Below are 125,481 nucleotides of genomic sequence, written 5' to 3' on the forward strand. Positions count from 1 at the left end.
CAGTTTATTTGATAGTAAATCAGTTTATTTGATAGGTTCCACACACATGACGAAGGAACATTGTTTCCAAAAGCTAGTGGGATTACTATCAAATTATCTGGTTGGACTTTAATCTGGATTTGTGAGACTTCATATTGCGTTTACCCCAGTCCAACGCCAGAATCTCTACATCAGAACAATGTCAACCAGTTCTCTTTGCAAACTTATTTTTAAAAAGCTTTTGCAAACGTTAACGACTTTCAAATGACGTATTCAAATAGTAATGTAACTGTTCCCTGTCCTGTAAAAAGTTATCCTACACACAAACTCTCTCCACGACAATATTTTTTATGCTAATAAAACCTCCCAAGGGGTTTCGCAGGAGCATTAGTATTGCCTGCAAAATTTTGGAAAGGCTCTGATCATCCCTTCCTTTAAAAAAAACGGTAAACTCTGGAAAGCTGAAATAATATAATTCATCTGAAAAAAACGTGTGAAGCACAAGCCTTCACCTGCCCGTTTCTCCTCGTTAGTGACTACTGCATCATATATCTATATCGTTCTGTTTGCTCCGGGCATGCGTATACCACTCTTTGCCCCGCAAATGTTGCCATTCAGCGCGCCGTAATGATGTCACAATGGTGCGTGCGACCTCTGACCCCGACCGTTCCAACGTCAGAGAAATCTGATTGGCTAAAAGTTCAGAGCGCCCTCCTCTGATTGGTGGATTACGCGCCGGCAGGTTTGAAAGTTGCAGCGGATACAGCGAGAGACTGAATGAATGAATGAATGAATGAGGGTCTGATTGGGGAGGCACTCACCAGCCGCCTGTCCTCCTTGTACAACCACACCGAAAGATACATCTGTAAACTCACACAAGTGTTTGCAGGGAAGGAGGGGACACGTACCCAGTCCCTTATCTGAAAACCGACTCAGGGAAGCGAATCCACTTTAATCGATACATCATCAGAACTGCCCAGGATTCAGAAACGTGAGACTGATTACACCCGCAGTTGAATCGCTATATCTACTAACAGGATTTTTTTTTCAGGACCGATTTCGCATTCAGTGACTTGACCCAAATAAGCAAGTAAATGATGTAAAGGATTCAGTGTAACTTAGGGATTTTGCAGATAATTCTGCGGGAAAACAAGAACGAGGAGTGAAGTCAATTCAGTAACTTTCTGATGGTATGGTAAAATTTGCAATGACGTTGGACTAGTGGTTAGGGTCTGAGAAATGCACTGCCTGATATTTGGTGCCATGATGTGGAGATGCCAGTGGGGTGGGCACTGTAAGAAGCCTCACAGCACCAGTTTAAAATCCAATGGGTTTATTTAGTAGCTCGAGCTTTCAGAGCGTTGCTCCTCCATCGGGACTTTAACCTGGTGTTGTGAGACTTCGTACTGATATTTGGGGAGCTGGGGGTGGTGGGAGCTGCAATTGAAGTATTCAGAAGTATGATCTGGAGGAGGGAACCGAGTGTATGGTGTTGAAATTTGATGATGACACCAAGATTGGTGGAACGGCAAATTGTGCGGAGGGTGTGGAGAGTTTGCAGAAGGATCTAGATAGGCTGGGCGAATTGGCCAGGAACTGGCAAATGGAATTTAATGTTGGCAAGTGCGAGGTGGTCCACTTTGGTAGGAATAATGGTAGGAAGGACTATTACTTACGTGGCGAAAAACTGCAGCAGGCAACGGTGCAGAGGGACCTCGGGGTCCTTGTGCATGAGTCGCAAAAACCCAGCCTGCAGGTGCAGCAGGTGGTCAGGAAGGCGAATGGGATGCTGGCCTTCATAGCAAAGGGAATTGAATATAAAAGTAGGGAGGTCTTGCTGCAGCTGTATAGGGCACTGGTGAGGCTGCAGCTGGAGTACTGTGTGCAGTTTTGGTCGCCGCACTTACGCAAGGATATTTTGGCCTTGGAGGGAGTGCAGAGGAGGTTTACTAGGCTGATACTGGAGTTGAGGGGGTTGAACTATGAGGAGAGGCTGAATAAACTAGGCTTGTACTCGTTAGAGTTTAGAAGAATGAGGGGAGATCTCATTGAGACGTATAAGATGGAGTGGATAGGATAGAGGTGGAGAGGCTCTTCCCGCTCAGAAAGGATAGTAGGACTAGAGGGCACAGCCTCAAGATAAAGGGGGGGCGGTTTAGAACGGAGTTGAGGAGGAACTTCTTCACTCAAAGGGTGGTGAATCTCTGGAATTCTCTGCCCGTTGAAGTGGTGGAGGCTACCTCGCTAAATATTTTTAAGACACGGGTTGATAGGTTTTTGATAGGCAAGGGGATTAAGGGTTATGGGGAGAGGGCGGGAATGTGGAACTGAGCAGCGACAGATCAGCCATGATCTTATTGAATGGCGGGTCAGGCTCGAGGGGCTAGATGGCCTACTCCTGCTCCTATTTCTTATGTTCTTAAGGGAATCAGACTGTTATATCTAGAAAAGAAGAATGCACAAGGCTATAAGGAGTATCAGAGAGCCAATGCCGATACAATGAAATGAATGGAGGCCTTCTATGCTGTAACAACTTTGTGATTCTGTAATTCATTTACTGGTTTCTCCATGGTAATTAAATACAACAGATGTACAGCTTTTTGTTCGCTTACCCCAATCTCTCTTTTTGTACCATCACGCCTTTTGCCATTTAATCACTACTATCTCCCACTTTCTCTCAAGCCTTCCCTGCCTATGTACTTGGTTAAGACCTGTTACATCCCTAAAGTTTGCCATGAAAGATTAATAATCTAAAATCGTGATTCCTCACCTCACAGATGCTGCCTGACTTTTTTTTAATTCTTCGATGGTATGTGGGCATCAGTATTTGTTGTCCATCCTGAATTGACCTTGAACTGAGTGTCTTGCTCAGCCATTTCAAAGGGCAGTTTAGAGTCAAATTGATTGATGTGTAGTTCAGACTAGGTAAGGATGATGACCTTTCTTCATGAACCAGATGGGGGTTTTACGACAATCGACAACAGTTGTTGTGGTCACCATTGATTTCCAGCTTCATTTGCTGAGTTTAAATGCTGCTTTTTGATTAGTTTTCTTATTGTCACATGTATTGGTGTACACCAAGAAGTATTGTTTCTTGCGTGCTATAAAAAGCATACTGTTCACACCGAAGGAAAGAAGAGGGTGCAGAATGCAGTGTTACAGTCAAAGCCAGTGTGTATAGAAAGATCAACTTAATATAAGGTAGGTCCATTGAAAAGTCTGATGGCAGCAGGGAAGAAGCTATTCTTGAATCTGTTGGAATGTGATCTCAGGCACTTGTATCTTTTTCCCAATGAAGAAGGTGGAAGAGTGTACTTCCGGGGTATTTGTGATCTTGATTATGCCAGCTGCTTTTCCAAGGCAGCGGGAAGTGTAGACAGAGTCAATGGATGGGAGGCTGCTTTGCGTGATGACCGTTTACGACTGTTTGTAGTTTCTTGCAGTCTTGGTCAGAGCAACAGCCATACCAAGCATACCAGAGAGGGTGTTTCCTATGGTGCATCTGTAAAAGTTGGTGAGAGTCGTAGTGGACGTGCCAAATTTCCTTAGCCTACTGAGAAAGTTGAGGCATTAGTGAGCTTTCTTAACTATAACATCAGCATGGAGGAATCAGGACAGGTTGTTGGTGATCCAGGCACCTAGAAACTTGAAAATCTCAACCGTTTCCACTCCATGACTGTTGGTGTAGATAGAGACATGTCCTCCACTATGCTTCAGCAGAGTTTCAGCTGTCATAGTAAGATTTGAAGCCATATGCTCAAAGTATTAAAGTGTAGGGTGGCACAGTGGTTAGCACAGTTGCCTCACATCATCAGGGACCTGGGTTCAATTCCAGCCTCGGAAGACTGTCTGTGTGGCATTTGCACATTCTTCCTGTGTCTGCATGGGTTTGCTTTGGGTGCTCTGGTTTCTTCCCACAGTCCAAAGATGTGTGGGTTAGCTGGAGTAGCCATGCTAAATTGACCCTTAGTATCAGGGGGATTGGTAGGGTAAATATGTGGGTTTATGGGGATAGGGCCTGGGTGGGATTGTTGGTGTAGGCTAGATGGGCCGAATGGCCCCGTTCTGCACTGTAGGGATTCTATGACTATTAGTCTGGCCTCATTAATGGTCCAGTGATTTAAGCCACCATCGCCCTGCTGAGTTTTTCCACCATTTTTAGTGCAAATGGTGGCTGCCGGTTACATATGTTATAAGTGACTATACTTCAAAAAGTACTTCATTAAACATAAAGCCCCAGTGGTCATGAAAGGTGCTTTTTAATGCAAGTTTTTCTAAGTCTTCAATATTGGTTTTGGAAACAGTTCAAAAGGAAAGTGAAGTTCTTCACAAAGAACAAAACCAGGGCCTTCCATCTACTTTAATGTTCCAATAAATCAGCATCTGTGCCAATATCCAGTGGATTAGAAATAGCTGCAAGAATTTTCCCTAATTGGTGTAACTTGCTATTTTCTCCATTACATGAAACGTGATTAGAAATACTTAACCTGCCAACACCCGACACAATAGTACGTATCTTGCCTAGTTTTACTTGACATTTCTACAACAACACTTGTTTTCACTTGCAGGAGTAGAATGTTATCTGCCTCTTCAGGCACTGAGGTCCAAAGTAGTGTTACAATTGAATACCTCAACCCAGCCGGCCAGGCGACCAAACGCAAAAATATTCGCAATGCCATCATCACCCTTGGGCGCAATGAATTCCGCGATATTATTCTCCAAGTGCATGATGGCAAACTGTCCCAAAACTTTGTCCTACGTGAAATCCAACTTTTCACGCAGTTTATTAGGGATGGAAAGAGTTCCATCAAACTGATTCCTGATAACATTCAGATCCTAGTTTCGAACTGTCCGCCAGATAAGCTAAAAGTACTCTTCAAGACGCTCGCCATCAAATACGCTGCAGATAAGAAGATCAACAAACCAGTCAGTGACCGAACGCGGCTGCTCTCCACTCTCCCAAGGACGTTTGATACTATCAGTCCCGTGCAGGCACAGGATGTGAAACGAGCTAACCAGCTTCAGCCGCAGGGCACTGTGCAATCCCCAATTTCTACCAAAGGGTTGAACAATCGAGGAGGCATTGTGGGACCAAACAGACAGATTAAACGCTCAAGGACCATCTCATCAGAAAACAGCCTGGTATGTAATCTTTTCCCAAGCTGTTTTATTTAGTGCTGGTTCCAATGCTATGTGGTATAGCTGTGGGTGGCACGGTGGCACAGTGGTTAGCACTGCTGCCTCACAGTTCCAGGGATCTGGGTTCGATTCCTGGCTTGGGGCACTGTCTGTGTGGAGTTTGCACATTCTCACTGTGTCTGTGTGGGTTTTCTTCGGGTGCAAGGGTTTCCTCTCACAGTCCAAAGATGTGTGGGTTAGGTGGATTGGCCATGCTATATTGCCCCTTAGTGTCCCAGGATGCCTAGGTTGGATGGATTAGTGGGGTAAATATGTGGGATCACGGAGATAGAGCCTAGGTGGGATTATTGTCAGTGCTGACTCAATGGACTGAATGGCCTCCTTCTGCACTGTAAGGATTCTATGATTCTAGAATGCCAATAGGAAAACAGAAGGATGGCATGAAGGGTTTTTGTCATTTAATCAGGTCTGCACGGTGGCACAGTGGTTAGTACTGTCACCTCACACATGTTCAATTCCTGAGTTGGGTGGCTGTGTGGAGTTTGCATGTTCTCCCTGTCTTTGAGTGGGTTTCCTCTGGGTTCTCTGGTTTCCTCCTGTAGTCCAAAGATTCGCAGATTAGGTGGATTGGCCATGCTAAGTTGCCTCTTAGTATTGCAAAGATGTGTAGGTTAGTGAGAGAAATACATGGAGTCACTGGAAATTGCCTGGATAGGATCCTCTGTCAGATTGTGGTGCAGACTTGATGGGCCGAATGTGATTCTGTGTAGATATTGCTGGCTGGACCTGTATTCATTGCCCTTGAACTGCTAGGCCATTTCAGAGGGCATTTAGGAGTCAATCACAATGCTGAGGGTCTGGAGTCACATGTAGGGAAGACCAGGTAAGGGATGCGGATTTATTTTCCTAAAGGATATTAAATGGATTATTACAACAATCAGCAATTGTTCCATGGTCATAATTTCAATACTAGCATGCCAACACCACCCTGTGAGGTGGTAGAAAGCTTTGGGGTACTGTGTTATGGACTTCTTGTGCCCATATTTTCTCCATGCTTGGTGGCACCAAGCAGGAAAGAAATGCTTCTTTCAGCTCCCCTTCCTGCCGTGTATTTCTGGGGATTATGAATAGGCCAACTTAGAAAAAGATCTACAAGCAATCTGTCTCCCTTAATTCGCAGCTAAGGGGCCGCAGGGAGATAGGGCAAAAGCTTTATAAAATTTTAATGTGATATTTATTATTATAATCATGTCAAATTGGGAAGAAGCCAAAATAAAAATGAACAAGAAAATCCATACTTGAGACTACAAACCCTCTTTCCATCCCATTCATCAACCTTTGGCTCCTGGGTTTGACTTCAGAATAGGGTGCTAGCCTCTTTATTAGCTGTGGGAGTGAAATGAGTTTAAACAGGTCCCAGTTTCTACTGCATGTGAGTTCTCCATTATTTATAAGAACATAAGAAATAGGAGCAGGAGTTGGCCAACTAGCCCTTCAAGCCTGCCCCGCCATTCAATAAGATCATGGCTGATCTGTCGTGGCTCAGTTCCACATTCCCGCCCTCTCCCCATAACCCTTAATCCCCTCTCTTATCAAAAACCCATCAACCCACGTCTTAAAAATATTTAGCGAGGTAGCCTCCACCACTTCAATGGGCAGAGAATTCCAGAGATTCACCACCCTTTGAGTGAAGAAGTTCCTCCTCAACTCTGTTCTAAACCGCCCCCCCTTTATCTTGAGGCTATGCCCCCTAGTCCTGCTATCCTTTCTGAGCGGAGAGTCTCTCCACCTCTATCCTATCCATCCCATTCATCATCTTATACGTCTCAATGAGATCTCCCCTCATTCTTCTAAACTCTAACGAGTTCAAGCCTAATTTATTCAGCCTCTCCTCATAGCTCAACCCCCTCAACTCCGGCATCAGCCTAGTAAACCTCCTCTGCACTCCCTCCAAGGCCAAAATATCCTTGCGTAAGTACGGCGCCCAAAACTGCACACAGTACTCCAGCTGCGGCCTCACCAATGCCCTATACAGCCGCAGCAAGACCTCCCTACTTTTATATTCAATCCCCCTCACGATGAAGGCCAGCATCCCATTCGCCTTCCTGACCACCTGCTGCACCTGCAAGCTGGGTTTTTGCGACTCATGCACAAGGACCCCGAGGTCCCTCTGCACCGTCGCCTGCTGCAGTTTTTCGCCACGTAAGTAATAATCCTTCCTACCATTATTCCTACCAAGGTGGACCACCTCGCACTTACCAACATTAAATTCCATTTGCCATTTCCTGGCCCATTCACCCAGCCTATCTAGATCCTTCTGTAGACTCTCCCCACCCTCCGCACAATTTGCCTTTCCACCAATTTTGGTGTCATCAGCAAATTTCGACACCCTACACTCGGTTCCCTCCTCCAGATCATCTATATAAATGGTAAATAGCTGAGGCCCCAGCACCGACCCCTGGGGCACTCCACTAGTCACCATCCGCCAATCTGAATAGCGCCCATTGACCCCCACTCTCTGCCTCCTATTTGACAACCAGTCCTCTATCCACGCTAACACCCTACCCCCAACTCCATGCCCCCTGACCTTCTGCAATAACCTCTTGTGAGGTACCTTGTCAAACGCCTTCTGAAAATCAAGAAAGACCACATCCACCGGCTCTCCTCTATCCACCGCCCTAGACACATCCTCATAGAACTCCAGTATTAATTCCATATATATATCACACTTACTGTAGTATTACAGGTTGAAATCCTTTGCTCTTTTGTCACCTTGTTACACTCACTTCCTCTTGGGGAAAGCTGGCTGACCATGCCTGAAATTGAATAGCTGAACCAGGGGGAGATTACGATATCTCAAATGCCAGTGGGGTCAGTTGGTCACCACTTTCTCATCTCTGTTAAAGTGAGAGGTGGGTTTGGATTGGGATTCTAACTTCTTTTGTTAAGGCTTTTACCTGCCACCTAACCCAGGCTCCCTGTTTCATCAATTAAAATATCCTCCAGGGTCTTTGCAGTAAAGTGGGGGGGGACGTTTGGATGATTTAGAAGCTCAGTGTATGGGGGAATTGGATTGTGACTGGTTTTGCCCTATAGAGAGCTGGCATGAACCCAATGAGCCAAGTGACCTCCTTCTGTGCCGTAATGACTGTCTCAGACTGCATAAAAGATAATTTCTTGATTTTGTATGTTGCCCTGATGCAGGTTACAGAGATGAAACCTGCCAAAAAACCCACCTTGACAATGCCGGTGGTAAGGAAGCTCACAAAGGAACAAGCGCACATTCTCAGCATGATTCTGAAAGGAAAGAATGTCTTCTTCACTGGAAGTGCTGGTAATTCAGTAGCTACAATGAGGCTGATTAAAGAATTAGATTGTGCAGACATTTCTCGTAGAAAAATGAGGTGGCATGGTGGCACAGTGGTTAGTACTGCTGCCCCGCAGCACCAGGAACCTGATATCTGGCCTTGGGTGAATGTCTATGTGGAGGTTGCACATTCTCCTTGCGTCTGCATGGATTTCCTCCTGGTACACTGGTTTCCTCCCACAGTGCAAAGATAAGGAGATTTGGATGGACTGGCCTCGCTAAATTGTCCCTTGATGTCAGGGGCTTAGCAGGGTAAATACATGGGATTATGGGGACAGGACTTGGATGGGATTGTTCTCAGTGCAGGCCCGATGGGCCAAACCTTCTTCAGTGTGGTGATTCTATGATTCTAATGGTCCCTGGTTCAAATTATAAATTATTTAGTATAGGGTGGTTCAGAGTATTATCCAACTGCAAAGCAGAATCTTTGCTTGGATCTATGGTACAAGTAAAGATCACACAAAAGCTTATTTCTTTATAAAGCAGAGCAGATTATCCTGTAAATGACAGAAATCCAGCACAGCCAAGCCCTGTTGTCTTGGGTCAATTTGGCTAGTGTTAATGATTCCTGAGGAAATTTGGGATCCTTCTGTTCTCTCCTCTTGCCACTTACTCCTGCATTTTATACCAGGCCAGAGTAGTTTTATTCTTTGTTCATTTTGCTGAATGTATGGAATGGGATGCTTGGCGGGTTAGGAAAAGAGAAAACGCTAGAAAATCTCAGCAGGTCTGGCAGCATCTGAGAGGAGAGATTTGCCAGCATTTTCTCTTTTGATTTTAGATTCCAGCATCAGCAGTAATTTGCTTTTATGCTTGGTGGGTTAGCATGTTGTTATTCCACCTCTGCCATCAGGAATCCAGGCCAAACCTTTCTGCTGATGGGAAGCCATCCAGACTGTAAATGTTGGCTCTATTCTCTCTCCACCAACGCCGTTGGACCTGCTGAGATTTTTCAGCATTTTGGCCCAGGTGGGATTGTTGTCTGTGAAGGGCCAAATGGCCTCCTTCTGCAATGTAGGGATTCTGTGATTCTACGATTCTGTTTTCATATTCAAGCATCCACAGTAATTTGCTTTTACCATACTTGTTCTTGCCTGGTTAGTTCTTGAAGAATGGAAGGAAAGTTAGCTGTAGGTAAATCAGCATTTTGTGATTTAAATGTTCACAAGGCAGTGCTTATCATGGGTAAGCATTGACTGGAGGTTTGCTCAGAGAAGGTCGAGGCTAGCATGAGGAACAGAACTATTGTGTGGAGGGTGTGGAGAGTCTGCAGAAGGATCTAGATAGGCTGGGCAAATGGGCCAGGAAATGGCAAATGGAATTTAATGTTGGCAAGTGTGAGGTGGTCCACTTTGGTAGGAAGAATGGTAGGAAGGACTATTACTTACGGGGCGAAAAACTGCAGCAGGCGACGGTGCAGAGGGACCTCGGGGTCCTTGTGCATGAGTCGCAAAAACCCAGCTTGCAGGTGCAGCAGGTGGTCAGGAGGGCGAATGGGATGCTGGCCTTCATGGCAAGGGGGATTGAATATAAAAGTAGGGAGGCCTTGCTGCAGCTGTATAGGGCATTGGTGAGGCCGCAGCTGGAGTACTGTGTGCAGTTTTGGGCGCCGCACCTGCGCAAAGATATTTTGGCCTTGGAGGGAGTGCAGAGGAGGTTTACTAGGCTGATACTGGAGTTGAGGGGGTTGAACTATGAGGAGAGGCTGAATAAACTAGGCTTGTACTCGTTAGAGTTTAGAAGAATGAGGGGAGATCTCATTGAGACGTATAAGATGATGAATGGGATGGATAGGATAGAGGTGGAGAGACTCTTCCCGCTCAAAAAAGACAGTAGGACTAGGGGGCACAGCCTCAAGATAAAAGGGGGGTGGTTTAGAACGGAGTTGAGGAGGAACTTCTTCACTCAAAGGGTGGTGAATCTCTGGAATTCTCTGCCCGTTGAAGTGGTGGAGGCTGCCTTGCTAAATATTTTTAAGACGCGGGTTGATGGGTTTTTGATAAGAGGGGATTAAGGGTTATGGGGAGAGGGCGGGAAAGTGGAACTGAGCAGCGACAGATCAGCCATGATCTTATTGAATGGCGGGGCAGGCTCGAAGGGCTAGATGGCCTACTCCTGCTCCTATTTCTTATGTTCTTATGTTTCTTATGTTTCTATTATGCAGGGTAACTTTCTGAGGTTTGATTAAATGCACGCTCTTAAGACAGAGTTGACAGATCTGTAACTATGTCAAAGCTATGATGTGGTAAAGTGCCACATTAAGCTGATTCTTCACACAATATGTACCAATTTGTACTTTCCTAACCACTCACTTTCTTTTTAATTTTAATTCAAGGAACAGGAAAATCTTTCTTGCTGAGGAGGATTGTGGGAGCATTGCCTCCAAAAGATACCTACGCCACAGCGAGTACCGGGGTGGCTGCCTGTCACATTGGAGGAACAACTCTGCATGCATTTGCAGGTCTGGTATGCCCCACAGCACAATCCTCGGTGTTAACCGCGGAAAACTAGGGATTTGAGAAAGGTCATTAAGTTATATTTTTGCTACAGGATTGTCAAAGGGATCCAAGTCAATTTGCACTGCACATGGTGGAGTTAGAAACTTAACCATTCCTCTCATCAAACTAAAGTTCATTGATACCACGCACCTGATGATCCACTTGTTTTGGACTCAAACATTTAGTTTTGTATTTTCAAGTGAACAGTGACTATATAAACAGTTCTCTCAAACTGTGGAGGTTCAAAACATGACTATTCATCCTATCAAGTTTATGCTGGCCAATGCTTGAATATATACTGCTCTCTTCCCATTGCCATCTATTTTTGATTCTTATCCACATTTTGAATGCTGCAAATAATTAAAATGTTGCCATGAATGAATGTACAAGTTCAGACTTGGAGATTTGAGGTAGTGAGAGCAACAGAGTGGATACGCCCGTCTCTAAAATTTTATTTATTTTGTTGTTGTTAGGAATCGGTTCAGGGAAAGCTCCCTTGCAACAGTGCATAGAGCTGGCTCAGAGACCTGGGATTCTCAGACAGTGGCAGAGCTGCAGACACCTTATCATAGATGAAATCTCTATGATAGAAGGAGAATTCTTTGACAAACTTGAAGCAGTGGCCAGGTATGTCACAGTAGCTGCAAAACCATTAGTACAGTTAGTTATTTTTCCATCTCCTCAAGCATCCCTGGCTTTTTAGTAGGAACACGTATTGTAATGTTATCACTGCTACGCCCTGTCAGTGGCTAAGCAGAGATGCTGTTCAAGGTTGACCATTAAAAGGTGTGTGACCACCATCCTTACGAGAAAGCATCTGACTTGTTCAGATTGTTTTCATACAATAGAGATATGTTTTGTAAGCTGATTGTACCTAGGTCACTAATATTCCAGTTTTTGCTGTTTTGCTGCTACTCATCCCCCCATGGAGCTTATCAAATGTGCAATTTGCATCTGAGTGCAGTTCCCTAAATGATGTTCTTTCTGATAACCCTATATTCTTAAAAACTTGTTATGACTGCATGGTTTCTGAAAGCATAACACTGCTGACAAGCTGAAAGTGATTTCCCAGTTTGCTTTCTATTTAAGTATCATGATGCTGATGATATTTCTCTGACCAAGCTTCATAACATGGTCTAATTTGGTGCCATCGTTCAAAGGCACGGCATTAGCTTTCACTTGTACGCTAAACAATACCCAACTCTACCCCACTGGCACCAGTCAATGTCTTCACTGTCTCTGTATTGTCAGACTGCTTATCTTAGCCGGGTCTCAATTAGGAACAGTGAAACCATCATGTTTTGTCCCTACTACAGTATCTGTACCACTGTCACTGATTCAGCCTTGACCATCTCAGATTGCTTGTAATCTCGGTGTTCTGTTCAACCTTGATTTGATTCTGTATACCTTGCATCACAAATGCTGCTTATTTCCACCCGTATTATCAGGCCACCAGTTGTTGAAATTCCCAATTGATGCCCTTTGTCACCTCCAGTCTTGTCTCTACAATTGCCCTTCTAATTGGTTTTCCTATCCTGTATACTCTGTAAACTTCAATTCCAACTGCTGCCTACATCCTGCTCTGTACCAAGCTCAAGCCCACCTCATCCTCACTCTTGCCCCTAGGTAACATACATGAGCTCTCAGTCATTCAGCATTCAATGTAAAATTTTCATTCATTCAAGGCCTTTTCTTCTCCCTGAACTTTTGACTGTAGTCTCTTCCTCCCTGGCATTGAGAAAAAGGATCAGCAATGATCTTACTGAATGGCAGGGCAGGCTCGAAGCACTGAATGGCCATTTCCTCCTCCTGGTTTCGGCATCTGACTCCGCCATTGGTGGCTACGCCATCAGACACTCCCAGATTCACGTCACAAAATTCCCTCCTGCTTTCCCACATTCCTATTTTCCTTCAATACCGTCTGTAAAAGCTATCTTCACCACCAAGCCCTTTATAACCTGTCGTAATATTTCTTTCTTTGGCTTACCGTTAATTACTTTCTGTGATGCATAATGAAACATTTTTCTATATTAAAGGTGCTGTATAAATGCAATTTGTTAACACAGTAAATGGAAATCGCTGTGATTACCAAGGGTTTTCTAGTATAGTGACTCTGAGGTTTTCAGATGGTAGTTGTTACTGTAAATCTCACTATTAGCTTGTGTTTTAATCTCTCTCGTAGAGTCATAAAATCCTACCGCGCAGAAGGAAGCCATTCAGCCCATCGAGTCTGCACTGATGCAATCCCACCCTGGCCCTATCCCCATAACCCCATGCGTTTTCCCTAGCTAGTTCCCCTAATATTAAGGGGCAATTTAGCATGGCCAATCCAGGTAACTTGCATATCTTTGAACTGTGGGAGGAAACTGAAGCACCCGGAGGAAACCCACGCAGACCCGGGGAAAATGGGCAAGCTCCATACAGACAATGACCCAAGACAGGAATTGAACCCGCGTCCCTTTCGCTGTGAGGCAGCAGTGCTAACCACTGTGCCACCATGCCGTATCTCAGATGAAACTTGATAGAGGCTGCACTTTATTTGTGGACAACACCAGTGCAGAACATGGCCTACATATCATGATCTTTGACGCAAAAAACACTGGCAACAATTTTTATGGATCTTAATTACAACATGATTGAATAAAGCTCTGAAAATCCCAAGTATTAGAACAGATGAAATGTCCTTAAATTGATGTAAAAAGATGAAGAGCCTTTTCTTGCGTATAGATGAGTGCCCCATTCCTTTATAGTCACTGGTTACTGAGTGTCTTGAGTTGGTTCAGTGTTCCGTTTATTGCAGGATCGTTCGGCAATGCAATGAGCCATTTGGTGGAATCCAGCTGATAGTTTGCGGAGATTTTCTACAGCTTCCCCCTGTATCCCAAAAGAAGGAGAAATACAAGTTTTGCTTCCAGGTAATGCAATAACTAATCCCAACACTATTTTTTTAATCAAAGGGGTTTCCATGTTTTGCAAAATAAATAGAATTCCACCACCTTTGTTTCCAAAGCGAAGCTCAGTACGATGAAACCTGTTTGGGTTTCGGGCGTTGTTCAGAGTGCCTGCTGCTGACATACAATGAATGAAACTGTGGTTTGGGTTTCCTTGCACATCTTGTGCCCAATAAACAACGACATACTGGTTAGGTGGATTGGCCAGGATAAATTGCCCTTAATGACAAAGGGGATTAACAGGGTAATTACATAGGGTTGAGGGGATAGGGCCTGGATGGGATTGTTGTCGGTGCAGGCTTGATGAGCTGAATAGCCTTCTGCACTGTATGGTTTCTATGATTACAAGTCAACATGTAATCTGTTACGTACATTATTGAGAATTGCTGGCATTACTGTTTTGGAATATATTAACATGTTAAAATGTCCAATGATTCAGCATCAACTCTTGATATGGCATCACCTACTCCTTTTAAGTACAGGTGATGTTTTGCGTATTTTTGTTGCAACTTTATTGTGTTTTGTGTTCAAATGCTTTGGTAGCCACACACAGGTTCTTGGGTAGGAGAAGTGAAATGGTCAGCTTGGTTGTAGAATGTAGGAGGGTGTCACCAATTTGTCTAGATTTGGGAATCTTTATTCATATTAAGGTCTTGTCTAATAGAATTATGAATGATTTCAGCACAGAATAAGAATATTCAGCTCATTGTATCCATGCTAGATCTATTCTAGGGCAGCACTACTGCCTCACAGTGCCAGGCACACGGGTTCAATCCTGACCTGGGTGACTGTCTGCAGTCTGCACATTCTCCCTGTGTCTGCTTGGATTTCCTCCGGGTGAACCGTTATCCTTCCACAGTCCAGAGATGTGCAGGTTAGATGCATTGACCATGCTAAGTGTCCCAAGATGTGTTGGTTAGGAGAATTAGTGGGATAAACATGTGAGGTCACAGGGATAGGGCCTGGGTAAGATGCTCTGTTGGAGAATTGGGGTAGACTTAATGGGCTGAACAGCCTCCTCCTACACTATATTTTGCAATATAGGCGGCACGGTAGCACAGTGGTTAGCACTGCTGCTTCACAGCTCCAGGACCCTGGGTTCGATTCCCGGCTCAGGTCACTGCCTGTGTGGAGTTTGCACATTCTCCTCGTGTCTGCGTGGGTGTCCTCTGGGTACACTGGTTTCCTCCCACAGTCCAAAGATGTGTGGGTTATGTTGCTTGGCCATGCTAAGAAATTGCCCCTTATTGTCTAGGGATGCATAGGTTAGAGGGATTAGTGGGTATAATATGTAGGGATATGGGGGTAGGGCCTGGGTGGGATTGTGTTCGGTACAGACTCGATGGGCCGAAGGGCCTCTTTCTGCGCTGTAGGGTCCTATGATTCTATATGGATTCTATGATAAAAGGAATTTACTTATTCCCAGTCCCTGTAACCGTGCAAGTTTTATTGCTTCAGGTGTGTGTCCAGTTCTGTTTTGAAAGCCAAGATCTGCCTCTCCCACATGTAGAGACAGTGCATTTCACATCCTAACCATCCACTCAGTAAACAAAGGTTTTTCCTCATTTTGCATGTGGTTCTTCTACCAATCACTTTAAATTAGTGTTTTCTGGTTCTCAATCCTTCTGACAATGAGAACAGTTTCTATCTATCTGTCATCTTGTGATTAAATTGGATCAGATTGTAACGCCAGTTGTAAACATGGTAATGAGCTGCAGTTTGCAAACAATTTAATTGTCCTCCATTAGCTTAGGAGGACAGTGGAAAATAGTGGAGGGAATTGATGAACTGTGGAGACTACCTGTGCCACTGCGAGGACGGCACAGTGGTTAGCACAGCGCCAAGGACTTGGGTTCAATTCTAACCTTGGGTCACTGTCTGTGTGAAATTTGCATGTTCTCCTTGTGTCTGCGTGGGTTTCCTCTGGGCGTTCCGGTTTCCACCCACAGTCCAAAGATGTGCAGGTTAGGTTGATTGGCCATGCTAAATTGACCCTACTTTTAGGAGGATTAGCAGGGTAAATATATGGGGTTACAGAGATAGGGCCTAGGTGAGATTGTGGCCGGTGCAGATTTGATGGGCTGAATGGCCTCTTTCTGCACTGTAGGGATTCTATGATACTTACACCATGAGGGATAGGAGAAGAAGTGTAACAAGGAAGGAAAACAAAAGCCAAGAATATATAATTGTGTTCATTGCTGTGTTTTATTTATTTTGTACGTGGGGAAAATAATTCTCCAGTCTCTTGGATTTTAGGACCCTCTGTTTAATTGCTTAGTAAAGTGAATGTACTTTATACTTTATTTAAGGCTAAGAGTTGGCAGAAGTGTATCCACGTGAATATGGAGCTAACAGATGTGCGAAGACAAACTGATAAGAAATTCATTGCAATGTTGCAGGCCATTCGGCTTGGGAGGCAAGTATTCCATTACATGGCAGAGTATCTTGCAAAATAAATCTTGTAACCTTGATTTTCAGTGATATGTTTAGCGATATGCGTGGGATCAACCAGACATTCCATCAAGGTAGATGGGGCTTGCTATATTTGACAAAAAGAAAATCTCTCCAAAGCATATCAGATATAGCCGCTTGTGTAGACCATATTAACAAATTTAAGATGCAGTTCACTGTGTTACTGGAGAGAAGGGAGGGCTGAGGGATATTATGAGTATGATTGATTCTTCCAAAATTGAGGCTAAGGACTTCTCCCATTTCTAAAAGCTTACTTTATGTTCTTACATAAAGTTTTCTAAGTGCCCAATAAATGTTTTGTAGTGATTTAAATACGTTCAATTTTGTCAGTGATTGCTTTCCTGACTTTGGCCAAGAAAATCTATCTCCATCTCCCACCGTATCTGTTGAAAACAGTAGGAGGTTATTTTCATCTGGGGAGCATTGTAATGGTAGAAATTATATGAGCCAGTTTTTATCCCTCTAATGAGGAGTAATTATGCCAGCCCTGGCTCTGGGACTGGCAGTCTCTCCTCAGAGCCAGTTAGTTGTGGGTTCATGTTGTGGGCATGGTGGCATAGTGGTTAGCATTGCTGCCTCACGGGCTAGGGACCCAGGTTCGATTCCAGCCTCGGGTTGCTGTCTGTGTGGAGTTTGCATGTTCTCCCTTTGTGTCTGTGTGGGTTTCCTCTGGATGCTCCTGTTTCCTCCTACCATCCAAAGATGTGTGGGTTAGGTGGATTGGCCATGCTAAATTGACACAGGGGGATTAGAAGGGGAAATACGTGACGATGCGGAGATAGGGTCCCGGCGGGATTGTTGTCAGTGCAGGCTCGATGGGCTAAATGTCTTTCTTCTGCACTGGGGGTTCTATGAAATGCCTGAAAATCTACCCCGATATTCCTGTGCAATATTGCATAGAAAAGGTGCGATTTTGAGCTAAGACATAAAACCAAGGCCTAACTACCCTTTCAGGTGGCGGTAAAGGATCCCAAGAAGCGCTGCAGAGTCCTTCTTGGCGTCCTGGGCGCCATGTAACCCTGACTAAACAATCACCAAATTATCATTACCATTATTGTCATTATCTCACTCTGTAGTTTATTGAAATTGATATTAAATATGAGGAAATGAATCTGCGTCAAAAGTTTGATGTGGATCTGATGAGCAAAATACCCAGTATCTGACCTGCAGAAATCTGATTCGGCGATTAGCTAAGCAATGTCTAGTTGCTTCATGGGACCCAGACAATCTATACTAGTTCCTTTGTCATTTTGTGCCCTGGATTTTTTTCTTTGGCGCACATGGGCAATTTATTTAAGTGCCATTTCTTTGCCCAAGTCTCTAACAGATCTATATCCTGCTACATCCTCTGATGGTCCTCACTGCTATCTGCAAATCCATCAACCTTTGTGTCGTCCTCAAACTTACTAATCAATCCAGTTACACTTTCCTCCAAATCAATTATGTATATTACCAACTGCAAAGGTCCCAGCACTGATCCCCGAGGAGTGCCCTTTGTCACAGCCCTCCACTCAGAAACACACCGTTCTGCTGCTACCCTCTGTCTTCTTTGACCGAGCCAGTTTTGTATCCACCTTGCCAGGTCACCTCTGACCTCATGCAATTTCACCTTCTGCACCATTCTGCCATGAGGGACCTTGTCAAGGGCCTTACTGAAGTCCATGTAGACAACATCCACTGCCCTACCCTCAATCACCTTTGTCACTTCCTTGAAGAACTCAATCAAGCTCATGAGACACGACCTCCCCTTCACAAAACCATGTTGCCTCTCACTAATACGTCCACTTATTTCCAAGGTGGGAATAAATCCTGTCTTGAAGAATCCTCTCCAATAATTTCATTACCACTGATATATGTGAGAAACGCAGCTCACAGTCAAACAATTTAGTCAAGTCAAGTTCTGAAGGAGCAAGATATTTTATTTAGTGTTGTACCTGTTGCTCACATATAAGGCTCACCGGCCTGTAATTACCTGGATTATTTTTGCTACCCTTCTTAAACAAAGGAACAACATTGGCTATTCTCAATTCCTCTGGGACCTTCCCTATAGCCAGTGAGGATATGAAGATTTCTCTCAAGGCCCCAGCAATTTCCTCCCTTGCCTCTCTCAGTATTCTGAAGTATATCCCATCAGGCCCTGGGATTTGTCTACCTTAATGTTTCTCAAGAACCCCAATACCACCTCCTTTTTGATCTCAACAAGACTCAAACTATCCAACATCCTTTCCCAGACTCATCATCCACCAAGTCCTTCTCTTTGGTGAATACTGATGCAAAGTATTCATTTAATACCTCACCCATTTCCTTTGCCTCCACACATAGGTTCCCTCCCTTGTCCTTGAGTGGGCCAACCCTCTCCCTGGCTACCCTCTTGCTCTTAAACCCTCGGGATTTTCCTTAATCCTGCTGGCCAATGCTTTTCCGTGACCCCTTTTAGCCCTTCTTACTCCTTGCTTAAGTTTCCTTCTACTTGCCTTGTACTCCACACTTGCTTCGTGTATTCCCAGCCTCCTACTTTGACAAATGCTTCCCTTTTCTCTTTGACTAGGCTCACAATATCTCTTGCTGTCCGAGGTTCCCAAAACTTCCCAAAACCTTTTAGAATTGAGTTGAGGAGAAATTTCTTCACCCAGGGAGTGGTGAATGTGAGGAATTCACTTTCATAGGAAGTATTTGAGGCCAAACTGTCCAATTTCAAGAAGAAATTAGATATAGCTCTTGAGACTAAAGAAATCAAGGGATATGAGGGGAAAGGGTGGATTAGTATTGAATTTGATGATCATAATGAATGGCGGAGCAGGCTCGAAGGGCGAAATGGTCTACTCCTTTTTCTAGTTTCTGTTATTCTGCTGGCTGCTCTGGAAGCAGCCAGTTGGGGAAGTGGAGGGGTCTGATGTATATTGGAAATTACTTAAGGCGGTCCTGAAAAACAAAATCTGTCCTGAAATCAGATGTCCAGAAGAAGTTGCGGTCCAGTTGATGAACACAGCCAACCAGAAGATAGATCGAGACGGCATCTTAGCAACACGGCTCTGCACGCACAAAGATGATGTGGAATTGACCAACGAGCAGAAGCTCCAGCGGTTACCAGGTAACGGGAGTAGATCCTGTTTAGAGATCTGAAACTGATCCAGCCAAGGCCTATTCTGTGCTGCTGACAAATTTACTTAGCTTTGGCTTTCTTGCAAACTCCTCCTGGGCCTATTTCCATCCAGATCACCTGATCCATTATGCTTTTAATCCCCATTCAGCATTATTTGTAACTCAACAGCAGCTGCTTAGTAAACAAAGGGTAAACTTTGGGGACTAATTGAATAATAGCGCTGCAGTAGAATTGAAATCCAAACAGTTGGTGGAAATACTCAGGTTATGGCAGCATCTGTGGCAAGAAAGTGAGTTAACATTTTAGGCCCATGAGATTTCATCAGAAGCGGGAAACGTTAGAAATAATACACCATGGGGATCTTGGCGCATATACTCATCATACAATAATCGATCATCCAGTTTGTGTTTATTGAGTCATGTTGAATTATTCAGACAGTTTCTGTTATGGGTCCCAATATGTTTCCTCTTTACAATTGGGTCTGTATTTCTTCTTAATTGAATAGTTTTATATTTGTGTTCAGAGTACTGCATATCGTGAAGATAAGAGAAATATTTGAATGTTCTGATGATGTAGCTGCTTGTTGCTCTGTGGGGGAACAGTTGTCATGGTCGGGCAGAGACTGAAGTGTTCAATACGATGACTGATTGTTAGTAGGTTTTAGCTTTTTTTTTATTGTCATAAGTAGGCTTGCATTAACACTGCAATTAAGTTACTGTGAAAATCCCCTAGTCGCCACACACTGTTTGGATAACTGAGGGAGAATTTGGCATGGCCAATGCGCCTAACCAACACGTCCTTTGGATCGTGGGAGGAAACTGGAGCACTTGGAGGAAACCCATGCAGACATGGGGAGAATGTGCGGTCTCTCCACAGACAATGACATAGCCAGGAATTGAACCTGGGTCCCTGGCGCTGTGAGGCAGCAGTGCTAACCACTGTGCCACCATGCCACAGATTGCAAAGTTTGTTTGTGCGTATGGTCAGATTAAATTAGTTGCAGTCAACTAATACTTGTTTTCTGATTTCAAAATCTTATTTTCGGAGTGATGGAGATTCGTGGTGAATCTTAGCTACTCTCAGTGTGCAGTTTTCCCACTTACTTTTCTTCACCCCAGTGAGAAATCCCAATGGTAGGGAGTAGAACGCTTTCATTATCGAGACCTGGTGTGACACAAGTTATGTTCAAAGTAAAGCTTGTTTCATCTGTCTTTGACCACCACCTCGAGCACCCACTTTAATGCAACCTCTTTCGAAGGAGATTGCAAATTTAGTGCAGAATGATGGGGAGTTTTCTGCTGTTGACCCATTTGCTGTAGGAATGATACTGAGACCATCTTGAATGTATTTCACTTGGTTACTTCACCTTATTGGTCTGGATAATTCCCAGTGGTGAAAGGAAATTGCGTAAATCAACTGCACCAAGTGGGCCAAGTTTACTGTAACGATTAGAAGTAAATATACAGGTAAATTGGTTCAATGTATCTTTGCAGCTGTAATATTAGCAGAATGTACATTGAATCATAGAATCCCTACAGCGCAGAACAGGCCATTCAGCCCCTCGTGTCTACACTGACTCTCTGACAGAGGAACTTAGCCAGGCCCGCTTCCCTGCCCTAACCCTATAATCCCACACATTTACCATGGCTAATCCATTTTACTACACATCTTGAGGCATTAAGGAGAAATTTAACATGGCCAGCACATCTTTGGAGTATGCAATGAAATCTGGAGGAAACCCATGCCGACATGGGGAGAACGTGCAAACTCCATATGACAGTCACCCGAGGCCTGAGTCCCTGGAGCTTTGAGACAGCTATGTTAACCATCGTGCCTTCCACAGAAAGAGATGCGAGAACTTTGATCAAATCCTTGCTATTATAATGCATCGGAGAAAATCTAATTAATATATTTATTATGGAGGTCAATGCTATTAGAACTTTGCATCAGATGTTTTGAGAAGATTTTTTAAAAGGATTATCACTGTGGTAACGTTAATTGGGGAGTGGCGGAACAGAAGAAATGTTTTGCATAGATTTTCGTGTCTTGAGTGAAGCCCTTTGCAGCCATTTGTTTGCTCTTCATACTCTTTATTTTTGTTCCTGTCTTCTCTCTACACACATTATTCCATCCTGCAGCTACAAAGATGGTCCTTTTGAGGTATGACCAAATGTTACAATTTGGTGACCATTTGGACATGAGTTAAGGTAGCCTGTGTGGGCATTCGTTTTAATTTTAAAATTAAAAATATTGAGAATATTTGTTAAAGGAGCTAGGCAGATCGTGTAGGGAACAAAGGCAAAGAGTAAGGTGGGGGGGGGAGCGATGAGTTAAATGAAGTAATTTTCAGGCATGTTAATACAGTGGAAGCAACATACTTATAGGCAGAGCTGAGCAGTCGCAAGAATATTAGTCTCGAGAGGATCGCTATCATGTTTTGTTTGTTAAAGACTAATAGCTTGGTGGACAAGATGAATTGGAGTGTCTTAAAATAAGACAGATCTGTTTTTTAAAATTTATTCTTTCATGGGATGTGATATTCACTGGCAAGGCCAGCATTTGTTGCTGAAACTGAATGGCTCGCTTGACCATTTCGGAGGTAGTTAAGAGTCAGCAACATGGCTGAGGGTCTGGAGTCACATGTCGACCAGATCGGCCCACATGTGACTCCACATTAACTTCACTGCAGTGTTAGTGTGAGCCTACTTGTGACACTAACAAATAAATTTAGACAAAAGTCTGAGGAAATGTGCCAACCGACTCAGAACCGCTTCTTCCCTGCTGCCATCAGACCTTTGAATGGATCTGCCTTATACTAAGTTGATCTTTCGCTGCACGCTAGCTATGACTGTAGCACTACCTTCTGCACCCTCTCCTTTCCTTCTCCCTTATGTACTTCGTGAATGGTATGTTAACATTTCATTGCAATTAGGAAAAGTTAGAGATGTAATAGGCAGCAGGTTTCTCTCCCTAAAGGAGATTCGTGAACCAGATGGGTTTTTTTATGACAATCTACATGGTTTTATGGTCACTGTTACTAAAACTAGCTTTAGATCCCAGATCTATGAATCAAATTTAAATTCCACCAGCTGTCACTGTGGGATTTGAATCCACGTCCCCAGAGCTCTAGCCTTGGAGTATTAGCCCCTGGATTGCTAGTCATTGCCACTATACCATCAGGCGGAGAGATAGCTCATAGATCATAGAATCATAGAACCCTACAGTGCAGAAAGAGGCCCTTTGGCCCATTGTGTCTGCACCAAACAGAATCCCACCCAGGCCCTACCCCCATATCCCTACATATTATACCCACTAATCCCCTCTAACCTACGCATCCCTGGACACTAAGGGGCAATTTCTTAGCATGACCAATCAACCTAACACGCGCATCTTTGGACTGTGGGAGGAAACCGGAGTACCCGGAGGAAACCCACGCAGACACGAGGAGAATGTTCAAACTCCACACAGACAGTGACCCGAGCCGGGAATCGAACCCAGGCACCTGGAGCTGTGAAGCAGCAGCGCTAACCACTGTGCTACCGTGCTGATAGAAATATTTGGAGAGGGAATTCCACAGCTTAGGACCCTGAAAGCTGAAGGCATGATGCTATTAAAATGAAGACTATGCTAAAATTGTTGGATGCAGAGATTTCAGATGGCTGCAGGCTGGAGGAGCTCACGAGCGTGAGGGCAGGGTGGGATTTTGAAATGAGGTTGGGAATATTAACTGGAGCATCGCTGGAATGGAAAGCAATGGAGAACATCAGTGCTGAGCAGCCAGTGATTGTGTTAAACACATCAAAAGAATGAAACTTGTATCCAAAATAAAAACACAGAATGCTGGAAACGTTCAGCAGGTCAGGCAACATCTGTGGAGAGCGTTAACGTTTCAGGTTGTTGGCCTTTTGTTTCAATTAGGAAAAGTTAGAGATGTAATAGGTTTTGAGCAAGGGATGAGTGGGACAAGGACGAAAGGAATACTCAGGGTGTGTGGAGAATTAAATTGATAGGCCACATTGAGGTTTTGGTTTGAGTTATTATTGTCACGTACTGTTTTTTGTGTGCTATACAGACAAAACATACCATTCATGAAGTACATAGGGGAGAAGGAAACAGAGTGCAGAATGTAGTGTTACAGTCATAGTTAGGGTATCGAGAAAGACTTAATGTAAAGTAAATCCATTCAAAAGCCTGATGGCAGCCAGGAAGAAACTGTTTTTGAGTCGGTTTGTACATGATCTCAGACTTTTGTTTAAAGTTTATTTGTTAGTGTCACAAGTAGGCTTATATTAACACTGCAGTGAAGTTACTGTGAAACTCCTCTAGTTGTCACACTCTGGTACCTGCTTGGATGCACTGAGGGAGGATTTAGCATGGCCAATTCACCTAACCAGCACATCTTTCAGACTGTATCTTTTTTCCCGGTGGAAGCAGCTGGAAGACAGTATGTCCAGGGTGCATGGGGTCCTTGATTATGCTGGCTGCATTTCCGAGGCAGCAGGAAGTGTAGACCAAGTTATTGGATTGGAGACGCGTTTGTCATAGAATCCCTACAGTGCAGAAGGAGACCATTTGGCCCATTGAGTCTGCACTGACTCAATCCCACCCAGGCTCTATTCCCGTGACCCCACATATTTACCCTCCCAATCCCCTATTTTATGTGGTGGACGGGGTTATTTTTACAACCTTTTGTAGTTTCTTGCAGTCTTGATCAGAGTAGGAGCCATACCAAGCTATGATATATCCAGATATGATATTTTCTATGGTGCATCTGTAAAAGTTGGAGAGTCATAGTGGACATTTCCTTGGCCTCCTGAGAAAGTAGAGATGTTGTGGTAACCACATTGTGAGCAGTGATGCCAGATACTAAATTGAAAGAAGTATACATAAATTGCTGCTTCACCTGGAAGCAACATTTAACTTTTTGGACAGCGAGGAGAGAGGAGGTAAGTGGGCAGCTGTAACACCCCTGCATTTCCATGGATGCTCTCACTTTGTAATAAGAAGTCATGATGAGCCACACTTTCACTGCGATAAATGCAGTCAACTTAGTGTAACCCTTGTATTGCAGGGCAGGAGCTAGAGAGCTGAGTTAACTTTAATCCCTGTGCAGTGCTCACCTGTTCTTTATGACTTGTGTGTTTTCAGGAGAGTTGCAAACGTTTGAAGCAGTTGACAGTGATCCCATGTTCGTACAGACATTAAATGCACAATGCCCGGCAGCACAGACACTGCAACTGAAGAAAGGGGCACAGGTAAGTGTTTAATATCAAAGACTACTGTTCCTGTACTAGCCCTAGTCCACTCAGATACTCCTATTATCCTTGTATTTTGAGATCTCCATTAGACCTTGTGATTTGTATTTCCACTGGTTTGGTGGCCAGTCATGTAAACAATGCTAGGCTATGTGGCTTATTGGTAACAAGAGGAAAACACTGGATGCCAGCGTCAACAGGGAGCCTCTGCATGCTAAGGTAGTAACTGAGGGATATTTTGTATACCTCTGATCACGACGGTTTCCATCCTGAACTAGCTTTCTTTGTTCCACAGGTGATGCTGACTAAAAACTTGGACATAGAGCGGGGAATGGTAAATGGGGCTCGAGGAGTTATCATTGATTTTGAACCGGGAAACAAATGTAGGTGCTTATCTACCGCCATCAAAGCTGGGTTATGAGGTGGAACGAATGTGGGTAATTATTTCAGAAGTTGGAGGTCTAGGAAAATGTTTTTTTTATTCTGATAGACTTCCATCAAACAAAACAATAAGTTCTTGTGGTGGCAAGAGATACAATGCTAATTGTAACCCCATCAAAGAATGATGGGTGGGATGAGAAGATAACATATTCATGGCCCTAACCTGCTTCGAATCTGCCCACTGGTTTGAACAGAGACCGGATGGGGAGTAAGTGATCGATCTGCTCTCAGTGATGGGTCACGTGATGAGGGTTGTTAAGGATATTGCACGCCTCCAGCTTTTTACAGGGTTTTCGTCTTTAACACATTTCAGTTCTTGGTGCTCTGCAGAAAACCCAGCAGCTTATTGAATCCATGAAGACCAGACCCACGAGGTAAACATATTTTCAGCACTGCTTGTGGGCCAGGAGGAGCAGGAATACTTTTCCTGTATCCTCTCCCAGCCGAATAATCTCGCCTGCCTCCAGCTCCATGATTGAAGACCCTCGCTCTTTCTAGTCTCTGCTCCCAGCTGTGGTCTGGTCCTGCAGGCTTTTCCTTTTCCACTCTAGTCCATTCTCAGACTGGCTCTAGGGTGGGTAACCTACAGAAAATATTTAAAACTTTCATACGCGCACATTATCTGGTAAATCAATACTTTTGAATTTTCTGGTCCAAGATTCCCATCCATCCATGTCATCTCCATAAATATAGGGGTGTAAGTGTGATTGCGTATAGCTTTGTGTGACTGTGTTGGGCTTTGTATTTATCATGAGGTGTCCATAGTGATTACATGTTACACACATCTTTCTCAGTAATTGAAACAAAAGAGCTATTGAAGATTTCTTTTATTCCTGTAGCGCTGCCCCGAGTGCGGTTCTTATGTGGTGTAACAGAGACGATAAAGCCAGAACGTTGGACGGTTAAAGCTTTAGGTGGGACCCACCTGACAAGACACCAGCTACCTCTGAAGTTGGCCTGGGCCATCTCCATTCACAAGAGTCAGGTATTGTTTTGAACAAATCAAATTGCCCAAATGACACTAGTGAAAGAGAACTGCTGGACAAAGTTTCACTTCTTGAAACTTTTTACTGTGGCAATCAAACTAAAATCAACACAATTTATGGTTAATCTAACAGACAAATGATATTCTATGGAATTCACAAAATTACACTTTAGACAATACCACAAAGACAGATCGCTCCGATTTCTTCAGCAGTCCTATTCATGGAATCATAGAATCCTTACAATGTAGAAGAGGTCATTCAGCCCATCGAGTCTGCGTTGACTCTAATTGAGCATCTTACACAGGCCCTCTTCCCTGCCCTATCCCTGTAAATGCACACATTTCTCTTGGCTAATCCGCCTAACCAGTACATCTTTGGACACGTGAGGGGCAATTTAGCATGGCCAATCCACCTAACTGCATATTTTTGAAGCGTGGGACAAAACTGGAGCATCTGGAGGAAACCCACGCAGACAATGGGAGAATGCCCAAACTCCACACAGACAGTGACCCAAGGTTGGAATTGAACGTTGATCTCTGGAGCTATTGGGCAGCTGTTCTAAGCACTGTGCCACCATGCTGCCCTTATGTGCTGTATATGGCAGAATTCACAACTGCAAAGTCCACCTACCCTCCCCCTGCACTCCTACCCCCAACTACCCACCATCACCACCACAGATGGCTACCCACACAGATTTACATCATGCTGCCTGCATCATGAGCTGCTACCCATTGCTGGATTAATATTAGTACCAGTAGGTGATGCTGTTAAGTGGGCCTGGCAATTGCCCTCTTGCGGGCCTCAGCAGGTGGGAAGACCGTACACAGACCTTCCTGCCATGGATTAAATCAAACTGGAAGCTGGAACTCCCAAGGGGAAAGGGACAAGATTCCGCCCTATACCTCGGCCGATTGACCTGTCTAGTTGTCTGTCGAATGCCCTTGAAGTGGAATTCCAAAACATCTTTTCATTCAAAGAATTTCCTCAGTAATTTTTTAAAAAACGGATGATTATTAAACATAAAACATTGAACTTACACACTGTGGTGAGATCTGAGATTTCACGATTCCTTCCCCATTCAGCACCTTAAACCAGGTGGTGCTAGTGCATCCTGTTCATAGTCATTTTAACTGGGGTGACACAATGAGGGCTGATCTGGTGTTGACTGACCCGGAGGCACGATACATAACACCAGTCACAACCCTGTCCTTCAAATCTCTGTTTACCTTTACTTTGTTGCTGAATTCTCTGTTGGTTCTCCAGTGGTTAATGTACCATTTCTCTCTCTTCACACACACACAAACATCTCACCTCCACACTGAATGCACAAATTATGAAACAAAGCATTTCACAGGTAGGCTGCAGCTGATATTTTTAGTCCACAGCTTCAAACCTCCTGGGCGCGGATACAAATCCTTGTGGATGAGATCTTGCCAGTGAAGCTGATCCAAAGCTTAATTAAGCGATGACGTGGGGCTCTGTGATCCTTTGTTGGACGGGCAAGTCAGTTACTGGAAAAGATTCCGTTTGATGGACATTATAAGATACCGCAGTTCCCTTGTCACCTTTCCACTAACTGAGAGGAACTGTCCATGCCAAGAATCAGGGAAATAACAATTACACCGGTCTCCCTTTTGTCAGTTTCCTAGAAACAAGTGTAGACAAACTGTTGTAGTTCATTGTACAGATTTAAAATAAAAGCTAACTTGGAAATCAGATAGTGATTTCTGATAGTGAAGTAGCTGGAATTTTCAGGCCATTTGCCTCCCACCGTTGCTGCAAGCTAGGAGGGAGAATTTGGCACTCAGGCAAATTCCTGTTTTAGCGGGACCAGAAAATCTGGTGGCGTGAATGACTAAAATTCCGTCTCTTGGCTTTGTACTTTAGTATAAAAGAGGTGATGGGAATTTGTAGGAGGGAATGAACGAACTGAATCTTCCGAGACCATGTAAGACTTCAACAAAAGTGGCTTTATTCAACATGCATGAGAGACAGCAGGACTCGTGGCTGTGACTCTGCTGAGCATTGGCTTTTACAGTTTCTTATATCCCTTTCTTCACATTACAAAGCATTACATTTACATCAGGTAAATTGTTACTTTGAATCGGTTACAGTTCTGTTTTTGATTACATTGTATGGCTCTATTGTCTTGTATGCTTTAGTTTTAATAATTTTCTGAATATGTCCTGTCTACGTGTTTACAATATCAAAGCATTGTGTTTGTCAAACTGATTTTGATGGGATGTTAATTGTCCCATCTGCTGGATATTTGATTAAGTTTTCAGAGGCACAATGGTTCCTCTGGACCTTTTGGAGCTTTGATAAGTGGTATCAATTCTCATATGGTTGTAGTAACCTTGGAGCGATACCACCTGGGGTGTGACTGTTTTAGTACTGTCTGAGATATAGCTATTTGTATTTTGTCCTGGAGGTGGATGCTACAGTGCTATGTGTTTAACCCTTTCCATACATTCTTCTCCTGCTGCAGCCCACACTCCCTGGCTTTGCCCTACTACAGAATTCAACAGCCCATTCTGCTCCACCGCTGACTTTAATTCTTTTTCCATTTGTGAGAATTTTATCTTGGTTATAATAATTCTGATTTTATATTTTGTTTCATTCATTCCGTTGTTTTCCTCCTCCCTCTGTCCCAGGGTATGTCGTTAGACTGTGTGGAGCTCTCACTGTCACGGGTATTTGAAAGCGGCCAGGCGTACGTAGCGCTGTCTCGTGCTCGAAGCCTGGAAGGTCTTCGAGTGATGGACTTTGACAGCCGAGTGGTCCATGCGAATGCTGACGTCCTACGTTTTTACAGCAGATTAAAGAAGGAACGGATCCTGATGCAGGTGAGTGGGATGGCAGAGATGATGCCAGGTCTGGATTTTAGTCCTGCGAATCTGCTGTTTTGTAGAAACCTGGAGCATTTTGTTCAGAGAAAGGGGTCAGCCTCAGTATTTGTCAAGTCCGTTTTTTAGATTTGTTTTACTTTTCAATATAAAATCTGTTTTACCATTGTCTCTGTGGAAAGCCTGTTTCTTTTATTTAAATACTCCAAACTAATCATTTTATGTATGCTAAAACCAAAAGGGGAGATTTTAACTTGCAATAGAAAGCTGACACGGGAGGATGACAATAAGTCAAAGGACTGGCAAAGTTTTAATTTTGCAGCCTAACGTTTATAAAAATTGTTTCATGAGTTGTGGATGTTGCTGTTTAGGCCCATCCCTAGTTGCCCACTCCTGTTGTTAATGTGGTGTAGATACATCCACAGTGCTGCTATGGAGGGAGTTCCAGGGTTTTGACCCAGACATAGTGAAGGAACAATATATTGCCAAGTCAGGATGGTGAGCGACTTCAAGGAGAACTCACGAGTTGTGGTGTCCCCCATGCATCTGCTGCCCTTGTCCTTCTTTGAATGTCACTGGCCTTGGCTGTTTCTGGCAATGTGAGGAAGGATAATGATCGGGTCGCCTGTGTTAGTCCAGTGAGTGCAGCAAGTGGAGTGACTCTATTTTAACTGCTGCCCACTCTTTTCCCCTGCATGAGATTAAAAATTCCCCTGCATGTGCCATTTCCTGACCTTCTACTAGCTTTGTTTGTTAACTTTCCAAATAGATGCATCATGTGATGGGTCAGATGTATAGTTGTAGGTGCAAAATGTGTCTGATTTCTCGGGATTGTACTGCATTTTTTTGTATTACTTGTCCACTTCTTTACACACTGCAAAAAGCAATTTTGGGGATTGGTTGGTGTAGTTGACGGGTGCACTATTTTTTCACTACTGGGACTTTGGTTTGAATCTATGCTAAAACAATGGGATAAAAAAAGTTTCTTAGCTATTCTAACCATTTGGAGGATTACTATGTGAAAAATGCTGCAGTAGTCTTTGCACGGGCTCTAGAGAGATCCAGTTTACAGGGGAGAAAGCTGCCTATTACTGAACATAAATTTGATGTTCTACTCTTGCCATAAAACTGGTTTTCATAGGGAATGAAAAGGCTTCCCTTTTGCACTGCGGTGAATTTGTTCAGCTTTGGACATTAAGGTAGAGGTCACATAGAAAAGTAAAATTTAAAGTTGCCTTGAGAAGGCTGGTAAATAATGACTTACTCCAAAGGAACCCTGGTACAATACATGATTACCTATCCAAAGGAGAACATTATAGAAATTATTTTATTAATAGTATATGGCGAAAAGCCTTAGGGAATCAAGAAATGCAGTAAGGTATTGAATTGCCAAGGCATTATGCTTGTGGCCAGGTGGCAGGGGGGGAAGATATTTGATGATCTTGCAGACTCTCCCTCATAATGGACTCAAGCTGTCAAGTTCGCAAACCTCTATCATCTCTCTATACTCTGTACCTGAATCACAATACGGCTGATCTGACAGCTTCTAATGCTGGGTGGAGAAAGGTCCCTAACCCCAGCATTGAGGTTCATCTTTTACATTCTATGTCTGCCAGTTATTCCAGAAGATCCAAGATTCTATTCTGCTTGTGTTTGATTGGCAGTTATTCTAATACAAATGTCTCGACAAATTAGTGTAATTTATTTTGAGTCCTGATGTTTTTGAGTGAGTGATTGCGTGTTTGTGATAGAGAATACTTGCAGATAATGGCAATTTATCTTGCACTAAGATCCATGATGCCAAGAGCTCTCCAAGGACCTCTATCTATCTCGTTGTGGACTGTGTAAATGAGAAATCTCATCAGCATTGTATGTATAAAACAATCTGCAGGAAAGGGTTGTGACTAACGGGATTTAGAAGGATGATTTGACAGACATTTTCACATTAAAGTGAACAGAAATGGAGGATAGGAAATACTTCTGCTGGCTGAGAAGCCAAGGACTAAGGGTGTTGGGGGTGGGGAGGGGAGTGTGCAGGGCATGGTCTTTTAAAAAAAATACAACCAGACTTTCCAAGAACAAAATTAAGAAACACTCCTAATACAAAGGGTGGCAATTGATGCTACTTTAATCATTAAATGTAAAGCTTAAGATTTACTGATGTTGGTTAAAAGGAATATAGGGCAAAGGTAGCTTAGGAGTTGGTCACAGGTCAGCTATGATCCCATTGATTGATGGGATAAGTTCAAAGGGCTAAGTGACCCACCCCTGTTCCGATGTTCATTTTGACCCGATCATAATAGCTGCTGTTTGTGGAATGTTGCTTTTTGCAAGTGACTATTGTAATTGCTGCGTGACTGTAACTCGCTGCTAAAGTGTGCATTGAATGAAAGGCATGTAAGACACTTAGATAATAGGGCACAAACACCTTCCTTCTTTGCCCCTTTCATATAACCAATTTGAATGTGACTTTTTTCATTTGAGTCGTAAGCTCAAAAATGACTCAATTTAAGACGGTGATCTTAGTGATTCATGAACGCAGCATTTTAATAAATAAAAATGTAATGGACAGAACATAAAAATTCTATCGCTGCAGTCTGAATTGTAAAAGGTTCGATGATGAGATTCTGTTCTAAATATTAAATGTGGAGCTAGTAACTTAAAGCATATAAGAGGCTAGAAATTTTAAGCTGTGGAAAGTGACAGGTTCTGCCTTCAGCTGAGTGTTGGGGTTTATCTGGATCTAAAGTAACAGGAATGTAACCGGTTTTACCAGAGCACACCAGGCTGTTCGTGCCGCTCACTCACTTGGTTGTTTCAATGCCTCTCGAGTTATTTTCTCTTTTAATTTTTCGTGCTAATGGCTTGCTGATGAGCTTGTTTATCCCTATCTCCCTTTATCTTAGTCCACCATGGATGATCACATTGAAATGGAAGATCAGGAAAACCGGATTCCTGGAAGATTGTAGAGTGTCCATTGATGAAGATCCTCCTCTTCCACGCCATCCTCTGGAAACCTTCATTTTGATCATCCTCTTTGTAACTTACACTGTTTTTAAATGCATATTTCAAATACGGGTCCTGCTTTCTATTTTAAACTAGCAATAAGACTAGTTGGTATTTTTTGGCATTGGAAAAGAAACTGATAATACGGAAATAAAAATGTCAGCATCAATTTTCTAATCACCAACAGTGACATTTTTTCATCTCCATCACAAATGAACCTCCAATTAATAAAATTAAATGAGTAAAATCATCTTGTCTCATCATTGGAAATGTTTCGCCCTACCCTTACATGATGGAATTAATACCACAGTCCTAATTAATGCCCTCCCCTGCCTCCTCCCTGGGTAAAAAATACATTCCTTTTCACTCCTGATGTTGACTTTTTGCTGGATTATTGTGCTGCAGAATCCCCTTTGGTACCTCACTCAAGTTGATACCAAAGGGCAGGTGTGTATATTGAAACAACCCTTTGTGCGTGGTTATCATGCCATAACCTCGGGGAAGTGTTGTTTAATTCAGGCTGCTGATGTGCGTGGACTCATATCCAGTTTTGTGTAGCATTTAGGCCACACATTACGGCACTTAGATTTTTCAATGTGTTTATTTCAATGATTGCAATAACAGTTGTGCCATTGGAGGTATGTAAAACCAATTGTTTTTGCTTCCTTGTGGCTGCCTTTGATGAGTCTGAACAGGCTATGTATTGAATTTGGAATCAGCCTGCTCTGTGTACCTCAGTTAATTGCTGCCTGCTGCAGCAAAGCCAATATGGTAACTAAATAAATCTGGGCCAACATTTTACAAACTCTCATCAGTGGATTTGCAGTTGCGGTCCATTAAAATTCTGCTACTGTCCATTTAAGGCTACTTCCTACCCAGCCCACAACTGTTTGCCCAGCGGCAGGTAGTCAGGGACTGAGGTGTGGGGAAGCCCAGCAGGTTGGTCTGCTCGGGCCTTGGTGGATGGTCCAATCATGGGTCCCTTCCCCAGTGTCCCACTGTGTGTCCATACTCTCTCTGGCCTGTGCAACCTGGACCCTTATCTCCCACCTCGGGACCTTCTGTCCTGGTCCTGCTGAGAGCTTAACTTGCATTGTGATCTTCTGGCACTTTGCTCGGTGATGTTGCCATTGCCAGGTCTAGGAAGCCACCAGTTAGATGCCTCAAAACTGATTTTGCACCCTATTAATGCTTGACGAAGCATGTGGGGTGCATTCCCCACTGACATTCTGTGGTGGGGTAGAGAATCTTGCCATTTGAAAACTTCTTCCCCCTAAATAGTTTGCTTTAGTGCAGAAAAGCTGAAAAGGAAGAGAGAAGGAAGGGCTTTAAATTCCTGAAGTGACCTCCACAATAAAGAACCGCAACTCTGCCAATAGTGACAAAACCTCCACCTTCTTCTTCCCTGCTTATCCCACAGTGGTCCAGTTGAAGTTAGGTATTGATGGGCCAGGTATCCACAAATGTTGGTGGGACCAAGTAGGTAGTCAATCAACTTACTGCCTCTGTCTAATTAAGGATGGTGAATGGTCTCCCATGTCACTGGGGTCAATAAAAGGTTTTCCTGCGGCCATTGCCCCACTGCCTGGGGTGGGAGGTGCTGAAGTAGCGCAAGGCACTATCATTCCTGGTTGCTAACCACAGTATGGGTAATAGAGGGCCAAAACACTTATGGTGATAAAGTTACGTTGCAGGGTAAATATTGAAAATATATTCTGGTGGAAAGCAGCAACAGTTGAGTCTTCAGACTAGGAAAATTGTGAACTATTCAGTCTTTGTCTTCTGACCTCTTAAAAGTTGTTTTGCACAGAGACACCTGAGGACTCCAACGCTTCTCACTGACAGTGAAGACCTATGTTGTTCAGTCATTCAGGAGTCATTTGCTCTTTCTACCCTGAGATTACTGATAAAACAAAATCCAGTCAGACTCCTTGTATGAAATAATTATATTGAATAATATCATGCACCCAGGCAGGTGAAAGTCTTCTAATCCTTCAACAGAATGTAAAAGATTTTCTGTAGTTTATCTAGATTCAAGTATTGAATATTTCCCAACAATATGAATTTACTCTCAGTGTTAATATGGCGCAATGTTCAGATCATGTTATGGAGGGCTGAGGCAGTCATCTACACGCTGTTATAAATGACCTTTGGGATATTTTCCTACCAAGTTAACAATAAAATAAAATTTGTACTCGCTGTTTGAATAGTTACGGTAGGGTTACTTATTGGGTGCACACAAACTAACACTGCATTATCACAGAATCAATGCAGAAGATGCCTTGAATGTTATCCAAATGCTCATCCAGGTACTTTTTAAAGGATCTGAGGCAACCTACCCCCACCACCCTCCCAGGCAGTGCATTCCAGCCTGTCACCATCCTCCGGGTAAAAACATTTTTCCTCACATCCTCCCCTAAACCCTCTGACTCTCACCTTGAACCTATGTCCCCTCTTGACTGACCCTTCAACTAAGGGGAACAGCTACTCCCTACCCATCCAGTCTATGCCCCTCCTATTCTTCTATTCCTTGATAAGGTCGCCCTTCAGCCTTCTCTGCTCCAGCGAATAACTCAAGCCTCTCCAACTTCTTTTCATAACTTGAATGTTCCATCCCAGGCAACATTCTGGTGAATCTCCTCTGCACCCCCTCCAATGACATCACATCTGATAATGTGAGGACCAGAACTGCACACACTGCTCTAGCTGTGGCTTCACCAAAGTTCTACACAATATGACCTCCCTGCTTTTGTAATCCACGCCTCGATTGATAAAGGCAAGTATCCCGTTTACCTTTAGCATCACTGTACTAAAATGCCCTTCTGTCTTCAGAGATCTATGGACAAACACACCAAGGTTCCTTTGTTCCTCTGAACTTCCTAGTGTCATGCTATTCCTTGGATATTTCTTTGTCAAATTACTCCTTCGAAAGTGTATCACCTCACACATTTAAAGGTTAAGTTCCATCTGCCACATATCTGCCTGTTTGACCATTCCATCTATATCTTCTTGCAGCCCAAGACACTCAGCCTTACTGTTAACCACCTGGCCAATCTTTATGTCATCTGCAAATTTACTAATCCTACTCCCACATAGTCATCTATGTCATTTATATAAATGATGAATAAGCGGGGACCCAGCACAGATCCCTGTGGTACGCCACTGGACACTGGCTTCCAGTCAATAATGCAGCCTTCTGCCATTTACCTCTATCTCCTACAACTAAGCCAATTTTGAATTCACCTTATCAAATTTCCCTCTATCCCACGTGCATTTGCCTTCTTTATAAGTCTACCATTTGGGATCTGGTCAAAGGCTTTGTTGAAATCCAAATAGACCATACAGACAATGGTATCGACTATATCAATGGTACTCTTAGTATTTACCCATTAACTCATTTGGACAGCATGGTTGATGCAGGCTTGGAGGGCCAAAGGGCCTATTCCAGTGCTGTAATTTTCTTTGATCTTTGACACATGCTGTCAAAGCATGTGTCAAAGAACAAACATGATTTTGGACGATATTCAAATCCAGATTCCAACAATGGGTGCTATCATTTTACTAGTATGTTTTTATGATTGGTGAATTGCTTCACTGGGGCGATGTTGTCATAGTGTCACTATCACTGGACTAGTACTCCAGAGACCCAGTGTACTGCTCTGGGAACCTGGATTCAACTCCCACACGGTAGACGGGAAATTTGAATTCAATTTAAAAAAATCTGGAATTAAAATCTACTGATGAGTGTGAAACCATTGTCAATTGTCATTAAACCCCATTTGGTTCAATAATGTCCTTCAGGGAAGGAAATCTGTCGTCTTTACCTGTTCTGGCCTACACGTGACTCCAGAGACACAGCAATGTGGTTGACTCTTAAATGCGGTTGGTGACTAGTGGAGTGCCCCAGGGGTCGGTGCTGGGGCCTCAGCTATTTACCATTTATATAGATGATCTGGAGGAGGGAACCGAGTGTATGGTGTCAAAATTTGCTGATGACACCAAGATTGGTGGAACGGCAAATTGCGCGGAGGGTGTGGAGAGTCTGCAGAAGGATCTAGATAGGCTGGGCGAATGGGCCAGGAACTGGCAAATGGAATTTAATGTTGGCAAGTGTGAGGTGGTCCACTTTGGTAGGAATAATGGTAGGAAGGATTATTACTTACATGGAGAAAAACTGCAGCAGGCGACGGTGCAGAGGGACCTTGAGGTCCTTGTGCATGAGTCGCAAAAACCCAGCTTGCAGGTGCAGCAGGTGGTCAGGAAGGCGAATGGGATGCTGGCCTTCATACCGAGGGGGATTGAATATAAAAGTAGGGAGGTCTTGCTGCGGCTACATAGGGCATTGGTGAGGCCGCAGCTGGAGTACTGTGTGCAGTTTTGGGCGCCGTACTTACGCAAGGATATTTTGGCCTTGGAGGGAGTGCAGAGGAGGTTTACTAGGCTGATGCCAGAGTAGAGGGGGTTGAGCTATGAGGAGAGGCTGAATAAACTAGGCTTGTACTCATTAGAGTTTAGAAGAATGAGGGGAGATCTCATTGAGACGTATAAGATGATGAATGGGATGGATAGGATAGAGGTGGAGAGACTTTTCCTGCTCAGAAAGGACAGTAGGACTAGGGGGCACAGCCTCAAGATAAAGGGGGGGGCGGTTTAGAACGGAGTTGAGGAAGAATTTCTTCACTCAAAGGGTGGTGAATCTCTGGAATTCTCTGCCCGTTGAAGTGGTGGAGGCTACCTCGTTAAATATTTTTAAGACACGGGTTGATGGGTTTTTGATAAGAGAGGGGATTAAGGGTTATGGGGAGAGGGTGGGAATGTGGAACTGAGCCACGGCAGATCAGCCATGATCTTATTGAATGGCGGGGCAGGCTCGAAGGGCCAGATGGCCTACTCCTGCTCCTATTTCTTATGTTCTTATACCCTCAGCAATGGGCAATAAATGCTGGCCCAGCTAGTGATATCCCATGAATGAATAGAAAAAATCTTGAAAGGGGGAAACTAATAGGGTTAAGTTTGGAGGTGTGGGGGACAAGGGACCAGAAAGAGAAGCAACAGGGCCCACACTTTCTCTTCCTGACCCTGCTTAAGATGTTAATTTATTTGTCCCATCTGAACCAGTTTATGAATCTTGAGATACTTTATAGCTCTTGTACTCCATCTGCTGGTGAAAAAAAAACTGTAAAAAGTCTGACAACACCAGGTTTTAGTCCAACCGATTTATTTGATAGTAAACTCACAAGCTTTCGAGGGGACTCCCTCTTCGTCAGGTGAATGGAGAGTTCTGGCCTCGGACAGAGCATATAAAGCACAGACAGTTTCGAGATTACTGATTAGAATGCGAATCTTTACACCTAACCTGCTGTTCAAGTCCTAAAGTGGCTGACAATGTACTGTCAGCCGCTTTAGGACTTGAACAGCAGGTTAGGTGTAAAGATTTGCATTCTAATCAGTAATCTCTAAACTATCTGTGCTTTATATGTTCTGTCCGAGGCCAGAACTCTCCATTCACCTGACGAAGAGGGAGTCCCCTCAAAAGCTTGTGAATTTACGATCAAATAAATCGGTTGGACTAAAACCTGGTATTGTCAGACTTTTTACTGTGTTTACCCCAGTCCAACGCCGGCACATCCACGTCATGAAAGAGAAACTGTCAAGGTACAAGATACAGGAGAGAACTTAGAAGCTGAAACCCACAGCCTAGCATTGAGTGCCAGAATTGAGGGGTCGCCCAATTTAAAGAGAAGTGGCATATGTTACATGATCATTTGAGGAGACTGACATGTTGGCTAGGCTGCTAATTATGGCTCTGGGAATTGTCATGATGTGAAGATGCCGGCATTGGACTGGAGTAAACACAGTAAGAAGTCTCACAACACCAGATTAAAGTCCAACAGGTTTATTTGGTAGCAAATGCCACTAGCTTTCAGGGCTCTGCCCCTTTGTCAGGTGAGTAGGGAGGTCTGATCACAAACAGGACATATAAAGGCACACACTCAGCTTACAGAATACTGATTAGAATGTGAGTCTTTATAGCTAATCAAGTTTTAAAGGTGCAGACAATGTGAGTGGAGATAGCATTAGGCATAGATTAAAGAGATGCGTATTGTCTCCAGACAGGACAATAAGAATCAATACGTGCTCATGCCTGGAAGATATATTATAGACAGGACGGTTTTCAGTATAAAAATGGAGTGTGAGCATGGCAATGGAGCAGTTGGGCCAAAGGTTTGCAACAGTGCTGTAAAAATTCACTTCCCTTTTAGTAGACATCTAACATCAGCTATTGAAACCATTACAAATTTAAAATATCCACCTACATCTCTGGATTACTAGCCAGTGACTTTACCTCAATGCCAATGTCTCTGCATGACATATACATTAGTCTTTAATATTACAGGGCAAGCTGTTAAAATCCCAGCTACACCAACTACAGATACTGTGGCTTTTGGACCAGGTCAGAACCTGGTTATCTGCAGCGGGTAACTCACCTCTACACTCCCGAAACTCCGTCCACCGTCTGTAAGGCACAAGACAGGAGTGTGTTGCGATACTCTACACTTGCCTGGATGAGTGCAGCACTAAGAGCACTCGAAAGACTCAACATCAACTTGAACAAAATTTGACTGATACCACATCCACCATCATTTCCTCCACTAACTACATACCATTGCAGCAGTATATTCCAATATCAGATGCACTGTAGCAACTTACTAAAGCTTCTTCAACAGAACCTTACTACCTAGAAGCAAAAGAGCAATAGCTAAAAGGTAGCAAGGCCTGTAGGTTCCCCTCCAGTCACATACCATTTAGACTTGGAAATAAATATATCACTGTTTCTTCATTGGCACTGGGCTTAAATTTTAGAACTCTCTCCTTAGCCAACTCTACACCAAATGGAATGCAATGGTTCAATATGGCCTCATTCTTAAGGGTATTTAGGGATGGTTAAATTTTGTGAGGTTCCAACCTTGCCACCGAGAGGGGTAGAATTTATAAGGACATTAGAATTACTAGATGATAAAACAGCCAAGGTCTATCGATTCACCTTCTATGGCCTTGGGAATTGTAAGGTGTAATAACATTAAAACACCATCTTCTTATAATTAGCCTCAGTGTCATTGATTCCTGGCTAGTTTTACATCATTCTTCCCTTACCTGGAACTTTGTTTAATAATACAGTATGTTTTATAAATGTATATCATCTTGGGCAAAATGCTCAGGAAACAAATGCACAGGTTAATCAACAAACCTGTATCCCTCATTACTGTGGTAATTAGGGGGATCTGGTAACCTAGTAATAATGTCACTGGATTAGTAATCCAGAGGTTTAGCCTAATGTTCTGAGGTCACGCGTCAAGTCCCATCATGGCAACTAGTGGAACTTAAACTCAATTAATAAAATTGGCTTTTTAAAAACACTCATCTAACAATAAAACTATTGTAAAACACGTCTGATTTTCAGTCCCATCCCATCCTAACTGAACCGACTGTACAAGAAGGCAAGTCACCTCAAAAAGTGGGGGGTGACTTGCCTTCTTGTACACTCTGTGCAATTAGGAAGGGAATTCCAGGACTTTGGCCAAGTGACAGTGAAGATCCTTATGGACATATGATGACAATATCTAGTTCTACTTCTCAGTGGGAGCACTGAGAGATGAAGGAGGCAAGCTGGTGTTGGACAATGCTAGGTTAGCAGCGCTTTGAGGATGCTTTTTATCTTTTACTGAGCAGTTAGTGGGCGGTGACTGGATAAAGTGCAGTCTCTCTCTCTCTCTCGCTCTTTGAGCCTCAGCAGCATCCGTAATAGGTACTGCGCAGCCGCATCACCATCTTGGCGGCAGATTTGATCCGTAAGAGAAATAGAGAGAAGAGAGAACCCGAAATAAATATATAAACAGAGAGAGAAATACCGCGGGTATCTGCCGGCTAACGGGGGGGAGGCGGTGGAGGGATTGGGGGTGGAGACATTGGGCGATCTCGGCAGCATTTGAATTAAAGAGAGAGGGAACTGGGGCCAGGAGAGAGAGGGAGGGCCGAAGGGACTGAGATAGCCACTGGCACAGAGAGAGATAGAGACTGTGTCGAGAGAGTGAGATAGGGACTGCCACAGGCAGACTGAGATAGGTGCTGGCAGAGAGAGTGAGATAGGGGCTGGCAGAGAGAGTGAGATAGGGACTGCCATAGGCAGACTGAGATAGGGGCTGGCAGAGAGAGTGAGATAGGGGCTGGCAGAGAGAGTGAGATAGGGGCTGGCAGAGAGAGTGAGATAGGTGCTGGCAGAGAGAGTGAGATAGGGGCTGGCAGAGAGAGTGAGATAGGGGCTGGCAGAGAGAGTGAGATAGGGACTGCCATAGGCAGACTGAGATAGGGGCTGGCAGAGAGAGTGAGATAGGGGCTGGCAGAGAGAGTGAGATAGGGGCTGGCAGAGAGAGTGAGATAGGGGCTGGCAGAGAGAGTGAGATAGGGGCTGGCAGAGAGAGTGAGATAGGGGCTGGCGCAGAGAGTGAGATAGGGGCTGGCGCACAGAGAGTGAGATAGGGGCTGGCGCACAGAGAGTGAGATAGGGGCTGGCAGAGAGAGTGAGATAGGGGCTGGCACAGAGAGTGAGATAGGGGCTGGCACAGAGAGTGAGATAGGGGCTGGCACAGAGAGTGAGATAGGGGCTGGCACAGAGAGTGAGATAGAGACTGGCACGGGGTCTAAGCTTTCACATGTGGATTTTCACATGGAGATAACTACAATCTAAGGAATATAACAGAGACAAATCTATGAAAGAGGGGTGCAAATTACAGTTCAAATACTAGGACAGAGATATGCTTTCTGAACAGTTTTGTGTTTGCCAGACCGTGAATATAATGCTGCTGTGTTTGACTTAAATATGTTTGAAAATGAGGCAAGTCAAGAATTGCAGAGACTGGATTAACTACTAAATTGTGAACTAATCATGTTTACGTTTGTTAACAGATGTATTCAGATTGTGATTAACAGTATTTATTGAAAAATAAAGGGTAATTTATATAAATGAGCAGAAATTGAGATTGTGAAAGGGAATGACACTCTTCAGATGATTTTATAAATGGAGAAAAATGAGCAAAGAATAATGTGAGGCGGGGAAAAAAAATCCAGTTCAGCATCAAGTTGAAAGGGGTTTTAAGAGCACAGGAATTGTTTAGCACTGAAGTGTAAAGTACCCAAATTTATCAGAAAAGTTTAAGTTTTAAAAATGACTTCGGCCTAAAGGGAGAAACTATATTCATGGAAACTGGAAAAGAATTGCTAAATGAAGTTAAGATTTGATCGTTGGATTCGCTAAAGCATTGAATCAACTGCCCAGCAATGGAATAGAGAATGGAAGCCCCACTGTTCAGTGATTATGGACTAGAAGTTGGATGAGACAAAGACGTTCAGTTCTTCAAGTAAATTTCATCATGGAATTTTGATTCAGCTTTAAAACTGATTGAATAAATAGATATTTCAGAAAATGGTAAGTAAAGTAAGGGGCTAACTGAGTTGGCAGAGCATTTGGGACCTCTCTTTCAACCGTCCTGTATTTCATTGGGTTATTCCAATCATCTGCTGTGAAAAACATCAGCAGCACTTTCATTTGGTACTGCATTCATTCCTGAGTCAGAGGCTTGTGACAGTACAAAACCGCAGCACATAACGTAGGCTGAGCCTGCAGTGATGTGCTAAAGATTTGGTGCATTGTCACAGACTGTGCTGCACCATTTGAGGAAGAACAGGCTGTTTTTCCAATGTCACGGTCAACATTATTTTTTTAACCGAGCTGATAAAAAATAGAATTCCAGTTGGTGAAACCTTGCTGTGTGTAGTTAGCTGTTTCATCTACATAATAGTCACAGAAATTCAATGCACAGTAACTTCATTGTAATGTAAGCCTACTTGTGACCAATAAATAAACATTGGAACATTCTTGATGAATATGAGAAGGCAAATCTTTAAACAAGATTTCCAAACTAACAGAATCAACTGCAGATGATGCAAAGTCTTTACTTAATTGAGAATCTGTTGATAGTTAAAATCTACTCATTGCACTCTCCTTCAATGCTTTCTATTTATATAAATAAACTTTAAAAACTTTAGCCCCAAGAGCTTTTTTTTTTGAAATCACACAACATTTTGGTCTCAACTGCTTTCTGTGATAGTGAATTCTGCAGATTCACCACTCTCCGGGTGAAGAAATTTCTCCTCGCCTCAGGTTTACTCCTTATCCTCAAACCCTAGTTCTGCACTTCCCCACCATCGGGAACATTCTTTCTGAATCGACCCTGTCTAACCCTGTTAGAGTTTTGTAAGTTACTGTGAGGTTCCTCTCGTGTGGATTTCCTCCGGTGCTCCAGTTTCCTCCCACAGTCTGAAAGACATGCAGGTTAGGTGCAGTGGCCATGCTAAATTCTCCCTCATTTGTACAGGCGTGGAGTGTGGCGACTACGAGATTTTCATAGTAACCATTGCACTGTTAATGTAAGCCTACTTGTGACACTAATAAATAACCTTTAGCTCCAATAATATAATCCTAACTGACTTAGTCTCGCCTTGTATGACAGATCTGCCATTCCAGGAGTCAGCATGGTAAACCTTTGCTGTACCCCCTCTATAGCAAGGACATCCTTTCTCAGATAAGGACACCAGAACTGCACACAATACTCCAGGTGTGGCATCGTCAACACTTTACACAATTGCAGCAAAACATCTGTATTCCTATACTCAAATCCTGTTGCTATAAAGGCCAATACTATTTGCCTTCTCTACTGCCTGCTGTACCTGTGTGCTTATTTTCAGCGACTGATGCACAAGGATTCCAAAGGCTTGCTGAGCATCCATCTCTCTCAATTTACACCAATTCAAATAATTACCTGCCTTACTATTATTGTATCTATTGAAGTACCTCTTTTGTTTTGCGCTATGGAATGTCCTGAAGTTATCAAAAGTGCTGTAAAAATGCAAGTCTATCTTGCTAAACTTTTGTAAATGTGTTACTTTCCTTCCATAGAGAAGAAGTCAAGCCCCAAGTCAGCTTGCCAAGCGAAAGCCAGGACACGTGTCTGATGCTGAGGATGTGGTAGAGTAATCTAATACAAATTGGAAATTAAAGAATGATGAATGTCTTTTATTTAAGTGTTTCTGTGTGTTATTTTCCTAGTGATTGCTACTGTACCTGATGTGAATAATATTGTGAAAAAAAAGTGATTGTATCTTTTGTGTGTTCATAAAGAATGAATGTGATGTCTTCGCAAATGAAATTGCAGTTCTTCAGATGAAGCCTGTTAAAATGCATTGAAAATAAAATTAAATCAAAGAAAACATGTTCCATACTTTATTATATGAAAAACACTGACCTGCCTGGATCACTTTGCAATTGATCATATTTGAATTGCAATATAATGGACTTTCCTTTTTATCTCATTTGAGCTAATGGGATAGGTTTCAGTAGGCCAATAGGGGTTTTCCTTAGTCTTGACTTTTCTTAGGAAAGATACAGTCAAAACTTTCAAAAAGATAACGTTGGAATTTCTTCCTGAAACAATGAAAATAATTGCTTAAAATACAATATGTAGTGGTGTGAAATCAAATGAGGCAGAACAGGTGGAGTGAAGATTAGCTAAAATTTAAGCTTTTGATTTTACTGATTTAACTTTCAATCGAGTAGATCGAATCTTGTCTCATTTGAGATGTGGGACTCACTGGGCTAAAGTCCACATAGAATTATTTCTGTTGATGGAACTTTCAATGTATAGCATCTTTGAAATCCCCGATGATTTGGTAATGGGAATGGATGGGTGATTGATGAGACAAGCAAACTTATGAAATGTAGATGGCTTTTGTATAATTCCCTTTGAAATGGGTCTCTCTTGCCTACAGGGGGTCATAAGCGTCTCTTTAGAGATTGAGGTGTTGATTTCTGCGAAATATGGTTTGCACAAAACCAAAAAGTACAACATTTTAAAATCTGAATTTTTATTTACAGAATCCAAAAAGACGAAAGGTACGATCTGAGCATGACAGTGGTGGAAGTTTTATGTCACCATTTCGGAAACCACTAGCACAGCTGACCAATCGACCTGTGTGCCTTGACAGCAGCCAGCATGTGAGTGACCAATACCACAAGTTGTTGCTCATGGGGAAGGAGCTTATGAGTGGGTGGGTCCTGCAGATGTACCATTGGGATATAGCTGAAGGTATTGAATTCTGTTGATTAATGTTGTCAAGTTTGTTACAAATGTAGTGGAATCTAAATTAGAGCTGATTTTGTCTGAGAACTCTCCCATGGTTGGTAGTGATGTTGCTGTGGAGAGTACAGCAGAGAATTGTTAACTGCCAATTAAAGCTTAAACTTTAACTGCCAATTTTGATGAGCACAAGACAAAAACCTTTGGTAGCATGTTTCTTTTTGTCAGAAATAAATCTCCAACAGAATTTCTTACAACATTTATGAATATCAATAGAAATATGCAAAAATGTAAACAACCTTGCAGTCTATCTAGTCCATCTCAATAATAGCATAACATTTTTAAATTGATTTATCATCAATGTTTTAGTAAGTTTGATTGATGTACATGTTGACATCTCTTTCTGTTCCTCCACAGGAGGCTTTTATTCGGAGCATCTTAGCCAAACCTTTCCGAGTGCCTATTCCAAACTACACAGGTATAAGCAGCAGCCGATGTAGAAAAGTCTGCTCTTTGTCTGAAATATTATCAATAGCATCTGGTGGAATACGTTAGTGTGACTAGATGTAACATCTAGACTTTATGTTGTAGAGCTTTAATGTACTAGCTGCCTCAAAAGTAGGAACTGTTAGTTAATCTTAAGATAAAATGGATTCATTAAAGTGAGTTCCAAGGCTCATCTTATCAATAGACTGTGATGGTTTATCAATGTTACGTGGAACTATTAGACAGCTTTTGAGAATGATTGACTAGATTGATACCAGAGATGAGGGGTTTGTCATATGAAGAGAAATTGAACAGTTTAGGCCTATACTGTTTGGAATTTAGAAGAATGAGGGGTGATCAAATTGAGATATACACAATGATAAAAGGTATGGATAAAGTAGACGTGGAGCGGATGCTTCCATTGGTCAGACGAGAGGTCAGAGTCCTAGGATAAGAGGTAGCAAATTAAAACAGAGTAGAGGAGAAACTACTTCTCCCAAAGGGTTGTGATTCTGTGGAATTCACTACCCTAAAGTGTGATGGATGCTGTGACAGTAAGTAAATTTAAGGAGGAGTTAGACAGATTTTTAACTGGTAATGGGTTGAAGGGTTATGGAGAGAAGGCAGGAAAATGGAGATGAGGAGCTTATCAGCCATGATCGAATGGCCTAATTCTGCTCCTATATCTTATGAATTTATGATTACACTAATCCAACCAAGGAGATCATAAAATATAAAGGTGGAAATAAACAATTCACAAAACTGTGATTCAACTTATAACCTTGAAGTAATTACCTGACGCCCAATTTAAACTTAGCCAAAACCCAGGCATTTATACAGAATTGAAACTGGGCCCTGATGTCCAATATTATTTACAATATTAAGCACTTAGGGCATTTCTCATGAAAAGAAATTCAATAATATTAAAAACTATCTGTTAACCTGATTGTGGTTCATTTCAATTTATTTTAAAATTATCTTCCTGCTGTTCCAATACTTAGTTTGTAATCCTCAGTTTACATCTGTATAATTATCTTTCTGTCATAAGTCCTTCTATTGTTTTAAAATATTTACATGTGCACATTTTTATTGACCTTTTTCTCTTTAGCAGTTAAACATATGTTTATCGAGGTGCACATTCCTTAACTGTGTAAACTGTGATTAAATTAGAGATCTTTATAGAATCAGAAAAGGCTGTAAGTGCTCAGCAGGTCAGGTAGCATCTGTGGAGAGAGAGATACTATTAATGACCTTTCATTAGTATGTCACATATTAATGAAAGGTCATATTAACTGAGCTTAATATGTGACATCTTGACATGATGTGAATAATACAAATACTGTTTCATTTTTTCATTAACAAAAAGTCACTCTTAGTATTTTTCTGGTAATCACTGACACTTCTGTAGGCTGAATCCACTATGGACACCAATTGTTGTTGTTATTATAGGGGTTAAAGAGCAAAATTCCGATGGTCTACTTTATAGTGATTATAACTAATTCTTACATGCATTGTCATATTTAAGGTTCCCTTGGATTGAAGGCACTTGGGATTAAGCGTGCAGGAGCCAGACGATCTCTCCATGATCCGTATGAAGAAGGTGCCCTGGTACTCTATGAACCTCCACCTCTGAGTGCACATGACCAATTAAAGGCTGACAAGTGGGTAAAATCTATTCTTGGTCAAAAGATTTATGGAATATAACCATATCCCAGTAATATCATTACATTACCTTACCTTATACTTAAAAGCTTGCACCAAGTATTCATGACCAACTACAGTGTGCAAAATTCATAATAGCTCAATCTCTTTTTTGCCTCTTGACATAGACAGACCTGTAAAGTAGTATCTATTTGATCAAAATATCTGATCTGTACTATGGAGATTTCATTCTTCAGCTTGGCAGTGGCAGCATAAGATTGGTAGACTCTCTTTCCCCAATAAGCATGTCATACTCTGCATGTTATTCTCCAATGCTGTTGAATAAATACTACAAAAGCAGGTCAGAGGCCGTGAATTCTGCAGAGAGTATCTCACCTCCTAACAACCTGTCCACCATTTGCAAGGCACAAGTCAGGAGTGTGATGGAATACTCTACGCTTGCCTGGACGGATGCAGCTCCAACAACGTTCAAAAACCTTGACACCATTCAGGACGAAGCAGCCTGTATGATTGACACCCATCCACCACCTTCAACATTCATTCCCTCTACCACTAGCACACAGTGGCACCAGGGTATACCATCTACAAGGTACACTGCAGCAGGTCACCCAGGCTTCTCTGACTGCACCTTCCAAATGAATGACTTCTACCGCATAGAGGGACATGGGCAGCAAATGCATGGGCCAGTGACTTTCGAAGAAGGACAAGGGCAGCAGATATAAAGGAAACCATCACCTGCAAGTCCTCCTCCACATCACACACCATCCTGACTTGGAAATGTATAGTTGCTGCACTGTTGTTGAATCAAAATCCTGGAACTCCTCTTAAGAGCATTGTGGGTGTATCTGGACAATTCTGAAAATGGTTGGTATAATTAAAATATTTGAGATATTGGGATAGTAAAAGGATTAAAATTGCTCTGCAACACCTTTGTTGTTAGTTTTAAACATTTAGAAAATCATCAGGAGAAGTATAAAAATATTCCCAAAAAATATGTGATGGACAGTCTGCTGAATCAAGTGGTAAAATCAGGCATTGATTAGCCTATTAAATGTCAAGATCAAGCAACATAAATTCTCTAATTCTCTGTGAATTTTCCCCTTCTGTCAGAGAGAAGCTTCCAGTACATGTGGTGGTCGATCCTATCTTATCCTCTGTCTTAAGACCACATCAGAGAGAGGTGAGGAATGTTTTTGGTGCATAGCTGTTAATGTCTTTTATGGATGAGAAAATAATTCTTTTTTGACTTACTGTGCATGTTAACATAATTATTTCCACTATATAAAGAAATGGGTAAAACCTCAAGTCTATGGTGCCAATATCATTGGACTAGTAATCTAGAGACCCAGAGTAATGCTCAGGTGACCTGGGTTTGAATCCCACTATAGCAAATGAAATTTGAATTCAATTTAAAAATCTGGAATTGTAAGTGTAATCTGAAACCGTTAATGATTGTTGAAAAAGAAATCTGTCATTTGCCATCCTAAAAACCCTACCATTTGTCACCCTTACCTGGTCTGGCCTACAAGTGATTTCAGACCCACAGCATTGTGGTTGACTCTTAATTGCTCTTGTTCAGAGGAGATTTCAGGATGGACAATAAATGCAGGTCTAGCCAGTGATGTTCACATCCCATGAACATTTTTTTTTAAATGAGACTACCATTTGCAGGAGCATAAAGACTCGGGTTTGAAGTAGACTATGTGATCCTGGAGTAAAGGAGCAGGAGTGGACCCTGACTAAACAGTGAGAATAGTGTTAAGCAGTGAGAGCAGGAAATTGAGGCACAGCGATTGGAGTGGGAACTGGGATGAAGTAGTGAGAGTGGGAACTGGGATAGAACAGAAACTAGCACAGAGCAGAAACTTGGATGCCCGCTGGTATGCATTTAAGTGCCTGTCAGGCACTTGATTCCTTCAGGCTTCCCCCACGTAACTGATCGGAGTTCTCCGACTGGTGGTCTCACAAAATTCAGCCCTCAGTGTCCCTTAGTGTAGGAGAGAGAAGTTAAAAGCTTCAATGTCACTGAGCTTTGGGAATGTATTGCACTGCAGTTAATCTGACCTTATGGCTGTGACTTCTCCAAACTGACAGTTGTTGATGTTGGCTGTATTACAATAGAGAGTCCTGAGTAATAGTTCTTGCTCCTCTGCAGGGAAAAGGTAAATTAAAGGACCTAGTCCAAGTGGATCTTGGGGATATCCTAGCATCTATCAGCTGGTGGTCTGAGAGAATGTGTCCCATCCATCTTCTCAGCTACAGAGGTTTGGTGGCACAGACAGATGATGGATAGGGAGTAGGGGATGAGGGGATGGGTGGTTGACAGGAAAGTTACAATCATCGGCTATGAGGCACAAAGAGATTGACCAGAAACTGGATAGATCGTTCTTTTTCTTTCTTCTTATCAGTCAACATTAGCTTGTAGCATCTTTATTTCTGCGTCAGAAGGTAATGGTGACTAGACTTGGTGGGTAAGGGAAGAGGAAAGAAAACATCTTAGAAACAACCAAACCCAACTTAAATCTGAATATGCAACCGCTGTTAAATCTGTATCAGAAATGCTCATTAGGTAACTTGCTCCTAAATCTGCTGATGCAATTCATGGCCTGACTACTGCTGAGGTTACTGCATAGAATGGGATTGGCAGTTTATACTTTTTCTCCCAGGACAAAGTCCTGGCTTCCACTTAGTGCCTTCCATCAAGCATCTTGACTGAGATTAGGGTCTGATTAAGATTACTTGTGCTTTCATTTTGAAACCTGCCTAGTTTAAATGACTAGGTAAATGATGTGTCTGTCTTCCAGGGAGTGAAGTTCATGTGGGACTGTGTGACAGGCCGGCGTATTATGGATGGCTTTGGCTGTATTATGGCAGATGAGATGGGATTGGGGAAAACATTGCAGTGCATTTCCCTAATGTGGACCCTCTTACGACAAAGCCCAGATGCCAAGCCAGAGATTGAGAAAGTCATTGTTGTGACTCCATCCAGTTTGGTGAAAAACTGGTACAATGAGGTGGAGAAGTGGCTGACAGGAAAGCTGCAATCATTGGCTATTGATGGAGGAACAAAGACAGAAATTGACCAGAAACTGGGTAAGTATTTTTTTGTCTCTTTTTTAATCAAGTCAGTGTGATTTGGCATGGCTAGTAGAATCTTTGTTTATGAGTCAAAAGTTATAGTCTCAAAGCTCAGGATTTGAACACTTCATTAGCTGGCATTCAGAGTCCCGTACTGAGGGTTTGCTGTCAAAGAACAAAGAAAATTACAGCACAGGAACAGGCCCTTTGGCCCTCCAAGCCTGCACCAACTATGCTGCCCAACTGAATTAAAACCCCCTACCCTTCCGGGGATCATATCCCTCTATTCCAATCCTATTCCATGTATTTGTCAAGATGCCCTTTAAAAGTCACTATCGTATCTGCTTCCACTACTACTGCCAGCAGCGAGTTCCAGGCACCCTCACCGTCTGTGTGAAAAAAAAAGTGCCTTGTACATCTTGACTCTTCCACCCTGGGAAAAAGCTTCTGACTATTCACTCTGTTCATGCCTCTCATAATCTTGTAGACTTCTATCAGGTCGTCCCTCAATCGCCGTCGATCCAATGAGAACAAACCAGGTTTCTCCAATCTCTCCTCATAGCTGATGCCCTCCATACCAGGCAACATCCTGATAAATCTTTTCTGTACCCTCTCTAAAGCCTCCACATCCTTCTAGTAGTGTGGTGACCAGAATTGAACACTATATTCCAAGTGCGGCCTAACTAAGATTCTATAAAGCTGCAACGTGACTTCCCAATTTTTAAACTCAATGCCCTGGCCAATGAAGGCAAGCATATCCTTTAAGTGATGTGTTAAATCAAGGTTCTGATTATTGTCAAGGTAATCAGACAATTCATTTTGAAAGTCACAGTGATAGGGAGCTGCACTGGAAGATGAGATCAAATAGGCTGAAGAATTAAATTTTTTAAAGTTTATTTACTGCTGTTTCATGTAGACTTATGTTAACGTTACAATGAAGTTACTATGAAAATCCCCTAGTCGTCACACTCTGGTGCCTGTTCGGGTACGCTGAGGGAGAATTTAGCATGGCCAGTGCACTTATCCAGCACATCATTCAGACTGTGGGTGGAAACCGGAGCATCCTGAGGAAACCCACGCAGACATGGGGAGAACGCGCAGACTCCACACAGTGACCCAAGCCAGGAAACGAACCTGGGTCCCTGGCATTGTGAGGCAGCAGCGCTAATTGCTGTGTCACCCTGCCGTCCCAGATGTAAACAGTGACTTCACTTGGCAAAAATTTGACTGGAAGCCACGGTTTGTTAGATGGAATGAACTTGTGCTTGGTAACAACTGACTATACCACACACTTGACAGGAAGAATTCTTGGCAATATTGCAGGAAAATGTGCAATTGTAATTTTTTAAAAAATTAATCAAATTGCACAATTTCAGGAGTGAGTGTTGCATTCTCCTATTAATTCACTTCTTATTCTGTCAGTGAGTTCAGTCTGTTTAGAGACTGATCTTGGGCAAATTTCTACCTCTTTTCAAGTTGTCTGCTGTGGCTGAGTGGTAGCGCTATCAACCTGTGTCCAAAGTTTTGGGGTTCGAATTCCACTAAAGGAACTTGACTGAAACCTAAGCTGACATTTCAGTGCAGGGAATGTTTCATTCTTGGAACTACCATCTTTCAAATGAGATGTGAACTGAACCCCTTTCAGAAACAATTGATGGAATGATCCCAAGGCAGCACAAATTTCTCCCTGGTGGTCTAGCAAATATTTCTTGCTTTGTTAAGGGGAATATTTGGTGGGGGGACGGAGTGGGCGGGGGGGGTGGGGAGGGAGGAAGGAGTTTTCTAGTGTAGAGAAGCTTATAGAGATAGCGAGGAGTAAGGCCATGCAGTACTTTGAACATTGGAATGAGAATATTAAATTTGAAATGCCAGTAAACTGGGGGGCTGATGTAGGTCAGCAAGATTGATGAGTGAGTTTTGGATAGGCTAAAGTGTACAATGACAGCAAATGTAAGATGTTGACAGTGTCAAACTGCAGGAAGTTATTGATTAACCTCATATTTTGAGAATTCTCAAACAGATTTCCATTGTAACTTACTGGTTTAGGTAGAAATTTATAACTGATCGATTCCTTTCATGTCATCCTTTTCCTCTTGACACAGCTACCTTCATGAGCCAGCATGGGTTACGGATTCCAACTCCAATCCTCATAATTTCTTATGAGACATTCCGGCTACATGCTGACGTCCTTTGCAAGGGTGCTGTTGGCTTGGTCATATGTGATGAGGTAGGATCCTAAGTAACGTAGCTTAACCTCTCTGTTATTCTGTAATGTAACTATATTGCTGGTCTGTGTGAAATTGGATGTGTTTGGTGCTTGACCAACTACACTTGCTTCATGTTTAGCCTGTAGTAACTGTGTCTCAGCATATATATGTGACGGCAGATATCAATTCACAAGGTCACAAAACAATCTCAGATAGGACACAGCTTTTTGACACATGTTAATTCATCCATCAGTGACGTTTGATCCCTGATTAATTATCCCCTCATTATTACATTCAATTTAAGTGATTTCAGGGTTCTTTCTTCCATTCTGTATCTGAAGTTAACTCCAGACTCTGAATGAATGTGCAATTCCTGATCTTGGTTCTGAAGTTACTGACAAAGGGTCATCTAGTCTCAACGCTGGCTGTGTTCTCTGTCCACAGATGGGTTTTCCGGTTTTGGGGTGAGCACAGCCAGAAAATCCTACCCATAGTCCCTAATTCTACTCGTATAGATTAACCTAAAATAAGCCTTTTTGTGTCCGCGACAATCCTATATTTCTCTATAACTTTACTTTGAGGCATTCTTTCTAGGTTGATTGTAAGAAACTTTAAAAAAATCTATGAAGGAGGCCATTCAACACACAGGGGGTGATTTTACCACTTTGCTCCTGCCTATTTCCGGGAGAAGCTGAATATATTATTTAAATATATTTATATCTTCATTTGACTAGAATTAATGAGCCTTGGATGCAATGAGTACTGGCTCACTTGCCTTTGTGACCACGCCAGGAGAGGTTCTCTCTGGTGAGGATCACGCATGGTTCCCACTAACAAGGACCTATCATGATGGCCTCGCCGGTAGAACCAAAGGCATTGAGGACCCCTGGGAGGTTGAGGGCAAGAGAGTTCTGTCCCTTGGGCAGTGCCAGCCTAAATAGGGTGTGGTCAGCCCAGGGGCAGGACCTGAAGAGATGGGCAGAGGCAGGGCATGAAGGGGGTGAGCCCATTGGGTAGGAAGGAGCCCTGCTGCTACCCTGTATGGGCAATTGGTGGGCGGAGTGGGACCCGGCTCCACTCTGTATCGTGATTGTTGGGGGAGGGGGATGGAGGGTGGCGATCGGTCTGGGCGGCGTGGGTGAGATTTCTGAGGCCAGCTGCAGTAACAGAGGCCTGACAGGTCTCTTTCTTAGACTGTCAGCTCTCTGCTGGTTGCCATTGCGCAGGTGCAGCCACAGGTCTGCACATGCACAATGGGTCCCTCTGCTGCTGCAGCAGCCTTCCTGGTGAGTTAAGTCCTGCCCCTCCCTCAGATGGCTAGAAATGGCCTAGTCCATTTTTTTCCTTCTAAGTGCGTAAGAAATGCAATTTGGACTCACTCAAGCGGATTTGAACCTCTCCCATTTTCAGACTAGCTCAGCACTTAGAAATTTTCTCATAAGATCTTCCCCATTGTGTCTGTACAAAGCAGAAAAATAAGCTGTGCAGCCTAATCCCAATTTCCAGCTCTTGGTCAGTAACCCTGGAGGTTATTTTTACTGCATATTCAAGTATTATTTTTAAATGCATGAATACTTCTGCAAACATCACTCCTTCAGGCTGTTTCTTTCAGCCCCCACTCTCTGGTGAAAAAAAATCTTCTCAACTCCCCTCGAATCCATCTGCTAGTTACTTTAAAGTATTCTGTTTTCTATGAAAACTATTGAGTTTTCTGTTAAGGCAAACAGCTACTTCCTTTCCACTCTTTCTAGGCCTCTAATAACTTGATGCAAGGCAATTAAACCTCTCCTGTGTTTAAATAGTGCTTATTCACAATTTGCTTAAGTTCTCTTTCTTGCCTACAGATTCAGAGTACACTGTGTACAAATTGATTAATCACTCATAACATATGCCTCAGTATTGGTTCTTGAATAGTGTGCAGCAAACCCTAATGTTTCATTTAGGTCTGGCGTGCTCTGGGTTGTGTGAGTTATGTGTACGATTACACATGTAATGCTTCAGATTTCATAACCTGTGTACTCACCATAGCAGACGAGCAGATATTTGAGAAGAGCAGACAAGATGATGTTAAGGACCTCCAAGGGATATGGTACCTCTTAATATTCTGCTTTATATGTAAGATTCAAAGGAGCACTGATCGTTGTGGTGGCAGGGAAATTAAGAGAGTTTGTTGTGGATTCTTGTAATTTTGCATGTAGCAAGGACTCACTTGCCTGGTTTGCAGCTGCAAAGATTCACAGCTGAGACAGTAAGTGGAGTTGATGGGACAGAGTAGAGGAACAAACCTGCTGTACAGTCCTGTGTGAAATACATTTTGTACCTGTTTGGGTGCCATGTGTACCGTATACTTCATGTTCTTAAACTAAACTTTTCACTTTCACCATGTTAAATATTTATTCAAATTTAAAAATACTTGCAATTTTTTAAGAAGTAAAAATATGTGTGTGTATAAAACCCGAAGAGAATTATATAAGTGAAAGTTTTTTATTCCATTCACACCACAGGGCCACAGGTTGAAGAATTCAGACAACCAGACATACCAAGCTCTGAACAATTTAAAGGCTAAGCGCCGTGTGCTGATCTCAGGAACTCCAATCCAGAATGACCTACTCGAGTACTTCAGCCTTGTACATTTTGTCAATGCAGGAATACTCGGTGAGTATTTGTTTCCACTCTATGGTTGACACAGACTTGTTTTGGTTAAAAATGGACCTTTGCAAGCATCTCAATTAGCTGCAGGTTTTGTTTTCCAGAATTAGTTGCTGATTGCATTCCTTAGATGAAATTATCAGTTTCTGTACTTTCTGCGTACTGCAAAAATAACCTGAAGGTCCACCTCGTGTGGTTGTTGAGAGTCAGTTCTAAAGCAGATTAACAATTGTTCAAACCTTTCTTTAAGGGACTGCACAGGAATTTAAGAAGCGATTTGAATTGCCCATTTTGAAGGGCCGTGATGCAGATGCAAGTGAGAGTGAAAGACAGCATGGTGAGGAGAAACTTAAAGAGTTAATCAGCATTGTGAACAGGTAAGGGAACAAAATAAATAGTTAAGAGTTTAATGTTTATTGATTGGTGTCACAAGTAGGCTTACATTAACACTGCAATGAAGTTACTGGGTAAATCCCCTAGTCGCCACATTCCAACACCTGTTTGGGTACAGTGAGGGAGAATTTAGCATGGCCAACGCACCTAATCAGCACGTCTTTCGGACTGTGGGAGGAAACTGGAGCACCCAGAGGGAACCCACGCAGACATGGGGAGAACATGCAGCCTCTGCCTAGACAATGACCCAAGCCGGGAATCGAACCCAGATCCCTGGCACTGAGAGGCAACACTGCTAACCACTGCGCTGCCCAGAATTACTCGTATTATGCTGGAGTAACTCCCTGAATTTTGTTCTTGGGATGTGGGTGACACTGGCAAAATAGTTATTGTTCATCCTTAAGGAACAGAGGGTGGGGAAGTTGCAGTTCTTTTGGTCAAAGGTCTTCCAGAATGGTGTTAGGAAGTTCCCTCATTGGCACTGCATCACAATGAGGAATGGCAACAACTCTCCAAATATGACTATTGTGTGTCTTAAAAGGGAATTTGGAGTTGGTGGTGTTTTTGTGACATTGCTGCTTTTGTTTTATCAATGTTAGAGACCGTTGGAAGATGTACATGTTTAGGATGTAAAATCTGTCCAGTTGTGTCTTATATGCTTTACCTTACAATATTCTTTTTGGTGGTTAAAAATTTCTTCCTTGCTTATGTATGAATGATCTCAAATGGTAGATTTGTTCTTAGTTAACAAACAGTGCCTTCACCTGCGCAAGATTTGTTTTATCTGACATATTGCCCAAATCCTCACATCAGGTGTTTGATCCGAAGAACATCAGATATCCTCTCCAAATACTTGCCAGTGAAGATTGAGCAAATCGTCTGCTGCAGGTAATATCACGTTTAGTGTGTATAGTTATAATATGCCTGATTCAGATCTTTTAATGTAAAATCAGTTGATCTACTTGTATCAGTCCAAGTCCTTCACATTGATTTAGCACGTCTGAAGCAGGACACAGGATGATAGACTCCTTATTTTCTATTGACATGCAAGTAAACCGTATAGTGAGAAAAGGGTTAATGTGTTTTTTATTCTGTTGTGATACACAGAGGTTGCGGATTCCTGCATTCTGTCTTGGTCGCTGAATCAAGAAAGTTGTACAGCACCAGGATGATCACATGTTTTACAGGGTTAAATGATGAAAATAAGTTGCCTAAACTTGTCTTGTAATACTTTGGGCTGAAGAGGTGGAGGGTGGTCTAATCAAACGGTTTAAATGATTCTGGGATTTGATTGAGTAGATATAAATAAGTTATTTCCCTATTGGAGGAACCCAGAACAAGAGGAGCTAGGAGCTATAGAAGAGAGAAATCAGGAGACACTTCACCAAAATCTGAAACATTTATCCCTAAAATTGGTAGATGCTGAGACAATTGAAGTGTTTTAACATTGATAAATTTTTGTTTGTTGAGGATATGAAACAAAAGCAGGTAAATGGAGCTGAGATACAGATCGCCATGAACTAACTGAATGGCAAAATAATTTAGAAGGGCTGAATGGCCTGCTTCATTTCCTCACATTTGACCTGACTGCATATTGCAACCTTTATTCTTTACCGGTAAACGGGAACAGTCTTATGGTGAGTGTTGATGTTTGGAAATAATATTCTAAAAGGCACAGCTGCTCCTGTGCAAATTTTCTCTGAAATCTGTCCAACACCTTCTATTCTCTGATTATAAAGGAAATACCTCTGTTGAACGGGTGGACAAAATCAAACTGAGGAAACTCAACGCTGCAAATACAATTATTGTGATAATCAAAAAGGTTTTTGTTGTCATTTAACGATCACATTCATCACTATTGCAATCGTATTGGTTTTGCTCTGCATGATATTTTTAAAATCAAATAATATGTAACTACTACGACCTGGGCAACTATAACTAAATTACACTTGTCCAATTAACTATATTTATGTCCACCAAAAGCCAATAGACGCTTCAGTCACTGGAGTCTTTTTTTTTGGTACACCCTTGCCTCCTGCAGGGAATAGTTAGAAAATGAAGTGAATTTGTCCTACCCCATCCTTCTATAATTTCAGTTAAACTTCCGCCTCTTTTCTTCAGACTCACACCTCTACAGTCAGAGTTGTACCAGCTTTTCTTAAAACAAGCCAAACCAGCAATAGAAATGGAGCAAGCTAACAGTGGGAAGATGAGCGTCTCTTCTTTATCTTCAATTACTTCACTGAAAAAACTTTGTAACCGTGAGTAGTAAAATTATTGGATTTGGATTCGTTGTTTTTCTGTTTGAATATCTGAAAAGCCAGATTTCAGAAATGGAAATGTCATACCTCAGTTCATTGGTACCGTACTAATATATTTTTTAAAAATCAGTTTTTTCTTTTTAAAGAAACCAAGGTGGCACAGTGGTTAGCACTGCTGCCTCTCAGCTCCAGAAGGGTTCAGATTCCCAGCTTGGGTCATTGTCTGTGTGGAGTTTGCACATTCTCCCCATGTCTGCGTGGGTTTCCTCCGGGCACTCCAGTTTCCTCCCACAGTCCAAAGATGTGCGGGTTAGGACGATTGGCCATGCTAAATTGCCCTTTAGTGTCCCGGGATGCATAGGTTAGAACGATTAGCGGGATATATATATGGGGTTATATATAGGGCCAGCGTGGGATTGGTGTCAGTGCAGACTCAATTGGCTGAATGGCCTCTTCTGCACTATAGGGCTTCTATGATTTTTATGGACATCACTGGGGCAACCCCAACTGCGCAAACACAGGGGTGACCCTGTCAGTGACTCCACCTCCATAAAGGCACCAACCTCTGTCCAAGTAAGAGGGAGACTTTAAATACTAGATTTCAGGCTCTGGAGGCTCAGATGCAGATCAATGTCTGCAAGGGTACTAACATCTCCCAAGAACGAGAAGGAAAAGATTAAATATCAGATCTCAGGCTCTGGACGTAGGTGTAGACCACTTTTTCTGAGCACTTTCGGGGTGTAATAGCAAACTATCAGTCATTCTGCTCATTAGTGGACATACAAATCCAGATTCCTAATATAATTTGAGAAGTCTGAAATTTGTAACAAAGGCCAAATTAAGGGAACAACAAAATAATTTAAGTTTTGAAGTCCTAGGAAAAAATGAATTACAGTAGAGAACTATGCAAAGAATATTGATTCCGACAATGAGTTGTAGGAAAATCAGGCAGGAAGGCTTAGCAGGAATGAGAGTTCAAAGGAGCACTGATTGTTGTGGTGGCAGGGAAGTTAAGAGAGTTGTGGATTTTTCTCATTTTGCATGTAGCAAGGTCCCACTTGCCTGGTTTGCAGGTGCAAAGATTCACAGCTGAAACAGTAAGTGGGGTTTATGGGACAGAGTAGAGGGAGCAAACCTGCTGTATATCCTCTGGCAATCAGTGGTAACACAAAGGCCTGGGAATAGTTTGTCTCAGAGGTTGCTGGAATCCAAGGAATGGGCAAAAAGTCAAACTATACAGAAATTGGGGTACGGTTTTATGATGCTGTGAAGAAAGTAGAGCAAAAATGAATGATTCCTTTTTCTGTGGGGAAAGTTGCCACTTCTGTTTTTCCTAATGCTCTGTATCTCCTTTTCTGTCCAGACCCAACGCTAATCTATGACAAGTGTGTGGAAGGTGAAGAAGGATTTCAGGGAGCACTTGATCTCTTTCCACCAGGGTACAGCACAAAATCCGTGGAACCGCAGTTGTCTGGTAATGCTTTAAGTCAATATCTGTAAAATTTCCTTTCTTAACACAGAAACTGGAAGAAAAGACACATAACTTTAGCAGTGTCTATCAAATTAAAATATGTTTGCAGATTTGGACTTGTATGTGAAGAATCACCAGTCCAATTCATTGTCCCTGCTGTAAAGTCTGCATGTAAGGGTGTGAGGTGAGGATGTTAATTGGGCTTGACTGTCAAGTCCCACAATCGAATGGATTGTTAGCAATTACTGTCTAAAAGAAAGGTTGCTTGGGGCCAGGTATCTGTAGGTGCCTGGAATTTCTCAAGACAATCTAAATATCTTGTGAATTCCTTCCATTAGCTGACAGCAATAAAGCAACAGCTACCCTCCCTGGCATGGCTGATATTGGTAATCAACAGCTTTGTGAAAGAAGAGTTTGGAAGCAAAGTAATAAGACAGCAGCAGTCTCCTGAGTGACTCACTGATACAAGTCTGGCATAATCTATTTTTCTACATTATGGAAAAATGTTTGCTCATGAATTTTTATTTTGGGTGCTTCAATGCAATGCCGCATCCCAATGCACTGCAGATTAGTGATATAATCATTATCTTGAAAATAAACTCCCGTACTTACTCCTGTAAAACCCGAATTTCTAACACTAAATATTTAACTAATAAGGACCTGTGCATACTGAAAGTACTGGGTCCCAGGACCCCGGGATGAGGGGTTTATCCTATGGGGAAAGGTGGAGCCGGAAACCATTTGCATTTAGAAGAATAAGAAATGATCTATTGAAGCATACGAGATCCTGAAGGGACTTGACAGGATGGATGCTGAAAGGATGCGGAAGTGACCAGAACTAGGGGACAGAGCTTAAGAATAAGGGTCTCCCATTTAATATTGTGGAGATACCAGTGTTGGACTGGGGAAACACAGTAAGATGTCTCACACACCAGGTTAAAGCCCAACAGGGTTATTCGGTAGCAAAAGCCACTAGCTTTCGGAGCGCTTTAACCTGGTGTTGTGAGTCTTCTTACTGTGTTCTCTCATTTAAGTCAGAGATGAGGACATTTTATTTTTCAGAGGCTCCTGAGCCTGTGGAACTCTCTTTCCCAGAGAGCACTGGAAGCAGCATCATTGAATAGTTTTCAGGTGGAGTTAGATAGTTTGTTGGTTGACGAGGGAGTGAAAGGGAATAAGGGAGTAGACAGGCAAGTAGAGTTGAGGCCATAATCAGATTGGCCATGATATTATTGAATGGCAGAGCAGGCTTGAGTGCCTGAATCACTTACTGTTCCTAATTCACATATGTGTATGGGTGTACATAGGTAATAGTTTCAAGAGATTGGAATCTATCCTCTCCCATTGTCTTGCTATTGCACAGTTGCCAGTTTGGAGATTGTTCCCAACAGCCCTGGTCCCAAAAGGGGCGCTATTTATAATATTGTCATTATTGAATTTGTATTTAGAAATTAATAATCTCAGTGGAGACTGACATTAATTTGTGTAAACCAAATTCATTAAAAATAAAAGCCATATATATAAATGTGTACAATATCATTCAGTTCTTTTTTGCAGTACAGAAACTTAGCAGCAGCATGCACTGAATGTGTATTAGAATCCACAAAAATCATTCCCCTCCTCACCTTCATTATCAAATAATGTGCTCTAAACTACTTCTTGAATGGTATCATCATGTAGATCATCAGTATCATCTTCATCAGCAATCTTGTCATTATTGGCCATATCTTTTCATAAATAATCCTTGTCTGGATTACATGCATTGGATAACTCACGTTTTTTGAATTATTTGACAACAATCTCTGTTCTGATTTAATCCCTGGCCTCTGCAGCCCATTCACACAGGATTGCTAGCATGGAGCTTCTAAGCTGCCTTCCTTGGTAAATGTCTCTTTTCCTCCAATCATCCAGTCATTCTACCTTTCCTCATGCTGTCCTTGAATGGCTTGTTTGGAGAGACATCCAGTGGTTGAACAAAGCAGGGTCGACCACTAGGAATTGCTGCAATATCACCATTTTGCGATCTACCTTCAGCAAGAACATCATCGCCAAAATGTGATCTGAACATGTCCCAAATGGGGAAAAAATTTCTTTATGTAATCTTCTTGGTTGGAAACTACAGGCTTTCCTCAGCCACATTACCAAGCCACCTTCATCCATCTGTTCTTTATCATGAACCTGGACCGTGACCCCTTTGGGAATTGTTATTTTGGGAAGGTCCATCTTTTGATTATCACCATTGGCATATTTGTCCCATGAAACATACACAAGAGCACAATAGTGAATCTACTATTTTCATGGCCAGTTGTCTTCACTAATGCTGTTTTCTCTTCAACTTTGCTCACCGTTCAAAAGGCTGAGATGTCAAAATACATGCGAGTCCTAACCATGTTTCCAATACAGGCCAATCTGTATCCATTTTTTTGGTTGCAGTTTGTTTGATTATAAACTGCTGAAATGCAATAAGCCTGTCGTTGTGTTCTGTTGGAAGACACTGTGAACTTCTGTTCCTCTTCATAAACCTGGATACAGCAATCAGGGTTGGATTTGAAATCCACAATGCCTAATTTTCTTGTTTCAGGATGAAGATTCAGATAGATCCAACAACCTGTTCTAGTGACTTTCGTTGACTTGTTTAGCAACTTTGGTTTCATTGCGGTACATTCAGAGTGGGGGATGCCTGAAGCAGTGGGAATTCTGGTGGAGTTTTTTTAATGATGTCCAGCTTCTAAGGCAGACGAGATCTCTGCCTGCCCTTGTTCCCAGAGAAAATTTCCATGTCACCACCTTCAAAGACCTGCCTTAACCAGGTTTAAGCCCATTTCCAATCTGCATGCAATTATTCCGGGTTACTCCCTGAGTATAACTTTGACCTCAAGAAAATTCAGTTTTACAACCAAGCATTTTCTTAGAACAGCATGTGGAATATGTCTTATTTCAGAATTAAATCATAGGTTGGAAAATATGCTTTTAGTACAATTTTAATCATTCCACATTTTACTCTTTCTTCAGGCAAGATGCTTACCCTTGATTATATCTTGGCCATGACTCGAAGTACGAGTTCTGATAAGGTGGTACTCGTATCAAACTACACACAGACCCTTGATTTGTTTGAGAAGCTCTGCAGAGACAGGAGGTGAGTTGTGTGACATTGTGAGTAATTATGTGATGCATTGGAACATGTTGGACATCCTCCATAATGTGGATAAGAGAGAAAGAAGCTTTAAACATCGGATTATGTGAATAAATACTACAAGATATTAGCCCAGGTATTCTGGAGACAGAAACAACTGCAGACGTTGGTTATTTGATTTGGCTGAAAACGATAGCAGTAATAATTCTTGGCTTCTGATTCAGACATGAAAGGGTTATCAATTTTCTCAGTTTTGCTTCAAAATCACTCGACAAAATCATATCAAAAATTCACTTGTGTTTTGTGATGTCAAGCTTTCGACTTCTGAGGGCTGATCCAAAACTTGGCTGCCTGAATATTAACTCAGTTAACCCAGTGTGCTCCCAAAGCCACATTAGTTCCCAGTAGAGCAACATTTTGATTCTAATTCTTTGCTTCAAATCCCTACTTGGCCTCGCTCCTCCCTTTCTACCTTTTCCAGTCCTATATTTTTATTAGCTGTGTTTTTGCTGCCTAGCCCTCAAATTCTGGAATTTCTTTTCTTCCTCATGACCTCTCTCTCCTGTTTTAAGATGCTCCTTAAAACCTACTTCTTCAACCAAGCTTTTAGTTAACTGTGTATATTTTTGGAGCTCGTTGTCAAACAACCAGAGGCCTTTTTTTAATGTGGTTAGAATCTCCAAAATTCATTCTCAATCTGAGCAATACAAAAGTAAAAAGAACAGCATTTAACCGTTGTCTTGCTTCCTGAGTTGGTTCAAGTCCCACACCAGAGACTTGGGCACATAACCTAGGCTGATACTTCAGTACAGTACTGAAGGACTACTGCACTGATGGAAAGACTACTGTCTGTCAGATGAGATGTTGAACCAGGCACCCAATTCCCCCCTCAGGTGAATGCAAAAGTTCTAGAGATATAATTTTTAAAAATCAGGCAAGTTATCCTTGGTGGCCTGGCAATACTTACACCTTGTTCAATATGGCAGCACGGTGGTTAGTACTGCTGCCTCAAAGTGCCAGGGAACCCAGGTTTAATTCTGGCTTCAGGTCACTGTCTGTGTGGAGTTTGCACATTCTCCCCATGTCTGCATGGGTTTCATCCAGTTTCCCCCCCACAGTCCAAGGTTGTGCAGGTTAGATTGATTAGCCATGCTAAATTATCTCTTAGTGTCAGGAAGATTAGCAGGATAAATACATGGGGTTACAGGGATAAGGCCTGGGTAGGATTGTTGACAGTGCAGAGTCAATGGACCAAATCGTCTCCTTTTTGCACTGTTGGGATTCTGTGATTCTAATATTATTAAATTAGATTATCTAGTCATTACTTTCTTGTTGCTTGTATGACCTTGCTGTATGCAGATTAGCTGCAGGTTCCAATAATACCACAATGATTATATCTCAGAAGTGTTTCTCAGGCAATGGGATGCCCTGAACTTGTACAAAACATTAAAAATGCAAGTCATTCATTGTTTATAGAAATATTAGAATTTGGATTTATTATTTTAAAATAAAGTCTAATCAAAATAGAGTAGTGAATGAGAATAGAGGTAGCAAACAAGAGTTTAATAAACTGAAGAAAATACTCTTTGTTATAGCTTTTACCATGATGAAACTACTACTTCTATCCAAGTAGTTTTATTACATTGCCAGGAGGGCTTGTTTCAACATTGTAGTATTTGAGCTGGAACCTAATGGGAGATTCTGAAGTTGCCAACAATCTGAGAATTATATTTAAATAATTTATTTTGAGTGTTGCAGTAGACATGATGAAATAAAGGCGATGAAGATGACAGAATCTAAAGTTGTGTGGATAACGAGATACATTTTTACTTCTAGATTACAGCTTTGGTTACAGGGACATTTATATAATACATGTGTATTATAAGACACTGTGAGCATCCTTTGGTTGTTTGAGGCCATAGTTTTACAGTTCATGTTGCAGAACAGTAGTTTTGCAGTTCAAGGGGGCACAGTGGTTAGCTCTGCTGCCTCACAGCTCCAGGGACTTAGGTTTGATTCCTGGCTTGGGTCACTGTCTGTGTGGAGTTTGCATGTTCTCCCCATGTCTGTGTAGGTTTCCTCCAGGTGCTCCAGTTTCTTCCCACAGTCCAAAGATGTGCGGGTTGGGTGAATTGGCCATGCTAAATTGACCCTTAGTGTCTGGGGATGTAGAGGGATTAGCAAGGTAAATATGTGGGGTTTCTGGGATAGCGTCTGCTGGGTTTGTTGTCAGTGTAGACTCAATGCGCCGAATGGCCTCCTTCTGCATTGTAGGGATTCTATGACTATGTGGATACTGTAGCTGAAATGAGAGGCTGAATGTTTGGTTCTTGTTGTTCATCATTAAATATTGTTTATTTCTTCTTGAAGGAAGAATAACCTAGTATGTTTTCCTTTTATCAGATACCTGTACGTTAGATTGGATGGTACCATGACAGTAAAAAAGAGGGCCAAAATTGTGGAACGTTTCAATAATCCCTCAGTAAGTAATAAGTTATGTCTTTGTACAGCCTCTTATTGCCATGAAGTAATTTTGTGATGCCCCTGCACAGAGATAATGTATCACATGACTTGAACTGTGAAGCAAGTGCTGAAATGTAAACTTGCCCCTCCAACATGGTAATAAATGGAATTAGTCAACCTAGATACACATCTTTCATGTTTATGGTGGAATATCTATCCATTGTCACTTGGTAAGCCCCAGTAACCTTATTTGACGCTAATTTATTGAAGTTACATCCAGTTTCGGACTGGCTTCACGTTAGTGATCCAGTATTTTATCACACTAAGGTGTCCATGTTAGTAAAATTAAGGGGCGGCATGGTGGCACAGTGGTTAGCTGTGCTGCCTCACAGTGGTTAGCCGTGCTGCCTCATAGCGCCAGGGACCAGGGTTTAATTCCAGCCTTGGGTCACTGTATGGAGTCTGCACTTCCTCTCTGTGCCTGTGTGGGTTTCCTCTGAGTGCTCCGGTTTCCTCCCACAGCCCAAAGATGCACGAATTGGGTTGATTGATTTTGCTAAATTGACCTTAGTGTCAAGGGGATTAGCAGGATAAATATGTGGGATTACGGGAATAGGGCCTGGTTGCAATTGTGGTCAGTGCAGATTCGATGGGCCGCCTTCTGCACTGTAGGGATTCTATGATTCTAAGATGCAGAGAGAAAATACTGCTATTCCTAAAATGAATTCATGATGCGCTATTTCCTGTAGCATTCTTAACGCACAGACATATTGAGATGGCGTGTACTAGCTCAAAATTCCTACAGCATAGAGGCAGGCCATTTGGCCTATCAAATCTGCACTAACTCTTTGATGGAGCATCCCACCTAGACCCTATCCTTATAACTCCACATATTTATCCCACTAATCTCCTCAACCAACACATCCCGGGACACTAAGAGGCAACTTAGCATGGCCAATTCACTTAATGTGCACAGTTTTGGACAGTGGGAGACAGTAAATCCACGTTGACGCAGAGATAACGTGCAAATTCCATGCACACAGTGACCCCCGTCTGGAATTGAACCCAGGTCCCTAGCACTGTGAGGCAGCACTTGCCACTGTGCCACCCTCTTGTTTTATTTGCAACTGAATTGGTGTTTTTTCTCTTTAATACAAAAATTAAATAGTGTAACCTTTGCAGATTCAAAAAAGCAGAATGCTATTTTAGATCCTTTTTAGTAAGGATAGTCATTGTTTTTTTCATTGTGGCTGGTGTGTGTGTGATGCGTTACATAATTCATTTCTTAAATAATTTATCGCAGAATTCTCAAACGTGTGCTGAAAGGTTTGGAAGATCTGAATCGATGCCCTTATTTGGAATGGTCCTATTACTGCTGCAGTATTTAGTCTTTCTCATTTTCTGGACTGACCTATTATATCTGTTCCAATTGCCTGCACTTGCTCCAAAAAGGGGAATGAACAAATGTATAAAGCACTTTTCACATCCTGAGGACGTATCAAAGTGCTTCCCATCCATTAATTGCTTTTGAAGTGCAGTCACTTTTTTATAGACAAATATAGCAGGCAATTTGCAAACTGCAACATTCCTCAAACAGCAAAAATGAGATAAATTACCAAAGAGTGCGATGAATGCTCTGATGGACTTGAGACATTAATTCTGTTTCTCTTTCCACCGATGCTGCCAGTCCTGCTGAGTTTTTCAGGCATTTTTCTGTTTCAGACTTCCAGCATCCACAGTATTTCACTTTTATTATGTAAGATAAATAACCGGTCAATTTGTTTGGTTGAGGGCAACTATTGGCCAGAAGGCAGGAAAATTGCCCTGTTATTTTGATCATGCCACCATTAGATTGTTTACATCCACCAGAACTGGTTTAACGGGGGCAGCATGGTGGCACAGTGGTTAACACTGCTGCCTCACAGCGCCAGGGACCTAGATTTGATTCCCTGCTTGAGTCACTGTCTATGTGGAGTTTGCATGTTCTCCCCGTGTCTGTGTGGGGTTCCTCCGAGTGCTCTGGTTTCCTACCACAGTCCAAAGATGTGCGGGTAAGGTGGATTGGCCATGCTAAAATTGCCCCTTAGTGTCAGGGTGACTAGCTCGGGTAAATGCATGGGTTTATGGAGATAGGGCCTGGGTGGGATTGTGGTCGGTGCAGTCTCAATGGGCTGAATGGCCTCCTTCTGCACTGTAGGATTCTACCTATTCTATAACATCTTATTTAAAAGAATGCACCTCAGACAATATTGGTACTTAGAATATGCAGCACGAAAAAGGACTACTTGTCTCATCCATGCAGGTGCTTATACTTCACTTGAGCCTCTTCCAGTTTTTGTCATTTAACTTTAGCAATATAATCCTCTATTCACTTCTCCCTCCTATGCTTATCTAGCTATCCCTTAAATGCATCTTCAGCATTTGTCTCTATCACTTGCTGTGCTCCCAGCTTTCATATTCTCACCATTCCCTGGGTAAAGAGCTTTCTCCTGAATTCCCCCTTGGATTTCTTGGTGATTATCCTATGTTGAAGGTCTCTAACATTGTACTGCTCATAAATGGAAGCACTGTTTGTATCTTCTTTATCAAAACCCTTCTTAATTATAAAAACCTCTATTAGATTAGCTCTCTGATTTCTTGTTTTCAACCTTTCCTGATAGGTAAAATCTTTCATTTCTGGCTGTACTGTTATAATTTCTTTTTGCATTGTCCCACTGCCTCGTAAATCCTTTTTATAATTTGGTATAGCACTGCACTGAAATGTTATCCTGGTTTATGTGCTCAATTCTTGGCCTTGAATCCATGGCATATTGAATCGGAGAGACAAATGTTCTACCATTGACACCAGAGACATTAAAGTAGGGAGGAAAAAGTGGATGGAGGGAGAGGAAAGCAGAGAAAGAGCAGCAAGCACAAAGAAATGGAGCAGATTTTTTTTTTTTCTGAACTCTGCCAGCATTCTCAGTGAGTGGGATAGAAGACACTGAATATTTCAGTGGGAGCTAGGCTGATCAACCTCTACAACTACCTTGCCATTACATTTTCTAATTAAACTTCATGTAGGTGGGGGGGGAAGAAAATGGCAAGTAACTGACTCCTGGAAATCTTGATTTCCTGTGGTCTTTTTCCATTTCTTATTACATGGCAGGATGTATGAAAATTAGAAAGCTCAGTAGAAGAAAAATTATCAGAACTAAATAAGGTCAGCCAGTGTTAATTACTGGTGATACCTGCTGACATATTTAGAACATGCTCTTGTCTTAATTCCCTCTCACAACAATGATGCTGTTCCTCCCTTGTTATGATTTTTGATTATAAAGCCAACCAGAAGCACATGAACTACAATCAAACCTCTTGTAATTAAACAGTGGGTGTATACAAGATTTGCTCATAATTGATTCTGTTGGGTGGCACAGTGGTTAGCACTTCTGCCTCACAGTGCTGAGGACCTGGGTTTGATTCCCGGCTGGGGTCACTGTCTGTGCGGAGTCTGCACATTGTCCTTATGTCTATATGAGTTTCCTCTGGCTGCTCTGGTTTCCTCCCACAGTCCGAATGATGTGCTGGAGGTTAGGTGCATTGGCCATGTTAAATACTCCCTCAATGTACCCAAACAGGCACCAGAGTGTGGTGACTTGTGAATTTTCACAGTAACTTCATTGCAATGTTAATGTAAGCCTACTTGTGACTAATAAATACACTTTAAAATTTTTGAAAATTCCCTCCACGTGAAATGTGCATAAATTCCAGCTCTATACAATCATTTTGTAATTCTTTTATAGAATCCAGAATTTATCTTCATGCTGAGTAGCAAAGCTGGCGGATGTGGCTTGAATCTAATTGGTGCAAATCGATTAGTCATGTTTGATCCAGACTGGAATCCGGCTAATGATGAACAAGCAATGGCTCGTATATGGCGAGATGGACAGAAGAAAATTTGTTACATCTACAGGCTTTTGTCGGTAAGAATTTGGTTTGTTACAGATACTGTTCGCAGAATCACGTTCTCAAAAATCAATTTTAAAATGTGGCATTTTTATGATAAAGATCTGGAAGAAAATTGAAGGCATTATTCCAGTCAAGTAATTTGTATTCTGGGGTGAGTGTGAAGCAGGTTGGGATTACTGAGGCAGACTGGGAGCACTAAGTGAGATTGGAAAAACAAAACAGGAAGGCCAAATGTCGATTGGCTGGCGAGAATTGTAACTTTGTTGTCCTTTCTCCAAAGTTAGTCCAGGGAGCTGGGAAATTGAAAATTTCACATTTATTTTGATAAGGATTAAGCATTTCAAGTAACCTCCATGTATTCAAATGACAAGAGAAAAAGTGAGTAGCTGGTGAGCATTTATTTTAAGTAGTAAGTTTTATAATCTAATAGATTGAGGAATGGCAAGACAGATACAATCCCTGGAGTGCACATCCTCTTCCTGTGGGAAATCCAGATTTCCTGTGTCCTGGATAACCATATCTGCAGGAAATGTCAATAGATATAGCAGCTCAAGGTCCAGGTTTCAGAGCTTGAACAGATCTGGTGTCACTGTGTCACATCCGCATGCTAAGAGCTTTGTGGATAGCATTTGTATAGATGTGATCTCCTCACAGAGTGAGAATGTGCGAGAAAAGAGGGAATGGGTGACCGCCAGGTCGGTAGTGCAGGAGACCCTGGCTACATCTCACTCTCCCAGTATTCAGTTCTGAATACTAATGAAAGTGATCATACATCTGGAAGTGCAGTCAGAGCCAAGTCCACAGCACCACAGCTGGAAATGGCAAATTTTTGCTGTTGGACTTTGATGTGGCTCTAGAAGATCTCACTTCAGTATCTGAAAGTAGTAAAGCATCCTGTTAGATCTGTTTATTTGTGTGATGCTTGAATTTGAAAATAAATAATCTGCTATAATGGGGTAGCACTGTGGCACAGTGGTTAGCACTGCTGTCTCATAGCGCCAGGGACCCAGGTTCAATTCTGCACATTTTCCCCATGTCTGTCATGGGTTTTTTCCAGGCGCTCTGGTTTCCTCCCTCGCTCCAAAGATGTGCAGGTTAGGTCGATTGCCCACATTAAATTGACCCTTTGTGTTGGGGATTAGCAGGGTAAATACATGGGGTTACGGGGATTGGGCTGAGTGGGACTGTTGTTGGTGCAGGCCGAATAGCCGCCTTCTGCACTGCAGAGATTCTATGATTCTAATAGATATGTATTCCAATAATTCTATTTAACTTCCTATAGAGACAAAATAATGAGTAAATCAGTACTGACTTATTAAACAAGTAATATTTAAACACATAGTCTTTTTCTTGCAACCTTTTCTGACTCAGGGTGTTAGTTAATCTACCTCAAATGTTTTCCATTGAGATTTGTAATTGGGTCAACTACCTTTGGGGAACTTAGCTTTATGAATTGATCTAGTCACTTAGTTGGCATAGCTAATTTGAATTTTTCAAAACAAACAATATAATTTACTGTCATGTACTTAAGCAAATAAGTAATGCTAAGCTGTATTTTTTTCAGTTAGCCCGGTTTTGATCTTTCTTTAAAGTGTCAGGCTGGCTCAATTACTCACGCATTCATGAGTTGGAAGGTTATGTGTTCAAGCCCCACTCCAGGACTGAAGTACATAATCTAACACTTCAACACTACTGAGTGATATATTGTGAATTGATGTTCTTGAAGTGAACTCGGGTTATTGCAATTGCTGTTTGTGGGACTTCACTGTGTACAATTGGCTGTCATATTTGCCCACATAACAAGTAATTGCATTTCAGAAGTGATCCATTGTTACCAAAGCACTTCACACCACTCTGAGGATGTGACGAGGTGCCATCTAATTCCATTTCTTTTCTTTAGAACATTTTGTAGGCCATGCCAATAGCAAGTATGTTTTAGTACTACCTCCTGGATTCCCCTCCTTTTTTTGTAAGGCAGTGTTTTTATACTATATAGAGGTGACCCCCCTGCACCCGCCACCGCTGCCCCGAGTAAGCTTTGAACTTTCCTGAGTAGTTTTGATAGCAAACATTTTATAGCACAAATTCTAGCAGAGAAAATTATTTGAGCTGAATTTTATTTACTTGTTTATCTTGAAGAGGTCGTTTTTGATTAAATGGACTGTCCTTTCGGATGTTGGGGTTTAGTTCCAAATGATGAAATATGATGGCTTGAGTCGACTCAGTACTCGAGTAAATAATTAATTGTACAAGAGTTTTGAGAGATCATGATGCACTATGTAAATGAAAATAATGTATTAACTGGAGCCAAAGATGATTTATCACAGCAGTATCCTATCACGTTTCAGACAGGGACAATCGAGGAGAAGATTTTCCAGCGTCAGACACACAAAAAAGCCTTGAGTAGCTGTGTCGTGGATGAGGAACAAGATGTTGAACGACACTTCTCCCTCGGAGAACTTAAGGAGCTTTTTACTCTAAATGAGAGCACAGCCAGTGACACGCACGATCGGTAACTATTCTCAATTTTACAGCTAACCTAGGGAGCAGTTATTTTCAAATGTATCGTTTCAAGAAAGCGTGGCAATATGAAAGGCTGATGTGAGGTAGTGTCTTGATTGATGTTGAACCTATTCCTTTAATGTTGGTTAAGTTCATGAGGCATATGAAGAATAAATGCAAGTGACACAAAGCTTCCCACAGGGAAAGGGGGAAAGAAAGATTTGACTTATTCAAAAAGGCATTTGAGAATATGAATAAGTGCACATGAGACAAGGGCAGAAAGATGAGCTAATGGAGGAGAAAGTGTAAAGCACAGATGGGGGTTTCAATGTAGTTCTTATTTTTCTTTCCTTAATATCCTTATACCACATGTTGTTCTGTCAAGAATTCCACCTCCCATAGAGATATATTAGCAATCCAGAGTGATTTTGTTGTTTCCCTTTCCCTGACTATGGGGAAATGACACAACAACCATTCTTGAAATCCTGTGTTGTGTTTATCAGCAGATCTTCAAATCATAGTTGTATCTTTAGCATTCAAGTCAAAACACTGCAGAACTGAGGACAGCTGACCAGTTAAGGTCTAAACTGTGCTCTTTGGTCTAATTCAGAATAATGTCACAAACTGTAATTATTTGTAAATGTTTGCACATTTATTAGTGGTCTGTATCTTAATCTCACCTTTAACGTGACCGACCATCTGCTTTCTTTCTGCAGGTTGAAGTGTCGCCGATGTGTCAATGGACGTCAGGTGCGCTGCCCTCCTGAGGGCTCAGACTGCACATCTGATCTCTCCCAGTGGAATCACTGTGCAGATAAACGCGGACTACATGATATGGTCCTTCAGTCTGCCTGGGATTCTGCTGTCTCCTTTGTGTTTCATCACCACTCCCATGAGCAACAGCGTGGAGTTATCTGAGATGGCCGGCAGTTGATGCAAAATTGTGGGGAAGAAAGACTTGTACTTTATCGACAGCGTGTGAAATGGATTTCATGTGTGCAATCTAATTGTAATAGAGACTTGACAGCTGTATGCTTTCAGTGGAATCCCTCAACTTCATTGTGGAAGATCAATGAGCATCAACAGGCTCCTCAGTCCACCTTGGCCTCAGCCAATATGTGGTTAAAGTATTTATCACTGTTAGTGAAGTGCTCTTGGATATTGTATATTTTCATACAAAATACTCCTGCGACTTCTCCGTTGAACGTGGAATGAGAAGGACTGAATAGCATATAATGCAGGGAAGATTTATGATCTATTCCATGAATGAGTGTTTTTGTATATATTGTACAAGACATTCTAATATGCAAGGGGAAATCAGTGGTACTAAAGTGTAAGTACAATATTTCTAGTTTCCCTTTGCGAAATATCTGGCTTGAAAATTCGGACAATTTTAAGATTAATATCGTCTTTCCTGTCTGTTGTCACCTGTGATACCCTCAAAAAGCTGGTTTAAATTAATTCGAAGAGCTTTCATCTTTTAGCCACTTACTTTCTGTACAATTATGGTCAATTCATGTGTGTTATTGAAAGACAATGGTCCTCTACAAAATGTATATTTTCTTTAATGTTAAATGATTTCCTCAGTTTTTTATGGAGATGCAGTTTTCATTTCTTTTGTTTCTGACTTAAAACACTGGGTTGAATTCTCCCAGTTCTTTGGAAATGGGTTAGCAGGTAGGAGGGCAGCCAGTATAACTGGATAAAGTGTTGGGATGGAAGCCCAATGTCTTTACACCATCCAGGCATGTTGCCAGTAGCAGGTAGCTCAGCAGCGTGTAGGTGGCCAATTGAGCCATTTAAGCATCCTATTAAAGACTACTTCCTGCATCTGCCAGCATTTTCCCCATTTTGGGAGGAATTCTCTCCCACAGAAAGCTGTGGAGCCCAAGTCTCTGAATATATTTAAGAAGGAAATAGACATTTCTAGACTCTAAAGGTGTCAAGGGGTATGGGGAGAGAGTGGAAGTATAGCATAGAGGATCAGCCAAGATCATATTCAATGGCAGAGCACGCTCAAAGAGCTGAATTACCTACTTTTCCATTGTTCCATGTTTCTATTAGCTTGGGCTTCTAGATTACTAGTCCAGGGGCATTACCACTGCAGTACTATCTTCCTAAAATTGAACACCAGCCCCAGGAGTGGCCTATTAATTGGCTATGACCAGAAAAATGTGCTCTAGAGGTCATGCCACCCCCTGCAATATAATTAGCTGCATGACTTAAGGCCCTCAGTGGAAAGTTTTTGCCACGTTCGTTTGTCATCTGATAGTTTCTGTCAAATTCATTTACAGGGTGTGGGCATCACTGGCTAGGTGAGCATTTATTTGCCACCCCTAAATTCCCTTGAAGATGATGGTGAGCTGCTTTGTTGAAGCGTTGCAATCCACAGTGGGTAGGAGTTCCAGGATTTTGACCATGCAACAGTGAAGGAACGGGATATATTTACAAGTCAGGATGGTGAATGACTTGGAAGGGAACATCCAGGTGGCAGTGTTCCCATGTGGCTGCTGTCCTTGTCATTCCAGAAGGTAGTGATCAAAGATTTGGAAGGTGCTGCCCTAAGAGCCTTGATGAGTTCCTGCAGTGCATTTATAGATAGTTCACATTACTGCCACTATTCATCAGTAGTGGAGGGAGTGCCAATTAAGTGGGCTGCTTTGTCCTGAATGGAGTTGTTGTACTGCATTCATCCAGGCAAGGGGAGAGCCTTGTATCTTATAGATGATGGACAGGCTGTGTGGAGTCAGGAGGCGAGTTACTCACCACAGGATTTCTCGCCTATGATCTGCCCTTCTACAATGTTTATATGGTTAGTCCAGTTTCCGGCCAGTGGTATCCCTGAGGATGTTGATAGTGGGGGATTTGGCGATGGTAGTGCCATTGAATGTCAAGAGGCGATGGTTAGATTTTCTCTTATTGGAGATGGTACATGTCACTACAATTACTTGCAGTACATGTCAGTACAATTAAAACAAAGATTTAAAAATGACTTTTCCCCAATTCAAAAGTAATTGCTTTTATGCAGTTATTTGCTAGATTTAGAAAATGCAAAAACTGGCATTTCACATATCTGGTGGTGTGAGACTAAATTGCCCCAATTTTAAATCCTGTACAAGCACAATACATACTGGGCAAAAGCAAACCTTTCACTTGGGTCAAATCTTTATTTCTGCATCAGGTTTTTCTTCTTGATTCAACAATGTATCGTTACTATGTAATCAACAATGTATCGTTCATGTAAAACTAGGAAGGCCACAGCATGACCACTGTTCCATTAGTGATACAATTACATTACTCTGTTCAGTCAATCAATTTATAAACTATTACTGTAAAGTAATCAGATGTTTTGAGACATCATACTAACAGTAAAAAAAAAAATCAGCAAAGGTAATGCCATTGAATGTCAAAGGATGATGGATTCTCTCGTTAGAGATGGCCATTGCCTGGCACTTGCGTAGCTCAAATGTTACTTGTCAGTCTGAGCTGGCTATTGCCCAGGTCTCGTTGCATTTGGATTTGGACTTCTTCAGTGAATGGTGCTGAACATTGTGCAATTGTCAGTGAACATGCCCATTCTGACCTGATAACCTCATCAGGGAAGGAATTCATTGATGAAGCAGCTGAAATTGGTTGGGCCTAGGACACTATCCTGAAAAACTTCTACACTGATGACCTGGAACTGAGATGATTACTTCAACCATCTTCCTTTGTGCCAGGTATTACTCTATTGACTCCAGTTCTGACAAGGCACAAGTCAAGAGTGTGATGGAATACTCCCCACTTGCATTGATGGGTACAGCTGAAACACTCAAGAAGCTTGACACCACATCTACAGACATTCAATCTCTCCACCACCGATGCTCAGTAGCAGCATTGTATACTATCTATAAGATGCACTGCAGCAATTCACCAAAGACTCGTAGGCAGCACCTTCCAAACCCACGACCACTTCTATCCAAAAGGGCAAGGGCAGCAGATACGTGGGAACACCACCACCTGCAAGTTCCCCTCCAAGCCACTCACTGTCCTAACTTGGAAGTGTATCACCGTTTCTTTGAAGTTGCTGGGTCAAAATCCTGGAATTTCCTCCCTTACGGCATTATGGGTCAACACACAGCACATAGATTGTGGCATTTCAAGAAGACAGCTGACTATCACCTTCTCGAGAGAACTAAAAATGGGCAATAAATGCTGGCCTGCAGCCACACCCATGTCCCACGAATGAATTAAAAAAAACTTCAGTTTGTGATCTGTAACCTTGTAGGTTACAGGGCTTCAAGTGCGCATCTAAGGATTTTCTTAAAACATGTACCACCCTCTCAGACACTGACTGCCAGATCATCATCAGCTCGGGTGAAAATATTTTCCCTTGAATCCCCTCTAAATCTATGACCTCTTACCATATATCTACGCCCCCATGTTACAGATTGTGAAACAAGGCCAAGATCTCTCTTCCTTATAACTTTATGTACTTCAATTAGGTCTCCCTTCAGCCTCCTCTGTTCCAAAGGGAAAAATATGCAAGCCTACTCAAACTTTCCTCAGTCCAGGCAACAATCTCAAACCTCATCTCATTCTCTCCATCAGTTAGCCCTTCAAATCTGTTCCACCATTCAATCCCTAATGCCATATACCTGCCAAAATCTTAAATACTTTGGTTAACAAAAGTCTATGAAACTCCAGTTTAAAATTAATGGTCGGTTTATCAATTGCCATTTGCTGAAGAGAGTTCCAAACTTCTCCCATCCCTTGTATGAAATGTTTTATAATTACACTGCTGAAAGCTATGGGTCCAATTTTTATACTACGCCTTCGCATCCTAGACTTCCCAACCCAGTGGAAATGGTTTCTCTCTCTCATGTCTATTTCCTTAACAATTTGAAAACTTTAATCAGATAACCAACTTCTGAAGCCCAGGGAATACAGTTTGAGTAATCTCCCCACCTAATTTAATCCACTGAGTCCAGGTTTCACTGGCAATTCTATACTGACTTTCCTCCAAGACTCATACATTCCAAAATGTGGTGCTCAGAACTACCCACAGTACTCCAGACAACTGTACCAGGGCTTTGGATAGGTGTACATGACTTATATCCCTTTATATTTTAGACCTCTAGACATTAAGACCTAGAACTCTTCCAATTATTTTTTATACCCGTTCATGACTACTTAATGCTCACTTAGATGACCTGTCCCCCTGCTTGAATTTCCACCTCCCTCTCACCAGTGTCTCTAGCTTTTCACCATTTAACATGTAATCTTTGTTCTATCCGCTTTAGATGTAAAGTTACCTTACATTTACCTATACCGAAATCAAAGTTTGCCCATTCATTTAATAGATTAATTTCTTTCTTATATTATGCTTTCATCTACAGTGCTTACTAAGCCACTGGGTTCAATTCCGGCCTTGGGGTGATTGTGCAAACTTCACACGTTCTCCTCGTGTCTATGCGGATTTCCTCCAGGGGCTCTGGTTTTCTCCCGTAGTCCAAAGACGTGCAGATTACGTTGACTGCCCATGTTAAAATGCTCCTTTAGTGTCAGAGCTGAGCAGGGTAAATGCGTTGGGTTCTGAGGATTAGGATTGTTGACAGTGGAAGTGCGATAGGCTGAATAGCATCTTTCTGCGCTGTAGGGATTCTAGTCTATGATTCTATGTAATTATTCAACTTGTCTACTATTTGCTTATTTTCAGATATCATTGAGCAGTTTGAGGGGCCCATATTGTTACTGACCACCCTATTTTCTCCTAACGGTGAAATATTGTGTTGATCTGATACCCTTCGTAACTTTTTGTCACCCTCTAGTATTCTTTGTATCTCTCTCATTCACTAGGATGTGTTTTTCCTGCATTTTTCTTTCACTTATACAATGGTTCCCCTTTATTTGTCCCTGGAAACCCAGGAGGTTGTGCCCAATTCACTACCTGGAAGGTCTTTGCATATATAGCCCATCATCTATTTAAGGTACGTTGCTGAGACAATTTCTTAGAGTGCTCCAAACCAAAAAAGATTATCTCAAATCACTTGTGTGAAAGAAAAATAAACCACTTTGCTAAGCCAAGAACTTTACGAAAATGGCAAGCCTTCACAATAATCACAATACTAAAAAAATTAGAAACAAATATTAGGAGAGCATAAAAAAATCATATTTATTAACAGTGCAGCCCAACATGCTGTGAAGGGACTGTGGATCCATCCTCAAAAGAATGTCTCCCCTAGTTTTTTAAAAAATAGAAAATGGAAAACAAACTACTAAGCATAAAGTGCTACACTCTATGAATTCTAACTAAAATTGAGAACCAGAATCCAAAAACACGATCTTATTGAATGGCGGGGCAGGCTCGAAGGGCTGAATGGCCTACTCCTGCTCCTATTTCTTATGTTCTTAACATGGCTTATTTTGTAGTCCATCCATGAGTAATTGCTTTAGATCAGCTTGGATCCTAAGCCAACCAAGCAAGAAGGAATGATAGTTTTCAAAGGACATAATTGGTGAAATATTTTCTTGGAGCTGCATTCACTTTTCTAAATTAACAGACACTACAGTTACAATAATCAACAGTCCTGGTTATAAATAAAAGAACCAAGAAATTTGAACGTGGTAATTTATAATGGTTAACAAAGAGGCTTCTGGATGTGCATCATATTGGAATGTCTACATTACACTGATGTGGTCGGCAAATGCTTGTAATGGCTCAGTAAGTGACTGTATTGTGATTACATGACATTTGTTTCTGAAAAGTTCAAGTGCCTCCTGAGTAAGTGCAGGATCTCTGAAGAACAGGTTCTCGCTTATGTTTAGTTCCTTTAGCTTCAGCCCACCAGATAGTTTGGATTCAGAAGTCATAAGGAGCTTTGCAAACTTGAGTAATCCATCTCCTCGAATACAATTTGCGCTTTAAAATAAATCACAGAGTGACTTAACTCAGCTAAAAATGCACAATTAATTTTGTTAGATGTATTAAATAATAAATGCCATTATAGAATCACAGAATTGTTAGAGGGTAGGAAGCCATTCACCTTTGTCTGCACTGGCTCTCCAAATGAGTAATTCACCTACTGCCATTTCCCAGTTTCTTGCCATAACCCTGCACATTCTTCCCTTTCAGATAACAGTCCAATCCCCTGTTTTTTGCTTTTTTTGCCAATTATTTAAAAAATCTGTTAGGCTAGAAAAGATTACACCACAAGAGATGGTTTTGCCTATAACCATAATATGGTATTTCAAGATAGCTAAATCCAAATAGAATGGTGGGGTGCCAACAGAGTTTTGCATAACAGTACATTCACAATTGTCATTCTCCACAACCAGGAATACTAGTCTCACCAAACTGGGAGACAGTCACTTCTCTGTTTGTGGATGCCAATCACGAAAACAGTTAACCTGAGCTGTCCTCTACCTCTCAAAGCAATCAATTGGATGTTGATGTTGGAAAGAGGGAATTATAGGAAACTTCAGACATGTGTGTGTGCGCGTGTGTGTTGAAGAAAAGGATTAAAAAAAACATTGGTTACCTTACGTTCAGGCTAGAGATGCATGATAAAGAATCCTCAGTAAACAGTTTTGCCAATGAGAGCAGCCCTTCGTTGCCTAGGTAAGGATAAGAACAGCATGGGATATCAAGCTATTAATTAAGAATGGCCACAACTCCAGATGTTTTGAATTTTTTTTCTACAATATAATTTGGAAACACAAATCTGCATATTGAATTTCAAAAGAATGTATATTCACAGGCTTGGAGACTGCATGGACTACATAAATTCCTGTGTTAAGTACAATAAACACAGCTGGGAAATGATGGTTGAGAGACACTGAATACCATTTTATACAGGGACAATAATACATTTTGTTTCAGGTTGATGACAATAGAGCAACACAACCAACTAAATGTGGAGTGAGAATAAAATGAGGCGTACGAACCTAATCGATTTGCTGGTAAAGATAGGAATTTCAGAGACTGATTTTGCTTCAGAGCAGTGACAATTTTAGATACAGTTTCTGCTGCTTGTCTTTCAAACAACCGACAATTATTCAATGTTAAACCTGTGAACGTAAAGTGGAAAAAGATGTTTCTTAGTCATTGCAACAAGAGCCTTTGCTATGGAGTCAAACTGCAGATTCATTTTTACAATTTATCAAAGTCAGTACATAAATGGAACGATTTGCATTAACATAGTGCCATTCACAACCTCAAGAAGTCCCAAATGTTTTATGGTCAATGGAGTAGTTTGAAGTTAGTAAATACTGTAATGAAATATAGCAGCTAATTTACACACAGTAAGGTGCCACTAGCAGCAATGGGATAATGACTTGATGATCTATTTAGCCATTTAGATCAATGGTTCATTGAAAAATCATCATAGCAACAGGTGCTGCATTTTGATGATACAAATAAAACAAGTCATCATAATTCATGACAGACAATTCAAATTTTAAGAAGTATAATGTGGTCAAAAGATTCTGCAGCTATGAACATTTTGATATATAAATAATTACAATACTTTGCATAGTGCAGGTTTCCTTAATTTACAGAATAAAACTGAAAGGTCCACTCCATCATTAAGGTCTATACATTACATGTTGTCAGGTTGAGTTCCTCAAATTCTCAATTATTTGCATACTATTTATGAGTTTTATCTGGTAGGGGATTGGGCTCGAGTATTATATTTGTTCTATTTCTTATGGTGTCTTTTCTCCTCAATTCCATTGTACATTTACTTTTGCATGGTTGTGGCAAGAGACTGTGATAACGGGAGGTGGGATTCAAGATTTTCGAACAAAGTTCATACATAGAACATAGAACACTACAGCACAAACAGGACCTTCAGCCCACAAGTTGTGCTCATCATATCCCTACCTACCAGGCCTATCTATAACCCTCAATCCCATTAAATCCCATGTACTCATCCAGAAGTCTCTTAAAAGACCCCAACGAGTTCGCCTCCACCACCACCGACGGCAGCTGATTCCACTCACCCACCACCCTCTGAGTGAAAAACTTACCCTTGGCATCTCCTCTGTACCTACTCCCCAGCACCTTAAACCTGTGTCCTCTTGTAGCAACCATTTCAGCCTTGGGAAATAGCCTCTGAGAATCCACCTGATCTATACCTCTCAACATCTTATAAACCTCTATCAGGTCACCTCTCATCCTTCGTCTCTCCAGGGAGAAAAGACCGAGCTCCCTCAACCTCTCTTCATAAGGCATGCCACCCAATCCAGGCAACATCCTTGTAAATCTCCTCTGCACCTGTTCAATAGCTTCCACATCCTTCTTGTAATGAGGTGACCAGATTTGCGCACAGTACTCCAAGTGGGGTCTGACAAGGGTCTTATAAAGCTAATCAGACAAAGCTTTTTGCACCTTTCAGCAAGGGAACACATTCAGTTTTTTGCTTGTGTTAGAATAGCTTGGGTACCTAGAATCAGTTTCAATACTTGTTTCAGAACACTTTTGTTTGTTTACATGCTCTTTGCTAAGTCTAGCATTCCAAACCTGTGACACATATTCAAAGATGGGTCTTAAGTAATTATTAAACACAATAAGTTAGAGTTAGGTTGTAACGCTTAAGTAGATATAGCTTGTGAGATCATCCATTTTCTCTCTGTAAACACTTCACCTCCTTTTGAGAACACTTTTGAATGTAGGTTCCTAACAGCTTAATGCACAAGTGTAGCACAATCTCAGCATTGTCTTAAGTTGGTGATAAGGGAATCAACGGTTGCACATGAAACAATTCCACTGTGTTGCATTTTTGGTGGTGGTGGGGGGTGGGGAGGGGAAGGGGTGTCACACTCATGTGATTTGCTGTTATCCATTGTAACAAGTGCTGGCCACCTTGAGGACGCATCAATTATTACTGAAAAATATGTAACCTTCAAACGGACTCTCAAATGGATCAGCAAAATCTACATGTAATTGTTGCCATGGCATTTTAGGCCATTCCCAAAGATATAAAGGAGGCAACGGTAGATTCAAACTAACAGCAACAGATTTATTCTAAGTCTCGCCTATAGAGTACAAATTGAAAATAAAACAGCAATCTCTGCAAACACCCTAATGACATCACCGTCAAATCATGTGATCAGCTCTTAATGCAACCTGCAACCCTTTTAAATATATAGCACCCATTTGCTCAATGAAGTGACTGCCCCTTGCATGTGAGATGTGTCACCTTGATTACGGTCCACCAGAAGGGCAAGATACTCCACCCATTTATGGCAACGTATAAGCAGGGTGATATCGATACAGCCAATGTTCATGATGGCTAAAAATATAACAGGACTTAATTTGGTTCCTTGTGGGATTTCAACATACAACGTTAACTAAATGGAAGTACGCGATCATTGATTTAATGATGTTGGCTGAGACACTAGCTATGATATAGGAAGAAAGCCTTTGCTTTTCTTAAAATAATGCTATGGATTTTTTTTTACATACGCCTGAAAAGTCAGGCAGGGACTTGATTAAAAAACAGGGACGCAGAGAACCTAATTTCTACATTCCAGTCCTACACTTCAATTGAAGGTATGAGAAAAGATGACTAACTGACTTCTGATGTGCATCTTGCAGCAAAACCTGCAACTTCAAATGATAATGTCAACTTATTATTTTATGCCAATGCAGTCTTCTAAAATATCAGGACCAAGGTCATGCTGGATTTTGGGTCTGGCAATTCGAGCCATGGGCTGTTTGGGCAAAGCTGGGTTGAATGGGGTCAAGGGTTGCTCGGAAATAGACTGGCATGGAAGTGGCAAAGCAGATAACTAGGCTGGTGCCACACTGTGCAATCTAGAGAATTCTCCAGGTAAGGTTTTTTTTTTAATTGATGCATGGCACATTCTAATAATGTCCAGTTTTCAGACGCCTCTGATTTAAGGAAAACCGGATTTGAGACACTTGAGTTGCATTTATTATTGATAGTTCAAACAACAATTAAAACTCAATATAATCTATTGCTACACTATTTGCTCTTTCTCACCTTTAAAAGGAGCACTACGCAAAAGATCTAGAACTTCCTTAAAGCAAACAGCAAGATTCACATCCTGTATGGTAACCCGATCTAAGGCAGAGAGAAAGTCTAGGAGGCAAAATGATTTGTTACATCATTAGATATGCAGCTTTGCAAATATAGATAACATTTTAATATGGGATTTAATGTTGTCAGACTAATAAAGGTTTCTCTATTTGGACTCTTCCCCTACTGCACTGGAAAATATCAGAAACACCAGAAAAATCATTGTGATCTCCAAACAATGGGTCATCCAGTCAGGGAGAAAAATTAATTAACTCAGTCAATACAGAATTATTGGGAAACATTAGACACAGTGGTTAGCATTGCTGCCTCACCGTGCCAGGGACTCAAGTTTGATTCCAACCTTGGGTGACTATCTGTGTGGGGTTTGCACGTTTTCTCCATGTCTGAATGGGTTTCCTCCAGTTCTCTGGTTTTCTCCCACTGCCCAAAGATGTGCGGGTTCGATGGACTGGCCATGCTAAATTGCCACTTAGTGCCCAAAGACATGCAGGTTAAGTGGATTGGCTGTGCTAAGTTACCCCTTTGTGTCCAAAGACGTGTAGGTTAGAGAGATTAGCTATGGTAAATGCAAGGGGTTATCGGGATGGGGTGGAGGTTGGGCCAGATGCTCTTTTGGACAATTGTGCAGATTCGATGGGTCAAATGGCCACCTTCTGCACCGTAGTGATTCTAAGAATCAACAATTCTACACGCATCCACAGGGTTCCTCTGGAGCCAGTATGCATTTGCTGTAATTAAAACTGCAGGTTATTTAAGGCAAGGGAATCATGCAAAATCTTATTAAAATTAAAAAATACATTTGACAGGCTTATCCCTTCAGTGTACATTATCACCCACATGTAGTCGTATACAGCAGTTTGCCAAGTTCCTCTGGAGCTTCAAATGATGCCCTGTGCAGACACAGGCATCTGAGGAATTTCAATCGTTTTAAAACAGGCATCAGCAAGTCAACTTGTAGGGGTTTGTCTGTGCAACTCAGACTCAAATCCTCCAAACAGCTATCTGAGAAAACACAGCAGCAAACAATGAGAAAATTCCAAAGTGAACATCCAAATATTAATAGAATTATCAACCAATTTTAATTAAATGTTAAAGCATAGGTGTGTGATTGCTGGGATGACCATTATCGGGGGGGGGGGGGGGGGGGGCGGTGTGGTTAACTGAAGTTCCATCATCAATCATCTACTAATTTTTGTTTTTAAATTTCAACCTGGATTGCATTCTTGCTACTCCACTAGCTTTCCTGCCAATCTTCTGGAGCTTGACCAGAATACCACAGAAAGCATGTGGGACAGGCACGATCGTCAATCTCTCCTGCCCAATCAAAGATGAACAAAATCAAGAGCTTTCAGAGCATGTTTCACTTGGAATAAGGGTGATTCATTTGATGTATTTCTTTAAAAAAAACAATAAAAATGCATTTCTGACCTGTTACCTCTGCAGCAGTCATCAACAACTCGTTTTCCAGGGACTCATTTTGTATTTCCAGCAGGAAACCCAAATGGAATGTGTGCAGGCGGGGGAAGTTGCTGAGCAGGAATTTAATCAGCTTGATCATGGGAAGGTGCAGGATATCATCTTTTAATACAAGACTGGAAAGACTATTGTCATGGCATCGAGACAGGACATAGAGTTCCTTGAGAATTGGAAAGATGGTGGGTCCCAGGCCTTAAAGCAGAAGCAACAAGAGAGTATAACCAGTGCTGCCCATGTAAAGCAGTAAGCACAACCATAATTTCTCAGGTGGCAAATTTAAACTTTTGCAAAGTTCTGCAGCCAAGCCAACCTTAATTGACTTGCTAGTTAGGAGAATGTTGAGAGTTACTATCAGATGACTTGCTTATCCTATCTAGACTGGGAAATGGTGTAGATAGAAATTAATTTAAATAACAAAAATGTTGCAAGAGCCATTCATTAAATCATTCACCGCATTATTAAAACACCAACAAGACTTGTCAACATGGATCAAAATCTCTAGCCCCAGACATAAAATGAAAGGAGGTGAATTACAAAGAACATTAACCTGATATAATTTCTGACAAGTGGGCAGTTTTATAATACTTTCAAGATAATTGCAAATGGTAAATGATGTTTTATAAAAAAAAGTCAAAGGCAAAACCTCCAGTGAAGTACTCAAAACTTAAGTGTCTAATTTTTGATTTTCTGCTCATTATTTAATGTTACACAAATAAGGATTAGGTGAACCCTTCATTTTATGAGCTGAACATAATGCAGTTAAATAAAGTCACCTACTCATGCTGAAGGTTGTTGTATTGCAAGCTGTTGCTTTTGGAGTAACTATAAAATCAAATTGTGCAATACTTTATCATCTCCACAAACCTTACCAACTAACCATTATATTCCAAAACTAGTTTCTGGAGGGACACCCATGAACGGAGCAACTTGCAGAGCATCCTGGAAGACTTGAATGACAATGAGACTGATGTAATTTCCAGCACCGACACACTCCTCAGATAGAACTCAGACGAGCAAGAAAGAGGTATGTTGTCCACTTGCTCTTGGCCAAAGAAATCAGAGTTACTCAAACCCTCCAGTAGGATGTTTTCATCAGTTTCTGAGGTGCCTTGCTCACTGTCTGATTTATTTCCCCCTATCATGAAAATATAATCATAGATATCCTCTGGCTTCTCAATTGCTTCAGGTGAACCAGAAATCTTTGGTTTTTCAGCTGACTGGACATTAAACATGTCAATGAGACTTCGCTTCTTACATGTTCTTTGGTTTGTAGAACACGACACCAGACCTTCTGAGGTCCAAATGCTTGAATTGAGAAGATATGATTCTTCCAACTTTCTATTTTGTACATTTGTTGATTCAAGTTCTCCAGAAATCATTCCAGGAGATCCACGACCTTCTGAAAAACTCCCAATTGCTTTTGTGTATGTTCCTTCCTCTGCAATTGCAGCACTTGTCTTTTCAGCACCATTAGTAAACTCACAATGAGACACTAGCTGTTCTGAAGTTCCAGTGATTACACTGGATGATGATGGTTTGGTAAATGTTCTGCCATCGGTTTCATGGGAATAACTTGATTTTTCTTCAGAACCATCATGATATAGATTAGGACATCTAGGCTCTTTCGCAACCCTGCTGCATGCATAAGGATACAAATCCTCCTTTAGACCATTACAACAATTGCTTGATTCACAAGTCTTGCCAGTGGGCCTCTGTTCTAACTGACTGCTAGATGCACAAGAATTTTGTTGTACGAAAGCCATATTGTGTATTCCAGAAAAGGGCTGAACTTCTGAAACAGTGTGTACATCAAGACTGCTCTGTCTTCCACACATTGTGCCATCGGATTTGCGCTTCTTGGGGTAAATCCTGTGTGTTTCACAACAACTAGATCCATTCATCAAATAAAGTTCCTCGCATGCTGTACCTTCAGAATTTACAGAACATGCGATTGGAGATATCAGGTTAGCAGAAGGCACGTTAACACGTGAAGACACGAGTTTCTTATCACCATTGTTTTCAGTAGTAGTAAACATCCAATCAGGTAAAGTACAGTCCGTAGCCCTTTCAGGTTGTTGGCGGCGGTAATCTAATATATCACTCTGAGCCGTTGGCTTCATTGATTTAGCACTCATTATTAATTTGCCCTCATCACAACAATAAGTATTCTCATCTTCCCTCTTCCCTTCATGCCAAAGTCCTGCACATGTCCTTAGTATGTGAGACAATAATTCAGGATGGGGTTCATTCCAATGTGACAATGCCACCTCCTTCACAACGCCATGGTGAACAAGCCTATGAAGCAGCTTTAACAGTGAGTGCTCTAACAGTGGATCCACGGAACGCAGATGTTGAAACACCAGCTTATGCACTGTGGAAGTCAAACGGGCACAAATGCTTGGATTTTCAGCAAGTTCTTTCACTCCTTGGAGCTTGTTGCGTATGACCAGTTTGCTTACATGTCGTGATCCTAGTACCAAGGCAGAAGAGCGAGAATTCTTTAAACGCCTGTCATTCAAGATATCCAGTGTTCCCCATAAGACACCATGAAAGAAGGTTTGCAGGAATTTTTGTCTCCAGTTAAAAGGTTCCTGTGGTATTAATGAAAACACAGATCAGTACACAAAAGCAACTACATCCCGTGATGACAGCTCTTAAAGTTAACTTAAGAATTCCTAAGCAGAATCTTGAATTCTGTTTTCTCTACGCTCTGGAATACTTTCCCAAGCAACTTGAGCCCTTGCTTATGCGAATACTACAAGGGAATGCACAAGTGAATGTCCTTTCTTTCTAATATGGAGGGGAAATCATCTTAGCACCCAACCGTTGGATTTGACAGGTACAGTATTTATATTGCAAGCAAGCAAATCCTGTCAGTTAATGTTGAGCAGCATTACTGTAGAGAATTAGCACAGGATGTGTCATAAGTAAACCATAAAGCTGTTGCAAAATATTAACTTTTTTTTAAGCAGAACTTCTATTAATGTCAAATGAACAGGATGTCCACCACAACATCTTCACCTTTGTTAGGACTACAGACTAAAACATTAACCCGCTAATCGCTGAGCAATAAAATAATTTTACTTTATCGGTTTTAAATTTCTTTAGATATGGCAGGATGTACTGCAAAACTAAAAGCAAAGGCTAGTGCTAACCAGCAACAGAACAGCAGTTTATAGCAGCTTTTGTTGCAGTCTATGTTTTCACAAAATTTGCCCGACATCACAATGCTGTCTTGAATTCTCTACTTCTAGATATATTAATCGTCACATAAAAAACGGACAGCATAAAAATATACTTACCGTTCTTACTTTCGGGTTGGTTCCAATCAAATCCTGCCAAAGCTGCAGCCAAAGCACCTGAGTTGAAATGCCTATAAAACATATTAAGACACAAAATAAAAGCATTTCAAAGAGATTGGAAAACTGTTATAATTGATACCACAAGCTGGGTTAAACAGCCACACAAGAGGGCTAGTCTGCATCAAAAAATCAGGCAGGTTGAGAGAGGAAAGAGAAGAAAGTAAAAAGGAATCAAGGTTCACAAGTCAATACTGCATAGACTTTATTATCCGATCCTTTGATTTATGTGTGCACCCACTGCAGCAAGGATTATCATGTGAGAATTGGACACTTCAGCTATGGTAAAGTAATTAAACTATTCGAGATCTTACCTTATTGTTTTTTAAGATTAATGACTGCCATTAAAATATGTATTCTATGAGGTAAGGAGTAAATATGCTCCAAATGCATTAATGTTTACAGGTAGAAATAAATGTGGCATTTTAGCAAATGTACTTCCACTTACAGATTGAAACATCCCAAAGTTTAGCAATGTGCCTTGACTTGAGAGTCATTGTGTTAGAAACATCCCAACTACAAATATCTTAAACAAGAGCAAATAATTGTTTATTTTCTTTAAAGCAATATTATGAAAAAGTACTGGCCAGAACAGTGGCTAGTTCTCCTGCTCCCCTTCAAACCGTGCTATGAGTTCACCAATTTCTATCTGACTCAGCAGAAGAGGCAGTTGGTACATTAGTTTAACAACTAGCTTAAAATTAAAATGAGAAATTACTAAATGAAAAGTTTCTTAACATGAATATACAAGTAAAGGAGTACCAGTATTATCACATGAGCCTGAATATTATTTAGTATAACATCATATGCCACTCAACCTTCTTATATTTAGCTTTCAAGCTATTAATCTGATGTTGTGTTGCAGCAGATAATTGTGAATGGATTCTGATTCAAGTAATTATTTTTAATAATTGCTTAGTGGTGCAGACCTTGAGTACTGCTGAAGAAAAGACACAGTTGATGCTTTTTGTCTTGGACTCATGACAGATGCAAGAATCTCAAAAAAAGCAACAACATATATTGCATAAGAAAAAGGTGGTGATTGGTTGGTAAGTCAGATGTCATTAGAACATAGAACACAGAACATTACAGCACAGAACAGGCCCTTCGGCCCACGATGTTGCGCCGACCAATTAAAAAAGCAATGACCCTCTAACCTAAACCAATCCCTTTCCATCCATAAACCTATCCACGGATCTCTTAAACGTCCCCAAACTAGGCGCATCCACAACTGCAGCAGGCAGGGCATTCCAATCCCTCACCACCCTCTGGGTAAAGAACCTACCTCTGACATCTGTCCTATAACTACCACCCCTTAATTTAAAGCTATGCCCCCTCGTGCTAGCATTCTCCATTATCCATGGTGATATCTTGACCAATGCACCAGGGAAGTAATTGTCCCCCACACTATGTTTCTATGATTGGACAGTGTATGCTGAACAATCCCAAGCGTGCTAAGAATTACACTAATTTAAGACTATTGGTCAGGCCCACAATGTAGCTCACTTACACTTGTTAGAAGCTACATAGATTCACACACAGGAACAGATTCACGCGCAGGAACCTGTACTGTAGGCAAAAAGAGCATATGCAGGCATTGTTCTTTTTTTGAATAAAGTGTGGGGGACAATAGTTGCCTGGTGCATTCTCCATGGAAACATCTCAACCAAAACATAACTGACTTGTCAATAAATCAATATCTGTTACTCTAGCAGTATAAACTTTTGCCCTCTTTGAAATTTGGCACTCCTGATGAATGCAAGATGAAAAGCTCTGGTAGCACGTCTCTTTTTTTCCAGCAATTATTTTTTAAAGCTACTTTGCTAATCATGGCATTATCCAACACAGACAGAAGAATGCAAAAATAGGAAAATTTAAACGCTTAAACATCAGATAAGGTACCATAATCCCTTCATTTGTTACAATGGTAAACAAGGCGCACATTATCCGATCAGTTGTCTGGTTTTATGATTCTGATTAAAGGTGCTCGTAACGAGTTACCTTATATGTCAATTCAGAAGAAATTCCTTCACAACATTTCCTTTGATGAAATCATGGCATTAACAATTAAAAATACACAGAAGAGAAAAGCACAATGTTAAAATTAATAACAATTATAACTTTTAATTTGAAGATTTCAGTGATTTGAATTAAGGTTTAAATGATCCAAGCGAATGCCCAAACAGATGGTTTCAACTGGTGCGGAGAGGGGAGGGTCAGGATGGCGAACTCCTCGTGAACCTGCTCCTGGGCCTGGCGAAACACGCCATTTACAGGTCCAGACAGCGGGCAATCGAGGGGGCCGTCCATCCTGACTGTCTGCCCCTCTACTGCAGCTACGTTCACAGCCAGGTGTCCCTGGAGAGGGAGCATGCGGTGTCCATGGCTGCAGCTGACACCTTCTGTGCCCATTGGCTCCACAGGGACTGGGTGCATTATTGGCCCTAATAATCACATTTTAATTTGATGTTTTCAAGTTTCCTTGTACTTTGATTTTGTTCGGGCTGTTTCCCTTCCTTTTGGGGAGCTGCCCCTTTTACTTTGTCCTGATTTAACTTGGGCTTTTTTTATTTGGTTTGACCTTAAAAGAGGCCAAACAGATGGTTTACAGGAGTTTGAATTTAGAGGGTGAAATTCCTGAAGTAATTTTACCTTTCTTTACGGCGACCTCTTCCATTCTCTCCAGGTCATAAATGTTAAGGAACTTCAGCAGCTCTTGGAGAATTGCAGTTGGCAAATCTGCGTATGGAGCACAACACAGGATGGGGACTTAGAAGAGCCTGTTACAAGGAAGTGCAAACTTTCAGCCAAATAACAGTCCTTGGAGAAATAGGCTGCATTAAGTGCAGACTTCTGTGACTAGTGGACACCACGCAGAGCAAACACACAGATTATGATCCAGTGTGACTACATCAGTTAATTTTTTTAAAATCCATTTGATTTGTTGAAAGTAGGTTTTATGCTTAAATTGCCTTATTAATTTTTAATTTGATTATTATCACATGCATTGGCACACAGTGAAAAGTATTGTTCTTTGCACACTATACAGACAGAGCATACCGTTCATACAGTACATAGGGAGAAGCAAAGGTGAGGGTGCAGAATGTATTGTTACAGTCATAGCTAAAGTGTAGAGAAAGATCATCTTGATAGGAGATGGGAATAAAACAGTGTGAGAGTTTAAGAGACTAAGAGGTTAAGTTTTTAAAGCATAGGAGAGTAAAAGATAGAATTAGAGGGTATGCAGGGGACGGCTCACAATAAGTCGCCACACTCCAGCATATGTTTTGTATAAAGGGTAATTAGGGATGGGCAATCATTTGTGGGATATGGGTGCTGCTGGTTGGTCAGCATTTATTGCCCATCCCTAGTTGCCCAAGGGCAGTTGAGAAACAACAGCATTCGTGTGATTCTGGAGTCACACGTAAGAACTGCTGAATTCTTTCCCTAAAGGACATTAATGAACCAGATGTTTTTTTCTCTGACAATCGACAATGGTCTCATGATCATCAGTGGATTCTTAATTCCATATTCTTTTTATTGAATTCAAATTCCACCATCTACCATGGCAGGATTCGAATCCTGGTCCCCAGAAAATTAGCTGAATTTCCGGATTAATCGTCTAGCGATGACACCACTAGGCTGTCACTTAATAACCTAATAAAGGATAGACAACATGTGCAGATTTGTTGCTGACATTTTTCCTCACGAATCTACGAAAGGACTTTGACATCCTGACAGATCTTGAGCTGCGACTTGCCCTTATCTCTGAGTGAGCCTGACAGACAGGTGCCTGGGCCTCAGTCACCCAGAGACACAATGGAGCCTCAGCTTCGAGTCTTACCGCAGACTCCCTGCTCCAGCCGAACCATGTTCTCGCTGACATTCTTGGCACAAATGGTGAATAGGGTGGGCACATGGTGACAGAGGCTGTCCTCCTTCCCGGGGCTGCCCGGCTCCATCCCCTCCCACCCCCTGCTCTGGGCTCTCACACCGTTGCTACGCCGCCATCTTGAGAAGGTCGCCGTTGCCGCTCTGAACGTCCACCATCCGAATGAGGTCCGTCAACTCGACCACATTGACACTTTGACTTTTTATCAGCACATTGCATCATGGCAGCTCAGTCCAGCGTCACTTTTCATTCGCAGCTAAATGTGAAGCCTGTTCTTCATATCATTCAATGAAACTAAGGACGCATTGATTTTTGAAGCTGTGCGGTTGGAAGTTTTGGAGGGGGAACCTTTATCGCGGGGCGCAGTTCCAGCCCGAGCCCTGTGATGTGCACGGGGGAGCGAGCAAGATGGCGGCGGTGAGGGAGCTTTGGTCTTTTTCTAATCGGACCCTGGCTGTTAGGAACCGCAGCCTCCTCCCCCTCGGGCTCGGCGTGGTGTCCGACCAGCTCCGCACTTTCTCCCTATCCGGCATTTTAAATCAAGCCGAGGATGAGCAGGAGCTGCAGAAAAATCCTTTCTACAGCAAATACCAGACTAAGATCCAGCAGCTCAGGAGGTGAGGGAGAGGCTGTTCTCATCTGCTGGTTTATATACTGCATCTTCAACTGAGCAGGGCGGCGTGGTGGCATAGTGATTAGCACTGCTGTCTCACAATTCCAGGGACCTGGATTTGATTCCCGGCTTGGGTCTGTGTGGAGTTTGCACATTCTTCCCGAGTCTGCGTGGGTTTCCTCCAGGTGCTCAAGTTTCATCCCACAGTACAAAAGACGTGCTAAGTAGGTGCATTGGCCATGCCTAAGTGTACCTGAACAGGTGTGGATTTTCACAGCAACTTCATTGCAATGTTAATGTAAGCCTACTTGTGACACTAATAAGTAACCTTTAAGAACTGCCAAGTGGATGATCCCTCTCAGTCTTCTGAGGCCACCATTATTAGAGACACTAGTGTTCTCGTCAAAGCCTGTCCACAGTTTTCAAAGCACAAGTTATGAGTGTGATGGAAGACTGTCCCCTTGCCTGGATGACTGCAGCCTCAACAAAACTCAAGAAGCTGGATACTGTCCAGGACAAAGCAGCCTGTTTGGTATCCCTTCCACAGACAGTCACTCCCTCCACCATTGACACACAACAGCAATGTGCGCTATGTTTAAGATGTGTAGTTGGAACTCACAAATGCTCCTTCCGTATCCATAACCACTACCATCTAGAAGGATAAGGGCAGCAGATACCTAGAGGTTCTCCTCCAAGCCACTCACCAACCTGGCTTGGAAATATATTGCCCTGCCTTCAGTGTTGCTGGGTGAAAGTCTTGAAACTCCTTCCCTAACAGCAGTTCAAGCAGGCAACTCACCACCACTTTTTCAACAGCAACTAGTGATGAGCAATGAATGCTCGCCTAGTTAATGAAGCCCATATCCCTTGACTGAATAAATTTTAAAAAAACCTCCACGTAATATCAAGAAATGACTGAAGGCACTGAATGCTGCAATGACTATGGGTCCTGACAACATCCTGGCAATAGTACTGAAAATTTGTGCTTTAGAATGAGCCATAGCCCTAGCCAAGTTGTTCTATCACAGCTACAACACTACATCCTACCCAATCTATGAAAAATTGTCCATATGTCTTGTCCACAAAAAAAGGACATATCTAATCCAGCCAATTACTGCCCTATCGGTCTACTTTCAATCATCAACAAAGTGATGAAAGTTGTTGTCAACAGTGCTATCAAGCGACACTTGCACAGCAAGAAACTTGCTCATCAAAGCTCAGTTTGGATTCCACTAGGCCCGCTCAATACCTGATCTCATTCCACCTTACCTAAACTTGGTTGAGGTGAGAGTAACTGCCCCAAGACAACATTTCACTGATCATGGCATCAAGGAGCCCTGGCCAAACTGGAGTCAATGGGAATTAGGGGAGTCATACCTGGTGCAAAGGAAGATGATTGTGGTTGGATGTCAAACATCTCAGTCCCAGGACATCACTGCAGGAGTTCCTCAAGATACTGCCCTAGGTCCAACCATCTTTAGCTGCATCATCAATGACCTTTCATCCATCATAAGGTCAGAAAGGGGGATGTTCACTGATGACAGCATTTGTGACTCCTCACAGACTGAAGCAGTGACTATTGCCAATGCGTGAGAGAATCCAGCAATTCCTACTTGGCATTCAGTGCCAGTGTAATTGCTGAATTCCCCCAATATCAACATCAGCAAAATCATCATTAACCAGAAACTGAACTTCCCAATGCTTGTCCACCATCTACAAAGCACATATCAGAAAGTGTGTTGGAATACTGTCCACTCACTGAGCTTGATGCAATCCAGGACAAAGCAGCCTGCTTGATTGATACTTCATCCTCCAGCTTGAGCCTTCACTCCTTCCACTACACACACAGTGTGGCCCATTGACAAGATGCACTGCAGTACCTCACTGAGGCACCCTCAGCAGCACCTTCTAAACTTGTGACCTCTATTAGCTAGAATGACAAGGGCAGCAAATGCATGGGAATACCACCTTCTCTGAATTGCTCCAAGTCCTGACCTGGGGCAATATCGCTGTCCGCTCACTGTTGCTGAACCAAATCCTGGAACCCCTTCCTGAACAATACTTGGTGCTCATACAGTATGTGGCCTGCAGCAGTTCAAGAAAATGGCTCACCTACTTGAGGATGTTTAGGGGGCAATACATTTTGGCATTACCAGCAATGCTCACACTTCATGAATGAATTTTAAAATGTTTGCATTAAACCTCTCCTTAAATGCACATATTTTTGGATTCTAGGACAAAACCAGATGAATATGAAGCTCGTATGGCAAAGAAAGAAGATGTTAAGAGGCACCCGTTAGGACATTCAAAACAGGGCGAGTTTATCAGACTCATGGAGGAGAAGGCAAGAATCTGTACAATTTTCTTTATTAAAATATTTTGTACCTGAATGCGATTAAAAAGAAACTGTCCTTATGAACACCTCTGTTATACCATTAATTACAATGTTTCCTCAAATCCCTTTTTGTTATTGAGAGTTCTCTGGATTCATTTTCTTTTGAGTATAATAAAATGGTCGCTATTTAGGAACTGCCTACGTGGGATAGGGTAGGGGAACTCTGTAGCTGTACATGACTCTGATGATAAACAACAAGTGTCTTATTAGCCATTACACTTGCCAAGTCTCTCTCTTTATGGACCTGATGCAACTGGACATAGTGGTGGAGTGGGTAGTGGTGCAAAATGTTGTAGCTTTTCTTAGGGCTTTATCCCATTTCAGTGCTGCAACTTCAGCAGAAACATACTTGGAACTACAACAGTAGAACAGAAACATCTTTGTGGAAGTTTACAGTTTTTATATTCTAAGATGTTTCAAATATTACAATGTTTGTGACTGCAGTGAAAAATTTTTAATGACTTTTTTTGTATATTGCTTTGCAGCTGTTGTACATGATTTACATCTAATTTACACTCACTGCTTTAGACATTACATGTCTGTTGTTGGCTTATTACAGATATCAGTCCATGGAAGAATGAAAATCGCTCTATGCTATGTCTGGGAACTGCCAGAATTGAGTCAGGAATGCTTGTAATTACACACATGTTATCAGTTGGAAACATGTGTTGCACTTTCTTTCACATGATCCTGATTTTATGGTCAGCAGCGAAAGTACAGGGCTCATTGACAGTTGTCTAGAGTTGTTGTACACATCTCAGTGGAAACATGTCATTGGATGTCTAATCTAGCATGTCATCCTCTATAGGAGATCTGAAACATATTTCACCAACTCAAGGAATAGCATCATTCTTCAGTCATCAGATTGAAGAATTTTCAGACCTGCATGTCAAGAGGAAAGGATAGATGAGATTAAGAATGAGATAAAAGAAGTTTTCTTTTTCAAATTTCCAACTTTAGTTTAATTCTGAGGGGAGGGAATGAAATTCCACGCAATGCCACAGAGGTTGTTGATGAAAATTTCATCCCTCAGTGGGTTGTTAGTCATTGGAATTCTCTTCCACTGCGCAGTGGCAGCCATGTCATTGGATATACTCAAGCCTACTTTCGGCAGATTTTCGACCTACAAAGTTATGGGGCAGGCAGGAAAGTAGATGCAACCTTGCATCACTTTTGATATGTCTCCCTTTTTCCTCAATCATGGATTCCCTCCCACTGTTTTTGACAAGACCCTCAACCATGTCCAACCCATTTCCTGCATCTCTTCCTTGCATCCCTTTCCCTTCCACCGAGATAGGATTCTGCTTGATTCTCCTTCCACCCTACCAACCTCCATATTCCATTAAAGGATCATCTTCCACCATCTCCATAATCCCACCACTGAAAACATCTTCCCTTACCCTGTCATCATTCTAAAAAGAACTCTGTGATAACCTTGGCTACTCCTCAGTCACCTCCCACACCACTTCTCTTTCCCATGCAATCACAAGAGGTGTAACAACTGCCCCTTAATTCCTGTCTCCCAACCAGCCAAGGTTCCAAACACTCTTGGGTGTTTAGATTTAGTGGACTACTCAATGCTTACAACGTCGTCTCTTCTACATTGGGGAAACCAAAAGCAGGTTGGGTGACTGCTTTGCAGGAACACTTCTGCTCAGTCTGCAAGCATAACCTGAGCTTACTATTTCTTGCCATTTTAATTCATCACCTTGCTGTCATGCTCATATTCCTGTCCTCGGACTCTACATGTGTTCCAGTGAAATTCACACAGCTCTTCTATTTTCCGATTAGCACAGTAGTCTAATGCTGGCATCTCCACGTTATATCTTACGATTAGGCACTTTCTGGACTGAACATTTCAGTTCACCAATTTCAAATCACAAACTCTGTCCCCCATTTTAATTTTTTTGCCAAGTGTCACTTTTGATTTTATGGATTGAGATTGAATATGGATTATTCTGCAATTCACACATACTTTGGACAAATGCTTTCTTTCTTTACTGCAAACATTGTAACACTCTCTTTGCCTTTTGTCCAATTACATCTTTGTCATTTGAATTTTCCTGTCCTTGTAGACCTTCTTCCACCCCCATCCCTAACTTAAAACCCATCATATTTCTATTTTCCTTCAGTTCTGAAGAAAAGTCATAATTGAAATGTTTCCTCTTCCCAGATGCTGCCAAAACTGCTGAGTGTTAGGAGGTCTGTTGTTATTTCGGATTTTTGCAGCATTTCCCTTTTATTGGAATAATTTGTGTTTGACTTTGTGAACATTTTATGTTCAAATTATTTTGTAATGCTTTTGTGTTGTGATCACTGAGTGTAAATTTATTTTTTAATGGAATCTGCCAGTAATTAGTGTGAAATTGAATCAGTCATCTGTCTCACGAATAATTTGCAAGTTCCTTTAATTGAACAACTAGGTGGCTAGATTTGAGAAGTAGACTACAATTGGGTTTTTTTTTTAAGGACTCGGGGTTAGATGATGCTAGGTCCTGGGATGGCCAGAACTTGATTGCGTTTCAGTTTTTTAAAAAATATGTTTTCTTTTAGTCAAAAAAACTCGGCGAAAGAACAACTGGAAAGCCAATTGGCCTCAAGGATAAGGTAAGAGGTGTGTGTTCCCCTGAAATTCTGCACTTAGAGAAATTCACTCATTACTACTGTCGTGCTTGATAAATTTACTTAAATCACCCATTTAATTGCTGTCTTTCTATTTTTTTTGATAGTTTCCTTTAAATTGAGCCAAAAAACTATGACAGCTAAGATAAGCAGTGCGCAAAACCTGAAGCTGTTTTGATCTCATGCATGCAGAATAGTGCAGGGGCATCTTGCCTGATTGAGATTATTTTGCAGTTGTAAACCTGAATTGGATTACAGTTGAATCAATATCAATGCTCTGAGTGTTTACCTGAGTCAGAGTGTTGAGCATCTGCTGTGTATGTTAGCAATATGTAGCTTGGAATTTTCCTCACTCCAACCATAATCCCTACAAGGGGGTTATTCGGCCCATCAAGTCTGTACCAACCACAATCCCACCAGGCCCTGTTTCCATAATCCCATACATTTACTCTACTAATCCCCCTGACATTGGGGTCAATTTAGCATGGCCAATCAACCTAACCCACACATCTTTGGAGTGTGGGAGGAAACCGGACCATCCGAAGGAAACCCACAAAGGCTGAAAACTTCTCAGCTCCAGCATCTGTTTATAGTTCAGCAGTTGTTTTCACATGGGTCGTCTTGTGAACTTTGGTATGGTGTACAGTTCAGAGAGGAAAGTTAAAGAAGATGTGAAAGAGAAACAAAAAAAAAGCTTTCACTACTTTTAGTCTGAAGTAATTGCTCCTGATTACTTTGACTAAATATAAATCAACATTTTTCAACTTCAGCTGTCTTCATTATTTTCTTTGTTCAGCTGATTTGCCTGATGTATGTTGAGTCTTTTGGATTATTCTTGTTTTAGACGCTTCATTCCATTCTCAATGTGGATATGGTGAAAGAAAAAACTCCAGATGAAATAGCACAGGTAATTACTTAAGATGTCAAATTTTAAAAAGAAAGCACCAGTCACTTTATCAAAGCATCTGATTTGATTTGCCATTAATTAAGAATTTTCATGCTTTGTATTTTGATATGAACACATGAATTACGAGTAGGCCACTCTGCCCCTCAAGCCAGCTGCACCATTCAATAAGATCGTGATTGATCGAATTTTAACCTCAACTTCTCACTCTTGTCTAACCCGATAATTTTTCATCTCCTTGCTTCTCAACAATCGATTTATTTCTGTCTTCAAAATATTGAAAAACTCTGCCTGAACCACCTATTGAGGAAGCAAATTCTAAGCCTTTTAACCCTCAAAGAATTTTTTTTCCCCCCTCACCTCTGCCTTAAATGGTGACTTTTTTTTAAAACAGTGGCCTCTAGTTATAGATTCTCCACTTGTCTATGAAATGTGGACAGATCAGTTTATATATCTCAAAGACTTTACCCAGGTGCCTTTATTTACGAGATGAATGAAAGGACCAGACTTAGTTCGCTATTCAACTCAATTACAGTAAGAAGTCTCACGACACCAGGTTAAAGTCCAACAGGTTTTTATGGTAGCATAAGCTTTCAGAGCGCTGCTCCTTCATCAGATGAATGAAGATTTGGATTCGCAAACAGGGAGTATATAAGCACGGACTTAATTTACAAGATAATGGTTGGAATGCAAGTCTTAACAGATAATCAGGTCTTTACAAGTACAGATAATGGCGAGTGGAGAGAGAGTTAAGTACAGGCTAAAGCGATGTAAATTGTCTCAAGCCAGGACAGTTAGTGAGATTTTACAAGCCCAAACATGTCATGGGGGTTACAGATAGTGTGACATGAGTCCAAGATCCTGGTTGAGGCCGTTCTGATGTGTGCGGAACTTGGCTATCGGTTTCTGCTCGGTGATTCTGCGTTATCGTGTGTTGTGAAGGCCGCCTTGGAGAATGCTTACCTGAAGATCAGAGGCTGAATGCCCTTGACTGCTAAAGTGTCCCCCCAAGAGGAAGGGAACACTCCTGCCTGGTGATTGTCAAGCGGTGTCTATTCATCCATTGTCTTAGCATCTGCATGGTCTCGCCAATGTACCATGCCTTGGGACATCCTTTCCTGCAACATATCAGATAGACAACATTGGCCGAGTCGCAAGAGTATGAAACATATACCTGGTGGATGGTGTTCTCACGTGAAGTGATGGCATCCGTGTCAATGATCCGGCATGTCTTGCAGAGATTGCTGTGGCAGGGTTGTGTGGTATCAAGGTCACTATTCTCCTGAAGGCTGGATAATTTGCTGCAGACAATGGTCTGTTTGAGGTTGTGTCGTTGTTTGAAGGCAAGTAGTGGCGGATCTGGGCACGGCCTTGGCGAAAAATTTGTCTTCACCAATGACATGAAGGCTCCGGAGGCTTCTCTGCTCCAGGGAAGTACTGGACGATGAAGGGTTGTCTGTCCGCCATGTCCTCTGTTTGTCTTCTGAGGAGGTTGGTGCAGGGTTTTGCTGTAGCGTGTTGGAACTGTCAATCGATGATTTGAGGGTTATATCCTGTTCTTATGAGGGTGTCTTTCTGTAGGTGTCTGTTGCGATCCTCCTCATCTGAGCAGACCTTGTGTATTTGGAGGGTTTGTCTGTAGGGGATGGCATTTTTAACATGTTTTGGGTGGAAGCTGGAGAAGTGGAGCATCGTAAGGTTATCCATGGGCTTGCGGTACAGTGAAGTGCTGAGGTGACCATCCTTGATGGAGATGTGTGTGTCCAAGAATGTAACCGATTCCGCAGAGTAGTCCATGGTGAGTCTGGTGGTGGGATTATATTAATAAGTATATAGATACTGTTACTCTTCTCAAGTTATCGTAGTACTGTTTACCTAAGTTTCTAATAAAACTTTTTCCAATGAACTTGAGCAAGCCATGGGGTCCAATTTTCTGAGCCTCTGCCATCTCAGGGCCCTCATCCTCAAAGGTGATTCTTGTATGCCCTCTTCTATTGTCTCTGTGTTACCACTGAGTCTTACCTGTAGTTGTCTTCGCTGTGGGTCGTACTGTAGCTCACTCCTAGTGACCTCATCTCTCTCTCTCTGCATCCTTCTGGAAGCTTCCCTGGCTTCCAGCCAGTGGGGTTACTGGGTGGAGGTCACAGTTTCCATAACTACCTCTCCACTTTTTCAAACTTCCTGTCCTTTCTAATGATCACATATCCTTCAATATTTAGATTCTAATCTATGCAATCCTGCAGCTATATCTCAGTAATGGCCATTAGGTTGTACTTTATTAATTCCTATTTGCACTGTAATTTCTAGATTTCCACCTTTTATGCATGTGTTCTGAAATTCTGTAAACTTAACCTTTAACCTCGTGTTGTGAGACTTCTCACTCTAAGTTTCACAATTGTAATGCCGACTGTTCTGCCAACTTAAAATGACAAAATCTGGACCTGAGCCTTTATTTGGGGAAACATGTATACCCTGTATACATCCTACTCAGATGGGGAAAAATACCTCTTGCAAATTTAAATATCCGATTGTCTTACCTTTTTAGGCTATTTCATTGATTCACGTTGTGAGGGGATTTTCTCGGGGTGTCCCTCTGGGGGGGGCGGTGTCTTATATTCACCTGATCTCAGCTAATACAAAGATTTGCGAGAGACAGTATACAGTTAAAGATATTCTTTATTTGATCAACACGTATTGGGAGAGAGATAGTCAGAGGATTCCAGCTTCCCTCTGATGTTACATTATATAAGACAACAGATATACATTTCGGAAGATACGATCCTCCCGCCCAACCTGTCATCCAAGCTGGATGGTCCAATTAAAATACAATTTATTTACTTTGCCAACAGCATTCTTCCTTCCAGCAAAATTAGGAATTCATTGGTCAACCAAACCTAGAGGTTGTCCCTGCCCTGCCCTGCCCCTTCCTAGAAAACTTATCTACGTAAATTTGGTAGGTTCAAGGGCGCTCCTAACACGTGCAGTCCTGGGAACAAGAAGGGAGTCATCTTTCTTGTCTATTTTCTGTCCCCTTTTCAAGGAGGCTGAGTACATCTATACTTGCAGTTAGAAGCTGAATCCTTCTACTCACTTTCAAAATCCTAACTTTCAAAGTTACCAGGGCCTGGCCTGTCCCTGATAACATGGTAAATGCTCTATGCCTCGTTGTTCCAAAAGAATGTGGTTTGTCTAATTAAGCTTATTTCCCATTATGCTGGAGGGGTAAATTGCTTATTGGCCAAAGCTCACAAGAAAATATAAAAGTATAATTTAAATCTATAATAATTGTTCAAAAGTGATTATGTATGTGCTTGTACAGACAATACCTTTGTATAATATGTAAGTGAGGCACATTGTGATATCATATGTGGTCCTTATTTTAAATTAATCTATTTTGTTTTAATAGTCTTCAAAAAGCAGAGGTTTTTGTATCCCCTGCTACATGTGTGGATAAATCATTGGGCCAGTTTCTTATATTGGAGGTGTCAGATAGCCTCAATGTTAATTCTGCTTCTGTCCCCACAGATGCTGCCAAATCTGCTATTTCTAGCATTTTTCTGTTTTTATTTCTGATTTCTGATTATGCTTTTATTCTTGTATTTGGTATATATTTTATTGGGGAAAAAAGTTACAAGTTTAAGGGTTTGACCATTGAAAACAAACATTTGCTTGTTTCAAAAGCTGTTGAAATCTTGGAGATATTCTTGATGTGTTCCATTCATGTTTGTGTATTTTTCAGATTTGGAATCAGTATTTTGCTCAGAAGGATACTATCTCTGCAGTAATTCCTGTGAGTATCGCTTTGATTTGAATAGGATATGAGAAAATTGTTTGTCCTTACTTTTAAATTGCATGTTTTGTAATAGTTTTTGTTTTCTTTGAAAGGGTGCAACATTTGATCTGATGCACAGCAGGTCACAGAAGTGCCCCACTGTGAGTAAATAGTACTGCTCATTGTCAACATATTGGGATGTCTCTTTTTAAAATGATATGTGACTGTGAGTGGTTGCATTCTGGAAAAAAATAATGCGCATTCTGCTTGCTGCTTTAGTGAAAGTTTTTTGTTTGTGCTTCATATATTTATGAGCTGCAAGCATGCAATTTCTCAAATTCTTGCAAAAAATGAAGAAACCCATACCAAACATGGAAGGCACATCAAGTATACTAAAAGTCTTGCAGTTTTTGTTTCTTTCATTATGTTTCTGACACACATTTGCTAATATGCTATTTCTGTCACACATGTCTGTGCTTTTTTATTACAATTAAGCTTAGCCGCTACCTCCTTCAAAATAAGTGACGCTTTTGTCCCTGAAAATCCTTAGGTTTTTGTGTTGCTGTTGCTTCGTAATAATAATTTGGCTTTTGGCCTGATGCTGCCAGCCTCGCTGGACTGTCAGCCCCTGCCCTTTGATCGTGGGGAGATGAAGCGGGTTAACTGGTTTTGCTTGCATGGGATTTAAGTGATAGTGAGGATTTCTCAAAAAGGGTTTGTCCGAATGTGATCATACAAATGCATTATTTTAAGATTGTTTTTTAAATGTTGATGTGGAGTTTACAAGACCGAGATAGAGGATTTTTGTTAGGTTAAGAATATCAAGGGCCCTTTGAGGTGCAGGTCAGCCTTGATCTATTGAATGGTGGAGCTGACATGAGGGGCACAATGGCCACTTCCTGTTCCAAATCGTACAAGTTCCTGGGGAAATACTTTTCTACACTCAGGATAAAATAAATTAATTGTAGAAGGGAGGAGGGATAAGCTGAAGGAGATAAAGAATTTTAAAACTTTGAGATTGTTGGAATGGAGACTATCCAGGTGATGCATAGGGGGAAGTTGGATAAAGGACAGTGCATAATCCAGCTAAGCAGGAACATGGTGGATTTTTTTAAAAAAACAAACCATATTAGTATTGCTAATGGCTGGTTTAATATAATTGCAATTGGCTGGAGTTGAGAAGTTGGAAAATAGAAGGAATGATTGGAATCATCTGTCAGGCCAGAAACTTTTATATCTTGTGTGGAATAGTTTGGAAGACCCTCACCAATCGTGGGAACAGTATTTTAAGCCGAAGAATTACTTGGTACTGTAAAAGGAAATGGTGCTTTTTGATATACAGCAATGGAGCCAATAGTGAGATTAAGATATTGTGTAGCAGTAATCCAGCAATCTGGGTGCACTTCCCTTTTGTATTTTTTCTCTTGCATTTCTTCGCTATGTTGTGGCCCAGGTTCAAAGCCTTGCTGTGGCTGGGTTCAGAGGTATGATATTTTACTGAATCTCCTTGGCATTTCAGAGAATGATTTGACAAAAATAATTCTCCAGTCTGGGTGACTAAATTCTAGAAGGGATTCTGGTGACAGACTTCCCCACCCTGAACTGTGTGCCTTGTCATTTACTCAGAACCTCATGATTTATAGCTGTACGTTACAACTTTTTCCAGACCCAAAAAGCCTCATGTAATTCCTTAAGCTCATGTGTTGATGATTGTCCTGTTCCTTTCCAGTTCTTGTATGCTTTACCAAGACAAGCTGGTTATGAGTTCTTTGTGGGTCAGTGGTCTGCGACTGAGCTTCACTTTTCTTCTTTAATAAATCTTCAGGTACGTGACTGACTGGAAGAGGACCTGCAGAATTTTAAAAACTGATGTTGGAACAAACACTTCTTTAGCAGCTCATTGATGTGTTAACAGTTACTCTTGGTAATTGTACCTGCTTCCTTCAAATTTCCTATCACAGTTGCTCAAAGGGGGAGGCGATGGTTAGTGGTATTATCGCTAGACTATTAATCCTATTAAACTCTGCTAATGTACTGTGGAACTGGGTTCGAATTCCTGGTGATGGAATTTGAATTCAATTAAAAATATCTTGAATTAAGAATCTACTGATGTTGATTGTTGGAAAAACCCATGTGGCTCACTAATGTCAGGAAGGAAATCTGCTGTCCTTACCTAGGGCCGCAAGTGCACAATGTAAAATGACTTCTGCTCTTACCTGGTCCAGCCTATATGTGACTCCAGACCCACAGCAATGTGGTTGACTCTCAACTGCCTTTCAAGGGCAATTAGGAATGGGCAATAAATGCTGGCCAGCTAGCGACACCTATGTCCCACAAATTAACAAAAAAAAGAGGGATACCATATAGAATTTTAACACTGGCTCCCAAAGAGAAGTCATTTTACATTGTGCATTTGCATCCCCTAGTGCCCTGTATACATCACAGAACAAGTATAGTGATTGGTTGTAATTTTATGAAGCTTTGTGCTGGAAGTAAAAACTGGTAAAATTACCCCAACAAGATTCTTGAGTAAATTCAATGATTTGTGCAATTTTTAGACAATAAAAACTACATGACAAAGTGCTTCAAAGTGTGCAAATCTGAAGTTGAGTCTCACTTTTGTCTATGAATCTCTGCTGTAGTTACTTTATAAATTTATTTTTTATTCACTCGTGGGCATTGCTGGGTAGACCGACATTTATTGCCCATCCCGAATTGCCCTTGAAGAGGCAGTTAAAAAGTCAACCACATTGCTGTGGCTCTGGAGTCACATGTAGGCCAGACCAGGTAAGGATGGCAGATTTCCTTCCCCAAAGGACATTAGTGAACCAAATGGATTTTTACAACAATTGACAAAGATTTCATGGTCCTCAGTAAATTTCTAAATCCACAATTCTTTTATTGAATTAAAATCCCGTCATGTGCCCTGGTGGGATTCAAACCCAAGACCCCAGAGCATTACCCTGGGTCTCTAGATTAGTAGTCCAGTGACAATATCACTACGCCACGGCTTTCCTAATGATATAGTGTCTGCCTACTATTTATGCATTATGTAGCATAAGTAATCATACACCTGCAGACTGGGCATTAATGCTGTTCTGAAAATAACTGACAACAGTAAAATCAGTATACTTTAGTGAATTTGTTCATAATTAGGTCTCCTGTGATGTTGCCTTACAACTTTTCTCTTGTCTAGACCAAAATTGTGATAAGTAACTACTAACTTTTACTGTGCCTTTAAGGCCAGTATGATTGGCTACGTTTAAAGGACTCTCCAGTGGCATTGCTAATATATTCTAGGGTTTCTTTTTCCAAAATCCAACAGATTAGTAAAAGTAAATGTTTCCCCATAGTTAGCTAAAAATTGATGTAATTATTGTATTTCATATTGATGTTTGGTCAGCATTAGTCAAATGTCAGTCTCTCTAATTCATGAACTTTCAGTCCTTTTCATGCCATGTCCCGCCTAAAGAAATTTACAACTTCCCATATCGTACTTGCCACATATCTCTGTTAACAATGAGAAAAACACTGTAAAATATGCAGTCATGCTCCTACTCTGTAGTCCCTGCCTGCAGCTGCACCAAGTATCTGAGGCATGCGGCGGGGGCAATCATTGTATAAAAAGAAACATTATGGCTGCACTAAACTACTATGGTTTTTAATCCTTAATTTGTTATACCACTTGTCTGTAGGCCAACCGTCCCACTGTTGAATCACTGGGGTGATGTATGTCTTAAGCTTCTTTTGGCCCTTTCCAATGTTTTATTTGTTTTGCAGTCATTGGGGGAGAATTCGCCAAGTCAGCTTATACTATATCATTACCCTGATCTCCAGAAGGAGAAGGGCATCGTTCTCCTTACCGCTGAAATAGACACAACATTTCTGGTAAAACATTTTCTTTTGCTACATAATAAATGTGCAATAAAACTCCATCAAAAGTGGTGACTACTGTGGCAAATAACTCCTTTCTGAATATGTGGTTGGGAGTTGAATCGAAAATTATAGGGTTGGGCATAGACGGACTGTTCTAGAAATCACTTGGGCTAGAATTATTTTGAACTGATATTGGAGATTTTAATTTCAGGGTTAAAGAGAAATGAACACCACTGCTCATCAAGTGTTGACAGCAGTATTCACCAATGTGTAAATGCTATGTCGGAAAGAAAAACCATATAATGTTCATTAGCAGTTTTTTTTTACAAGGTCTAGCCTTTATCTCCTGTACATGGGGAACATGCTGATGATAAAGACATCCTGAAGCACATTCTGTTCTCTTTGATTTCCCATAGATGGTGCTGTCAGCGATCTTTCAAAGTTGCACAGTACCAATTTTTATGTATATTCTTCCACATAGAAAATCATTTAGTATGAACACCCCAACTAAAATTGGAGAAATATGAAAGTTACCTAGGGAAGGACCTGTATTTGATTTCCTTTGAATGGTGACCTCAGTCACCATTTCTTGGCCACTCCAAACACCTGTATGCTAGCTGAGACTGGGTATGCGTCTCTGTGTGGAGCAGACACTAATGCAGATGTGTGCTGTACCACAGCAAACCACTATTTTAAAGAATAAGCAAAACTGAATAGAAGGAAATTATAATTCAAGATTAAGAAAGATTTTGATTTGATTTATTGTCACATGTATTAACTTACAGTGAAAAGTGTTTCTTGCACACTATACAAACAAACATACTGTTCATAGAGAAGGAAAGGAGAGAGTGCAGAACTAATACAGTCATAGCTAGGGTGTAGAGCAAAATCAACTTAATGCAAGGTAAGTCTGTTCAAAAGTCTGACAGCAGCAGGGAAGGAGTTGTTCTTGAGTTGGGTGGTACGTGACGTGATCTCAGACTTTTGATTCTTTTCCTCGATGGCAGAAGATGGAAGAGAGAATGTCCGGGGTGTGTGGTGTCCTTAATTATGCTGGCTGCTTTGCCAAACAGCAGGAAGTGTAGACAGAGACAGATGAAACATGTGTTTTGTGACTTAAGCAATTTCTTGTGACAGCATTTTTAAAACTGTAAAAATTGTAAATTTATCATGTGGAGGTGTTGCCTTTATTAACAAGAACACTTTACTCTTTGCAGTAAATCATGGTCATTTATAAGAAGAATAAATACAATTAGTTTTGCAATGCTTCTTGCCCCTGTGAAAACACCTCTGTTTGAGTCATCCTTTCAGGGAGAAGAAACTAATTTTCCAACTTTAATGCAATAATATACTAAAAGGACTGGGCTATTGACAGTTGCAAAACCTAGGTTACGATGTTGACATTTACCAAACTTTATGTTTCTGACTTACAGAACGTACAAGAGGCACAGTGCCTAGCCAATGAAGCACAACTCTTTTACGCCACGGACTGCCAACAGATCTACAATCTGGTGGAGACATTTAACCATAAACCCAGTGATTTCAAATATATGTCAGTTATTGCTGAGATCGAACAGCATGGAATTGGAGGCTCATTGATGGGAAATCAGAGTGCAAAGACTTAGGACCTGTGTAACTTGGAAGAAAAGGCTGCGATATAGATAAATCTATATGACCTCTGTTGTGGACCTATGAAGTTTGACACTTTTGTGCGCCAGTTTCTATGGGCAACATTGTCTGGGACTAGATTTTTCCAGAAATTATGGATGATCCAACTAGGGGTGATCCCTTAGTACTCATGACTGGCAGCAATTCATCAGAATGTCTCTGAAATTCACAACTTGAATGTGATGAAGCAGAGTTGCAGATGAAGCACTATAACACATGAACAAGAGCCTCATTAAAACTAAAGAGTTTCAACTTTGAGGAAAGGAGAAGTGTAAGAAATAGGGGTAGGATTGGGTTATTTGAGTCTGCTCAGTCATTCAATAAAATTATAACTGATCCAAAATCTCCACTTTCCTACCAATCCACATGTTTGTTAATTTAAAGATTCACAGCCCTCTGATTGCAAAAAAAAAGCTATCAACAGAGTCCAAAATTTCCATCCTCCTATTTTCAGACTATGCTCCCTAGTTTCAGATTCCCTCATCAGGGGAAAGAGTCTCTCAGCATCCAGCCTTTCAAATGTTTTCAGATCCTTGTATGTTTCACCACCACATCTTTCTAATTTCCTAAGTACACGACCATTTTGCTCAATTTCTCTTCATTAAACAATCTTCTCATCCCAGAAATCAATCTAGTGAATCTTCATTCCATTTCCTTTAAGGCAAGTATATCTTCCCTTCATCAAAGTCATGAATGTTCGCATTGAGGCTTCCTTACTCTTGTACTCCAACTCTGTTGCAATGAAAATCATTGTACAGGTTACCTTCCTGACTGCTTGCTGTACCTGCATGTTAACTTTATGGGGGAGATCTTCCCAAAAATGTCAAAACTCTGGAAGCTGGAGTGTTTCACCTTTTTCAGTGAGCTACTCTACACGATTTTCCCATACTTAGTCAAATTTTAATTTAGCAGTTGGGAGTTTCATGCCGGGGTGGGTCGGGGGGTGGGGGGGGGAGGCGGTTGCTGCATGGAGCTTAAGCCAGCCGGGAAAGCTGGCTGCACGTTGCTCAGGGTCTCCTCGTGTGCTGGGAGATCTCCTGCCTCCTCTCCACCGCCCCATCATTGGTGGCAGTGTATCCTCCACATAGCAACACGGGTCACCAGCATCGGAATCCTCTTGATGAGTCTTTCATCATGACCCCCTCCCCAGAATCACTCCCATCTCCCTGCATAGCTCCCCCATTGCTTCCCCCTGCATCATAGCCCCACCCCCACAGGCCACATCCCTTTGGATCTGCCCAGGCACTGTTGTTGTGGGTGGTGCCAGACTGGCAATGCACCATGGGTCCTGCTTCATATGACCCAGAGGCTTTAAGGGCCTCCACGTGCCCCCTTCCAGCGTCGCCATCATGTCTGGTCCTGTTGGGCACGAGCAGTGATCCCTGTCGGTGAGGGGAGAAATGTTTAGGAGGTTGGAAACAGCTGTGCCGAACGCGTTAAAAGTTATTCAAATCATGACAGTAATACTTAAATCCTCTTTGAAGCCGATTGTGCCGGCAAAACAGGGTCTGGAGCATGGCTTTTGGTACAAGACCGCCTCGTGCCTAGTGTGAAAGTCTTGCGTGCTTCCTGATTGGCGGAGTGAGCTGAAATGATCACATCCGATATGTTTCTTGTACAAGAACACTTGTAAGGTTTTAGTCCAAATGTCTTGTGGCAAAATTGGTCTACTTCCTAACTGGTGATTTGCTGTACAGTGGCAGCAGTGTGCACATCATCCACCACTAGCACGCAGAGGCAGCAGTGTGTAATCTACACAAAATGCACTACACCAGATTTGAGAGTACCTTTCAAATCCACAACCTCTACCAACTAGAAGGACAAGGGCAGCAGATGAATGAGAACACCACCATCAGCAAGTTATTTGCTAAATCACACACGGTGCTGACTTGTAAAGATATCATTGTTCCTTCATTGTTGCAGGGTCAAAAACCTGGAACTCCCTCCCTACCAGCACAGAGCGCACCAGATGAAATGCAATAGTTTAAGATGGCTTGCTGCCATCTATGGTGAATTGGGGCAGACAAGAAAAGCCAATGTTGACAATAATGGTCACACAGGAAGAAATCCCACAACACCAGTTTAAAGTCCAAACAGGTTTATTTGTAGCAAAAGCCAGAAGCTTTTGCTACAAATAAATCTGTTTGGACTTTAAACTGGTGTTGTGGGATTTCTTTCTGTTTTACCCTAGTCCAAAACCAGCATCTCCACAACAATGATGCTCACATTATAGGAGCATGTTATGTAAATCTTAAGTGGGAGCTTATAAATAAGTTGCATATCCATTTCAAAGGTGGATTACATTTGCATAATAGTTAAGACAGCTTAAATATTAAGAAGTGATGCCATCCTAACGTGTAATCAGCAGAGTACTAAGTAGCAATCTTTTAAACTCAGCAATGTTCAGAACTTTAGTGGACGTTATACTGGCCAGGATAGTGTCAGAAATTATGACCATTTGGAATATCAAACAAAATTTCTTCTCACTTGCTAAGACGTCCTGAATTTTCAGCTTTGTTCAAAATACAATGCATTTTTAACTAGTTCAGTCCCATTCTTGCATAATACAATTTTCTGTTAAGCAAATGATTTTTTTCTTGGCCAATCTGTCTCTATAAATAACCATTAGGAGTTGTGAGGAATTAGTTTGGCCTTCCATCTTGCAACAGCAAGAACCCATAGGTGCAAATTTTAGTTCTTTACTCATTTTTTTTGAATATAGTATTGTAAACTTATAATTTGACCAAGGTATCAAAATACAGAAATACTTTTGAGAACATTATCATAGAATCCCTACACTGCAGAAGGAGGCCATTTGGCCCATTTTGTCTATACTGATCACAATCTCACCCAGGCCCTATTCCCATAACCCCGCACATGTACCCTGCTAACCCCCCTGACACTAGGGTGAATTTACCAAGGCCAATCAACCTAACCTGCACATCTTTGGACTGTGGGAGAAAATCAGAACATCTGGAGAAACCACGCAGACAAGGGGAGAATGTGCAAACTCCACACAGACAGTGACCCGTGACTAGAATTGAACCTGGGTCCCTGACGCTATGAGGCAGCAGTGCTAACCACTGTGCCACCATGCCACCCCAAATGTGTGGACTTGTCCGGAGTAGATGATTTAAAGCACAACATTGTCAGGTTAAAAGCAGTTTTATAGGACTGCTGCTGGAGGCGTATTCATCAGTCTTTTTTTGTTTCTTTAATAATGTAATTCAGTATTCCTGAATGATAAATCCAGATTAGTCAAGTTAATGTTGGTGATGGGAAAATGTCTAGGGACCAGCGATTGAATTTTTAGCTCCTGATATGGACTGGCACAGAATTTCATGTTGTTGGTCAATGTGCCAATTTCCCCAACTCCAGATGGTCTCTGGGCATTTTCTAAAGGCTGCATATGTGAAAGGGATGGGGGATCATAGTCGGGATTGTAGTTTCCTGAAGGTGGATGCCCAATAGCAGACCCGGGGGTCAAGAACTGACTGACCATCCAGAGGGTTTTTCCTCAATTTTGTGGAGCTTACCATCCTCAACTCGCTAACTTGTAATTTTTACACTCTATGTATGGCACCTCCCTTTTGATTTCTGACCTTTCCTGGTGGGACTGCTGAGGTTTCAGAGATGCCTGCTCTCTGATTAGGCTGGCAGCATCAGAGATCCAGGCACTGACCTTAATTGGATGACAGACCCTCAAGTGACCAATTAGGAGATCGCCTACTCTAAATTATTTCATGGGACGTGGGCATCGCTAGCTAGATCAGCATTTATTGGCTATCCCTTGAGAAGGTGGTGATGAGTTGCCGTCTTGAACCGCTGCAAACCATGTCATGTGATAGACCCACAGTGCTGATAGAGAGGGAGTTCCAGGATTTTGATTCAGAGACAGTGAAGGAACGGTGATATTGCCTAGGATTTGCTGGGCCCGCTAGCCCCTGGCAGGAATGCCGATGGCCCACTGAATGGGACATCAGATCTAAAATGGGCTTCCGGCTGGGTGGCAAATCAGTTGTGATGCTCCCAGCCAATTCTGCTGGCCTCAATTAAGTTCCAGTCCAGACCGATGGGAACCTGATTAATATTCAAACCTCCTAATAAGCATATAATTATCAGGCTGGAGAGCTGATTCTCAACCAGGTAAGACCACTGGGTGGGCTTTGGTGCACCTCCTAACAAATTTGGACCTCATGCCTTGTACTCTGAGGGTAAGGAGGAAGTAAAGCAGGCACTGTGTCTCTCTGCTGCTGCCAGGCTGTTGAGGGAGGATCCCCAAAGGGGCCTGAGGGTTGGGTGGTCTTGGGTTGGATGGAGAGGTTAACCTTTGGACTGTTCTGAGGATGGTGATCTAGTGGCTGTGCTTGTCTTTGTTGCCTGGGAAAGGTGGCATTCACTTTCAGGATGGTGATGTCAGACACCAAGCCTGGAAAGGTTTTCATTATTTTCTCTATCCTCTAAAACCTTTGAAATGCCCTGGCCACTTTGATATCCATGACCCATGGACACTTGGAAGCCTTCAAAGTCACCGCAGCACTCCATTCCACATTGGGATTTTGTCCAAATGGTAAAAGACATCTTTAAAATACAGTGGCTTTACCTGGTACATCCCCTTGCTTTCTCTCATAAGGAACAGCTGCTCTGAAACCCCTTTAAATGCTTTGATGATCAATTTCACTGGGGAGTTCCCTTTTAACACTGAAAGGTTAGGAACGGGTGTCTGCATTCTTTGAAGTGGTTAGATTGACAAGTTGGAGTACTTATCACGAGGAAAGAGCTATGTTTGTTTTGCTTTCCCGTGCCGTCCCATTTAGGTGTATAAGTTGGTCATTTTTACTCTCTTCCTCACCTTCATCCCTGAGTGGTATTCTTTTGCAATGCCAATGAAATCTCTTTTCAAGGGCTAAACCTAACATGACACCAGCGATTGTGTTACTTAAAAAAAACCCTCTAAAGTTAAAATTCCCAGATGTGATAACTTTTCTTCTGTATGTGCATTTTGATCATAGAGAAAAGATTTTTTTCGTACTTTTTATGGGGCACTTGTTTCCCAGTGTGCCAACATAATTCTGTTACATTGGTGTGTAAATGAGTCAGATACAGGTCCAAAATCAATGAACATTAACTTGGCATGTAGTCAAACAAAAGCATGCATCTATATATTTAATTGTGTCTGCAGGGACATAATTAAAATTCATGTTGCTGTTAGCATCTCTATTTCTTATAAGAACATAAGAAATAGGAGCAGGAGTAGGCCATCTAGCCCTTCGAGCCTGCCCCACCATTCAATAAGATCATGGCTGATCTGAAGTGGCTCAGTTCCACTTCCCCACTTTCTCCCCATAACCCTTAATTCCCTTGTCTGTCAAAAACCTATCTACCCGTGTCTTAAATATATTTAGCGAGGCAGCCTCCACCACTTCAACGGGCAGAGAATTCCAGAGATTCACCACCCTTTGAGTGAAGAAGTTCCTCCTCAACTCCGTTCTAAACAGCTCCCCCCTTATCTTGAGGCTGTACCCTCTAGTCCTGCTGTCCTTTCTGAGCGGGAAGAATCTCTCTACCTCTACCCTATCCATCCCTTTCATTATCTTATACGTCTCTATAAGATCCCCCCTCATCCTTCTAAACTCCAACGAGTACAGACCCAGTCTATTTAGTCTCTCTTCATAGTCCAACCCCTTCATCTCCGGTATCAGCCTAGTGAACCTCCTCTGCACTCCCTTCAAGGCCAAAATATCCTTGCGCAAGTGTGGCGACCAAAACTGCACACAGTACTCCAGCTGCGGCCTCACCAGTGCCTTGTACAGTTGCAGCAAGACCTCCCTGCTTTTATATTCTATCCCCCTCGCTATAAAGGCCAGCATCTCATTCGCCTTCTTGATCACCTGCTGCATCTGCAGACTGGGTTTTTGCGACTCATGCACAAAGACCCCCAGGTCCCTCTGCACCGTAGCATGCTGCAGTTTTTCGCCCTTTAAATAGTAATCCCTCCTACTATTATTTCTGCCAAAGTGGATAACCTCACACTTGCTAACATCGTACTCCATCTGCCAGGTCCTCACCCACTCGCTCAGCCTATCCAGATCCCTCTGCAGACTTTCCACACCCTCTACACAATTTGCTTTTCCACTCATCTTCGTGTTATCAGTTCTGATATCTCTGGTGTGTATTGATAAATCTTTCTTATTTTTATCCAACTTTAATTAAATCACTTTTCTGTAATTAGAATTTATATTCTCAGTGGCCCTCTTATTCCAAAGGAGAGCACCACTAATAATTACTATCTTCTTGTAACTGATTGCAGACTCTCTCCCTAGAACTATTTGGAATTGATCCCTGTTAAGATGTTGGCATTGCTGGGTTTAGATTTCTTTTCTATCACTTTCAATTGATTTTACTCATGCAAAAAGGGACATCTCAGTTCCAATGAATTTTCAAATCCTTTTAAGTTCTCAAATGATAATATATCATCTTAAAATGATCAGGCAGATAGGTCATCTCTTATCCCTTTTAACTATTAATATTGACTCTGGGCTGGCAACTAAAAGGTGTGCAGTAATGTACCTGGGATGACTCCACCCATTAATTCATTTGTTAAACTTGCAAACATGTTTGATGAAATAGAAAGATTTATCAATACACACCAGAGATAACAGATGGAGATGTTAACAGCAACATAAATTTTAATTATGTCGCTGCAGACACAACTAAATATATATGCGTAGATGCATGTTTTTGTTTGACTGCTTGCCAAGTTAATGTTCATTGATTTTGGACCTGTATCTGACTCATTTACATACCAATGTAACAGAATTATGTTGGCACACTGGGAAACAAGTGCCCCATAAAAAGTAGGAAAAAATTCTTTTCTCTATGATCAAAATGCACACACAGAAGAAAATTTATCACATCTGGGAATTCTAACTTTAGAGGTTTTTTAATGTTTTTTTACATAACACAATTGCTGGTGTCATGTTAGGTTTATGGATTCCTCTGCCATATTTGAAACCAGTTAAGCCGACTATAAAATGACCATTGGCCTGGTAAAAAACACATCTCTGGTTTACTCTTTATTAAAATCCTATTATGAAAATTTACAGAGTGCCATTTTGAGTACATAGTGTTCTGATCAGTCTTTCTCCTATATAATTGTTTTACTGGTGTCTGTTGAGGGTTCTGAGCATGTGCGAGCTTTGGCAGGCTTTTCAGACTGCAAGAAGGTGGCCTGTAAGCAAGACTTGTTTTACAAGTGCTCCTGATTTCATAGGTCTTACTATTATTACTCTTCTGCTGAGCTACTGCTATTGTTAAACTTTGTTATTTATTTACATAATGAAACACTTTTTACACAACATTACCTTATTTATGGTCTCCACTCACCACAGAAATCTATTCATTAAAGGGCCAATTGATATAGTTTTTCTGTATACCAATATTTCAACATGCAGCAAACATAAGGTTGATACATGATAACTGTGGGGCTACTGAGAAGCCACGTATAAAAACTGCTACAGTCAATTCAACTAGAACACATAAATCATCGTGTACTGAGACTGAACTAATACGACCATAACACATGCAAAAATGTACCTATAGCATTGCCATATATTGGACAAATAATTTAAGGTAACTTAGATAAGACAAAATCTGATTTTCTAAATACATAAGCTGGTAGTTTTTGATGGTAGCTGGAGTGCTGCCGTAGCCAAACTGGTTTGGGAATTGGGTTATGTGTGTGAGGGCAGGTAAGTACTGGTGATCCCACTTTCGGTGGCAGGATCCGTGCCACATTTTACAGATGGGAGCTAATTAAAAAATGGACATACACCATCAAAGTAAGGTAAGACATTCCAAAGCTACTCTCATACAATCAAACATACATAGAAACATACATAAAAAATAGAAGCAGGAATAGGCCATTCGGTCCTTTGAGCCTTCTCTGCCTTTCATTATGATCATGGCTGATCATAATATCCTGATCCTGCCTTCCCTGCAACATCCCTTGATCCCTCTAACTCCAAGAGCTGTATCTAATTTCTTCTTGAAATCAGATACTTTGGCCTCAATTACTTTCTATGGGTGAAGAAATTTCTCCTCACCTCAGTCCTAAAAGGTTTACTCCTTATCCTCAAACTATGACCCTTAATTCTAGACTCCTGTACTATCGGGAACATTCTTTCTGAACCCACCCTATTTAATTGGATATGTCTTCCGTCTTGCAAAAAGGTGGAAAAAAATTCTGTGTGGACTTCACTGGAAAACTTACTTTTCATTGTTATTTTCTCCTGCCACAACCATGCAAAAGTAAATGTGTGATGAGAAAAGATGTCTTTCCACAAATAAAATAGACAACGAATCGACTGTGAAACAATCCAACCCCTTACTTTCTTGGCCTTCTTCAAGCATCAGATCGAGCCCAAGATGGGGTGCAATGCTTTGTCTTGTCAGCTTGGATCTTGTCTATCTCCTTTGTGGGGACATTGAATTGAATTCAATTGGAATTTGAATTTGGTTTTTGGAGAAAGCAAGGAACGGATTTGGGTTTGCCCAGTCAACTCCATGCAGTGGCTTTGTAACTTTAAGAATGGAGTAAAAAAAATGTTTTTAAACTCCCAAATATCATATAAATGATTGAGAATTTAATGGACCCGACATGATAACATATGATCTATGGATTTTGACATGAAATGTGGAGTGGGGTAGACCGTTATTCTGTAAATTGGGTAGATCATTATTCTGTAAATTGAGGATACCTGTGTTTTGCAACTTATGGTGTTGTGGGCATGATTGTAATTATGCCATCTGTTTATTATTTTACACTTTATTTTTTAATTATTCTTTATAACTGTCATAAATTTGTTTTAGTTTTATCATTATCACAATTTGGCACCTGACACTATGAAGATAACCGATAGGTTCCAGTGAATAAGGGATTCACAGAGATCAAGAAGGAAGATGCCCTGCGGAGTTGGGGAGGGGGGGGGGGGGGGGGGGCGCGGGGTGCGTGGGGGGCTGGTGAGATGCAACAGTATTACAAATAGTCAAACCTGTAATTTGCAAATTGTGTGAAAGGAGCAGTTAATCATACATAAATATTTATAAAGTTAGAAAATAGCTTTATGTTCTTCATTTTATTTTTTTCTGAAGAATTCTTGCCTACCAGTTATAAAAGAAAAGAACTGTAGCTCAAATGTGCAGAAGGTCTCATGTAACAACAGAAATAGCTGGAAATACAGTCTGCATCTAGGATTGATAGGGAACAGTAACACAAAAAGTTTAGACTGAACATCTTCACACAGACGTTGGTAAAAATTGTCTGTGGTAAGTGTGAACAATATTTAGAGAATTGGATAGCTATTTGGCAGAGAAATCATTTGAGAAGTAGACGAATAAACAACAGGGGAATCAATGTTTAGTCTTTTCCAGGACCACATGATTGCAACTTGCACTCTTCCAGAGTTACATATCATAATTTAAACTCAGGGTCCCGGTGATTTGCAGATCTCCTGTGTTGCCTGTCCCAAGAGATCTTGTTATTCAGTTTAAGTTTCACTCACCTCTGGACTTGACTATTCCAGCTACACTCCATAAACTTCAGTTCATCCAAAACGTTGTATCCCAATTCACAAGAAGTCTCATTCATCTGCACTCCTGTGACATTGACCCACATTGGCTCCCAGTCCAATCTTCAACGCTTCAATCTTACAATTGTCATCTTATTTTTCAACTCCACCCATTACTATCTCTAACCTCTTCCGTCCCTATAACTACACGCAAAATCTTTACCAATTCTGGCATGTTGTATTCCTGATTTCCATCACCCTGCTATAGATGGCTATGTCTTTAGCTATCTATGGGCACTAGATCATAAGACGTTGGAACTGAAGTAGGCCATTCAGCCCATTGTGTCTGTCAGCAATTCAGTGAAATCATGGCTGCTATTGGATGTTCGAGAATAGCCTAGTGCTTCATGTCGTTAGTGTACGCTTAAACTGGATCAGATGCTAGGCCACACGACAGCTCAGTGACTATCACTGTTTGCTGTGCAGACACATGGATTTGGGCCGGTGTCTGTGGGAGTTTGCGCATTCTCCCCGTGCTTGCGTGGGTTTTCTCCGGGTGCTCCAGTTTCCTCCCACACCCCAAAGATGTGCTATTAGGCTGATTGGAGGTAATAAATTGTCCCTAAATTAGTTTTCCCTCAATGTGGAATGCCATAATCATAGATAAGGGTCATGGGTGGAGGGGGGATTGGTAACGTTAAAATGGCAGCATGGGCTTGCTGGGCTGAAGGGCCTGTTTCCTGGGCTGTTTTTGTTCTTTGTTATATGACTGGTCTGATGTGATAACCTTCAGCTCCACTTTTTTGCCTTATCCCCACAACTCTTGATTCCCTTACTGAGCACTGGAAATCCCTCTTCTTTATCATGTTGCTTAAAACCTAGCTGTTTGAGGGGCATAGATAAGGTTAACAGCCATGGTCTCTCCCCCAGGGTAGGGGAGTTCAAAATGAGAGGGCTTAGATTTAATTCAGTTCAATTCAATTCAACTTCATTGTTATTGTATAATTGAATTGAATAAAGGGCATCGGTTTAAGGTGAGAAGGGAAAGATTTAAAAGGGACCTGAGGGGCAACTTTTTCACGCAGAGGGCAGTGCGTACACGGAATGAGCTGTCAGATTAGGTAATAGAGGCAGGTACAATTACAACACTTAAAAGACAGTTGGACAGGTACATAGATAGGACAGGTTTAGAAGGATGTGGGCCAATCACAGACAAATGGGACTAGTTCACTTTAGGAAAACTGCTTTTGGCATGGTCGGCACAGTGGCACAGTGATTCGCACTGCTGCCTCACAGCACCAGGGACCCAGGTTCGATTCTCGGCTCGGATCACCGTCTGTGCAGAGTTCACATGTTCTCCTCCTGTTTGCCTGGGTTTCCTCTGGGTGCTCTGGTTTTCTCCCACAGTCCAAAGATGTGGAGGTTAGGTGGATTGGCCATGGTAAATTGCCCCTTAGTGTCAGGGGGATTAGAAGAGTAAATGCATGGGATTGGGGGATAGGGCCTGAGTGGGATTGTAGTCAGTGCAGGCTCAACGGGCTGAATGGCCTCCTTCTGCACCAGGGATTCTATGATGTATGGTTGGCATGGACAAGTTGGACCAAAGGGCCTATTTCCATGCTCTATGACTAAGCTGTGACTTGCTGTGAAATTTTGTCTGGTAACGCCCCTGTGAAAAGCTTGGGATGCTATACTATGTTAGAGGTACTATCTAAATGCAAATGTTTTTAATAGAACATAGAACGTTACAGCACAGTACAGGCCCTTTGACCCTCGATGTTGCACCAACCTGTGAAACCAATCTAAAGCCCATCTAACCTCACTATTCCAATATCATCCATATGTTTATCCAATGAACTTATAAATGCCCTTAATGTTGGCGAATCTAGACTGTTGCAGGTAGGGCATTCCACGCTCTTACTACTCTCTGAGTAAAGAACCTACCTCTGACATCTGTCTTATATCTATCACCCCTCAATTTAAAGCTACGTCCCCTCGTGCTAGCCATCTCCATCCAAGGAAAAAGCTTCACACTGTCCACCCTATCTAATCCTCTGATCATCTCATATGCTTCTATTAAATCACCTCTTAACCTTCTTCTCTCTAACAAAAACAGCCTCAAGTCCCACAGCCTTTCCTCATAAGACCTTCCCACCACACCAGGCAACACCCTGGTAAATCTCCTCTGCACCCTGCAATGCTGCACCCTTTCCAATAGTACAAGAATAGAACAAAATTCTTTAATTTCAAGTCAGATTGATATATCTTGTGTCACAATTCCCCATTTTAGCACATGATGAATCTGCAAAGCTTAATCGCAAAGAATACATTTTAATTTTCAAAGATTCATTGAATTTAATGAGTTGATTGAGAATTCATGAAGAGGTGAGTTCACACAGGAAGGAAATACTTTCCAGTGGAAAGCATTCCTTTACAGTTGTGAAACAATTCCTCTGAGCTTCCACTTAAAGAAAACTATTGCTGGTTCCAAACTGTCCAGAATCTATGTTTAAGCCAACTTCGAAACAGAAATATTTATTACCTTCTGATCCTTAATACCATTTCTGGAACTCTGGGCGGAAGCAGGTGTCTGTCTGAAGAGAGTTAAAATGTGGAGAGTTCAGTGAAAAATGGTGCGGATTTTAACAGGCTGTCTATACTGTTAGATTAAACATCTGCTTATGATTATGAAACCTCTGCAATTCTTTAAACCTAATGTGGAGATGCTGGCACTGGGTTGGGGTAAGCATAGTAAGAAGTCTCACAACACTAGGTTAAAGTCCAACAGGTTTATTCGTATCACAAGCTTTCGAAGCACTGTTCCTTCATCCATTCATCTGATGAAGGAGCAGCACTCTGAAAGCTTGTGATACCAAATAAACCTATTGGACTTTAACCTGGTATTGTGAGACTTCTTACTATTGAACATAGAACATAGAAAAATTACAGCACACACAGGCCCTTCAGCCCACTAGATACGCCAATCACATCACTGCCTACTACTCTTACCTATAACCCTCAATCCTATTAAGTTCCATGTACTCATCCAGAAGTCTCTTAAAAGACCCTATTGAATTTGCCTCCACCACCACCGACGGCAGCCGATTCCACTCACCCACCACCCTCTGAGTGAAAAACTTACCCCTGACATCTCCTCTGTACCTATCCCCCAGCACCTTAAACCTGTGTCCTCTCATAGCAACCATTTCAGCCCTGGGAAAAAGCTTCTGAGAATCCACCGATCTATACCTCTCAACATCTAATACACCTTTATCAGGTCACCCCTCATCCTTCGTCTCTCCAAGGAGAAAAGACCGAGCTCCCTCAGCCTATTCTCATATGGCATGCCACCCAATCCAGGCAACATCCTTATAAATCTCCTCTGCACCCTTTTAATAGCTTCCACATCCCTCCTGTAATGAGGCAACCAGAACTGAGCATAGTACTCCAAGTGGGGAGCATTATCTCCCGACTCCTAAACTCAATCCTGCTATTGATGAAGGCCAGTACACCATATGCCTTCTTAACCACATCCTCTACCTGCGAGGCCGATTTAAGAGTCCTATGGACCCAGACCCCAAGGTCCTTCTGATCCTCTACATTGCTAAGAGTTTTACCCTTGATATTATACTCCTTTATCCCATTTGACCTGCTCATTTGACCTATTCTTTAAACCTATCAGGAGTTTCTGATTGACTGGACTTGAAATAGCTTTTCTTCATGGCTTCTTGGCCTTTCGGCTAAAATCAAGTGTAAATCTGGTTTCGCATTTTGTCTTGGCCAGTGAGGTTATACTGGGGCGTCACTTGAAGCAATTCTTTTCAAAGCCATCTGGGCCTTTTGGCTAAGATGCAGCTCAGATCAAACCCGAGATGGGGTGTAAACCTCATCCTGTCAGCTTGGATCTTGTTGATCAAGCCCAAGATGGAAGATATGGCCTGCCTTGTCAGCTTGGATCTGTTTTGAATTGGATGTTTGATTGGGAATAAAGTACCAAAAGGTACACAAAAAGAAAGTAGCTTTTCTTCTTTGTTTTCTCATTTTCTGGGGGAAAAGGTATGGGACTAAAACACACACGTTGAAGGTGGAACTATTCCAGTAAACAAGCTGCAGAATTGTGCCCTTGGCTTCATATCATGGCTCCTCTTGCATCAAGTTCCCAATCTGGCCTGTTGTGTTAAGAGAGGACAGAACTAAAGAGAGTCACTTTACTGAAAGGCAAAATTGGTGGGAATTAATATTTTTGGGTTAAGAAAGTGGGGTGTTCTTTAATTTTAATATTGTGAGCAATTTTAGGCCCCGTCTCAAAGGAAGGATGACCCTAGAGAACATCTAGAGGAGGTTCACGAGAATGACCATGGAAATGAAAAGCTTGATGTATCAGGAGCATTTGAGGACTCTGGATCTGTACTCGATGGAGTTTAGAAGGATGAAGGGGGATCTGATTGAAAAACCTGGATAGAATGGACACAGGGAAGATGGTAAGGTGGCACAGTGGTTAGCACTGCTACATCACAGCGCCAGGGACACGGGTTCGATTCCTGGCTTGGGTCACTGTCTGTGTGGAGTTTGCATGTTCTCCCCATGTCAACGTGGGTTTCCTCCCACAGTCCAAAAGACATGCTGGTTAGGTGCATTGGCCATGCTAAGTTCTCCCTCAGAGTACCCGAACAGGCGCCGGAGTGTGGCGACTAGGAGAATTTCACAGTAACTTCAGTGCAGTGTTAATGTAAGCCTACTTGTGGCTAATAAATGAACCTTCAATTTTCAAGATGTTTCCATTAGTAAGAAAGACTAGGATCCAAAGCATAGCCTCAGAGTAAAGGGGTGACCTTTTAGAACCAAGATGAGGAAGAATTTCTTCAACCAGAAGGTTTGAATATGTGGAATTCATTGCCATAGAAGGCTGTGGAGACCAGGTCATTGAGTATATTTAAGACCGAGATAGATAGGTTCTTGATTGTTAAGGGGATCAAAGGTTCCCCTCAATGGGCTGAATGGCCTAATTCTGCTCCTATACCTTATGGTCTTATCATCCAGATATTTATTTGAAGAATAATATCACCAGCCATCCAGGGCCTGCTTCTCCTTCCACGTAGCCAAGAAATTATATTTACTGAAGGGTAGATCTAAAGAAACAGATAGTTACAGAGAGATGGGGATAGAGTGGGGAAGTGGGACTAATTGGATCGCTCTTTCAAAGAGCAGATACAGCCATATTGGCCTTTTTTGTGCTGTATCATTCTACAATAAACCTATGTGTGTAGTTCTTATGGGTAGTCACTTCCTGTCTTTGACTCACTTCCTGTTCTGTGAATGACTTGTTGTCTAAAAATACTTGCTGTTTCTGAAAATTTCTTGAACAGTTTTGTTTTCTGCTGATCCTGATGCTCTTTAATTTGTATTGGTAAATGTTCCAAAATGGCTATTTCAATATCTGTGATTGCCAATGGCACAGTGAACCAACAGTTGTGTGCTCAATGCCAAAGACCACTCTAAACAAACTCTTATTCGACATGTGCCGAGATGTGACATTACATGAAGAGTAGCTACCAGGCACAGTGCCGTAGTTGGTGGCACGGTGGAATAGTGGTTTAGCATCAGAGTCCCAGGTTCAATTCCAGCCTTGGATGAAAAACTGCAGCAGGCGACGGTGCAGAGGGACCTCGGGGTCCTTGTGCATGAATCGCAAAAACCCAGCTTGCAGGTGCAGCAGGTGGTCAGGAAGGCGAATGGGATGCTGGCCTTCATAGCGAGGGGGATTGAATATAAAAGTAGGGAGGTCTTGCTGCAGCTGTATAGGGCATTGGTGAGGCCGCAGCTGGAGTACTGTGTGCAGTTTTGGGCGCCGCACCTGCGCAAGGATATTTTGGCCCTGGAGGGAGTGCAGAGGAGGTTTACTAGGCTGATACCGGAGTTGAGGGGATTGAGCTATGAGGAGAGGCTGAATAAACTAGGCTTGTACTCGTTAGAGTTTAGAAGAATGAGGGGAGATCTCATTGAGACGTATAAGATGATGAATGGGATGGATAGGATAGAGGTGGAGAGACTCTTCCCGCTCAAAAAAGACAGTAGGACTAGGGGGCACAGCCTCAAGATAAAGGGGAGGCGGTTTAGAACGGAGTTGAGGAGGAACTTCTTCACTCAAAGGGTGGTGAATCTCTGGAATTCTCTGCCCGTTGAAGTGGTGGAGGCTGCCTCGCTAAATATTTTTAAGAAGCGGGTTGATGGGTTTTTGATAAGAGAAGGGATTAAGGGTTATGGGGAGAGGGCGGGAAAGTGGAACTGAGCCACGACAGATCAGCCATGATCTTATTGAATGGCGGGGCAGGCTCGAAGGGCTAGATGGCCTGCTCCTGCTCCTATTTCTTATGTTCTTATGACTTTGTGGAGTTTGTATATTCTCCCTGTGGATTTCCTCCAGATGCTCAGATTCCCTCCCACACTCTAAAGATGTGTGAGTTAGGTTGACTGGCCATGCCAAATTGCCCCTTAGTGTCAGGTGGTCCAGCAGGGTAAATACGTGGTGTTACAGGGATAGAGCCTGGGTGAGATTGTTGTCTGTGCAGGCTTAATGGGCCAAAAGGCCCCTTTCTGCACTATAGGGATTCAATATTTCTCTGCCTAGGCAAAAAGTTGTTCATAGGCACTTATTTCAGAGACAAAAGAGATCATTCACAATGAATCTATCAATCACTGTCAGATGGAAGGACATAAACCAATGTCTCAGAAACTGTATCCTGCCATCCATCCCCTTCTCAGAACAAAGCCTAATAGTGAGCGTCTGTTGAGATTGCCTTGCTTACAAAAAGTCACACAAAGTGCCAGTCTAACAACCAACTGAATTTAAGTAGATGGACAACAGTAAGCAGACAATTCATTGTCAGGGATTGTTCTGAGAATGCATCAGCACTAACAGTTTTGTAATTAAAATGTGGGGATCATTTGTCTCATTGGGGCAGTCAGACTTGAGATAAGTGAATATGCATTTCCCAAACCCAAACTGAATTTTGTCACCGGAGTGGATTCCTGATGATGGAGAGAAAGCCAGCAGCATCGCCTTGGTTGTTTGTGGGACCCCTGAGTGCATTTTACAGTGGTCAGCCAACTAATTACTGGCTATAAAAGCTGCCATCCTCTTGAAGGGAGTTTGCTCACCTGCAGGAGGTGCCCTGAGTGGTGGTCACTACGGGGATTGTGATGAGACGAAGAGGACACTAAGGAAGGAGACCAGGTGAGTGGGGTCTGGGCATGCCAAGGCCAGTCAGACAGTCCCGAGCAGGGCGGAATGGTGGGGGGGGGATGGGAGAGAGTTGGTATGTAGCTACACAGGATGGACATAGCTTCCAGGAGCCTCCCTGTGGGCAACACAGGGAGATTCCCAAGGTACATGAATCAGTGTCCCCAAGTGGAAGGAGGCCCACCCACATGGGTAAAATGCCAGCAGCAGTGGGAAGAGGCCCTTAACTGGCCATTTAATTGGCACAATTGGCCTTTTGGTGGGAGGGAATTTGAACACAGACGGAACGTATTAAGACATGTGAGGATATTATTACATGCTGCTATGAATTTAAATATAGCAAACTTATCCACGTACTGGAAATACACAATCGGTTAGAAGGTTAGGCATCATTCTATTGAATACATGTTTGTCATGGAACTAACAAAGATATTTGTGAGAGCTGGGGATCCTACAGCAATATCTTCTCTTTGGCAAAGCAAAGTTGTTAAAGCTGAACCAAACTGTTTGAGTTGCTGAGTTCACAAACTATACAGATTCACATGACGGCTAGGTGTAGATTGTCATGATGTCATGCTGCAATGCAAATATCGATGGTTTTCTTAATGGGAACATTGGTAAATGGACTAGCAATGTCAAATGAGCACATGGACCCACCATTGCGATCGATACCCACATCCTGTATGGTCTTCACAACTGTGAATGAATCCTTCACCTTGTATCTGGAAAACTTGTTCAAAACTGGTTGTAACAGTTCACCTGACCATATGGCAATGAGCAAGGTACAGACCATACCCAAGCAGCTCATGCATGAAAAACTCAAAACATAGCGTCCAACGTTAGATGTGATTCTGCGATTCGACAATCGATGCTAAATAATTCTCAATGTGGTCAGAATCACATTGACAACAAACTTAAGATTGATGGTCAAGCTCGCAATGTGGTGCATTTCCATTTACTGAAAGCCACATATATTGTTGCACAGGGTCCTGTTCTTTGCAGACAGGAAGAACATGTCCATATTTTGTGACTGTTTTAGCTAAACAAAGTAAGCGATAGCCATTTGCTGGTTCATTCCTCAGGGCAATGCTTTGGTCAATCAGTGTCAAGCTGCCTGGTTTAAGTTGATAAAGAATACTTGGCAGTTAACTATCAGTCATCATTAACTGCTGCTTTTGCCATGGCACCACCACTACCAATAAGATCCCACGTGCCAACCAACAGTATTTCCTTCTCATATAATGTAAAGTTGTTGTTTCCTGCTATCATTGGTAATTCTGGCAATTGTCCTGAAGAGTGCAAGAAGAAAATCTTCAACAAAATGTCTTTTTTAAGCAATATTCAAGTGCCAAATGACTAGTTAATACACTTTCTGAAGTTTAAGGAACACAGAAATAAAGCTACGATTCATGCGTAATTATATATTGCCATCCTTAAAATTCCATTTCGCACAGACCTACACAAACTCTCTCTCTGAAATATAATCAAAATGCATTTTGCCTCAGGGGAAATGTTATAAGCTGAAGAAAAATATACTTGTAAAATTTATTTAAATACAGCACAGAGTCATAGCTCTGGATAAAAATATCTGCCTGGAATTTCCATTGAAAACTGGTAGAATTTCTGGAGTGATGATACAAATGACTAGAAGTTGATACCATTTCTCCATGGCATCTATCCCCCACTCAAGTTACAGCAAGATTGAGAGACTTCTGAGAACGTTAGTGCTATCAAGCCCAAGTTTAGGCTTCAGGTAAGGTCTGAGATCTTTACATAAAAATGTACATTATTAGCCACAAAATGCAATCCAATGGAAAGATTTAGCGATGCTGTGAAAAGTTTTCAAGTTTAGTCTAAACTCTTATTTTGAAGTGTTACCAGGTGAGGATGGATTGAATTACCTCTCTTTTTACCCTCTAATTTGACAGTAACAGGGTTTCATTTGATTTGAAAAGCATTTACTCGCCAATTGAACAAGAACTTAACTGTTTATGCTCTGTGGTCACAAAATAACCAGTTGGACATGTTTACTTGAGTTTAACAAAGAAAGGGGTTGGTTTATTGTGTTTATTATCGATTTTAATCAAATACGCTTTGACTTTTGCGTGCATGCACATACAGGGTGGGATTTTCTGGCCGTGTTCACCCTGATGCCAGAAAATCCCACCTGAGGTCCACAGATCTTTGCACAGTCTGTGTCCCACCCACTATGATTGTTGTGGTGGGCAGGGTAGGAAAATTCCGCACACACACTCTCAAAGGTTGCAAAGGCACACAAGTACACTTCAGAGTGGGGAAGGAAGGGTTAGTCAAATCTGAGTCCATAAAAATATAAAGAATATACAATCTGTTGTTGCGTCTTAGTTGGATTCATTTGATGGTTTTTCAGTGGTCCTGATGCTTCTGATTTAAAGATGCAGATGGCTAATTTGGCTGTTCTCCTGGAGGCAGTAGTGTGGGGTTGAATTCTGCTCATTAATCCTTTCTACAGCAATGATGCTCTGGAGGGACATAGTCAACAAACAGGGTTCAAAGTTTGCAAGGAGGGTTGGAGAGAGAGGGA

At 41.8% G+C, this 125,481-nt stretch overlaps 4 protein-coding genes across 7 annotated transcripts; 3 read left to right on the forward strand and 1 right to left on the reverse strand.

The window, feature by feature from the left end:
* The first annotated feature begins 921 nt into the window (after nt 1-921).
* pif1 (PIF1 5'-to-3' DNA helicase homolog (S. cerevisiae)) lies at nt 922-32,202 on the forward strand. Its single transcript, XM_080196519.1, has 15 exons — nt 922-970; nt 4,548-5,042; nt 7,017-7,041; nt 8,029-8,034; nt 8,332-8,452; nt 10,821-10,946; nt 11,457-11,610; nt 13,784-13,898; nt 16,244-16,350; nt 19,358-19,497; nt 24,658-24,764; nt 25,060-25,147; nt 26,045-26,190; nt 28,846-29,037; nt 31,944-32,202. The coding sequence occupies exons 2-15, from the start codon at nt 4,555-4,557 to the stop codon at nt 32,004-32,006; spliced, it is 1,878 nt and encodes a 625-aa protein (XP_080052645.1). The 5' UTR covers nt 922-970; nt 4,548-4,554; the 3' UTR covers nt 32,007-32,202.
* An 8,526-nt stretch (nt 32,203-40,728) lies between these two features.
* On the forward strand, nt 40,729-72,019 carry rad54l (RAD54 like). 2 transcript variants are annotated; one of them, XM_080196521.1, is made up of 18 exons: nt 40,729-41,527; nt 43,058-43,126; nt 44,033-44,152; nt 44,652-44,712; nt 46,246-46,381; nt 47,493-47,562; nt 49,187-49,475; nt 51,563-51,687; nt 54,172-54,322; nt 54,567-54,693; nt 55,523-55,597; nt 56,831-56,970; nt 58,334-58,444; nt 61,454-61,577; nt 63,978-64,056; nt 67,820-67,999; nt 70,334-70,497; nt 71,204-72,019. In XM_080196521.1, the coding sequence occupies exons 1-18, from the start codon at nt 41,525-41,527 to the stop codon at nt 71,403-71,405; spliced, it is 2,226 nt and encodes a 741-aa protein (XP_080052647.1). In that variant the 5' UTR covers nt 40,729-41,524; the 3' UTR covers nt 71,406-72,019. The 2 variants fall into 2 exon arrangements, with proteins under 2 accessions (XP_080052647.1, XP_080052646.1); XM_080196520.1 differs by lacking the exons at nt 40,729-41,527; nt 43,058-43,126 and having other exon boundaries at nt 44,060-44,152.
* A 1,708-nt stretch (nt 72,020-73,727) lies between these two features.
* Nucleotides 73,728-90,388, reverse strand: lrrc41 (leucine rich repeat containing 41). 3 transcript variants are annotated; one of them, XM_080195332.1, is made up of 10 exons: nt 90,212-90,388; nt 89,020-89,106; nt 86,311-86,381; nt 84,264-85,599; nt 82,961-83,200; nt 82,370-82,534; nt 81,476-81,574; nt 78,414-78,536; nt 78,008-78,083; nt 73,728-77,388 (listed from the first exon to the last, which is right to left on the reverse strand). In XM_080195332.1, the coding sequence occupies exons 1-10, from the start codon at nt 90,327-90,329 to the stop codon at nt 77,148-77,150; spliced, it is 2,556 nt and encodes an 851-aa protein (XP_080051458.1). In that variant the 5' UTR covers nt 90,330-90,388; the 3' UTR covers nt 73,728-77,147. The 3 variants fall into 3 exon arrangements, with proteins under 3 accessions (XP_080051458.1, XP_080051456.1, XP_080051457.1); XM_080195330.1 differs by having other exon boundaries at nt 83,886-85,599; XM_080195331.1 differs by lacking the exon at nt 89,020-89,106 and having other exon boundaries at nt 83,886-85,599.
* A 58-nt stretch (nt 90,389-90,446) lies between these two features.
* Nucleotides 90,447-106,721, forward strand: atpaf1 (ATP synthase mitochondrial F1 complex assembly factor 1). Its single transcript, XM_080195334.1, has 9 exons — nt 90,447-90,876; nt 93,108-93,216; nt 95,821-95,874; nt 96,734-96,796; nt 100,533-100,583; nt 100,679-100,726; nt 102,295-102,390; nt 104,346-104,453; nt 105,875-106,721. The coding sequence occupies exons 1-9, from the start codon at nt 90,668-90,670 to the stop codon at nt 106,064-106,066; spliced, it is 930 nt and encodes a 309-aa protein (XP_080051460.1). The 5' UTR covers nt 90,447-90,667; the 3' UTR covers nt 106,067-106,721.
* The last annotated feature ends 18,760 nt before the right edge of the window (nt 106,722-125,481 follow it).

Source organism: Carcharhinus amblyrhynchos, chromosome 9 (assembly GCF_965287045.1).
Source record: "Carcharhinus amblyrhynchos chromosome 9, sCarAmb.v2.hapA, whole genome shotgun sequence".
Lineage (NCBI taxonomy): Eukaryota > Metazoa > Chordata > Chondrichthyes > Carcharhiniformes > Carcharhinidae > Carcharhinus > Carcharhinus amblyrhynchos.

Coding starts and splice junctions, on each gene's coding strand:
- lrrc41 (XM_080195330.1), bottom strand. CDS start 90,329: ATGGAGCCGGGCAGCCCCGGGAAGGAGGACAGCCTCTGTCACCATGTG. Junction 85,600..86,310: donor CCAACCCGAAAGTAAGAACG/GTAAGTATATTT, acceptor TTAATACCACAG/GAACCTTTTAACTGGAGACA. Junction 82,535..82,960: donor GACTGCTGCAGAGGTAACAG/GTCAGAAATGCA, acceptor GTGTTTTCTCAG/ATAGCTGTTTGGAGGATTTG.
- atpaf1 (XM_080195334.1), top strand. CDS start 90,668: ATGGCGGCGGTGAGGGAGCTTTGGTCTTTTTCTAATCGGACCCTGGCT. Junction 100,727..102,294: donor GGTCACAGAAGTGCCCCACT/GTGAGTAAATAG, acceptor GTTCCTTTCCAG/TTCTTGTATGCTTTACCAAG. Junction 102,391..104,345: donor CTTCTTTAATAAATCTTCAG/GTACGTGACTGA, acceptor TTTGTTTTGCAG/TCATTGGGGGAGAATTCGCC.
- pif1 (XM_080196519.1), top strand. CDS start 4,555: ATGTTATCTGCCTCTTCAGGCACTGAGGTCCAAAGTAGTGTTACAATT. Junction 8,453..10,820: donor CTTCTTCACTGGAAGTGCTG/GTAATTCAGTAG, acceptor TTTTAATTCAAG/GAACAGGAAAATCTTTCTTG. Junction 24,765..25,059: donor AACTGAAGAAAGGGGCACAG/GTAAGTGTTTAA, acceptor TTTGTTCCACAG/GTGATGCTGACTAAAAACTT.
- rad54l (XM_080196521.1), top strand. Junction 44,713..46,245: donor GCCTATTCCAAACTACACAG/GTATAAGCAGCA, acceptor GTCATATTTAAG/GTTCCCTTGGATTGAAGGCA. Junction 58,445..61,453: donor CGTGGAACCGCAGTTGTCTG/GTAATGCTTTAA, acceptor CTCTTTCTTCAG/GCAAGATGCTTACCCTTGAT.